Source organism: Diorhabda sublineata, chromosome 5 (genome assembly GCF_026230105.1).
Source record: "Diorhabda sublineata isolate icDioSubl1.1 chromosome 5, icDioSubl1.1, whole genome shotgun sequence".
Classification (NCBI taxonomy): domain Eukaryota; kingdom Metazoa; phylum Arthropoda; class Insecta; order Coleoptera; family Chrysomelidae; genus Diorhabda; species Diorhabda sublineata.
In genome coordinates, this window is record NC_079478.1 from 32,321,377 (window position 1) to 32,459,603 (window position 138,227).

The window sequence follows — 138,227 nt, forward strand, 5'->3', positions numbered from 1 at the left end:
AAGAATAAGACTTCCCAGAATCTCCCATAGAACTCAGAGGAGTGGAAAGAGTCTATGCGCAAAACTGCGGATTTTCATCTTAAATTAATTATTAATATTTATTGAAAGAATAATTTTTCATCCATTAGTTCAATGCACATTATTATTATTTCTATTCTTTCATTAAATGGAACCAGAGATTATGAATTTTCTATTTCGTTTTTCGGTTAAAAACATTGAAAATGACACGAAAACCAACTTTATTAGTATTTCCTCCCAGTGACTCGTTTGTTGAAGGTACTTTAACATCCTTTACGTTATACACTCATTTTCTCCCTCGAATTTGAAATTTAAATGCTGATACAACTTTATTACCATGCATAGCAATAGCGAAAGACTGGTTCAAACGGGCTTGGTGAATGTATCTCAAATATTCCCCATGAGTACACCGAATTAACTTCACAAACATTACCAATTACAGTAGTTTCAAATCTAATATCGTGATCCTGACGTTTATACAGGATGAACCCACGAGCATTTCCAGCCAAAAATAAACCGAGTACCGGGTGTCTATTCTAATAATTGGAAAACCATAGATTCGGATATCCTTGGCATTTTTTCTTAAGTTACCTTATATTTTATCGAAACTAATTGGAGTAGCCGGTTCTCATCAGTTAAACTTTGCGAGATAAAAGTGCCAAAAAATCTTCAATTTGGATCAAATCTTAAGATAATTAAGAAAATCTCACAGTTACACTGTAAAACGGGCCTCTACAAGGAACAAACTTGTAATTGTAAGTGTTGATGTAGGAATAATAGTGTTCAGTAAATATATCTCATCTTAAAGGATTCTCATAAATTACTATCAGTTTAATCCGACGATTTGAGTGTTCAGAAAATATTCCAAATCACATTCATTGTCCTTCGCGAAAGTAACGATGTAATCGGATCATTAGTCTAATTATCTAGGAACTTCCCTCGTAATCTAAATAAGCACGAATTTTTTAATGGGCCTTTATGTAGTATGACATCTTCATTATCCAAGAACAAAAATCTTAGAAATCAGTTTTTTGAAAATCGAAAATATCGTTTTCTTTACATTCTACCGGCTTTCAACCTTCAAAATCCTCTCAATTTTAACCAGGTCTCAAGTGACCTATCCTCCAAAACATCTCAAAATTATTACCAATCTACTACGTGTTTTACAGGCGGAATTACAAATGTATCTAACATTCGTTCTTCCTTGGTGTGCATTCTTCTCTTAGACTCAAAATCCTCAAACTTCTCTCCATAAAACTCTCCCCCACTTTTATGGAGAGAGTTATGAGAAGTAAGACATAAAGATCGAACAAGAGACTAGAACTTTTGAGGGCTCCAAAACAGAGAATGAGAAAGATCGAAGACCCGTTATTAGAAGTTTTTAGAGACGTATGAGGATTTGAAATGAGAAAGTGATTCTCAAACTTAGTGGTGAAGATGATCATACGTCAAAATTTCATGTTCTTTCTTCACTGCCATTCTTCCAAAACGGCCAGCTTCTCTCAATCTTCTTTTTACTGTAGAAAGCAGATCCCTAGATTCATCGATCTGAGCTGCTACCTTTGTACCCCTGAGACGAAATCTACGTTTACTGATCAATACAATACGTTAATCTTCAGCTGGTTTTTCGAGGCTGACCTGGTTTTTCATGTTGTAGTCCACAATCCGTTGATGTATTTTTGCTTCGGCAGCAATGGTACGGTTACTTTTGTCTAGACTATGATGACTTCCAAATAATAGTTTCTTGGCTTACCCATTTTGAAACTTACAAGTCTGTATTTGCGAAAACAAAAGAAAAAAGATGTTTTTATCCAAAAAGTATAACTCACAGTACCTTCTTGCCCTCACAGAGCTAACTGGGACTTAACTACAATCTTAAACGTCGCTGGTTACTGCCCAGTACTAATTATTCAAACACCTTGAACCTGTTATACAATTGATTCTATATCTATAAACAAAAAAAACTAATAAAGTAGTTAATGCCCGAATTTTAATTACCAATAAGAATAGAAGGTTTTCGTAGGTTCAGTTTTAAATTTTAAATCTCCACCTAAAACGAAAGCGACGTTTGGAAACTATGATAAAAATCTAGTTCTAGGTCGGTTTTCCCTTTTTTAGCTGATACGATATCTGATGCAGGATCTTAGTTTAGGACCAATTCTTCAGCTACCGGTAAAAAGTTATAGATGACGTTTGTATTTAGTTATTCTGTTTCAACGTTTCGAACAACAAAAAATAAAAAAAGAGAACCCTCTACAAATTCATGACCGTTAAGTCAGCTCCTCGGGGGCACCGCAGTCCTTTATTATGATTAATTAGTGAACTAGAAAGAATTGGGTTAAATTGCCTTTGTGTTTTCCATACGAATATATTCTCTTTGTAAGTATCCAGTGAAATCGGAGGGAAGAGAGATATGTGAATGGGTCGTTTGAGAGCGGTATTTGGAAATTGAATTTCTTAGGCACGCTATTCTTCCATTGGACCATTTTTTCACTTTATTTGTATAACTGATGAATTACAGTTGACATATTCTATGTAAAATATCCCAAGAGGACTGAATATATGAATTTTTCACGGTTGGATTCTTAAAACAGCCATCCAGATGAATACCCCAAAACGTATTTTATCTACAGTAGCGAACAATATTGAAAATATAATTTTTCTCATGAGTTAAATATAAAAATTGGAATGTCGAACTTTTCCATTTTTCCAAACAAAACTTTTATTCGAAATATTACCGATAAAAAGGAAACAGTTAATCAGTAAAATGTCCTTCAAGAACCCGTTTGGGATCAGTTTTATTAATTATCAATAAGTTTAGGAAGATAAAGATCAATGGAGGATTATTTTGTCTGTTGATAATACTTTCATTAGCTGGAGTAATATTAGCTATAAAATACTGATCCGTCAATGTCGATTTTCCTCTAATAACCTCAGTTTCAACGTTGATAAAACAGTAGCAATTTCGTATATTCATTCTTGGTATCTCTCCCTATCCCGATTGTTAAGTCAATAAATTCTTTTGTCAGTTAAACGCATGGGCGTACATGTTGATGAGTCTCTCATTTAATTTGCCGACACTGATTGGTTTATAAAAAAACATTCTTTTATGTATTTTTCGATTGACTTTAGCATTATAGCTTCTCGTTTTGGGACTACTCCAATCAATAGCTGTATAAATTGATTACGAAACGATTAAATTTTGAATCCAACAGCGTCCAAAATTATTTTTTATCTTCTTAATAGTTTGTTGATTATCAAATAATAATTATTGCTCATGAGGATGATTTTTTTGTAATGTAATTAAATGTAAAACACAATATATTATTATTTTTTGTCATGATTATTATAATACGTAATGTTACTACACGTATTAAAAGTTAACGCTTTGTAAGGTACTTAATTTTGTTAATTCCACATTTTTTTGTTTTAGAAACAGACAAATTTATATATAATCGGATCCTTATAAACCACATAATGGTCTAAATTTTCACATTTATGTACTGTATACAAATTCTGTCCATTCTTTTTTATCAAATGCTTCTTTTCTCGAGTATAGTACTTTGTTCATATCGCTTTAGGTCTTCCTCTTTTTTATTATTATCTAATTCTTCTTCCTTCCGTTCTTCACATGTCTTTAATATTCCATTCTTTGCAAATGTCCCCACCAATTTGTTTCTTATTCCATTCTACTAAAAATATGGTTGTCTTTCCATTAATATAGACTCATTATTCTATTTCCAGAGTTAACATCTAATTTTTCCCAAATTTTTCCATATTTTTGGTCTCGGTACTTTGTCCAAAGGTTTCTCCATATCGATTAATCCAAATAATGCATCTGTATCTGTATCTAGTGAATTTTCTTCACTTCTAATATTGTTATACCTTTATAAGGTACACTTATTCATGTTAATTACTTACTCTATCTTGTCATTTATATTGTTACCAATTTAACCTACAGCTTTTGCGGATCTTCAGGTTTTAGTAGCCAACATTTTTTATGATGCGTTTACCATTCTGTTAATTTAAAAATATAGAGAGAGCATGAAGTAGTAGCATAGAAAGATTTTTTTCTCAAAATTTCCACACATTCTCAGAGAAAAAAGTGGTACGTATCACATTTGTTGTTGTGCTTGCGGCTAACTCCAATATATTAGGAGTACTTATCTTGTACGCTAAAAAAACATTTCTCAACATAGAAAATCTTTAAACTTCAGGATCTACAGCATCCATGCCAGTAAGCCCTCTTCTCATCGGTCTCCTTGGTACAGCGGCTTTTTTAGCTACAGGAGTTTGTTTGGTACTAGTAGCGCTTTGCCGAAGACATTTCACACATCATATCCACAGAGGAAGATCGTGTCATCGTCCTACGGATAATGGTTCAAAACATATGCCCATGGAGGCGGTCATCGCAGCCGATGATTTGATTGTAGATGGTTCGGTAACGGGGGTGCGGACCCCACTTACTCCCAATACTGAACAGCCTCTCGTCGTTGAAGCGGTTCAACAAAGAGGGGCAGTTGAGGGGGCCGATCCGGATATTATTAGAAACCAGTATGGTGAGTAGAATATGATAAAATATTTATTTAGAGGTAATCAGCTTTCCATAACATCTATATTTTTGTATTTGTTGAACTGCTATCAAAAGAAAAATGTTTACTACAGTCTAACCTATAAATTGATAGTTGAGACAAGCAAAAAATTGAGTCATTGGATAGTCTTTGAACGACTTGCTTACTATAGTTTCTCTTCGATTTCTATAATGGATTTCTCACTATAGGAAAACCTCGGTGATTGTTGATGATTTCCTTCCTTCCTGTAGTTTAACATCTTGCGTACAATTGTCGAAATATTTTTGGAGGATTTCATAATTCAAAAATAGTACAAACACATTATATGTCCTTTCAAATTAGAAAAAAATTATTGTCTCCTACAACAACAACATTTAGGTTGATTTTGATGGATGACAACACTCTCAGTTTTAAAGCTATGTTTGGAGGTCGTGTGAGGTTGAATATAACTGTTGAAGAAGTCAATAAAAATTAATTATACCGTATAGATGGTAATTTATAAAGAATTATAGGCGATACGTCCATAGGTAGTGAAATAAAGAGTTCAAATAAATTTAAGTGTTGACTGATTATAGTCTTAGGCAATGCTACTTTAATCAAACTAATATTTAGCAGTGGTATTAGGAATTGGTGACTTGTTTCGTTCCGTAAAATAACAAAGTTCATTAACCATTCCCAAATCTTCAATAAGATTGTTTCTAGATTTTGTTGAAGCCTCTTTTTCGATGGGATGCGATTTTAAAGTTTACTCCCAGGTAAATCTTCACCTTGCCTTTCAAGCAACTTTCAAATTTCATTTGATTTTATCTTTTTGATCCAATTTCGTTCTATACAATATGCAGTGAATCATCATGGTTTCAATGTCTATGGCGTCAGTTCTTTTATAGCCTGATATTATCCAATTTTCTAGGAATCATAATATCCACACCACAATCTTACTAACACGTAAAGTATAGTAGAATTCGTGAATAATTCCTTTCAAAAAAGTGAGAAGTACTTAGTCCAGTGTGAATCATTCTACTCAAGAAATGGTGGACGTGTTTGGGTATTGCCTTAATGTAACAACAATTATTTAACGCATCTAAAGTTTATCATCAGAAATTTTAAACTCGTGAAATATTCAAAAGAAAAGCGTAACATAAAAGACGTAGCAAAAAGAGCCTTAACTGATGAAAATGATATGAAAGTACTGCTAAGTATAATAAGACACTATTTGTGCTATTAAATACGGAATCTGACTAATGAAAAGCTTCAAAAATGTTTGTAAAGGAGTTAAACAATTCTAGTTCGGGATAATTTTGTTCAAAAACATTGATTAATTTTTTATAAAATGCTTAACGTCGTAAAATAGACCACCATATAAAGGCAAACTACTCAAATTGAGCTAAATTAAATAACTAGAGGTGTAGCTCTACAAAAACCATGTTTAAGATTATTTAATATCGTCTATTGTTAAATTTGAGATCTTTAGTATCATTTCATAGTCACTGATTAACAATCACTGAAAATTTGTGGGCTCCTGTCATAACTTAATGTACTGGAAACTATTGTGTGACGGGTACACAGCCGCATGCTATTCGATGGCACCGGTCATAAGTTAATGTAGGTGGTGGTTCCGTCCATCAATGAGTAAATATAGTTCTAGATGTTTCTGGAAAGAGTCAACTGTAACTACACAAAAGTTTCTATAATGTTCTAGAAGTATTTGGCAGGAGAAATCGCAGTAGTGAGTCGATAATAATTGATACGCGGCGAACAAGCAAAAGCAAAAGCAAAAGACGTATAAATACAGCACACACAAAATTCAACTTGTAGGTTTCTAAGAAAACTAGAAATAAAATTTTGTTTATATAAAACCAAAAAATAAACTTCTACGAAGTAAGATAATTATTTCAAATGATCAATGATTCGGGCATATATTTAAATCTAAAAGCAATTTTTAGATGCTACGTTATAGAAATTTAAAGTCTGATTATCACATCGATTATTTTATTATAGAAAGGCGTCCCACATACAGTTTTATAAAAGTATATGAACCACCTGGAGCGAGAGACGAAGATCTCGATGAAGAAGGAGAGGAATATGACTTCCGACAAGTTGCCAAAGAATCCCCCCATATTCCATCTAGCCAGACTGTAAGTACATCTCTAAGGGGACTAAAAGTTTATTTAACTCATTTAATCGCTTTGCTCTTTGCTTCTTGTCTTTTTTTACTTAACCATGTGAAATGAATAGAGTATAAATAATTCATTAAAATAAAGTTTACATGTTGCCGTTTTCAAAATAAATTTGACTAAATTTATCCATCTTCAAAATAATTCATTTAAATACGTGAAAATACATAATTTACTACTGTCATTGAAAACTATTTAACTGTGAAAAAAGATATCTTATCGACGTTTGATTCAATGGAACGACTTAACAAATAATTGTAGACATTCATTTGCAAATCTATATACATCAAAATCGTCGGTTTGTCTCAGATTAACCTAATTTACCGCATATTTTCTTGGATCTCAAGCTGATATATAACAGACTTTCCATTCATCTCCGATTGCTCCTTTCATCTGGCATTTCTATCTACATCTTTAACTACAATTTTCGAGATAATACGTATTGCGAATGAAAACAATATCTCGTAAATTTCTGAAAATAGTATCAAAAACAGCTATGAATCTAGAAATCTAATGACGCCATTACTTAGTTCTATGGGTTAACTTTTTCTACTTGAAATATATTAAAAAATTATATTCTACTATTATCATTGCTATAATATTCTTCACTTCATTCTTTAACAGATTATCATTTACAAAAAACTTTCTAAGTATATTTCGAATATCTCAGTATATGGATTAATTTCCTTGACTTCTATTTTTAGTGTAGGCTTTTTTCTGCTGTTGTTTGCTGTATAAAATTGTGAATCGTTTCTGGATACTCAAACTCTTTAATATTTCATATTTTCCAGTTCATCAATAACTCTTATTTGTTCTCTCAATTTAACTCTTTTTCTCTCATTTCACTCATTCACTTGGCTTCGTTTCATTCTCATTCGTTAAAATTGAATAATTCTAGTAATGTTTATCCATTCTCTCATTCAAAAATTATTATGAAATAGACATTCCAGAAGGGGCCACTTTTTTCACATTTTGTTCTTTTAGTTTCGAAAAGGAATAACTGCAGCGCACGCCCATAGAACATAGTAGTATGGTGATGAATGAGCCAGTGAACGTAAATTTCGGAATTTGCTTACTGATGTTTAGTGTAGTGACGGAAATGGAAAGATACAGAGGTCAGCATGAGTCAGGCAACAAATTTGCATTAAGAGAAAAATATGCAGCGACAAAATGTATCAATATTAAAAGAAGATACAAAAGGGATCCGAAAAAGAGTTATTGTAAATGATCAAACTGATGCCTATCTTGATCAATTCATTTACAACATTTCTCAATGGAAAGGCAGGTCAAGCTGTCAGCGAAGAGTTTTCAATTCTTCTTGGATTGGGAATGGTGCGTTGCGTTGAATCTCTTGCATAAATGCGGTCCTTGAAAAGGTCTCACTGCAAGAAATCATAGGGTATCAGGTCACATGACCGAGCAATCCACTCAACGAATCCTCGTCTGCCTATTCATTCTCCAAAATGAACAGTGCTACGAAGCTCCATCCTGCATGGAATAACGGCTGTTCGCGAGTGTTGGGTCGTTATCCATTTAACCACGTAAATCTTGAGCATTTCCATATAACTTTGATCCTTCACGTTAACCTCCAAAAAGTACGAACCTACGAAACCTACCGCATGGATACCTACCTAAACACACATCAAGTAGGTTGAGTTCTTCTTCAAGGAAGACCATACCGTTTAGCTTGAAGGTTGCTTCATCCGACCACAAAATGGAATGCTGTAACTGCGGTTCATCCTCGTTGCATCCGAGGTACTCTCAAAAATCCAATCTGCGATTGAAATCTTTCTCGTGAAGTGCATAGAGGACGGTAAACTCGATAGTACATTTGTTTCAGTATTCTTCATTTTACATTTTACCGGTCGTCCAGAACGCAGTGCCTCGGCAACAGAGCCCGTTTTTAAAAATTTCTGGTACGTCGTCCACAATGTTAAACGATTCATAAATTATTGAAATTCGGCATAGTTTCGTAATCCCCATTCGTACGTAGATAGGACGTAACAAAAAAAAATCTTTCTTGAAACGTGAACTTGTATCGGTTATTCATTTTTAAAACGCGTCTACTTGACGAATACGTGTTATCATGACACAGACACAACTGTCTGAAGCACGAAACGATTTAATCTTTTTCAACAGCGATGCCAAACTTATGAGAGTTGCCTGACTTATGCCGAGCTCTGTATTAGTCAATTGTTGATACTTTCAAAAATCGTTAAAATGATTCGTTCTCAATTCTGTAGATAGACCACGACCCAACTAGCATACTGTTAAAAGAATCCTCAACAATTTGAATCTATACGGTTGATTTGAAGCAAAAGTTGATCGAATTAAACCAGTCATTGACAATAATAATGCCGAAATTATTATTATTGCTTATTTTACTGTTTATCCAGAAACATCAATACGTGTTGCCGTAAGAGATCTTGGAGTAAGCAAATCGTCGTTTCACCGTATTTTATGAAAACATAAAATGCATCTTTATACTTACAACTTGTGACAAAATTTAAAATCAACTTTTATTAAACGCGTAGAGTTTGCTGAATTTTTAATAATAAAATGGCAGGAAGACGAAGGTTTTTTAAAAAACATAATTTGGTGCGCCGAATCGATTATTTTATAGATACACTTCCCATTATTGGAGTCAAGATAATCTTCATTTAACCAAAGAACATGTTTTTCAAGATCGGTGGCAGTTTAATATCTCTTGTGTTATTAGAAATAATCAAATAATAACAATTCATTTTTACGATGGGAATTTAAATGTCTAGAAAACACAATCAATTAATTTATTCTTGATTAATAATGTAAAAACAATTTTTTTGCATTTTTCAATATTTTTTGTTTTATTTTTAGCAGAAACATATTTAGATATTTTAAGCAATTTAAAACAAAATTATTTAGACCTCTTGTCACCAGTCAAATTAAACAAACTTTTTTTTATTCATAATGGTGCTCCTGCTCACAATTCAATCGGCATAAATATAATTTTAGAAAAGCAATTTGAAGACAGGTGGCTAGCAAATAATGGTCCTTTTTGGTGGCTCCCTCGTTCTCCCGATGTGACGCCTTTAGATTTTTTTATATGGGGTCACATAAAATAAGAGGTTTACTCACAAGCCTTAACAACTAGAGAAGATTGTAAGCTAAGAATGATAAGCCGTGCGACGAATGAAGGCGTACAGAGAAGGGTTGAAAAATGCATTGAAGTTCAAGGGAGCAATTTTGAATTTCCATAAAATTTTGTGGCATACCTTATTGTCACAAATGGTTTAATTCGATTAACTTTTGCTTAAAATGAACCGAATAGCTTCAAATTGTTAAGTATTCTTCTAACAATATTCGATTTCGATCGTGGCAAGCGCGGATCCGAGGGAGGGTCATGGGGGTCATGACTCCCCTCGTAAACCCTGATTAATTAACTTGGTTTTTTGTTTCTTATAAAGGGAGCGTTAGTAGGAATATGTAAAAGAACGAATTATTTCACATCGTGAATAAAGGGAACCAATACCCCCAAATATTTGGAGTATAAAAACAATACCTAATAAAACAAAAATAAAATGCTCAGGAAATTCAAGACTCAGAAGTAGAAGAATCTGACATATTTATTAGTTATTAATATGAATTAAATCAAACTAATCGAAAAATGGTAAAATTGTCATTGTCTGTAGTCTTTAACCCTTAGTTTACCTTCAAATACCTAGTAAGATGTAGTTTTAAGTTAGAATTGATAAACGTTATTATAATTATCAAACAAATCAAAATAGACTCAACAAAAACCTTTCGCATCATTTCTCAGTTATTTAACTATAATAGAGAACTACGAAAATATACAGTATACCGACTGACGTTGTGATATATGATTCAAAGTCGATGAGAAATTGAGGTTTGAAGTAAAAATTGCGTAAAGTTCGTCATTATGCTGTCAAAATCAACGTAACTAACTTATACTTAAAATGCCATATCTTTGAGGGAGGACTCGTCCTAATACCCGTTTGTCAAGACCCTGGATCCGCCCTTCGATCGTCGTCTATCTCTTATTCTTTTTTATTTCTTAGTGCTTGTATCAACGGGTCAAAATAAAATAAAAAAATAATTTATAAGGGTCACATTTTTTACAAAAAAATTAATAACTCACAAAGTATGCATTTTTCGAGAAAAGTTTTTAGACAAATGATACTGAAATTTTACGTACATTTGTATCAATATACAGGGTGTTTTATTTAAAATAGCAAAATTACAACACATCTTTGAAAATACTTTGGTTAAAAATATGGTATCCGAAAACCCAAACGTAGAAATTTTTTTGTAAGATTCTCTAATACCCAAAATGGTAAAAGTTCATCGAGCAGGAAGACACATTGTTTCCATTTTACTTTGTCTACTATTACTATTTAAATTTTTTCGTCATTATTAATAAATCTGTTCATAAAGAGACGATATTGTAATTAATTTTTATAGTACATACTTTCTAATTTTCATCATTACTTCAAATTTATTTACTTTTATCTTCTATTTTCTTATAGTTCGATTTTTTAGCAAAATAAAGCTTTGGAAGTGTATTTACATTATTTTTTGCCCTATTTTTTGTACTACAATACAGATCATATTATTTAATACGTTATTATTTTATTACAGATCTATAGAAGTCTGCAAAGGCCTAATAGAAACGCCACTCTTCCCCCTTTAACGGGCACCCATACCATAACACACAAATACCGGGGTCCCGAAGTTGTTACGACCTCAAATCGAATACAAGAAAGTTGCATATAAGTGTCATTGTTTTATTATGTAATATATAAATGTAATATTTAAAATAAACACAAATAAAGATTTCATTGTCGATTGTCTGATTTAATTCCTGAACGATATAATACTTTTACTGATCATTCTTATATTGTCTTCAAATATTAATCGCAAAATAATTGAGGTTTGTAGAAAAAATCAGTTGCCTCGATTCTCTCAATTATTTCAATATCAGTACAATCAAACTCTTTATATCATCCCTGGGCTTATATTTAATTGCCTCCTTCGTTGTGTGTGTGTATGAAAGAACTTCATCAGCCACAGAATTTTTCAATGATATTACTCAAATTATTTTTCATATCCTTACGCTTTTCTATTGCAATGAACAAAATTGATGAATCCAAGCTTCATAATGCAACCTATTAGCCAGATTTAGAGATTTAGCTCTCTTGGATTATTTTCTGTTGCTATATGGCTCTGTGGTCAAAGATTTTCCGACAATCTAGAGGTGTTCAGGAACTTGACGATATTATTATAAAAAAGGGTATCGAACTTACTGAACATCGCAGGGAAAAATATATGGAGCTAAAGGGAGATTTGTTGGGCCAGGTACTTCTGGGACCATACTCGTATTTGCGATGCTACACGTTGTTGATGTATTTATGGGTCTTCGGAAAATACATCAACGATATTTTATCTAATTAAATAAAAGGTTTTGTGATATATTTGAATGGAATTAGTATCTACATAAGTCAAGCAATGTATTTAGGTTTTCTCACAGTAAACTTCGATTTCATGTATTAACTAATAAGTATTTAATTTGTTTACCATAAATATTGTTATTGATACGAGGGTGATTCAAATATAAACGGGGATTTTGCTATAAATAATAGTATTGTTAGGTTATGGAGCTGAAAATTTTTTAGTCCCCGTCATACTTTACACACTTTTGCAACCTCTTTCGGATGCCGGTTTGGTTAGATTTCCTCTTCATATCGTTGCAGGAGACTCGTGCAAACTTCCCAGCGTGTGAATTTCTGCTCTAGATTCAAAAGTCTTGCCACCCATCATGCAGAAATTTTTCGGTAACCGAGGCGTTCATGATTTGCTCAATTCTACGCTGATGTCCAATTCTTTAGCCATATCGAGTACAGTACTGCGTCGGTCTCTAAAAATGTGTTTTTCTACAGCGCTAACAATCTCATCGGTAAAACCGCGCATGTGGCAAGTTTGCCACCACTTTTCGGCCTTTTTGGAAATCGGAACTCAACCCATACACTCGAGTCTTAGATAAACAGTCATCTCCGAACTGCTCGAATAATTTTTAAGAAGTTCCTGCAGATTTCACATAATCTTTTACCAAAAAAAGAATAATAATGCGTTCCGCAACAGACACTGATGATGTATTATTACAGTCTACAAAACATATACAAGAAGTTGAAGTAATTTAAAAAATATTACATTCTATTACCAAACAATATTTTCAGTGACTTTCTATGTCTACTTATTATTCAAAACAATAACAATTTGATAAATAATTTATTCAAGAAAAATAACTTCCGACTTTGAAGCTGAAATTTAATAGAAAAAGTTGATAGTTAATAGAAAAAGTTAAAAAAACTGTACCCGCTTTTAGAAAATGCCTTAATGGATCTATCGATAAGTATTAACATCTTTTCTTATGAAAAGAGACTTTGAAGGAAGTTTATCAACCAAATTCTGGTATCCTAAACTAAATATTATTCATCGCGAAACTTATTCAATAACTCGTTAAGAAGAAAATCTTTTGTTGCATTCAAAAGTTGAAGAGAATAGAAACTATGCTTTAATTGCAAAGTTATGAAGCAGATAAATTTATTTTAAAATTAGACAAAATGAAACCGTCAAATATAAAACAATCCGCACTTGTCTAATAAATATAATCTCGATTGTTCAAATTTTAGCGAATGCGCCATATTTTTTCAGTAAAGAACCTTCTCCATTCATCTTAACCAAGCCTAAATTTCCAGCACTATTGGAAACAACACACAACAAATAAAACAAAACGATTTTGATACTTATAGTTTGAAGGCCATGTATAGATAAATATATAATAATGATAAAAAGGCATTCTGCAAATGTTACATATTGAAAAAAATTTATTCAAAGATGTAACGCCCTTTTGCTTTCATCCTTTCGGTGTACAAATTTGGTTAGTTGTGACATTCTCTGTGACAATTTCGACAAATAATTGGCGTCTATTTAATTCTATTTGTTTTGCAGGATATTCCTAAAATGTAAAGTGGAAGAACTCACTGCTTTCTAACCCCTGTTCAATTTGTCTCACAACTCGAACGAGTTGATGTCGGGCGACTATGACGATCAAAAATTATTAATTTCAGTACATTCTTCCCATCAAATTCTTTGAAATACTCTTTGCACAGCTTCAAGAAATGCTTGCGATCATTGCTATGCAGGAAAATAAATTTTTTGCCGACCAGGCGCCGACCAAAACACCCCGAACGTTTTCTATTGCCAGAGCTACTGGTGGTTGCATATTTCTTCACATTATAGTCCAAGAAATATGAAAGTAAAAATGTTAAAGTGTATTATTACGAAATTTGGTGAATGGATTATGAGGTGGGCAAAAACTTTTGACCACTAGTGTGGTCAAACGAAGTGTCTATTGGCACCCTCCACGGAATAATCCGTAACTCTAATTTTAACCATAGAAACACAGATATTTTTAAAGAAATGAGCCAATTGAAGCTTTATCCGTGACTCTAATTTCAATTAATGTTACAATAAGCTTGTTACTCACGGATAAATACTATCCACGGATCAATACTGTCCACGGATGAATAATGTCCACGGATGAATACTGTCCACGGATAAATACCACCTACAGATGATATCTCACATATTATATGCCTTTTCTAATCCCAATATATATAAAATTAGAGCACGGCTTTTTTCCGTGGAGAAACTTCCGTGGTGGGTGCCAATAGCGTACATCAAAAACTATATATACTCAATATATTCTAAAACCATCTTTTTTCTTGAAAACATACTATGAACTGAGACCGCCTGTGTATTTATACTACACTACGATTTTGTGCTTAAAATCTCGAATTTATCTGCATATCTGCACTCGTATACATGCCAAGAGCGCAAAGCAACAATTTATCAAATCCAAAGTATTATTGAAAGGTACAAAAATGGTATGCGAAAAGCGTGTTATAAAGTTTTATGCCCTTCGGGGTAAAGCGGGATTACAATCTCAATAAAAATTCAAATAAAATGCTCCATTTCGATTTGAAGCTCTCATATTTTGAGCTACAAATAAACGTACATTCCATATTTTTACTCATCTCTTAGATTACTACATATATAATAGGACTAGGTTATTATCAATACAAATTTTATTTTCTCTCCGAAAATACAAACGATGTAAATATTTTTTTATACATAGTATTAACAAGTGAAAGTTATTCCAGAGATGTGACCGTTGCGGTGATTCTAAAGAATCATAATTATATCAGCTAAGAATTTTGAGGAGCTCTTTGTTATGAGCAGAAACGACATTAAACTGGTGGTCCGTCTTCTGACAAGTCACTGCCACCTTAAGGCATAACAGAGGACAACAACTGCAGATTCTGCGAGCAAGCCAACGAAACAGCAGATCAATCCCTCCGCCATTGTCCTGACCAGTTCATCAAAATAATTGAATGAGTAGAACTAACACCTTGGCAATTGGAATCCCCAAAAAAATAGCTTTCTTTAGGAGAAGTCTACGCATGTCTATGTCAATACATACACATTTTATTTAATCTCCAGTGAGTTACCCGGCACACACATGGTATAAATATTCTGGGCGTCCAATTTTAGGCTATTTTCTCAAGCTTCTATCCTCCGAGATGTCATGTATTAGTATAAATGAGACCTTCTATCGGAACTTCTAGTCTATTTTCTAGAAGGTAGGTAGGCTGCTAGCCTGATCCCTCAAACCTCCTCTTTTATCCGAGCCTGAAACTGGAAGCACTGCCACTAGGCTACTCAGTCCAACCAGAAGCACTGCAGGCAATTGGAACACGGAGTAGAGGTCGACCATGAAAGAGATGGAGTGGCAATATAGAGGCAGGATGAAGGTGTTGGAGCTAACTACCTCGGTCTTGGTCAAACACGAAACAACAACAATTGACTTACCGTTTACGTATTGATTTCTGTAGCTATTTATTTTTTTGATATTGACATATTATTGGTTATTAATCAGTAGTCGTTTGTCAATTACATTGTCATAAGTTCTTAATTTGAATTTAACCCAAGAAGTTGTGGGCCCAGATTTACGCCAACTGTAGGAGTTTAACACATGGACTTGCCTTAATTTAGTTTGTTTTTGAGCTGATATGTGACTGTGTGGTAGCTGATCATGAGCACATTAGAATCATTTGATTTCAAGGCTTCTATTGAGAAACTAGAGGATCAAAGCAACTGGTTGCGTTGGAAAAGGCAAATCACCTTGCTGCTGAAGCATCAAAAGGTTTTGGATTTCGTAAATGGTAAGTTGACATTGGCTGCTGATCCAAATGTTACAAGTTCCACCAGGAAGACCATTAGGCTCGTGATTGTCCGAACGGCCGAAAGAATAAAACCGAGAGTGAACAACCGGATGAAAACAAGGGACATACTCTGACCTGTGAATATTTTCAGCATACGGCTCAGACTGTACTTTATGGGTGGCCGACACTGGAGCAACCCAGCATATGACGAATTTGAAGGAATACTTCGATTCCTCCAAATACTTCCAGGCAATTAGATACATCCAGGTACTTCCTAGATCCAATGGAGTTTAGACAGGAGTTTAAACAAACTTCCATTTTCAAATTATCACATTTGTTGACGAGTTCAATGTAACAGAAGATGGATCAGACATAAATGAGATGGTTTCGATAAGTAATCAGTCAATAATGCATCGTAGACATGCAAATTACAATTACCATCTACCTCTTTTAGGCAATCGACCAAATCATGCACAGTACGATGACTTCGTTAGAATGTATTGAAAGGAGTCGATGTGACAAAGAAACTTTTAGTTCGCATAGAAAAATATTGAAATAACTTGGAATGTAACCAAAAAATGGATACGAAAGTAGGTCATCGAACCTCAAGAAACCTGTCTTCAGAGTGTTGAATATATAAAATAGTTTGTTATGAATCGAAAGTACAGAATAGTATTCCAGGTGGAATACGTGTGATTCGTTTCAAACTTTCCTAACCAAGTTTAGGAAAATCATGAAAATATGAAACTCATAACTAAATTCAATAATTTACAACTCCTTTAACCCTTTTACTGACGCGACTGAATATGCAAAATAACTTTTTAAAGGATTTTCTAGATTGAAGCAGGAAAGCGCTGCGGTTGAGGAGATACTTTGTGTTTTTATTTTATCATCACACTTTGTATTTTACGTAACATATTCAAGACGTTATGACTATTAGCACCATCGACGTAACTATAGCAAAATATATGGTACCGAGGGTATCTCTTTGAATTAACCATTCATAGTTTTACATGAAAGTTTGCATGAAATGGTCGTAGTTTATTTTCAAGTTGTTTTTGAACCAAAATAATCAGTCCCAAAAAGTATAAAAGCTAATTTTAATTAAAAAGGTTCTTTATTCTGTTTATGATTCCCAAATTAACAATACATTTAAAAATAACAATATAAAATGTGTATGCCGATGGTCTGGCGATCTTTACATGTATTGAGTGCGTCTGAAGTATTAAGCTGGCTCCTTGTTTCTTCAACATTATCCATACATTTTCGCTCTAAAAATAACTTTGTCCCTAATATATATTTATGATTCCTAGCATCTTTCGACTGGGTTATCTCTGAAAAGCAGCTGAAAAACAGAGTTTCAAAATCGACTGGGGGAATATTTTTCGAGAAAGCAACATGACTGTCTAAGAGTATTGGGATATGCTCAATTGATGTATTATTTTGTTGCAAGAGTTGGAAATTTATGCCTTTTTTGATTAACAATGCGATACCACCACCGTTGGCATCGGCGGGGCGGTCTTGTCTAATGAGACGATATTCTGGGTTTCCAAAGTTGATTGATTTATTTGGTTTAAGAAGTGTCTCGATAAGAAAGAAAATATCTGGTTTGTGAATGTCGAGAAAATGTCTGATGAGATGGAGTTTGCTATAAACTCCACGTACATTACAGAATATAATTTTAAGATTAAATCGTTTTTGAAATACTGTTCTACCACCTACCTGCCTAGATGTCATAGTTGTCTATATTAGTAACAAAGTTATTGTAGATCGTGAATTTCTCCATTTTATTGTTTGCCTTCTTCATTTCCTCTAGTAGATCAGCAACGGCTCTGCTAAGTTCGTCCAAGTTTACCAAGGAGTGAAGTTCTTTGAACATGTTGTTCAGCTCGGTGAATTTGGTTATATCGTTGTTGGGTGGTCTGGGTTGAACGTTTGTTGTTTTTGATTGTATTTGAGGCTGTTCATTTTGGGGGGTTGTTTGGGGAATGTTTTTGGATGGGAGGCTGGGAAAATCTTCATTGTTGTTTCTTTTTGTCCATGGGTTGTTTGTTGGAATAGGAGCTGGGATATATTTTGTGGTGGTGGTGGTGGTTTTGGATTTTAGATTGATTGATTTCTTTTCTTCAAGCCATATTTTCCTTTTTATGAATTCTGGACAAATTTCTGCGTTTGCAGGGTGGTCTCCTCTGCAGTTGGCGCATCGGGCAGGAAGCGATCTTTCTTTAACACATTCTGGTGTAAGATGTTGCCCCGCGCATTTTAGGCATCTCGGCGTTCTACCGCAATTTGAGGTAGCGTGGCCCCAGAGCTGACAGATGTGGCATTGTATGATTGGTTTGTTTTGTCTTCTATGTTCCCATACAACCCTTGTGTGTTCGATTACTCTTACCGTTTTATTCAGGTAGTCCAGAGTAATTTTGGAGTCTGTAATAACTAAATAAAGGGGGCGACCCTTCGTTGTCATACGATAAATGTCCTTAATTTGAATTTTATGAATTTTTTCAAGCTCTTCTCGGATGTCAATGATGTGTAGCCCTTCTGCTAGGCCTCTTAGTACGAATGCGTGTGTTTTGTCTTCTCGTCTGGAGTAGGTGTGAAATTGAATTTTTTCCCGTTTCAGTGTTTTTTTCAAATTCTCAAAGTCGCTAGCATCTTTGGTGAATACGATTGTTGAATTGTTTGTGTACTTAAGTTCGAATGGGTTTTTGACTTCTTCTGTTATTCTGTTTACCATATGCCTGTGGTGTGAAACGTTTCCGTCAATTACTATTGGTGGGCATGCGGTGAGTTTCTTAGAGATTTTGGAGGCTGCTTTTGTACGTTTATTCTCTTGGATGCCTGTGTCGTCATCATCGCTGGTAACACCGGAGTTATTGAACTTTCTGAAGTGAGTTTTCTTCCTTTTCTTTTGTGTTTTGAATGTAGTTTGTTTCTCGTCTTCAGAGAGTTCAGATAGCGTATCGTAATTGTTGTGTGTTTCGATTGTGGCTTGTTTGTTTGTCTGACTCAGTATTTTATTGAAAGATACACATTTTTTGGGTTTTTTGAATCCCGGTGGTGTGACGTCTCTAGTGTCCATGGGTTCATTTGTGGTGATTGTCTGGATTGCGTTTATGTCTATTTTTTGTTGTTCCGCACTAGACATATTTAGTTTTCTAGCAGTTATTTTAGAATTTTTCTTAACAATTTTCTCGTATTGCGACGTGAAATTGTCGGTTGTTATTCCAACGCCAGTATTCTCAGCGTCTTCAACTTCCTGCCCCCATGAGAGATTAGCAGGTTTATGTATTTGTGCTTGAATTGTTGTTGTTTCAGGGACGTTTGTCGATCTCTTTGAGCTTATGTCTTCCTCTGATGAGTCACTGCGCTGTGATCCTATAGTATCTTCTTCCATTTGTACTTTTGTTTGTGTTACTTTGTTTAATGATCTATCCGGTGTGGAGGTATTATTGGCCGAACTGCCTCTACACACAGGAATTGACAACTCAGAGTTGAAAGACTTCAGCCCTATTATATCACTATCGCAAGTGATATTTTTGTTTTCTGAACACTTGTTAATGTTTTTGTTTATTTGTTCTGGACACTTTTCGATGTTAACTCCTGAACACTTTGCTTTAGATGGTTGGTTGTTGGTCAACTCAATACATTTAGATAGCGACGATACGTCGATTGTTTCTAAACACTGTTTTGGAATAATTATCGTTTCCAAACTATCAGTTTTATTTGTTTTATCTTCAATCAAAAAATCTTCATCAATATAAACTAGTTTTAGAAAATTTTTGTTTTTTAATTTTAATTCTGAAGTTTTCTTTTTTATTCTATTGATTTCTGAAGAGTATTTTGACAGTGAATTTTCATCTGTAGTATCGGCACTGCGACGTGGAACGTCGGGATCAAAACTACGACTAGATTCCCGTACACTTATCTTAGGAACCGTTTTATGTGTGTTGGTTTTTGTAAGTCTTTTTATTTTATTAGTTTTTGTTATTGTCTTATGTTTTAACGTACCTTTATATCTTCTTTTCGGTGACGTTTTCACTGACACTATTGTTCTATTAACACGCACATTTTTATCAATAATGAGATTTTCGCTAGAGAATATTTCTGGTTTTTGCACATTAAGTTTTTGTATTTTTTCCCTCAACCTTCGTGTATACTCGGTGGGGTACGGTGTAGTCCCCGTGATGGAGGGCGAAGGTAGACTTAGTAAATCTATGCGTAGGTTTTCAATTAGACCAATAGATTAACTATAATATTGAATAGTAATAATTATGAGGGGGTACACTTTGCTTGAGGTTTATACTGGTCGTAAGATATACCACTATACAGATTACAAAACAATCGTTAAACGCCTGTTCTCTCCTCAGTAGCTGATTCGAGAATGAGAGAGAGAGAATATAAAAGCTATTTACTATAATATAGGTTATGTATCGTGAATTATGTCTCAACATTCGAGCTGTTATTTTTTAAGTTTAGAAAACTTTTTCTGATATGATATTCAAATAATCGTAATAAAGCACCCATATTAACTTTTTTAAAGCTACTTAAAGAGACTTTTTTATGTTGTAAAAACTTGAAAGGGGTTTCAAAATCAAGATATCTAGGACTTGTTGAAAGGAAAATATTGTTTTTTATTGCTATATGTGATTACTTCGAAAAAATCCAAAATTATTTTACAATTTAAAATATCCTATTAATGAATACGTATTAGTGAGTTTGGTAAGATAGTCACTACCAATTCAGAATGGTTTTAAAGCTACTGATAATAATATGCAGCGACAGCACATCTCTGAAATGTCAGGAAATGACTGAGGTAAAAATCGAATGTGGTAAAAACTATTATCTGCAACTGATGGAAAGCAGCGGGAGAAAAGACACTTTTGGAAAGTTTTTTTTTTAAATCGTTATTCACTTATAGCTCAATCTTGAGAAGAGTTTATGCAAAGAGTACTTTTACGACAGTTGAATGGTGTAACTTTGAGCAGGAAGGCTAATTCTAAAGATTTGTATTAAAATATTAAAGTTCTTTCATAAAAGACCAATAAATAATGAGAGCCGAAGATATGATAAAAGATGATAGAGTGAAATTCAGAAGTTAACAGATTTTTCTTGGAAACAAACAGAATTAGTACGGGAGTTTGAGATAAAACTATAAACATTCGATATCATCAGTTCAAATAGTTATAAACTGTTTAACAATATGATGACACATTTTACTTATGTTTCAAAATACCAACTCTATTTTCTTATTTTCTTTTAAAAGTGGATCTTGTGATGCACTCTTGTGTAACTGTGTTTTTTTAATTATTTTGTCCCACAATACAACAATTTTTTAAAAATTTTATTACTTGCGATGAATTTTAACTCTGATCAATAGCAGATTCTTGAGCTAATTATTGGCATCTACTAATTCCTATATGATTAACTTATCTACAGTTTGGCAAATACAGGAGTGACTGACAAGAAACGTACGAGAGGCACGAAGTTAAAATGAGAAAGTATTCGGTTGAAAAAGAGGGTAATATGCGATTGGTGAATTAGTACGGTGAATAATCAAAGTATTAAATTCTGTACCCCAGAATAAAATATATATTCTATCTCAGTATCCAGTAAAAGCAATGAAAGTAGGTACCCACACAGTACTCTTCACTCTCTAAAAGACACAATAGAACTGACAATAGTGGTCAAGTATACCTACTTGAGGAACCGTACTAATCCCTACTACCATCATCTAGTAACGCGTATTTTTCAATTTTTTCATGTTCAGCGTCTATGATTCAAATCAGTATTGTATCAAGATTTATGCCAAAAACTATATTCTTTATTTTTTAGTGCCCCTTTAATAGTGTTAAAAAATTCACTATTCGTGAAATTTAAAATAGGTTTCTAGTAGAAATGTGTTTTCAAAAGAAATTAAAAAATGAAATTTGATCTACCAACTATAGTATTATAAGCAGCGTTCACAAATCATTTTGCTATCAATGCTATTTTACTGTTGAAACTTCATATATATGATTTATCTTAAATAAAAACGCTATAAAATTTGGAAAATCAAACTAATTTAATAGAAAATACTTATTGTAAAATGACAAACATACAAAATAGACCATTCTGTTTCACATAATTATCAAGTTAATTCATTCATACGATATTATCAAATATCCTATCAATTTTTTATTGGATTGTGAAAAAAGAGAAAGTATACAAAATTTGAAATCAACAGATTGATTAAAAACTATTTTACTAACAATTTGGTTAGAAAACTCTAAGCAGTCAAACAAACTATTATAAGTTGTACATATAGTGTTACAAACCCCTCCACTGACATGGACCGTGAAGCCGGTCCTGTTCGATTATATAAAATTTGTTGAACGCGCCAAGTACTAATTCCAAGAACAGTTATAGAGCAGCGAGTCTTTGTATAGTTTTTATAAGCTGTTTAAATCTTTTGTGGCCTATTTTTACAAAGACGATTCTAAGAAGGCTTTTTTATTTGTTTACGGCAAATTAGAGATGACGAACATTCCCTATATGATTGAAGTGTTCAAGAACGAATCTCTAACAACCGTAGTAATAGCCAACACAACGGGATAGACAATCAAACCAAATAAATTATATAAGTATTTTATATTAAATGAATGCATAGTTTAGTGTATTTACTATTATTGTACAGGTAAATTAAGTAAGTAAGAAAAACCGTGTGTATCGACCCCAAAGTTTAAATACATAAAAAAAACTTTGAAGTGTCATTTATACTGCTTACTTTCTTTGCTGTGGCACTGAGGATGCCTAGTGATCTATTGATTCCACTCCTTTTAGAAAGTTCAAGATATGAGATGGCTCTAACTTCTAAATATCTTTATTCTCTATTTCATACGCCCCCAGGTACCAAACTAGGTTAAAACGCAGTATATAAAATGACACGTTAAAAATGAATATAAAACAGAGCATTTTGTTCTACATAAGTGCGAACTCCAAATTCAAGTCCTCAAACGATCCAATAGTTCAAATGTTTCCGGAACATCGGACAACTGACCTTACACAATCATAGAATAAAGTTAGGTTATGTTCTGTGTTACTAATCACGGATTGAATTCATCATTTATTCATCTAAATTAAATGATAAGCTCATTCCGAATGACCATCATTAGGACGAAAAATATAAAACCAGAGGATAAATACAATAAAAATAGGTTAAGCTTCAATGTTAGATTTGCAACTTAGAAATAGATCAAATAAATGTAAGAAGGAGTATTACGAAATGATACTCTCAAACGTACCTCAATTGACTTTTCAAAATTCATTGACAATTGACGTTCCATATTAAACATTTAAATTTAATAACTCTGCGTATTCGCGAAATAGTCGAAAAAGCGTAATTATTCTCTGTTCAAACAAGAAAATATTCGAGTATTCTCATTATATATAATTCAAATATTATAGAAACGTGGAATAATGTCTTTCAACTTTGGTTCTACATCAACTCCCAAAACTGCAGCTACCGGCTTTACGCTACCATCAAATCCTACAGGTAGAACTTTTATTCTCTTGTAAAAAGATTAGTATTGTGTTCTTTTTTTAGTTACTACAGCTGGAGGGTTTCAACCAAATTTTGGTTCTGGAGATAGTAAAGCACAAACTAAACCAACCTCTTCACTCTTTGGTTCTCCTGCTGGTCAAACTCAACCACTTTCTTTCGGATCATTGCCAAAAACCAATATTACAGGTACAAGTACACCTTCTTTTGGCTTCACAACACCAGCAAGTACAACTACAGTATCAAGTCATTCGTTTGGGGCTACAGTTACAAGCAAGTAAAATTTAACGAAATATTTAAACTTGTACTTAATTTTTCTCTTGTTCAGATTCTTCCGCTCCAGCTACAACTGCGCAATTTGGTCAAACTACTTCTAAACCGGGCTCCACCCTTATTTCTCTTTTGAGCTCACCATCAGCTACTACAGCTTCCACAACGGGTATTTTTACTTCCATTAAAATTGTTGTTTAATTCAATTGATATTTTTTATATTTCAGGGTTATCATTTGGAGATGCCCCAAGTACTACATCATCAGCAAGTAAAAAAATTATATCTCTTTTGTAATTGATTTGAAATTTAAATATTATTTGTTATTACAGGTCCATCTTTTGGTTTAACTACTTCAAGTGCTGCCAGTAGTATCTCAGCACCATTGAAATTACCAACAACTACCACAACTTCAGTTTCACTTCCCAGTACCATAAGCAACACAACATCGTAAGTATTGTGTATTGTTGTAATATGAAATTTTCTTTCACAAAAAATCTTATTTTGTAAAATCTTTAGGGTTCCAACATTTGCTACTACAACATCATCATCAACAGGATCTCTAACATTTGGTCAACTGGAAGATTCTATAAATAAATGGACCATGGATTTAGAAGAACAAGGGAAATTTTTTATCAACCAGGCTAAGCAACTAAATGCCTGGGATTCATTACTCATTTCTAATGGTGAAAAGATACTAAATTTAAACAGTAGTATAGAACAAGTAAAGCAACAGCAGCAAAAATTGGATCAAGAATTAGATTTTGTATTAGCACAACAAAAGGAATTAGAGGAATTAATCGTACCATTAGAAAAGGAACTACTGGAGATCCCTGTTACAGATATTGATAGAAACCAAATGTAAGCAGTATTTAAAATCTTTACTGTTTGAGTGTTATTATTGTTATATCTCCTCTGTCTCAAACAGGTACCAATTTTCTGAAGTTATTGATTCGCAGCTAAAGCAAATGTCCGATGATTTAAAAGAAATTATTGAACATATTAATGAATCTAATAAGGAAGAAGAAATATCAAATCCCGTAAGTACTGAGAAAAATTAATACACCACTTTTTCATATGTTCCAGCATCTGCCAATTAACTGATACATTACCTTTTTATAGGTCTTACCTACAATTTTTTAAAGAGGTAAAACCTCTGTTGAGCACAGTTTTTGAAGATAATTTTTTTTCAAAAAAACTTTCAAAAATAACTATATATATATATATATATATATATATATATATATAGAGAGAGAGAGAGAGAGAGAGAGAGAGAGAGAGAGAGAGAGATTTGAAGTAAGAGATCTGAAACATAAAAATTAAGTTTTCTTCATTAATTTTTGAACTAAAAGCAAGAGAAGTACGTAGGGGTTTGAAAATATCAAATTTTAACAAATTGGTGGAAGTTTTAGAAAAAAATTTTCATATAAAAAAATCTTGAAAAATCGGTTATGCAACAAAAAATTTTCAATTTATTAATAAAATTCTACGTAGTTCCCTAGAAAATGATGTTATAAAGGTTCTGTCAAAGTCTTAAATCCATCTGATCAAAATTGGCTCAATAATGATTTCTGTACTGTTAAAAATGATGATTTCGAGAAAAACGTGTTTGAAGTTGGAAAATAGGACGACAATTGTGATTCAACTGTTTTGAAACAAAGGTTGCAAACCAGTTTATCTTTCAACGGTTTGACAATCTCGGCAACGTATAACAGCGGGGAGCCGCATACGAGGTAATTCGAATGAAACTAGTTCACAATTGGTTGTACATTACCATGATTCAGCGGTCACAGATGTTTTTTTTTGATTATCAAATTTTTATTTTTTTTTTTTCAATATGAGTGATCAAGAACTAAATCTCAAATTTTGGCTAAAAACAATTTAATGACTTTTTGAAATTTTTACAGTGGTGTTACCCCTTAAAATTGTTTGATATATTTTTTTGTGATGAATTGATTTGATTTTAGAAAGCTTTTAATAGAAAATTAGTTTCAAATCACCAAAATATTTTAATCTAAACCAAAATAGGTCAAAATGTCAATTTTTACATATTATTTTAAACTAATTTCCTATCAAAAGAGACTTGTAATGAAAACAGGTATCACAAAAAAAAATTTGCAAGATTTTAGAGATTTTCAACAAATTCACCATTTTTTGGATAAAAAAGTTTTACAATCACATTTTTTTTAGATTACTCAAGTGAGCAAAATACTAAATGCGCATATGAACTCTCTCCAGTGGATAGATAGAAACACAGCACAGATAAGTTCACATTTGGAAGAAATTAGTAAAATGCAAGATTCAAATAGAAGAAATACAAACTTCAACCAATCTTATAACAACTCTTTTAATATGTAATTCATTTTTGTTTGCACCTTCTAGTTATTACATTTTTATGAATTTATAGCTGTCGTATTTATCCTAATGAAACTTCTACATTCTTATAACCTCTCTGCATATTCCAACACCTCCTAAAATTGTATCTACGCCCTTGCCCAGAGCCACCAATGTGGCTAATTGAATTAAAATTTATTGTTGCTTTTTCTTTAACCGGCGCTATGGTCGTTTGAGAACCAGGACCTTCTCAACAAATTACTGCCAAACATGGTGCGTCTAACGTCGAACCATTAGATAGATCAGATTCGCTGTCTTCAGACGGGCCTCTAGGATGAACGCCTCCAAATCTGGTTCGCCATACATCTGTCTCAGCTCAGCATTCCTCCAGGTCCTCCACGCACAGTTATCATGAGGTTGAAAAATAAGGTGGATAAAGGATCCCCCTGCTTCAGCCCTCTTCATCCTTGAAAACTTAAGTCAGACAATACTCAGTTTTATCCAGAGTAAATGTTATCATTTGAAATTGATTACTGCTCTGGAAGGTAAACATCTGGTCTGTCATGCTTAACTCTTCTTTAAAGAAACAATATTAATTCTCTGAATAATTTATTATGTTTTACAGTGTATAATGCAAGATTAATAACAAAAAATAAGAATTAAAAGATGGTATGCTACACTTTTCTCTTACTTAAAAACTGTACAAAATAAGTTTATCCATATTTAAGCCTTACTTAACAAAGCTAAATCACTGATACATTTATTAATATTCTGTTTTTCTTGATCGGGAGTGATTGACGACATGACTTTTGCTACTACATAATCCACAAGATTCTTTTGAGTAATTCTGCGTTCAATGTTTTGTTTCTCAACTTGGTAGTCCAAACGTTTCTTGACTTCGTAATATACATTCATGATACGATCACGGTAATTGGCCTCTAATTGAAGAGCTACATTCTCACGTTTAGCTTCAACTAGTATATTTTGACCTTCCATACTCCACTGAGCTTTTTCTTCATCTGCAATTTGTTCACTGAGTGCTTCTTTCTGGTCCACCCGGCTCTGGTTCCAAGCTTTTTCATATTCCTAAAATTGAAAATTATTCATATGAATGTTACCCTCAAGTTGAATATTAAAGAATTCATTAATAATTCTTACATCAACTTCTTTATCTAAATATGCTGCCAATTTTGGTCCAAACATTTTAATACCAACAACCCACATGATTAAGAAAGAAAGTCCATTGTAGAATTCATGTTCCAAAACGTAGATCTCCTTACTGACCAAATAAGTGGATAGAGTAAAAGCAAATGTGTAGGGTCCTGTAACACCAGTTTTTTTGTAAAAGAATTGAAACCATTCTTCTGGTACAAATCCCATTCGTACTTTTCCTGGTTCCTGTCTCACCTATTAAGCAAAAAAATGCAATCAATGTTTATAATTTGTAACATAAATATAAAATTCTAAAAGCATATAAACTCTACACTTAAAAAAATAAAATAACTTCAAGGTTGACACATACAGGTCTAGAAAATGTAACTTCACTTGATTTTTCATCGGTTTTAGCAACTTGAGTGTTAACCGCAGACGTACTTGTAGCCCTTAAACAGGTTGCAAGAAGGGATTTTGAGGTTTGCCCTAAAATATAAGTATCTACTTTAAAGACGGACCTATTACATAAACCTACGTTAATTGATTTCAAGTTTTTGAAGAAATACGAACATATAGATTTCTTACCCGACAATATTGCAACTCTAGAAAGCATTTTATTATTTTTTATTGATCAGTAGGTTTATGGAATTAATATATACTTAAAATTTTGATGTAAAATGTTGGAATTAGGTGACAACCCAACCAAGCACTAACTAAACGACGTTAATTCACGGAAATGTACGATCCGATTGACAGGATCACATAAACCGTGAAAATCATAAAACGGTAACACTTGATCATTGAACTATTCTTATGAGCAAATTGATACTAGATGTATCTATGTTTAACAATACCCACACAAACATTTAGGTTTATTTCAACAAGAAAGCAAATGAAAGTTTAATAAAGGATTTTGAAATAAGCATTCCGGGTATGCTCTGTTGAGCGCTCGCTGTCAACATTTTTTGTTTTATGTATCTTGTTAGTTGATGACAGTTTCTTTTCAAAACGAAGGCTGTTTTGGTTGCTTTTGTTGAACTTAAAAAGTATTGCATGAAGTTCTACTTTGTATAGCTCCTTCTCAAAAAATTACGAGATGTATTCATGACTCAATCATTTTTAATGGCATATAGAGATAGTCTTTATAAATCAAAACAAAATTATAGAGAATAATTCAAAAAGTTCAAATACATTTTTTTCAATTTCATAAACGAATTCAATAATTTTTCTTCTAAGAAAGGTTAAAATTTGACGTTTGATCACTTCCGCTACGGTTATAAATTAAATGCACTCTGAAACATGGCATCCGCTACAGAACGTGTTGAGTTTGTAGCGTATGTGCCACTCAACGATTCCATTAGAGCTCTACAATAGTTGCACAGCGGTTTCGTCCGCTGTAAGTGACTATTTTGCTTATTTTTGGAATGAAATAATTTCTATTGTGAACTTTCCAGCTAATTCGGAAACTCACAAAACAAAATGTTTAATGTTTGGGGTATGTTTTGTGGGAAACTTTAATTTATGGTTTAGTATTCCATGGTTGTCCATCTTCATATTTGGAATTCTATGTCAAAATAGGTTAATTTATTAGTAATATCTCAATTTATCAAGCAATTTGTAGTCATGGGATGGACACTTATGAGCTTGACATCAGAGTATATAATCTTTTCTTGACACATATACAGGGTGCGGCAGCATAACTTCCTTTTTTAAAAAGTTCGCCATTTAGTCGGTAGATGTCGTAACGGAGTGCTAGTGGTCTCGTTCGAGAGGGGGGACTATAAAGTTTTGTCCCAGCACAGTTCAGTCGCCATCATGCGTTGGAACAGTGAGGAGCGTGCGTTTGCCGTTGAGGTTTACTTTTCGAGCGGATGTTCTGTGATCGCAACCCAGCGCGCCTTTCGGAATCGCTTTAATTTAGCCCCCTTGGCCCCTGTCCCGGACCGGAAATCAATTGTTACGTGGGTCACTACGTTCAGACAAACTGCAAGTGTGACAAGACGAAGAACTGGAGTCCCTCGGCCCATTAGATCACCGGAGAACATTGAGTTAGTTAGAACTTCAGTGTTGCGATCACCACGGCGTTCTGCGCGCAAACATGCGTCTGCCCTTGGACTTTCCGATCGTTCTGTGAGGAGAATACTTCATGATGATCTTCATTTTCATCCATACAAGATGGCAATTGTGCAGGAACTTTCTGAACGTGACTTCAATTCTCGGAGGAACGCGTGTGAGGTTTTTCTGGAAGTCGTTCCTGAGGACGCTATTGTTTTTTTTAGTGATGAAGCCCATTTTCATTTGTGTGGATCCGTAAACAAACAAAACATGCGCTACTGGGCTGATACCAATCCTCGACAATTGCATCAACGGCCTTTGCATTCACCTAAAGTCACAGTGTGGTGTGCAATTTACTCACGTGGAATTATTGGTCCCTGCCGCACCCTGTAGATTATATACACTGGTGCTGAAATTGTGCAATTGGAAAGCAACTATTGTATGTATGGAAATGGTTATTAAAAAAAATAAATATTTATTCATTACGAAAGTATATTTCAGAAAGTATAAAAATGGGTACCCGAACTTTTTTAATTCTTTATTTTACATTTAAGAAAATTTGTATTTTTTCAGTTGTAATGATTTTTATGCCTTTTTCGGAATTTACTAAATCAGTTAAGTACATATGTGTTTTAATCAATTTGATCCTATAGAAAGAGTTACCTCAAACCATTGACAAGAGCTCTAGAACATAATGAAAAATTGAAATACACTTCAAAGATCGTTTAATTGGACCAGAATCATTATTTGCTTGTTATAATAAACTGTATAATGGAGTACATGGCTGTGAAATCATTAAATTAACCAAAAAATAGGTTACCTACTATGATGAACCAATATGTGGAAGACCTTTAGGAATAAAATTTCATGATGAGTTGTTATATGTTGCTGATGAATACTATGGAATTTTGACAGTAAATGTTCATAAACGCAAGTTTGAAGTGAAGAAAGGTTTCAAATAACATTAAATGGTGATATATACTAGACCAATACCTCAACTAATGTATGAAATGGTTTCTTTGAATTCTTATCTTATTCATTTGACAGGTAAGAGAACAAATCTGTTTTTACATTTATTATTGTTTGGTACCAAACTTGATCATAATTTCAGTCCCAGAGGATAAATACATAAGTATTTGAAAGCTTGGAATATATATTAGAGTTAGCACAGTTTAGTGTTTAATTTTGCCACATTCCTAATACAAAAACGTTTATATATATAATATATATATATATATATATATATATATATATATATATATATATATATATATATATATATAACTTTTATATATATTCTGAGCTTTCGAATACTTATGTATTCATTGTCTGGAAAATAATTAATTAAGATTTGCAGTTGCAAAATGATGTCTATAATTTTTAATTGAATAAATGTAACATTTTAATTTATAAGTAAATATTTGTAAAATGTTTTTGAGTTTTTAAAACAAAATATCTAATTATTATAATTGAATATTTAGATACTAATTATCTCACCACTCCTTATGGGAACCAACCTCATTTCTTAAGATTTGTTAATCGTATAGTTAAGTGATCAAAGTGTCCCTTATTTATGACTATGAACTTCAACCTCATTAATTTAATCATCACCAATGAATTGTTTATATTTCGTATTTATGTCAGTTTTTTAGATTGTCACCTCCAACCCCATTAATATATAATAATAAATTAATTATTTTCATCTTATATTAATATGAATCTGAACATAAATATCCGTATTTATTGATTTTATAATTATTTATATACATTATAAGACTTAATATTTAAGGCATTTTTTACACTAATACTAGGTTCTTCATAGTTCGATATTCGTCGGGTACATTAGTCACATTATTGAAACCATATAAATTATCTCTTTGTAATTTTGCTTACATTCTATTCAGATGTATATGAAAAGCACCCAGAGATTGCAAATGAGCTGAACGTATGTGATAAACCTGGGCGGAGTAGAATAGAGACAGCCAGAATTACTCAAGGCAATTGTGAAATTAGTGAGTCATGGTGCTTCCACTGATGCAAGAAGGTGAACTGAAATTTTGAGCAGGTGTCATTTTTCTATCTCAGGATGATAAGACAAGAGTGCCATTGGGGATCACAGCAGCAAATGAACAAGCGCCTATTTTAAAGCACTTGGATTATCAGGTAATACGATTCTTCATTAAAATTTCAAACTGGTATCAATTTTCCAATTAAATAAATATTAACGTTCTTGGGACCGACTTAGTTGTGATTAGAAGTGGCAAGCACTCAAAATCAACTGCTTCTACTTACGCTGTTGATTTTGAATTATTAGAAATTGAGTCTTTCAAACAAAATATGCTAGATGAAAATGGTTTTGTGAAACCAGTTGTTTTTTTGTCTCTTGATGGCGGGCCAGATGAAAACCCGTGCTACACCAAAGTTATTCAGCATGAGATAGATCATTTCTATAAGTACGATTTGGATGCAATATTTATTTTCACCAATGCACCGGGAGAAGTGTTTTCAATCCAGTAGAAAGAAAAATGGCACCCCTCAGCAGAGAACTGGTAGGCGTTGTACTCCAACACGACCACTTTGGAAGTCATTTAGATGATAGTGGAAAAACCATCGACAATGACTTGGAGCTAAAAAATTTTGCTTTTGCTGCAAAAGTTTGTGGGGGCATTTTAAGTAAATTGGTAGTTGATGGTTATGAAGTGATGGTAGAATATGTAGAACTACAGGAAGATATACCGATCCCTAATTTACCATCACAGCAAGTGTGGTATTCAAAGCATGTGAGAGAAAGTCAATATTTTCTTCAGGCAAATAAAAAATTTTTTTTTTAATTTTATAGAGATTAAAAATTTAAATTATAGTTCCAAAAATTTTTATTTTATTTTTATTTCATTCTTTTTTCATAAATATCAATGAATGCATGATAAATGATTTTGAAAATTCGTAGACGTTGAAATACCACATTTACAAAATATTAATATGAATTCAAGTGCAAATAATCACTTTATAATTATTTTAGATCTCAAAATGCTCTGAGGAAAATTGCTGTAAACTCGCTAGAAGTGGACTGAAACAAGTTTTGGCAGATGGGTTTTTGCCGCCGCCGTACCCACTTATACAAACTTCGACGAAAGTCGAAGTTCTTCAGCCTGGTGTAGATACACAGATTTGCTTTGGAGACTTACTATTGCCATGCCATATTGACATTAAACCAGAACATCCAGGATTCACTAGAATGCCGTATGACTATTTTTGCCCAAGTGTGCAAAAAGGCTTGTTGGCAAGAACTTGCAACTCTTGTGGCTTGTATTTCGCTACAAAAAAAATCTCAAAATTCATAAGCAAAGCATACATGGTTCATCTGTGTCATTATCAGAAAAAGTCAATCTATTTTAAATTATTGCAAGACGAGGCAAAGAAATATTAATAAAGTAAAAAAGCAGAATCTGAACACGTCGGGTGGGTGGACGAAGAGACTGTCGATATAGAAAATATTAATATAATCAATTATTATGAACTTGAGAAAAATTCTGTTCCAGAAATTCATAATCTTGAAGAGGGGTTGGAAAATCCTTTTACCGACGATACGAAATGATTTTTATAATTGTACTGATTAATCTAAAATGAGTGTATAACTTAAGATATGCCAAAGACATGTTTAATAATCCAATTTCTAAAATTTAATTATTTTTAATAAGACAAAAAATGTATCAGAGCAAATAGACAGTCATATAATATGACATTAGATAATGTAGCTTGCAATATTTAAGTTAAATAAACATGTATAAGCAAAGCATCGTTTTTAAATAGCTTTTTTATGGGCTATGTAACTCGTTTTCTTTTTCGAGACGTTGTTACGTTATCCTAAACAGACTGTTGACTGTAGCCTATATTCACTCACTAGAGTCTCAATTATTATAAAGAGATTAAAAACTTGAAGGACTTTAGAAAGTCTAGGTAGCAATTAAGATTCTTCAATTTGTCCGAAGAAAATTCCATCTAATCAAAGATTTATTCACATTTTTTTCAATGCCAGTATTTTTTCTCTGCCACCATTTTTTGCTAGCTTTACATTTCGCGAAGATGTTACTTCTAATCTCAAAGTACCCTATGAAGACAAATAGTGTCGCATTTCCCACAAATTCTACTAGAAATATACTTATCTTAATTGGAGAATAATGAAACGTACATAAGCCTTGAAATAGCAAGCCGATAAGGTAATTATACAAAGTTCGCCTGTTTATTATCATAACAAAATATTCTTTACGTTACCTTTGTATCCACAATTAATTTCTTGTCGTTAAAAATACTTTATCAGCAAGTTCTCTCCTTGAAAATTAATTTTTCTACCTTGGATGGTTGTAAACAAAGTTTTCCTCTGGTTATTGTCAGCTTATTTTTATGAGGAGGTTTTGTCAAAACTATTTTTTTGTATGATTTAAGTCTACTATTAGAATGATTAAAAAAAATTATTTGCTTGATGTTGAATTCTAACGAGGCGTCTATTATTGAGAGACAATAATTTCATTCATTGAAATATTTGAAGTATTAACAGGTTTGATGTTTATTTGTTTATTGTAGCAGGCGTTTTATTACAGTATTTCTTCTAAATAATTTCTAGGAAATTCTATTTATTTCTTTTGTTTCTTTATATTCGAGGGCTTATATATATATATATATATATATATATATATATATATATATATATATATATATATATATATATATATATATATATATATATATAAAGCCCTCGAATATAAAGAGTGTAAATAAATACGAAAAACGTTACATTGGTATCAGAAATGGGATATTGTGAATAAATAGTGACATAAACATGGTCAAGAGACTAAGTGATCTGAAAATGACGGAACTGAAAGCCGAACTGGACAATCGTGAGTTGAAAACGTCCGGTAAGAAGAGTAAATTAATAGAATAACTCAAAGTGGCACCTCCCCCTTGATTTCGTCCACTTCGACGATATTTCTGTCGATATTGAAACTATAACAAATGATATTTCGGCCAATATTTATGACAAGATTTCCACCATGAAGGAAGATACTTCGACAATGAAGAGCGACATCTCTACCGAAATTTTATAACTGAAAACCGGTACTGCCATTGACGTCTAAAACAAAACCTCATATCTACAATTGGATATCTTAAGCCAATAGAACATATGAATATCTAACACACAGAATCATGCAATATACAAGCACCACTCAAAATATAACAGACCGGCAGGTCTACACGAGTCAAAGCCTCAACGTTCGACGGCAAGACGTCTTGGGACAATCACAAACAAACAGTTTGAGGCAACCGCTAGAGTAACTAATTTGCCCGATAAAGAAAAAGCAGTGAACTTGGCCATCATACTGCGAGAAACGCCTTAGATGTACTCTAGGCGATACCTCTTAAAGAAATTGACGACTTCGATCAGCTGAAGAATAGAAGAATAGGACATGCTTTATAGTCACGAACATCTACGACCGGTATAGGTGTCATACCGGTCGTAGCTGAAGAACCGAAGCCATCCACGAAAGCTTCAAAATATAAAGGTATATAACTAAATTAGTCGCACGCCATCTGATTGTGCCATAACTATTGGGTAACTTAGTTCTAGATATATTAGGCAGAAATTCTTGTGGATCACGAGTTGTGCGGGTTGCTTTTTTGCCTCTGTGATGCCAGCGCCATCTAGAGGTGAGATACAACTAGGCGTGGACCATATTGTTGATGTATTTTTCGTAAGCAAACCAAGGTGTTCATAGCACCATACTTTTGTCTTTCAATTCTTCTAGAGAATTACTGAAAGATGGTGAACTGTATTCATTGGAAAAATAATTACCTTGTCAGGCTAAAAAATGAGTCTTGGGGAGAGTGAAATTTCTATCAACATATATATTAATTGCTATTTAACAGCCCGCCAATTTTTTTAGTTTCACATCAATCCATGCATAGAGAAAATTTTGGGTTTTTTGCACAGGAAATTATGAGAGTGAATAAGACTCCGTAGAAGACTGGAAATATCGAAATATCAAAGATGATCTAAGATCAGTTTAATATCTAAATATCTGAAAATATCTCAATTACTTCTAGGAACGCAAAACATTAATTTCAGCAGGGAAATTGAAACCATGTGGAGAGAAAGAAACACTATTCAATTGGTATATCGTTTCATCGAATGGAAAGGTATAGGGTCACACATAAAATGATTTAGGAGGCTTGAAAGCAATGAAAAAGAGTAGAAAATTTATTTGGACATGAAGATGAAATGTGATAAGAGTTGAATCCTGATTGTTGACGAACAAGAGAAAATAAGCACACTATGGTGCCGTATGCACAACAAGTAGAATACAAACAGGGCCGGATTAAGAATTATAAGGCCCGGGGCTGAAGTAATGACGGGGCCTCCTTAAGGAATTCGGAAACCCGGAAAAATTCACAAAATAATATCAATACGTTAGATTTGTGGTATAAACACATCAAAAAATACAGAATGATTTCCAAATGATGGGGCTCGGGGCTATAGCCCCCCAAGCCCCTGGCTTAATCCGGCATTGAATACAAACCTTGCTACTGACACTTCTAATAAGTTATTGTTCGTTGCTATGGTAACGCAATATTTTGTTTATGCATGGAACTGGTCTAGGCTAACTAGATATCAATACATCCTCGTAATCCTTTGACGTCAATGATAGTTCATCAATGTTTCGAATTCCTTTCTCATTATAATAATCAACAATATTTCATAAGATACGTAGTGCAATCCATCAGTTATTAGCATAAATAAAATATTATTTTTAAATATATTCTCTCTATATTTCTATGCATTTTCGAGGATGTACGGCTATAGCTTCTATGCCACCACAAAAATTTGATGTCTTACAAAATGTTCTTACATCAACCGTTTAATTTTATCGTCGCTGTTGAATCTTTCACCAATTAATTCAGTCTTCAGCTTTGCGAACAAAAAATAGTCTAATGGGGCCAGATCAGGGTTATACGGTGACTATACAATATCTGCGAAGCCACAATTACCTTGAAAAGCGAAGCAGTCGGGAAGGGAGCATGATCATGAATCAAGCACACACCTCGACTGATTTTGCCTAGCCTTTTTTCGATAATTTTCTAACGCAACTGCCTTAGTAAGCCAGAGTAATTTACTGCAATCACAGTTGAATTTGATTCCTTAAAGTCAATCGAAAAGATACCCTCGCAGTCCCACAATATTGTACTCAGAAGTTTTCTGACGTCCCTTATTTCACCGAAGTTCTTTGGCTCAGTCGAGGAGTAGTTTTAGAAAGATTTTTTTCATTACGTGAACCTATTCAAGCTTTCATGTTAGAAAAAGGCAAACCAATTGATTATGACAATGGCTGGTGGATTGATTGTCCCTTTTTGGTGGATACGAATAAACACTTGACTGATCTAAATATAAAGTTACAGGGTGAAAATCTGATTGTCACTCAAATGTATTTATACATTCGATCCTTTGAAACAAAGTTGATGCTGTGAGAAAATCAGGTAAAAAATCAACCTTTCGACAATTTCCCTCATTTAAATCATTTGGCACAGTGAACCGAAAAAATTGGATTAATATTTTCAACTTCTGCAAAATTTTATTACCGAATTCAACAATTATTTTGAAGACTTTCTCAAAATGAATGAAATGGAATTCCCAATTTTCAACAATCCATTCAATTTTGAAGCTTCATAGGCACCAGTTCATTTACAAATGGAGTTGATGGATCTTCAATCGGACAATATTTTGAAGGAAAAATTTAATGAGATTAACGCTCTTACATTTTATACACAATATTTCAAGAGTTTGGATAATTACCAGGAATTAAAAAACATGTTTTCCGTTATGAAAATAAATAAAAACAAACATCGCTCGAGACAACAAGAGAAGAAAAAGGTATCCGGATCCTCGAGCTCAACATAATTACCTACCATCTTTTAAAACTTTGATATGATTTTTATCAACCGTATATTATATACTTATATAATTTAATAAATTAAATGTTATATTAATTAATTTCCCTCTGTTAATGTCGAACGATTTTATTAGACACAAATAAAAATTATGTTTTTATTCTGTTTTATTTCTATTTGATTCTACGCCATTGCCTTAACATTTCAAGTAGATAACATTATATTATTTTGTATAAATACAGCACTGTATTTCAAAGCCATGAAATAATATAAACTCGTTACCATGAACTTTACAGTGTCAATGTGTATTTTATTTGCTGTTATTAATTTTCCTTCGATACATTCAGGTAAAAAAGTGCTAAAGAAGAAGAATATATCTTATTTTCACTGTTCAGATGTTTCTAAATGCTAATACAATAACACTTGCTTACATAATAATTATTCCTATCAGAAATAATCATTGATACAACAATCAACGTTATCAATTATGCCTTTGATTCTTGATTACTTGCACGGTTGACTTCCGGTCCGGTTTTATTGAATTGTATGGAATTGTTCTTCAGGTTTTCACTAATTTTTACTTCCAATAATAATTGATTAGCGAACTATTTCTTAACATTGTTAACAGACCAAGAAACAACCTTCTAGTTAGGTTGGGTTTTGTTAGGTTTACTACATCTTAGTTTAAGTAATCTTTAGTGGCATAACTCGGAACGACGGAATTTCTCTATTAAATATTCCTATAATCAAAAGAAAGTCAAGCAATTCAATTATTGGTGAACCGGAAGTAATAATTTCTGTCAAGTGGAACCTCTAAAAGGCTAAACTAACATCCTTTACTGGGTATATCAAGGGTGTCTTACAAGTCTCATCTAGATAGATTATCATTCAGTTTTTCAATCTAGCTGTATGCATTTTACTCTTTTATGATTCGCCTTCTATTCTTTTGAATAAAAAACATAAAACGACAGCACAAAAACAATCTCACCATCAGTTTCCTGGAACAGTCTGTGTGAAAGTTAAAATAATGTTGGCGTTTTTTATTCTGCACACATTCCAAAGAGATTGCCGCGAATTAAGTCTTCTTGAAAGAAATTAATGTACTTTGGTACAACATTGTTTTTTAGGAGCTGTAGAATTATTCACAACTGTTCTTTCAGGGACGCTCTTTCAGTGAAAAGTATTTGTCCTACTCTACTCACTCTGAGTAAATACTTCTATCATTTGCGATGTTTGGTAAATTTTAATAAAGGGTTTTCCAATAAAAGGTGTTATTTTGAACAGACCGCTATTTCGGTAAATGTCACTTTTGAAGCTGTCATTTTTTGACATTTGACAAGTAGAAACTATGCCATTAATGAAAATGGAACGATACACGCTTAAAATTCACTATAAAAATGGTGAAAGTTTGGCAAAGACGGTTCGTGAAGCTAAAACATTTTTGGGTCGACGTGAAGCACCTTTTCGGACCGCAATACAGAAATTGGTGGAAATTGAGCTGTTGGGACAAGTTAGTGATGTGAAGAATAAAACTAGTGTACGTCGCTCAAGAACCTCTGAGAATATTGTTGCTGTAGCCCAAAATATTGAAGAAAACCTAGGTTTGTCCATTCCTCGTCGTTCTTTGGAATTAGCCATTCCACAAACGTCGTTACCCGTATTTTGCATAAAGACTTGGGTCTTAATGCCTATAAAGTTCAGATAACACAAAAACTCAAGCCGGCCTATCATCTACAACGTCGTGTCTTTGCTGATTGGGTCCTTGAAATGCATGAAAATGATCCGGAATTTCATCGAAAAATCATCTTAACTGATGAGGCCCATTTCCACCTTGGTGGTTACGTCAATAAACAAAATTGTCGAATCCGGGGCTCGGAAAACCCAAGAGTTATTGTTGAAAATCCTCTCCATCCTCAACGTGTGACTGTTTGGTGCGGTTTATGGTCTGGCGGTGCCATTGGACCGAACTTTTTCGAAAATGAGGCTGGAGCAGTTACGGTGAATGGATTGCGCTATCGAGAGATGATTAATGATTTTTTATGGCCGGAATTGGATAGTATTGATTTGGACAACGTTTACTTTCAACAAGACGACGCTACGTGCCACACAAGCAACGAAACCATCGATCTTTTACGGGAAAAATTTCCAGACCGTGTTATCTCTCGAAGAGGTGATCAAAATTGGCCACCGAGATCTTGTGATTTAACACCATGCGACTTTTTCCTTTGGGGTCACGTGAAAGATAAGGTCTACGCCAACAGTCCCGCATCGATTCATGATCTCAAAGATGGAATTCGTGAGGCTATCGAGGACATAGGGCAGCCGCTTTGCAATTTGGTTACGGAAAATTTCATGAAAAGGATATGGCCCTGTAAGCGCAGTCGTGGCGGCCATTTGGCTGATGTTGTGTTCCATTATTAACGACATACCTTCCTCTTTATAATGAAATAAACATCCGATCATTTATCTCAAAAAATGGCATTTTTCTTTGAATATCAAAATAACACCTCTTATTGGAAAACCCGCTAGATACTATCAAACTTCATAATACACACAAAGGCGTTGGGATCATTCATAATCTGACCCTGTTAGGATCAGGTATAAATATAAGGGTAGATTTTATTCTATTGTATCTCATATTTTAATTGGAGGGGACTAATTGACCGTGAAAAATTGTATTAAAAGCATTTGAAAATCCGAGGGATATAAATGATAGCAGAAAAAAGTATTTTGATATCGTTTGGTCACGTCACTTTGATCACTTTAGAATACTATTAAAATTTGGTCTCTATTTCTAAGTAATAATAGATTCAATTTACCAGATAGAAGCTGTAAAGGGCCCAATGAACATTACGCTTGCGGTAGTGCTTGTCAAACAACATGTGAAAATTTAGGCGAAACGTGCCCTATAGTGAATATCAGATGCAATGATGATTGCTTCTGCAATGATGGATATGCTAGAGACGACGATGGTATTTGTATACCACAAAAGAAATGTCCTCCAAAAGATTAGTGATAAGTGATAATAATAAACGATAATACAACTACTATTTGTTTTGAATTTAATATTAACTAATTATGTATTCTTCCAATTTGTTAGTTTTCAACTTACTTTTGTAAAAATCAGGCTTTTTCATATAAATCTTCAACTACTTCAAGAACTATATTTATTTTCCACTTCTTAGTTCGATTTGTTGTTACAAATAAAACTGTAAGGAGGAAATTTACAGTAATAATTTCTAAAAAAAAGATTGTCAATAAAAACCAAGTTCTAACAGTGTGAATGGGATTTGAACCCACGACAGGCGAATCCACAGGTTGACGCCTTAGCCCGCTAGGCTAACGAACGGGTGTTAATAAGTCGAAATAACCTAGTTGAAGCACAGGTGACATTGTATAAAGAACTCGTCAATTTTAGGTTTATACTTTATGTAAAAATTTTTATTTTTACCCTACTTAGGTTCATACCTTGATAGCAACGCGGTGCCAGGGCTATTTAAAACACTCGAAACCCGGAAAACCTTAAAATCATGACACGCTGTATTAATTGGTCTCGGTTTCAAGATCTGTATGTAAGACCGTGTCCTGTCTTAATAAAACAAGAGCCTCTGGGTGCTAAAAGCTTCTCTTCGTATTATTGGTTGATATAAAAGTAATTTCGGTTTTGTAGTATAAATAAAACACTCAATTATATATATTTCAGTTTCATGATTCCGCACTCATAAAATATCTGGTCCTTATCAGCAAAAAACAGAAGCAGGTGCGATTGAAGTTCATCTTCATTTGTGAAAGTTTTACTGTTCAAAGAATTCTGCAAACTTGGAAATAAATGGTAATCAGATGGTGCCAGATCAGGACTGCATTGGGGATGTGGTATCAGTTCCCAGCCAAGCTCCAATAGTTTCCCACGAGTTTCCAAAGATGTGTGAGGTCATGGTGGAGCATTTAACCTTTTCGATTTGACAATTCTGGTTTTTTTTATTTGATTGCTTCATCCAGTTACATTAATTCTATTCATTGCTTTTTTGTTGTTTTTCAACTTTCGATGTGATTTGTGCTGGTTCATCGTGTTTGCTCCATGACTGTTTTCGAACTATGTTACTGTGAAGGACCCATTTTTCATTCGTGAGGTACCCAAATATCAAGCTTCTTAAATAGCGCTAGACATTTTAAGTGTTCTCCAATAATTGTGTGCGATACATGTAGCCTCTGCGCAACATCTCGATCATCATATGACGATACTGTTTAATTAAGACTTTGATTTGGTCTTCATCAACTCCACTAGGCCGACCAGAAAATTACCCATCGTTGAGGAAAAACTCTCCAGAACGGAATTTTTTATAGCAATTCTGACACGTTTGCTGTATTATGGAAGTAAAAGAGTAAAATATGCCGAAAATGTTTGTTTCTGCACTCCATTTAAAATTAACCCACAACTAATAACTTTTATAAAGTATGGTTACAACTCATTGACAACCACTAAACTATTGAAATTTGTGATTATACTTGACGGTAGTTAACACCAGGGGCTATGATGTCCAGCCAATCCCACAGCAGCATTGATATTTGACATAATATAGTGGATGCGTAGTTGATCCGAAGCGGAACAACTTGTTAATCTCATTATAGCACGTGTTCAGTCGGAACGAAGCGTTTTCGTTTTATTCACGTATAGAGTTATTTTGATACCTGAAATGGGTGTATAAAAGTATTCAGTTTCAAATTGTGGCCAGACAACTAAAACGTGAGGATATGAATATTTACTAATCTCTATTATCTATATTTCTATATTATAAACGGTTTCTTATTGAGAACGTGGCAAGGAAACACCAAAGTGGACTAACTTTAATATATTTTCCGAGCTTTCGAATACTCATGTATTCAACGTCTGGGACTGAATTTATGGTCAAATACAATATAAGAAATACAATATTTAATTAAGATTTTCAGTGATTTTTGATAGTATTAATGCTTGTATAAATTTTTAAACTCATAGAATTCAAAGCTCAATATTCAAATTGACGTTGATAGAAATCTTATATATTAAAAAAATTGATGATTTTCATTCCGAGTTCGTTCAGGCGTTCTACCCAACCGATTTGCTTAATTTTTTTTTTTCAACGAAAGGTATTGATGCACAGATCAGCCGTCAACCATCGGATTTCATCTAATTTTCACCATTCTCAACTTATACTCAAATGCGATTTCCCCCTTACTTATGGGAGTTTTTCACATACACACGTTCTATCCTCAATATATCATTCCAATTCGTTTTGGTTTAAGAACACTCGCTGGAACATCCTCTTTCTTTTGAGTTTTTCAACACTTAAATCGGTTGAGTGGGAGAGGAGCTAGGCGCGGACATTCAATGTGGAGTTATGGATTTTTGTAGGTTTTTGGAAATTTTTCTACATTCAAAGATCTATATCTTAGGTTCTAATATAGCTACAGAGTTCGTTATATTCTATTATAATTATTTCTGATATTTATTTAATGGATTCGATGCGAGCGAAGCCGCGGGTAAAAGCTAGTATTGATTAATTGAAATATTAATTCTGGTTATTATAGGAATTTTCATTACTTTTTAATTGGCTAGATTATGAATGAGATTGAATTTTGATAGGTTAGATAAAGATAAGTTGTAGTGAATGATGTTCAATATTGATTGGTATATATATTTATGGATAACATTAAATTTCTATAGGTTAGGTCGTTATGAATGTAGTTGAATATTCATTGGCTAGAATATAAATGACAATAAATTTTATAGGTTAGGTGAGGTTAGTTGGTTGTAAATGGCGTTGAATTTTTATAGAATTTGTTTTTTACACTAAGGTTATTTAAATCAATTTTCTATATTATATATAGAAAAAGGAAAATGTTGGTTAATTATGCTAAAGTTATATTTATTTGAGGTCTGCTCTTCCCTCTAATACTCAGTTAACGACTGTTTGGCTAGTCCGGACCGGTTTTATAGGAAACAAAAAAGTATTAAGTGTTGAAAAAAAATGGCAAAGGTTTAGGGTTAGTGAAAGGTACGGTGTCATATAAAAATTTTTTCCTATACTTTGTTCATGTTCAAAGATACAGACACTATTTATAGACTAGGCAGTTATTGGAGACTCCACCAAGCACCACGTTCAATCACCAGAAAAAATTGAGAGTAGGTTTATTAGGAGTATTACTCATGAGACGTTCGTGATAAGGATGTATATACCTATCTTTAATAATATTTGTAGATATACTTGGAAGTACTCCATTAGGCCCTAATAGAGTAAACGGGTAAAGAAGACAGTTCTTCAAAGACTAAGGTAAACCTTAATCATAATATAATACGTTTGAAAAGCAAACTGATAATATAGTTTTATTCAATTGTGTTAAAAAAATGATTCAGTATTGGAAGGTATGGATGAAAGATTATAAGATGATGATCTCTTGTCTAAAATAGCACGGAAGCAAACACAAGAAAACAAAAACCAAAAATACAAAAAAATCGGTTTAGTAGTTTTATGATAACTATGTATTTATCTAGTGCACTGTCGCCTCAATGGACTCTGAAAGCGTTAGACTTAACAAATAATACAGTCTGCAGATTATATCGCGTAGAGGATGATACCTCCATCTACATTCTCGTAAAGTTTGCGAGACACTACGGAACTCCAAAGTATTACGCCTGGGAGCTTATGAAATAGAAGATGAAGATATCTGGCAGCTACAGCCATCCCATATTCCAAGAGAAGTGGATTTATGGAGTGTAGAGAAGGAGGAACGTCTCTGGGTTAAAAAATGTGAGCTGATTTTTGATGGGTAAATAGGTGGCGCTGATTATAGAAGGTATTCGCTTGAATTTTAAGCGCTGATTTGAAAATAACTGTATAGTAATGCTTTAAATAATGCACCGTGATAATGAAATTAGTAGTATTAAAATAATGAAACGATTAACAAAACAGAATCTCGTTAAATTAACTAGCTATTTATTTGGTTTAGATAATACATATATTCTAATATGAAAAAAAGTAGAATCATGTAACAATAATGAAATAGTATAAAAAAATATTTAATTTTATCCGTAACTAATATAATAATTATAGCGATATAATTAGATCAATAAAAATAATAGAATAATAAAAAAATATATTTCGGTTCATAAATATAAAATATTGAACTTCATTAGCAACTAATATAATAGTTATATTCATATAAAAATATCAATAAGAATAATAAAATAATTGAAAATATAACATTTTGGTTCATAGAAATAAAATATTGAACTCTATCCGCAACAAATATAATAATTATAGTTTTGTTAAAATATCATTGGTAATTAGCTTATGCAAGCAGGTACAGAAATATATCAAGTTCTTAATAAAAAATAAAAATCTAATAAGATATTAAGGATTGCACAGCTTTTCACATGAATATAATCAAACGTCAGTCACAACTTTGATAATTTCTTATACAGTAAGTGTTTAACTTCAGATCTCAATCCCATAGTACAATCAGCGCCACGTATTATCCCTACAGAATTCAGACCATATTTTAAACGTACCGTCCATAAGAGATGTTCCTCCTTCTCTACACTCCATAAGTGGATTAATAGATCCCCAGCTTCGCAGCAATAAAGGGGAACATAATAGATCCTTTAGGTCGCGGTATAGGGTAAGTCCGGAAGAGTTGGCTCCGATTTTTTTAATATGAGATAAAATCAAAATCAAAACGAATATTTAAACGCAAAATATGTATTACATATAAGAACCAATAAAACATTAGATTATAAACTAGTTTTAAAGAAAAGGCAAACAGGTAATGAAAAAAAAATTTTTTTCTCTTTAATACTGTCTGGGCCAACTCTCCCACATACTATGGGCTAGTTGGCCCAAGGATATAGGGTAAGTTGACCCAACAGAAATGTATATTTCTACTTCCTTTTCTTTGATAAGTTTTTACCACAAAGGTCACATAGGTTCAAATATTTCGAACAACTTTCGTGAAACCATCTCTGGCAGTGTAGACATTGAATTCAATCATCGGCTTTCGTGGTCACATTATATTTTTCACCACATCCAAGGAATTCTGTTGCATCATCTTCGTCCGGACTATCATCAGACTGAGTCACTAACCCATCTAATGCATCAGTATCATCGTCTGTTGACTCATCTTCAATTTTTTGATTTTTTCTTTTATTCTTTTTTTCATGCAGAGCCTTCCTCTTTGATGTTTTTCTCTGATCTTCTTCTTTCTTCTGTTTAAGAGCAGATCTTTTTTTTTCAATGTGACTTGGGGATGTTAAAACAGCTGCCACTTGCTCTGCCTTCTTCCGTACTTTATGAATGCTAGCTGATGAGGAGCTGGGCACCGGAAAGAATTTGTTAAAAAGTGTTTCGGGAGTGGTTTTATCGGTATTTATCAGCTCCGGTTCAGGTTCTGACTCTAAGGCTGAAGTAGAGGGCATTTTATCGTCTTTTGTTTGAGTGGTATTATTAGATTCATTAGCGTAAACTAAAAGGTAAAAAATTAGTTTAAAGAGAGGTCTCTAAATTTACACTAACCTGCAGAAGTATTGGGATCAAATTTTTCATCTTCAGAATCCAAGTAGGCATACTCTGGTATAGCACCAGGATTAAATGTGCAGATTCCTGTAGATTTAAAAGCCGACATAGCGTTATCAACAGTTGCTGCTTTTGACCACGCCTCCGACAACAATTGACCAAATTGCATACGAGAAATTTTCCTACCAGGATTTGCTTTTACAAATGTATTGCAAGCTTTATTCCAAAAGGCTTTCAGGCTTTTAAAGAAACACCTGTCCAAGGGTTGAAGTAACTGAGTAGTATGACCAGGTAGACAAAACAGAATAACATTATGTTCATCGGCATATTCCAGCATTTCTACCGAATTACAATGACTGGCATGACCATCCAGTAAAAGTAGAATTTTTCCGTCTGATTTACGTGGAACAAAATGTTCTTTTAACCAGGTAAACATCAAATCCGTATTAATATAAGCGGATTTTTCGTTCATGTAAACCACAGAACCCGGAGGCATATCATCCTCAAACTCGGTTTTTTTATTTTTGCCCTTAAAAATGCAAGCTGGTGGTATGTAAAAACCTTCTGCATTACAACATGAGATTACTGTAATTGTTTCTCCCTTTTCTGATGATGTTATTGCGGCAACGTTTTTTGAACCTTTCTGAGCAATAACATAACCTGGCTTATTATTAAGTTGGAGACCCGTCTCATCCATATTAAATATATGACCAGGCTTGTTTACTAAACCGGCCTCCATTAATGTTGTTTCTAACAGATTAAAGTACGCCGAGACCTTTTCTTTATTCATACCGTTGCATCGAGCTAGTGATATACCCTCAGCTTTTCTAACAATCAAGTCTGGATGTCGTTGTAAAAACATATGTAACCAGTCATAACCAGCAAGTTTACTGTCTCTATTAAAAGTGTGTTTAATTTTAAGCTGATCTGCCAGGTGAAACGCCATTGCTCTGACATTTTCACGAGTTGGCGCAAATCCGTGTTTTTGTAACTTTTGTATATGAAACCCAATTTTTAATTCATTCTGGATGCCAAGGATACAAGGCGGTCCAAGAGTTCTTTTGATAAAGTCATTATTTTTAAGTCGCCTTCTAAGTGTTGGAGGAGGAATGTTGTTGAAAGTGCGGCATGCTTCTCTCAAGCCCATCACACCGTTTTTAACTGCTTCTGCAGCCCGGAGTAGGTCGGCTTCAGTCCATTTTCCCCTTTGCACTGTCCCTTTTCTAATATATTTTGTTGGCATGATTCTAAAATCTGCAATAAATTATAAGCACTGTAATAAGTACCTACACACTTCGGGATAGATGGCCCGTGAGCCAACTAACCCGAATGTCCATTGGGTCATCTGTCCCAAATGCATGGGAGTGATGGCCAACTTTATATCTCGCATGTGCTAGGATATAAAGAAACTTTCGTCATCTTAACATAACCTTAAACAATCCCAAACTTAAGATTTGCCATAAATAAGTCCGAAGAAAACTATGTTGGAGTTAACAATTATTCTTAAAACGGACCTTAATTATTTTTAAGGCATGCAAAATGAAATTTTTGTAATAACTTACCCAAAAACTCACTAAATTTATTCAAAAATGGAGCACGGTATGCACGACATGAATATTAGAAGGTGGCTAAAGTAACGCTACACGTAAAGTTAAAATTTGCGGAAATATTGGAATGGGTCATCCTACACGTTGGGCCATCCGTCCCGGATTTACCTTATATGATATTCTAATATTTACGTAATGCTAACGAAGCAAGAGATGGCGTTGAAACGGGAAATCGGGTTGGCTATCTAAACGATGTGGTTGATCTATGGGATTAACTATGCAAAATAAAGGACTTCGACAGGATTTAATAAAGATAAAAATAAAAATTTATTTATATCAATGGAATGTTTTCCCTCACTACAATTTTGTTTACCTACCTAATTAAACCATTACTACAAGTAACATGTGGAGCCCACGGTTTATCTAAATTACGAACAGGGCATTTTAAATAGGTTTCAAAAAGTAATTCACATGCATTTAGATAGAATTTTATATCTCGTACTTCAATAAATGTAGGTACCACATATCTCGTATATTAAAATGCATCAGCATCATATTCACACTTTCTAAATGACATTTTAACCTTTTTGAGACATCTAAAAAACAATTTATTGTTGTTTATCATCTAAGTGACATCAGTAGATACTATGTGTGTCGAAGTTTTTCCGCCGTATTTTGACAAAAATTATGATTATTGAATACTTTTTTTTTCAAAAAAAAAAAAAGATTTATTATCATAACTATCACAAGTCAAACTTTATAAGAAATATGTGCAAACACTATTTTTTGAAGATTTTTTACGCACAATAATTTGGACACACAGTTTTAGTAACAGCATGTCGATTTGAATTATACACTGTACTAGAAAGTTTGACAAATTCGTAACTCTAAACTGTGGTCACTGAGAATTTTTAAATCTCTCTCTTACTTTGAATCAATGTTTCACTATTTATAAAACGATTTTGGAGTTAGCTTATAGTATGTACTAATAATTCCAAAGAGGATTTTGTGTGTTTGCATACAGTGTTATGTAAGGTGAAAGTGCGGGGATACCATAAAAATTATGATCTCTTGATGTAGGCGAATTTATTAAATGTGAAATAATGAGTGATTTTCATACAAAGCAGTTCTGCTCACTAAATGTTGACAATAAGAAATATTATAACACAAAACTCTCATTATTCAAAATAGCGTGAATGGCAATTAAAATTTTTCATTTTATTCAACAGGTTACATATGTCGAGTTCTAGGTACAGTGAAGAGTTGACTAGAACTTATTTTCACTGTTTCGTACATTTTTTCTTGTAATTACACAAACACATGCTAGACAAATACAAGATCAGTTCTATTTTATGACAAGGAAGTATAATAAAAAGATGTTCTAGAAAATTGAAACGTTCATCAACAAATGCCTACGAGTTATGTGCAAAACTTTTTTGTCAAACAGTGAAAAATAAATAAATAGATGTAACGATTACGGAAACTAGCAACAAACATAACCAGACTAGCATTAACCTTTTGCGGTTGGCTCCGCTCTGACTCCAAAGCGATCTCAAATACTCAGCTTTTTTTAACCGACCACTTGTTTATTTGGCCTCCTTCCATAACTTCTTACACTAGTAATAGTTGGAATAAAATATTAGTAGTATTGTGACAATAATTGGAAACTAATTTTTCGAAAGTTATAAGTGCTGGCGGAGCAAGATTCCTTATGCCAGCCCTTGGTTCAATAATTCAGAATGTGGTTTCATGAATAAGAGCAATGTTGGATTGAAGAAATTCTGCAAGATAATGAAATTGGATATATTGTATTTAATGACGAAGAGGAGGAAGAAAAAGAAGATAACGTAGAAAACTCGATTGTAGTGATACTGAGCAGGAGGTTGTTGGTGAAAACCTAATTGATGGATCTAATTTTCTTGGCAGAAGCATATACGTCTAAAAAATGGGAGAACGCGCTTGGAGAACATATTTAATCATCTATTATCTGCTAAACAAATCACTGAAAACTTAAAAAGTATTCTAGAATTCACTCTGGTAAATATGTCACAAGAATATAAGAGATTCTTCAAATGGAGACCATAGAACCAGCACAACCACATCTGGGAGGCCGATGTGCAATTTTGTTATAGGAAAAAGAGCAGGCCTACATGATTCACATACAGAAAATGTAAATAATTTATATTTGAAGAACAGTTTGTATATACCTGCTATAACTTTCTATAAAATATAAGAAAATAGTCTATTCTGATTAAATTTTTGAATAATACTTTGTTTTAGATTAAGGTGACCAGATTTTTAGATGGGCAAAGCGGGGAAACTCTGAAGGAGAGGGTATCAACAAAAATTTTCATACAGAATAAAAATAATATTGTAATATTTTCATATTTTCAAACTAAATATAATTTATAAATATAAACAATGTATATTATTTTATTCCTTGAAATATTTTTTATTTAAGTGAATTTGTTTCATTACATTAGATTATTGTCATCTTTCAAAATATTATAAAAATCTTCACAAGAATTTGTCAAATTATATTTGATACATAAAATCGCTTTCAAATACTTAATTTTGATTTTTGTGATGTCTACACTTGATTTACTGTAGAAAAAAACGCGTTCAGTCGCAGCGTTAGTTCCAGGTAAAGATAATTTTTAGTGCATTATTATGTGGAACATGTATGAAACAAATGATGAAATATTTCTAATTATTTGTTTTATACTCTGATTTTTTCTGATGCTCAGTATTTAAGCTTTTCCTTATCAATAATTTTTTTACTAATGACATTTCATTAAAAAGATCATTTTCGGAAATATTACTCTTTGGGAATTTTAGCTAAACATAATCAAATTATTTTTGCACATCATTCCAATTAAGTTCTGGTTTTAATGTAACGATAGAAAATTTTTCCTACGACCACTTATGAAAATGATAGATGTAACACTTATTTTTACCCAAGAAAGTAGCTTATTTTACACATGTACTAAAAATAACACAACATACATGTATTGAAATGCTGTGATAAAATTCGTCATAGGAGGTGCAGGGGGTCGTTTTTTGTGGTTCTACTCCGCCGTGAAAAAGTGGGGTGAGCAATTTTGACGTTCTTGTGGTAGATTTTACATATTTTGACCCTTGAATATGTCATTACTTTCAAGATCCTACCTCGAGAAGTGCCCCAAATTTCAAAATGAAAAATTCCCCATTTTCCGAAATATACGTCAAAATTGCGGCTTTTCTTCAATAGACCGAATACATTTTTCAAGATCGAATTTTACCATATTTTTGTTTCTTTCAGAGCATATTCGACGAATCTTCAGTATTGGGATCGATTTAAAAATTTTCATCGTAATATCCTGTTTTTAAAACAATAATTCATTGTGCAGGTGTAAATTACTATACTGAAGCGAAATTCTTTTGATCACTTTGCAGGGGCGCGGGGAAAACAAATTTGGGAATAAAATTTGAAATTTTTCTGGTAGAAAAGGACTTCTTTCTCTCGAATTTTGATCTATTTTTTTATACTTTTTTTGAGCGGTTGAGAGATACGAACGTCTATTCAAATTTATTCCCCTCCCTGCGTCCATCCTCAAGTTTAAAAGCTTCACACTTACAAGCTTGAGACTTTGCATTACAATAAAATAAATTCCCTGAATATAAATAAGAAGTATGTAGGTAATATTTTCCGTCAAAATACCGAAGAAACAAGGCTTATTATGAGGTTTAGGAGTTGCCCCTCCCTTCCCCAAACATTCCTTCTTCAAATGAAAATCCTTTTAATTATACGAATATAATTTTGACGAATACTTTATTTTTTTATATACAACCGGAATTGCTGCAATTTGCATGGCAGATTGCACTAAGAGTGTCTAGAAGAAATAAAGTATTAGAAAAAATAGATCAAAATTCGAGAGAAAAGTTCTCTTTTCTACTAGAAAAAATTCAAATTTTATTCCCAAATTTGTTTTCCGAGCGCCCCTGTAAAGTGATCAAAAGGATTTCGCTTCAGTATAGTAATTTACACCTCCACAATGAATTATTGTTTTAAGAACAGGATATTACGATGAAAATTTTTAAATCGATCCCAATACTGAAGATTCGTAGAATATGCTCTGAAAAAACAAAAATTGTGGTTCCTTAAATGCTAATCAAAATGTAGTAAAAGGCTCAATAACGAATAGGCTCATTGTTCGAGGTCTCTTTTTATCATATCTACTATTTGTAAGGCTTCAAAATTCCTCACATTTTGTACAGAGAAGAAAATATTCAAAAAACGTACAAAAAACATGAAAAATCTTCGAAACTGGGCAACTTGCAGTACCTCGTGTTTCCCCCCACCTTGACATACCGAGCTCATTTATACGTTAAAATGTCATATTTGACCTCTACTACTCGAATATGGTATTGAAAATTCGATTTTGAAAAATGTGTTCGGTCTATTGAAGAAAAACCGCAATTTTGACGTATATTTCGGAAAATGGGGAAATTTTCATTTTGAAATTTGGGGCACTTCTCGAGGTCCGATCTTGAAAGTAATGACATATTCAAGGGTCAAAATATATAAAATCTACCCCAAGAACGTCAAAATTGTTCACCCCACTTTTTCACGACGGGGTGGAACCTCAAAAATCGACTCCCTGCCCCTCCTATGGCGAATTTCGAGGGACTCCCAATCTCTAAAATTTTCTTTTAACATACCAATGTTCATGCTTCTGTCATTAATTTCCACTTTTTTGTAGTTTACCACTGCACTAAGTTACAAAAAATGTATTGTCCTATTGGTTCTTTTCCTGTTCTTCAGTTATTAAATACTTCTCTTCGTTTTTGTCATCTCTACTATTACAAATAAAAAATATTTTGTGGATTTTTTAACTTTTCACCACACTTGTTTATATACTTTTCAACACGTGTTGAAATACTTTTCAACATATGTGTTATATTGTTTAATTGACTTTCTCATTTCAAAAGTATGTTTTTTGATTAAGATTTCGTTAGGTGCGATGACAAATTTCAACGTCTCCATTTTAGTTTATCATTTGTTTCTCGTAAATCGATCATAACATGTGCAATGGAGCTTATAGTATGAACATTTGGATTTTTAATTATCATTGTGAATATATACTGAGTGAACATTTTTGTAGTTGATAAAGGATTTATCAAGTGAATTTATCGCCACACTCACAAAGAGATATTTGTGATTATTTGGGGTCATATGTACATGACAAAGATACTGATTGTAAAATATACAATAAATACTACTTCTTTTCTTTAAAAAATCATCTAGAATCGATGCATCCAGATGAGTTCAGTTTATTTGGAAACTTGAGATGCGAAACACAATCAAGGAAACAAAATAATGACCCAGGTAAGTTTCATCATAAAAAAATGCTAATCAGTTTTCTCTGGTTTTCACTTGACGACAAAACAAAAAACGGAGGAGGTTCTTAACTTAAGACAACGCAGATATTAGTTTTCATTAAGTATTATGCTCTTATTTTTCATTTTGCTCAATATTTTATGAAAATATAAAAAAAAAATTTTCAAGGTCATTTTAAGGCATTCCATTCCGCGGATGTTAACCTTCAGAAATCTGTATCCGCAGTCGCCTCGGGAGATATGAAAAAATCTGCATTTGCAACATCCTTGTTTGTGACATCTTTAGGTTGAGATCGGAAACAACACTCGTATATAGCAGACACAAACGCGCGTCAATACAATCCGACAAGAAATCTTATCACAAGCCTTGAAAAACAAAAAAAAAAGTTTTAACGTAAACGTTTTAAGTAACGTAAAGTTTTTACGAGCTTGTCTCTTTCCAGAGCTAAAAAATAAACTTATAATTTTTTTATTGGATGCGTACATTATTATAGTATACTATATATAGTTGGTCTATAAATTTTTGAAGTATTATCTTTCGATATCACATAATTGGCCCACATTTCTTTGACAGAGTTTGTCTTTAATTCATAGAAAATAATTTGCAGCTTTTACTTCAAAATATTTTATTCAATGTACAGTATTTATTTTTTTTTCACAATGGCGATTTAGTCCATTAAATCACTTAAATGATCATTTAAAAAATTTACCAAAAAAATAATCTTGAAAATATTTCAGAAAGTAATCAATAAGGCTGTGAAGGAAATTTCATATTAAAAGTATATAATTTTATATTTCAAATTCTTTATACAGATTTTTCTTGTAAATTTCTGTTATAATCAATTTAACATATAGACAATATTTGTCAACTCACTACATAAAATGTAAAATATCATATCCTCCCAAAGTTCTTCGGTCAAATGTGAATATTTTGAGAACAAGGATTATAGGAAGAACCTAAATTAGGGAATATACTTAGTGTCGCATTTAAAAAAAAAAACGCTTTGTCGCGTAGCTCTGAGTATTTTCCACATAACAGTTATCATTCGTAGTCATACTTAGAAGTCAACCTGTATACGATAAGTTTTTGGTAGCATTTCTCTATGAAATTCCCAAGATTCTCACGTGGGGACAACCACTTATCATTTGAAAGTATAAAAACATCTTCACACAGGTCTACCGTCATTTGGTTTTTGGTGTACTGAAGATGATATTGAAAGCGGTATGTATTTAGCTATCTAGGCCATATTAAATAAATTTTAAGACGAGGTTGAGATTACGCAATTAAATTCATAAAAAAGGAAACTCTCGCAATACATATAATAATATTATGAGACTATTTTCGAGATATGTAGTAAAGAGTATGGGTACCAATTATTTTATATTTCTCCTTCAATTTATTTTTTATATAACCTTTTATAGTGCGTGAATCAAATTTTCAATTACTGGATTTTCAACCAGACACGATATCCCAAAAATGCTTAAACAAATCAAGCAGATGGGATTTTAAATGGAATGCTCTATATTTGATATAATTTTTTCATTTTTAAAGGAAAGTATCTTTTCAATAGCGTGAATAATTCTTATTTTTGAATTCAGTTGTCATTGTTATTTATCTAAACTTTCTATTACTGCCACATTATTCAAGTCAATTATTCAAGATTAGTTGATTACATATTTTAAACACATTACTGAGGAGCAGCATGTTTTTATAAAAAACGTTGAGTTGAAACAAACCTCTCTAATGATTTTCTAATTCATATATATGCATGTATACTGACTTCTATAGGGAATTATTGAATTTTGTTGGGTAAACTCTAAGATAAATAATAGATCCTAGGCAAACACGTAGGATCTTTCAGTTGTATTTGTGGAATTTAATGAAATTGAACCAAAAATAACAAGGTTGATATCGGAAATTTGTCTAGAACTAACCTGAATACATTTCAGGGTAATCTTGAAGATCAAATTGGGCCTACATTTATGAAATCGAGTCAGTACATTACAAAATTAATGTTTTGAGTTAAAACATTTAAAAAAAATTCTTCTCGTCTTGGCTAACACAGAATATTAGGCTCATGCAAATATAAAGGGATAAAGCTCCAAGGAAACACCCAGAAACAAAATTAATAATACATTATAATTCTTAAAAGGATCTAAGGGATTCACATATTGCACAAATTGTACCGTTGATATTCTTATGAAAAATAGAAAAATTCGAAAAACATGAATGTCACGAAAACCACTTGTATTATACAGTGCTTTTCAGATAAAAGTATCCACCTTTAATAACTTTTGTAATACTGGTATTTAGAAAAAATCCAAAAACACGTCAATTTATGTTGGAAGGGGCAAGCATTATGGCTTATTTAAACTTACTGGAAAAGCCACCCCCTCACCCCTAGCAGCATCCCCTTTATTTTTTTAAATTACTTTACATATTTTTTATGTAAAATTTGGATACACCTCTTTGAGCTGATTTCAAAAATGTATAATACTTGTAGGTTAAAGTGGTTAGTTTATGAGATAAACAATTTTTCTTTTAAGAGCACAAATTTTACTTATTATTTACTTTCACCTTATTTGCCTGTACTAAAATGGGTTGTACAACAGTTCAAACTCTTTAATCTTTTTAACTGTGCTATTTATTATGAAGTTACAATAAGTGTTCAAAATGAGTACCATTCACTTCCATACAATGGTATAATCTATTTTGAAATGCCTCTCTGACATTGCTTAATACGGCTGGATTTAATTGTCGACATTCATTTTCTATCCTCTCTCGTAAATCATCCAGAGATTCTGGTTGGGTAGCATAAACTTTTCTTTTTAAATACCCCCATAAAATAAGTCTAGGGGTGTTAAATCCGGTGACCTAGGTGGCCACTCCATCATCTGCCCCCTTCTACCTATCCAACGAGCGGGGAATGTTTCGTTTAAAAATTGTCGGACAGGCATAGCATAGTGTGGGGGAGCTCCGTCTTGTTGAAATACCAGTAAATCTTCGGAAAGGTTATCATCATTTTTTATTATTGTTGTAATACGTGGGTCAACCCCTTCCCTGAGTAACTCAAGATATGATTCACCATTTAAATTTCCCTTGATGAAGAAAGGTCCGACAATGTGGTCACCTAGGATACCACACCAAACGTTTAACTTTTGGGGATGTTGTGTATGGAATTCACGCATAATATGTGGATCACTTTCAGCCCAATATCTACAATTATGCCTACTTACTAACCCATTTAATGACCATGAGCATTCATCAGAAAAGCAAATATTGTTTAACAATTGTGGATTGTTATTGATAATTTGCGTCATTGATTCGCAAAACTCTAGACGACGATAAAAATCATCTTCATTCAACTCGTACACCAACTTAACTTTGTATGGGTGGTACTTGAATTTATGTAGGACTCGGAAAACTGTAGAAGATGAAACACCGATCGCTCTACTTATTGTTGACAACGATTGGGGTTGTTGAGCCTCTAAGCTGACTTGCCCTAAAATTGCCACTTGGATTGCTTCGTTATTTACGAGTCCCTCTCGCTTATGCACTTTATTGCAAACAGACCCTGTTGTGGTAAATTTCTCCATCAGTTGAATTACATACTTATGAGTTGCATGTCTTCCGTCATGTAATTCGTTAAATATTCTAACAGCAGCTCTTGCACAATTATTATTTTGGTAGTATAAACCTACAATTTCAATTCTTTCTTGCAAAGAGTAAACCATTTCAGAGAAACAAAATAAATAATGTATCAAATTACACTATCAATAGTGACTACAAATTCTAGTTGACAATGTCAAACTTTAATAAAAAGTAGAGTTTTTTGTTGTTTGGATTTTTTAAGTAGAATAAATAGCACAGTTAAAAAGATTAAAGAGTTTGAACTGTTGTACAACCCATTTTAGTACAGGCAAATAAGGTGAAAGTAAATAATAAGTAAAATTTGTGCTATTAAAAGAAAAATTGTTTATCTCATAAACTAACCACTTTAACCTACAAGTATTATACATTTTTGAAATCAGCTCAAAGAGGAGTATCCAAATTTTACATAAAAAATATGACAAGTAATTTAAAAAAATAAAGGGGATGCCGCTGGGGGTGAGGGGGTGGCTTTTCAAGTAAGTTTAAATATGCCATAATGCTTGCTCCTTCCAACATAAATTGACGTGTTTTTGGATTTTTTCTAAATACCAGTATTACAAAAGTTATTAAAGGTGGATACTTTTATCTGAAAAGCACTGTATAGCCCTCATTACTTGCTAAAGCTAATGAAATTAATAACTTCTTTGTTAATGATTTCAAAAGTAATTGTCAACAAGATAGTGATATTTTGAACTTTTATAATAACAACGTGAATCTATCTTTATCGTCTTTTAATTCAACAAATGATGAGGAAGTTTAAGATATAATTAAAAACATTAAAACAAAACCATATGGTATTGACGGTCTGAACATACAACTGATTATTCTGTGTTGTCCATACATTATAAAGTACTTGACACAAATATTTAATAAATGTTTTCCTCGACATCACTTCCTAAATATCTGGAAACATGCCTTAGCAGTTACATTACTTAAAATTTATAGACCTACCGATTATTTTCACTTAAGAAGTATCAGTCTTCTCCCATCAATGTATAAAATTTTAGAGATAATTCTAGAAAAGCAAATAAGTCAGTGCAAGTCAGTCTGGATTTAGATCTGGGTATACGAGCCCCATCCCATTTCAGTTGGCCCTTTCAGAAAAATTCGAAATTATTAAACTTTATTTTAAAATGCCAAAAAGTAGCTGTTAGTAAAATGTTTTAAACTTTCAGTTTTACGTCTAAAATAGGTTTTGGATGAATATTGTCAAATATTTTGATTGATATTTAATATGATAATAATTTTTTATGCATATACAAGGGTTCATTGTTTCCAAAATTCTGTTCAAAGTTTCATTAGGTCTAAAATACGCAAATAATAAATTAGACTGTGTAAGTCATATTTTCACAAAATGTTTTTTTTTCAATTGACAGATAGCTTTTTGTGGTGAGTTTAATTTTTAAAATGAGTAGAGGAAAAGTTATTGATGAGAAAATTTGATTAATCATAATAAACTTATTAAAAAATGGGAAAAAGAACTCAGAAATCGCGAAAGTTGTGAACATATCAAAATACAGTGTTCTAAATATAGTTCGCTTGTATAAAGCAAACGGTTCGATTGTCCCTAAACGCCGGTACGCAAGAAAATCGAAATTGTCAAACAAAGATAAACGAGCGTTAAAAAGAATAATTCAACAAAACAGACGTGCTAACTATGGTCAACTAAGTGTACTTTGGAGTAATGCAGTGGGTAGGCGGTTTCAAGATCCACATATCACAGAGAGACTCAAAAATTAGGATTTCGAACATACAAGGTGAATTTTGTAACACCTTAGTTTAATGCATATTTTTCTAAATTTAAATTTTCTTTACATAGGCCAAGGAAAAGCCATTATTGAATCAAATCCATAAGAAAAATAGACTTAAATGGGTCACAGAGCATAAGAATTGGAATTTTGAACAGTGGAGCTGTATACATTGGAGTGATGAGTCTCGTTTTGAAGTTTGCGTTGGTGAAATCGAAGTAGTGTTTCCGGCATCTGTGATGGTGTGGGGCTCGATATCTGCAAGAGGAGTAGGAAAACTGCATTTCATAAACGGAATTGTCAATACTGAAAAGTACCTGGATATTTTAGAAAAATCATTGTTGCCAACAAGAGAAGTAACTTTGACCGCTGGGAAAGCCTTTATTTTTCAGCAAGATGGAGCAGCATGCCATAAGTCAAAAAAGGCCTTAAACTGTTTCTCAGTTTTAGAGTGGGTTTCAAGTAGTCCAGATTTATCACCAATAGAAACACTTTGGCATGAAATGAAAAGCAGTTGCGTGCAAATCCAGCTAGAACTGTCATGGAATTAAAAGAAAGACTACAAGAAATTTAGGATGATTTTACTCCCGAATACTGCCATCATGCCTCAAAGAATTACGGGCAATGGTAACTTTTAAAAGTTTGTTTAATATTTAAGTTTTTCTGATTACATTTGGTTTTTGTTTTTTTTTTTGATTTGTAATTACAACATATGTTAAGACTTGTAACTCCTTAATAGCTAAAAAAGCAATAATTAGTAATTTTTTTCAATTGGGCCAACTGAAATGGGACGGGGCTCGTAGCTCGTTTCCTTAATTTCTTTCTAAGAGTTACTATTCCTGAGATATTGCAATTCTAAGAGTCACATTATACATGATATGCACACATTTCCACGCCACTTGTGAGGTAGTGTACTCGGCGCGTTTTTTACCGTGGTTTCCCCTGTAGGCCTACTCCACTAACTGTCATGACAATTTTAAGATAATTTAAGGGAACAATACCCGTCAAGTTCTAGATATTACTTTTTGATTTATATCGATTATTGAGTTAACTACAGTTTTCTTTCGATATTCTAATCAGATTCATACTCTTGAAAATATACTTCAACAGTAATATTTTCTTCGATTTCTTCTTCTTCCTCTGCCTCTTGAAGGATGATGATGAATCGTTCAAATGGGGCTGAGTCATTAGTCTCTTCATTAAAATCACAGGAATCTTTCTCTATTGCACTCAACAGGACATTTGAGCAAGACTGACCTTGGCAATTGGTACAGGCTGGAAAACAACCCGAATTTTTTACAGCAACATTTGGTACTATAACCTTTTTTGCAATTGCAAAAAATAGTGTTGACGAGTTTTTCTGGAACAGGTGGAAGTAAAATTTTAATCGGTTCCAGAGTATTATCTATCAATTTGCAGCCCCAGTCTTTTGGGTTCAGTTGATTGCCTAGCCATGTTTGAATAGCAGATGCTGATGCTGGAGGAAGACATGATAGTTGTACTTGTTTCTTGTTTCACGTATTTTTTACAAAAGTAAAGTATCGGTATTTATCGGTACAAGTTTTGGAGCTTCATAAACCTCAAGAAGAAAGCGAATTCCTTCCGTAACTATTCTTTGAGGTGTGGAATCAATTTCTATAAATACTTTATTCTATTAAATAGCACAAATACGAGGATGTATTGATATCTAGTTAGCCTAGACCAGTTCCATGCATAAACAAAATTTTGCGCTACTACAGAAACGAACAATAATTTATTGGAAGTGTCAGTGTAAAGTTTGACGTCAAAAAAGTAAACCAAAGTTACGCAATAAATTAAAAGAAAAAAGATGTCCATCGAAATTGTGAAAATTGAAAAATTGGAGTATCGAGCCATCGTCAAGTACCTATATTTAAAAGGGTTGAAAGGTAAGCAGATTTACGAAGATATGCTCAATACCCTTGGTGATCAATGTCCTTCGTTTGCGACCGTGAAAAATTGGACTGCAAGCTTCAAAAGAGGTAAATTTTCCATTTAAGATGATGACCGATCGGGAAGGCCAGTTTCTGTGTCAATCCCCGAAAATATCGATGCAGCTCATGACATGATTTTATCAGACCGCCGAATTGAGCTAAAACAGATATCTGAAGCACTGAATATTCCATACGAACGCGTTCATCATATACTTCACGTCAATTTGGACATGAGAAATGGAATGGCGACACTCTGATTCTCCAAGACCTAAGAAATTTCGTGTCCAAAAATCTACTGAAAATGTTCTTGCTTCACTTTCTTGGGAATGCCATGGAGTAATCATGATTGATTTTTTAGATAAGGGTAGAACGATAACTGGAGATTACTATTCGTCATTACTGACCAATCTGCGGGAAAAAATTAAATAGAAAAGACGCGGAAAGCTATCCAAAGGTGTTTTGTTCATGCAGGCCAACGCCACGCAAATCCCAAGTTGCCATGCAAAAAACTCGTGATTTAGGGTTTGAATTACTAGAACACCCCCCTCATTCACCAGATTTGGCTCCGTCCGACTATTATTTTTTTCCTCAACTGACAAAAAGCTTAAAACATTTTTTTTAAACGTCTAGAGACGTTGCAGGTTCGTTGTAATAAATGTATCCAATTAAGAGAAGAATATGTTGAGTAATAGAATATTTTGACATTGAAATTTTGTTTGATTCTATAGTAGGTTAAGGACTTTGCAATATATTCTCGTAAATATTAATATAAAAAAAATGCTGTGTGTGATTCTTTGACGCTCTCACATTTTAAGAACTGTGATGTGGTATATGGACCAAAGTGATACTTATAGAATCCAAAAAACTCATGATTTTTGCTTATGACTAATCTATGGTATCAGGGGAAGCGAAAGAATCTCATATAAACTAAAAGAAGCGGTTTGACTAAGTATGTACAATAGAAGAAAGCTGCACACAATAACTTGAAGTGTTAGTATTGAAGAACTGTCACAAATCTTTTATTTACCTTCGTATATAAAATATTAATATTTTGTTATCAATGGTGAATGATAAATGATTTATTATTATATAACCTCAAGGATCCCACTTGGACTATTATTTTTCAATATCTACATCTAAAAATCTCTGAATGTTTAAAATCTTATAAATACCAAAAATATTAAAAGAATTCAAAAATACGTCATAATTAGCAATGCCACAAATTCATACAAAGACGTGTTGCTCATTGTCAAAAAATCATTCAAATAAAAACTCTCGATTATTATTATCGACTGATGTATCAGTCCCGTTCATTGCTTTTTTATTTATTTTTACGGATCAATGATATGGAATATCATTAATATCTTAATATTAATACAAGACAGAAGCAATTGTTTCTCATTAAAGTTGTTTCAATTTTGCAAAACTTGCGTTCACTTTCCCTGAAAAATAAATGATGTGATATTCGTATATAGAATTTGTCATTTCAATGAGATTATCAGCCTCATGAAATTTAATATTCTGGCTTATGAAAGTTCTCTTAGAAGTTATCAATATAAGTATTTAGGAAATTTGCATTATGCCTTATGAGATTCTCAGTAAAATTTTAGCCATTTTGTACGTTTAGTTTCAGTTTGACAATCGTATATAAAGGAGGACCTTGTAATTATTTCTTTGAGAATAGGAAACCTTGAGTATGGAAATGTCTTTGAATAATTCTTCGATCGTTCAATCGTAAAATTTTCAGCAGCTGAATTTAATCCTTTCAATTTGACTGATGAAGAGCGTTCGGAACGACCAAAAACTGCGACGACCAGCGATATTATCAAGAAAGCTCACCAAATATTACTTCTAACTACTGTCAGTTGGAGATTAGAAATATAAAAGAAGCTATTGACATATCATAACATGGCATGGTTTAAGCAAAGTGAGTCAGATTTTTCGTCGATTCATTACTATAGATGAAACCTAGATATACCACTACACTCCTGAAACGAAACAATATTGAAGACAGTGAATTGCAAAGGGCAATACTGCTGCATAAAAAGTGAAAACGATTTTATCCAGTAGAAAAGAGAACAATAACAGGAAAGTATCACACATCATTACCTCATAAGGTAAAGGAAGAAATTGCAAAAAAGCTTCCACATTTGAAGAACAAAAAAAGTGTTGTCTTATCAGGACATCGCACTTTCAAACGCCTCAGTGATTGCCATACCTAAAATTGCACGAATAAACATTTGTCAAGCCTTATTAACGTGGTTTAAGCAAAGTGAGTCAAATTTTTCGTAGATTCATAACTATGGATGAAACCTAGATACTGACTACGACACTCTTGAAATGAAACAATATTGAAGACAATGAATTGCAACTAAATTTCATTTAGTAGAAAAGAGACTATGCTCAATGACTATATCGTCAAAAAGATAAAAAGTAACTGGGAAGTATCACACATCATTGCTTCATGAGATAAAGGGAGAAACTGCAAAGAAGCTTCTACATTTGAATAACAAAGAAGTGTTTTCTTATCAGGACATCGCACCTTCGAACGCCTAGGTGATTGCAATACCTAAAATTGCACTTCTAGTTGCTTGACCACCCACCGTATCTGGCCCCCACTGACTTTTGACCTATTTTCCATTCCCTTACTTTGTTGACGAGAAAGATCAAACTACTATTTGGAAAGAAATACCCAGAATAATTTTTCAGACAAACTTCATATTTTACTGAGTTGCAAAAGGGAGTTATGTTGTTTGTTTATAGATATTATGAAATGCTTCAAATCAGTCGAGAATTAATATATTATTAAATAGGAATAGATATAAAAATTTTCATTCATACGATTCACGATGTTCGTCAATAAAGTCTAGTCTCATGGGTTATGTTATAAATTAATAATATTAAGTAAATTCCCAAGCTGAAATTCTGTGAATAGGATATTACAATTATATAGGTACTCATTTATCATAACATTTTATCTTGAACAAGATTGAGAAAAAATAATTTCGTAACACCTAATATGACAAACATAAAAAAACGGATACGTTTTAACCTTTCAACTATGATATTATGGATTCTAAGGATTATTTTGTCCAAGGAGAACAACTAAAAAATAACGTGTCATTTAGATCAGCTATTATATTTATAGTTGAGTCTGCTAACTCATTCTGATTATTTTAAATTGATCATAATTAATTATTAAAAAATTTATGAAATAATATGACATATTTTTTAATAATTATAAAAGATCTCATCAATATTTTGTAGAGGATTTTACTCATCTCCGGAAAAAAATGCATTTTAATTAGATGGTTGGAAAACTATAAACTAGTTTCTGAATTTCAGTGCGTTTGATGTATAGGGTGTCTCATAAATAATGTCGGTTTCTGATGAATATTCGAGCTATACCCTATCGTATTGTATGGTTTCGTTCGACAAGATCTTTGGTAAAACCATACTTTGGGTTTATATGCATAAAATTGTCACACTAGTTCCAAATTTTTTCCATTAAGTATTTCACCATGAATCTTAATAAATAGTAATCTGTCGGTTTGCACCAGATCGCTGCTTACTGTCAAGCTCTTCGATCTTATTCCTCATACCTTTCGCGGTATGTGGTTTAACATTGTCTAGTTGTGAGAGAACCCGATTTCTGTTAGCTAAGCCTAAATATTTCTTTGATAAAGCCTCATATATTCACATCAACTCTCCACTATATATGTCGACATTGTTAGTTCGACTATCTGGAATGATATTGGAGAATACTCAACCTTCATATTTCCACCAGATACCCAACCAGAGCTTCCGCTCTGGTTGGTATAACATACTTCTACATGCCGAGGTTTATTACGTCGCTTTATAAGTTTAGCAAGTGATATTGAATTTTCTCACAGTCACTGAATTCAATTTTCCACATCTCAATTCATCCCTCAATGCCATCCCCAGTCCTTATCCAATGAGAGGAACAACATTTTTGCATGCGTATGAACCAATTGCAAAAGCATTTCTTCTCGGATTGAAGTACGTCCAATGTGATTTTAACGCTTCTTCGGGTGAAGAAAAGCGTTGTTTTTAATGTTCAAAAACGTTAGAGCGAGCATGGTGGAGAATGATACGTCTTCTGCAATTGGTTTCCCAGATTTTTCCGGACATTTATGGCAAACAAATGCTGGTGTATCGTACAGGCGACTATTTTCTTCGAAGTGCTTAGTGCGCGAACAACTTTTGTTGGATTTGGCTCCATCATACAATTGTTTGTTGTTTAGCTCTGGGTTGATATGCATGGGTCCATGATTAGTCCACCGCGATTGAATTTTTTATCATTTCTTTACAACAATAGACACGAGATTTTTTTGAGCGATTATCATATGTATATCGGTATGTCACACGACGATTATGCAATATCAGTTTATGCGCAGCATGGATGTTTCCACAACAGCCGATTTTGGACGACCTTTAGGAAACTCATCCTGTAGCGAAGTGCGATCACGATTGAATCAAGGAAACCTGCTCGAGATGGTGTTTCATAAACAAAAGTCTAAGCGAGTTGATCGACAGATTACTGTTGGTTTAATCCACGTCGAAAGTCATAGAAAATCATCACACGAAAATGTTCACGATTTAGTTCCATTTTTTGACCAACATAAATGTTTCTATTGTCTGTAAACAACCCAAATAATACTCGTATGACAATAAGTTCACTATTAGAATTTCCATTGATAGCAATGTCAGATTTGACATATTTACATCAACATTGCCTTATCTCAAAACTTTAGCAATAACCCTCGTATACAATAATACAAGTGCTACAAATCATTTTGTAGTCTGCTTCTTCGTCAATAGTACTAGATTAAATTTTTCCAATAGAAATACAATATTTCCTTCGATAGCCATTTGAATAACAGAAATTATATTTTGGGACCACAATCTTTGGATCAGGTACATTGTTTCAAGTGTTTTCTCATTATTGGGATATCACTGTGCATTCTAGTAATATCTACTATAATGTAACGACGAAAATTAACTCGGATAATGTTTGAAGATAGCTAAACATTTGTTAGAATTTTCAATGCGAGAGAGTTTTTAATCAGCATAAAATAATGCCGATGCAAACCTAGTAGGAAGCTCATCCCTATGTAACTTTTCATCTTATTTACTTTTAATCTGCAGTAGTTATAGCAGATAACAGTCTCGGACGTTCAACATAATTCTTGTTCCTATGGACAGATTTACACGCTGAGAAACACTTTCTCATCATTCCGTGATACGGAGCACTTTCAGTATAATATTCACGTAATTTTTCATCGGTTTCCTCGATTGTTCCTCAACATAAAATATAATTTATTTGATTATCTCTCTAATTTCCTTTTACTTTATATTAACATAACAATGAACATTTTCCTTCAGGTAACTTTAGAAAACTAATCTATAATCTATTAACTTCAGAAAGTTACTTTTACGTTAAACCATCGTCGTAAATAGTGATCAAATTTATTAAAATAAATTCATGATTCTTGAATTTTTTTCACTTGGTGGTTAATTTCAAATCGTTGGTCTTCTTTGGCACATGTGAAAATCACATATTAATAAGTCTAGATGATTAATTGGAAAATCTAGTGCTGTCCAATTTAATTTTATCAATTCCTGCTAGGTTGCGTCTGCTGTGAGCGAGCTGGTGTTGTGTAGAAGAGAAACCTAAGCTTCATCTTCATCTTCAAAACAAATTCGATTACTTGGGCCGTTTTAATTATCATTTAGCAGCTTTGGAACCCAACGCGCTAAGACTTTTCTGAAGCCCTACTATTTTCTAATAGTTGATAGTACACTTCATGTGCTACATTTTCATTAGTCACATTGAGTCTCAACGAGCTTAGGGCTTTACTTGAATTTGTTGCACCAGTTTCGACTTCCACTGATTTTCTATTTTTCTTTATCCACTTCATAATTGCACGCTTCGAATGAGGCATGTAATGATGTGAAAAAGCTTTCTCTTTTTTAATTATCATTCAGTAGCCTTGGAACCCAACGTCCTTAGATTTTTCTGAAGCCGTATTGTTATTTAATGATTTATGGCACTGTGCAGCGTCGATCTCATTCCATAAGTTCACGAACATGTGCTACATTTTTATTAGTCTCACTGTTCACTCCTGACTATGAAAGAGTAGCTACTTTGAATAAGGTTTATTCCACGTTTTCATGAAGACAAAAGCAAATACAGGTACATTCTCTCACTCATTGCATGGGCTATCAAACTTAGAACTAAAAAAGTCTGGTAATGTCTGCAAATGCTCAATCAAACTCAAACCTTAATGTTATCACCAAAAACTCGATCGGATTAATATCAGGTACTCATATATATAATAGTAAACTGATTTTGGTAAGAGTTAGTACTATTTTTATCATTTTATAGTTAACAGTAGTATTCCTGGTGTTGGAGTTAGTTAACGCAAGACCATCAAACGTGAAAGATAGTATACAACATGTATCAAGGCAATCCAGGCAATCCGACTACAGAGATACTAACAACGTTAATTATTACGGCAATCAGAAGTATGAAGATGCAAGAAATGCTCGTATAACTAGATATGATTATGATAATAATGGATATGGGAGCTACAATTACAAGTAAGATTTAGTCATGTAAATATTATTTCAGGCCATATTCTAATGGATAATCAATTTTTTCATAGAAAATGGCATTGGAAACATGAATTAATAGATCATACATCACATGAATATATGCAAATAATTTGTTTCAATCATTTTGAAATCTTTTGTAGTTGACATGGTAATGATTTCGTGAAATAAATTATTGGAGAGATTCATAGATCCAATCATATTTTTGCAAACAGGGCGCGTATCTTGACATATTTGGTGGAGAATATACTTCATCTAAGTGAAAAGGAAATGAAACTAATGGTGATTATTTAGTTATTATTACAAGACAAACGGAAATCGTTTATCTACCGAGGGATAGAGAAGCAAACTACGATACACGTCTGCAAACGTCAAGCAGAAGCTCCCACGGAGGACAATTCTTTGATCTATTTGAATAGCCTTGATTCAAAGCCAAGGACGCAAACTATATCGAAGTGTCACAAACTATCGGTTGTAGTATGTCTAATTAGTCAAAATCTGTTTTCACGTAGGATTTGACGTAGTAATTTTGATTATAAGTGAAGACCTATTAGGCAGACAGGAATCAACTACCACGTTTTCCCAAGACAGGCATCTCCACACGGTAGGCACCAATCGAACTACTCGAGTTTAATTGGATATATCCCTAAAAAAGGGAAATTTTTCAAATTTGGAATGCCACCATGAACTATGGCGAGGAGGGTTACGAAGTTCGCTTCATTTCCTTCTTACCCGCACTCCACAATTACGCATGTTTAATTATAAACGGAATTTATAACTGAAGATGATACTTTATAATTTCTTATTCCTAGTCGTTTTTTGAGTTGATGAAATAGATAGATCCGATGCTTAAGAGTTCAATATAACACCAACTAATGTCGTTATGACAAGTCCTAATCTACTTATGAACACTAAGTATTCCAAGAAATGTTCCAGGTTTTCCTGTTCCTCTGACTCTTCATTTTCGGCGCTTCCATGGTTCTTTTATTCATATCCTCTATTCATATCTATTATCTATTGATTCTAGTAGAAATTTCTGAGAACGATGGCTCAGGTTTCCATATATCAAAGAATTGAGCACATTAAGCTGCTTATATTTATATTTCTTAGTACTTTAGGCATGATCAACACTAGTATTTACACAAACAAAATTATTGAATAAATTAAGTTCTGATTCTTCTGGTAATTTTAATATTGCAAAGTAGTATTTATGATGTTAAATAATTGTTTCACTGATTTTTAGTGTAACTCAATCTGATGGTATCTACAACGAACAATCAGGAACCATAGAAAATCAGGGTACAGATGAAGAAAGTTCCAGAGTAGTGGGTTATTACGCATATCCAGGTTCCGATGGTATAATGTATTACGTTGAGTATATAGCTGATAAAGATGGATTCAGAGTAGCTGGAGATCATATACCTCGATCCGCCAATGTAGGAAGAGTCGGACAACTTGGAATTCCATCAGCGGCGATAGCTTCTCTTGCTGGAGGTGGATTAGGTTAATTTTAATGTTGATATGTGATTGTTACTTTTTACCAACATTATGTCAGATTAGATATTTGATAAATATTTAATAATGGGTAACATTCAAAAATAATAAAATACTTCACTCGCAATATTTCTTTTATTTCCTGCCTACTTAAATATAATAATAAAAGGTCAAAAATATTAACACAGACGAATTGATTCATTTCTTATCTAGTAAACTTTAAGATGCGCGTCCATTTGAAACCCTTGCGCTAGTGAACAAACTATCCATTTGAGGGAAAATTATCTAGCGTAATTATCTCGCGAGTATCTCGAGAGAAACTTATATGTGCGTTTTCTAAGATTTCTCTCAGAACTGTGTCCACTATACTTTGGTTAAGTCCTGATGGTGTGCAGAAACTTCTTAGAGAGGAATTGGGGCTGTCATCCAAAGATTCTACGGTTGATGTACAAGGCAATTGTGAGACCAATAATCACATATGGGGCAGTAATTTGGGGTACTAGAACTAGTCTGAATACCACGAGAAACAATCTCTCAAAGGTACAAAGACTGGCTCGCTTATGTGCAACTGGGGCCATGATATCTTGCCCAGCTGCACTAGAAGTGATTCTAAATATCCCACCTCTCCACATAGTACTGGAAAGCTTGGCAGAAAAAAAATCATTTAGAATGGAATCATCAAAGAACATGCGCTTAAATAATGATCAACCTTGAGACATGCCTCAGGACGTTGCATCGGAAAGGTTTAGCTTTGAGAAAAATTTCACCTCAATAATAAACCGTAAAAGCTCATAGGATCAAAACACCATACAAGAAATGAACTTAAATGGTATACGGTTGGATCAAAAACAGCAGACGAAACTGGGATAGGAATGAACCGAAATAGGAGTGTACCGGCGACAATATGTAACTCCCATTTCACGGAATTGTCCACAACGAGACGTAAGAATTTTACAGATTCAACGACGTCAATTGCCGTGTTATTTAATAAAAAAGCTGAAATGTATTTTAATGTGAGGAAACTTTGGTTTTATAAATGTTGAGACTTAGAAGATAAGAATCGTACCCTGATTGAAGAGTGATTTGATTTCATTAATAGTACTGCGAAGCTCTGCTAAAACTACAAGCATCACGAAGTTTTCTGTATAGTTTCACGTAATTTTTGAAGAAGATACTATCCGAGAATTTCCTTAGGCTTTCCTTTGCTTATTTTTAATACGCCTGAGGGAAAAAGAATTGGATGTGTTTTATAAATCTAGAAAGTCCACATCACCAAGGAGCATGTTCCACTCAGTTGTTTGACAACGGTGCTTGAAGTTTTGAAAACTTTTTTCCGAAAACATACGGCATAATTTAGGAGAAGCATTTTAAGTATTGGATTTTACTAAAAATTTTGCTGCTTCATGATCGGAAAAACGTGAATTGAAGAAAATACAGTCGGTAGATTCTGGATATCATCATTCCAGCACACACTGGAATAGTGAGATCGGCACAAAGAATTAGTTTGCTTTTCAGACGTAAGAACTCCAGTAAGGTCCTTAGTTTGAGACAGAAAGTATGCACGTCAGGTGTTCTGTACATACAAACAATATAGAGGTCATGATTTTTGTAGTAGACGATATAAAATTTGAATACTTTCTCAGATATTATATCATTGAACTATGTTATTTCGGAAAAGTCGTTGTTTATGGACATGATCATAGTACCTCCATGAAATAAATTAGTTCTATTAAATCTGGCTACTGTGGTATGGTTTTTGACGAGAACAAGCTCATTAATATTTAACCAATGTTCAGTGATGGCAACAATTTCTGAAAAATTAAGCTCCTCTAGTAAAAGATACAATTCATCTGTTTTCTGTCTAAGGGATTGATTATTAATAAGAAACGGGCCGAGCATGCTATCGTTCAGTTTTTCAAAGGGTGCTTGCCTCTCTGATCGCGGCATTTTAACTAAAAATTTTCACTTTTACCTGGAAAGCTACTGGAATAATATTTGCTATGGCTTTCCTCAATTTTTTGAGCTGTATACGTTTCTTCGGTTAAAAAAAATTGTGTGTGTCAGCTCCGACGCACGACTGGAGTTTACTACCTTAAGTTCGATAGTCTAACCAGACGCAAAACGAGTTTATTTAACTTAAAAAAGATTGATACTGTATAAAAGGGTAAATTTGTTAATTAATGAAAATATTATACATATATAAATATATATTTATTCATTTCATATACATTTATTATAACTAATCGACGAAATATTTTACATTGAACTTTTTACAATAGTCAATTTCAGATGTGCAACCACGTGTTTGTTAGATGTTCCGGCAATATCATCTACACCTCTTTCTACCATAGTTATTTGAAAATACTTTCAGGTTCACTTTAGCGGAACACAATGATAAAAATTAAAACTTCACAGTAACAATATTAATTATTGATATTTATAATAAAAACAGCAATATGAGTATGTCGACACTGACAAATTAGAAAGTTGCGCATCATAGGGTGCGCACCAAAAACGTAACGAGGTCATTCATCGATAGATTTTACTCCTCACATGTTTCTCATACCGGGCCCCTTTATATATGCAAATCGATTCTTAAGGAGTAAACTCCAAAGAGGTTTTTATAAATATTTTTTTTTTAATTTAAAATATAATATTATCTTAATAATTGACAAAAATGGTTATAAAAAGATAATTATGTCACTAAATCTTTTACATACAATAATAAATAGTACATGAAAAATATTTAAATAAGCTAAAAAATAACTATTCGAAAGAAAATTATATAAAAACATTATTATAATGAAAAAATATTGTCGATTTTTCTGATAATATTATCGAATTATTGACTACAGTTGTTAATATTTAAAAATTATTTATAAAATAAATCATAATAACGTGGAAGAATTTATAGACATCGACAAAAAAATTAATTTTTGGTTAGGTTAGAAATTTTCTATTTTATGTGGATGCGCTCGATAAGTTATATTGGGTTGATTATCTAATTTTATGTGTTGTTTTCAAATATATATTTATATGAACTACATCGATAATTATTAAAATATTTAATAAATACAAATTGCACATGCTCATACATATAATACATGAATTATAACGTACCTTTCAACCACGTGTTTGTTAGATGTTCCGGCAATATCATCTACACCTCTTTCTGCCCTAGTTATTTGAAAATACTTTCAGTTCAATTTAGCGGAACACAATGATAAAAATTAAAACTTCACAATAACAATATTAATTATTGATATTTATAATAAAAACAGCAATATAAGTATGTCGACACTGACAAATTAGAAAGTTGCGCATCATAGGGTGCGCACCAAAAACGTATCGAGGTCATTCATCGATAGATTTTACTCCTCACATTTTTCTCATACCGGGCCCCTTATATATGCAAATCGATTCTTAAGGAGTACACTCCAAAAAAAGCCCTGAAGGCGGAGAGATCTGCTAGGATGTCCCTCTGATACTAGCTTAGTTAGTTTGATGCTGGTATCCATGTGCCCTTCGAAACACAAGCTGGATAGTTGATCGTGCATATAGACGAGGAATAGCCCAAGTGTTGTAAAGATTGTGGCATGTGCCAAAACCGTCCATCTGTCGCATCCGAATCTTGCGGTAGCCGCACTATAGGTGTGTAGAGCAGGCCCTTCCCTTTAGTTTAAGTTATCAACTTGTTTCAGTTATTACATAGTATCAACTTAGTATTTGTACCTACTTTTACATTATGGTTTTAAAAAATCTCATTCCTCAAAAAACATGACGTTTTAAGCTGTTTCTCGTCCAGTTGCGGTTTTTGGTTCAGATGTTAAGTTGTAGTGAACCAGGTTGTCACATGTTTTTTCTCGAAGATCGTTATTCTTTAGAGCTTTGGAACTATTGATTGGGAAATCATAAAAAACTGATAATTATTCAACATACATACAAGTATATTGGTCTTTATAAAGTGTTAAATAAATACCAATTGATATCTAAAATATTTGTAACTACCCACCTTATAAATATTGTGTGATTGAACAGAAATTTGAAAAATATTTTCTAACAAAACTCCGATGGATTTATTTTTGAAGGACTTCGAAGTACGAAAACATCATTTCTCAATTCTCTCCTCTTTATTTTGATAAGACGATTCAATTGTAAATAACCAGCTTCTTAGTTAGCTCTTTCTAGTAGACTACCTAATGGTCTCCAAATGTTCATTTTCTAAGTTTCCGTTTATCTATTTATCACCATTCTATTCACATTATATGTCCAATTTCACGTTCTCTAGCCCATGTCACCACATCTTGAGTTCTTCTATAATAATTTGACTTTTTATTCTATCTCTGATGCCAACTAGCTTACAATCACACTCAATATTGTTTTTATTGTTGTTGTTTCGGCTCAGTCTCCGTTGTATACATGAGAATCGGTCTTAAGCTTGTTTTGTAGATTCTCATCTTGTTTTGTACACTAATCATTTTGTTTAAGTTCGTGTTTCCTTTATTAAATCCCTATCACTTGATATTGCCACTCCAAACATCATTTAAAATTAGCGTCACGATAATTAATTCTTGGTAGAAAAAAATATTTTTGTTTGGTAAAATCTTCGAATTCGCCTATCTTCGATCAACCATCTTATCAATTTCCTTGGGGGATACTTCATTTTTAATGAGAAACCTATTGAAATTTGATCAGATATGTTTATTATCTATAATATTGCATTATATAAACCGTAAATTTCACGAAATGTATACTATAGAAGTAACAGGTCGCGAAAATAAAAATGTACAAATATATTTTTACAGGCTTTGTGTTGGCCATATTGGTTACTGAATTGTATGCAAAAAGTTTCATGGACTGTCCAGATCCTGGAAAAGCGTAAGTAAAATAAAATAAAATGAAGTAAAAGTAAAAAATTTTTTATATTTATACTGAAAAAACTATTTTTCTGATACGACATTAGTTGTTCCATTGTGACTAGTCTACAGGGCGTATCAATTTTATACCACAGTTCGGTATATGTATCAGATATCAAAAATTCTATTGAGAATAACGGTATATCCAAATCCTGAAATTATGTTGAGCTACACATAGTATATATATATAGCTCAATCATAAACAATTTATTATCATAAACAACAACTAATAAATTCACTATTATGTGAGCGACCTCAAAATTGTACGATAACATTCGTATTTTTTTATTGCAATCTATTTTCCTAATTTCAGAAGTGTTTAAATTTAGTTTATTGACGTATGAAGCTCATGAATAGCTATCTATTACTACCCACTTTCACAAGTTATCTTAGTACCTCCCAATGTTAAGAACTGGTGACAAGGGGAGGATTTGTTGTAGTTAAGTGTCAATATAAATGATTGCAACGATCGTGTGTCCACAATTTAAGCTCCAGTTTTCTCTAAGTTCAAGATATTTCGAAAGGAGATTTCCTCTACTACTATTTAGATTATTCCATCACAATAAACGAGTAGAGGAATTTCTCACTTCTACTTAGTTTTTTTTTAATACACCAAGTCAAGTTTCTGGATACCCTTTATAGTATATTTGATTCCATTCGTTACGTATTTTACACTCCAGATTTCACATTTCGATTTCAGTTATTGTTGTGGATGATTCTTCTTTTTCTTCTGCTTCTATCTTTTCTACAGGCAATTCTGACCGTTTCTTTCTTTTGTTGTGCGTTTAAATTATATTATCGCTCCATCTTTTCCGGGGTCGACCGATATTTTTCCTCCCGACCGGCGATTTGTCTCTTACGATCTTCATTACCCTATCATCTGTCATTCTACTTATATGGTTGCTCCATTCTTTTTTTCTGTTCAATAACCACTCGTTAATCTTCTCTACATTACATGTTGTTCTAATGTAGTTGCTACTTACTCGATCTCTCAGTGGGTTCCCCGTGATTCTCCTCAGTATTCTTATCTCAGCTGTTTCCAGCATTCTTTGTGGTTTGGACGTGCCCGGCCGCGATTCTGCTGTGTATGTCATTATTGGTCTTATAACAACTTTATAAATTCTAGTCTTAGATTTCCTTCTTATATGTTTGTTTCTCCATATTGTATTATTCAGGCATCCTGCTCTGTATTGGCTTTCTGTATTTGTTTTTTTACTTCTGATTCTGCATCTCCATAGCTTGATAGTGTGATGCATAAGTAGTTAGTTTCCATAATCTGTTCAATGCTGGTGCCGTCAATTTCTATCTTACATCTAATCGGTTTTTTGCTAATAACCAGTGTTTTCGTTTTTTGGGATGAAATTACCATAGTCAGCTTCTTTGCTATTATGCTAAACTTGTGGACCAATCTTTGTAGGTCGTCTTCACTTTCTGCTACGAGGATAGCATTATCTATATAGCAGAAAATTTTTATTTATCTATTTCACATCTTATAACCTTTCCTCCTTTTCACTGCCTTTATTATTTCATCCATTATGAGATTAAAAAGTAGGTGGCTTGAAAAATCTCCCTGTCTTATACCCGTGCCTATGTTTATTTCCTCTGTGAGTTGTCCGTCTATCCTGGCAAGTATTTTGTTGTCCTTATATATGTCTTTAATTGTTTTGATGGTGTCTAACGGTATTTGTTTATTGTATATAAGGTGAACCACGTCTTTTAATCTAACTCTGTCAAAAGCTTTTGTCAAGTCAATTAAGCAAATGAGCGCCGGTCGATTATATTCTAGAGGTTTCTCTGTGATTTGTTTAGTTACAAATACTGCGTCTGTACATGATCTCCCACTTCTAAAACCTTGTTCTTGGTCCTCAAAAGATATTCTTTGATTTATTAGTTGGGTTAAAATTTTGGTTGTCATTTTTAGAGTAGTGTTTAAAAGATTAATTCCTCTATAGTTTTCCGGTTCTTTTCTGTCACCTTTTTTAAACAGTGGAATTAGTATATTTGTTTTCCATTCTTCAGGTACTTTTTTGTATTTTAATATTTTGTTAATGAACAGTGCCAACTGCTCGGTCAATGCTTTCCCACAATTTCTTAAAAGTTCATTTGCTATTCCATCATTGCTCGTAGCCTTTCGGTTTTTTAGTGTTCTCTGGGCTTCCTCCACTTCCTTTGTACTTATTCCGGTCTTTTCATCAATTGTTATTTCTGGTGTTTCTGGTTCTTCTATTGTAAGTACAATCTTTTTAGGTAGTCTATCCAGGTTTTTATTCCTATATGTTTTACGTGTATTTCTTGCCTTTATCCTCTTATAAATCACCACATTTCCTTTTGTAATTCGTAGAAGTCAGGTTCTAGATCTTTTGAGAAGTGTTCCCAGTGGTTATTTTTAGTCATTCTGGCGCGTCTCCTTGCGAATCCTCTTATAGTTTTTAAATGAGGGTGGTGTTTTGTTTGCCATATACTCCAGGTACGCTTTTCTCTTTTCTTTACATTTTTCTTTTATTTTCCTACAGAACCATGGCGTTTTCTTTTTGAGTTGTTTATTTTTGTCCTCTGTTTTCTCGTCGAGAGATTCCTTTGCGGCTTTTAGAATGTTAGTTTTTATTTTTAGCCAGCTTTTCTCTATTCCATCGTCATCAGTGATTCGATTGCTCTCGATTGCTTCCTTAAGTTTGCTTTCATATAGGTACTCTGTTCAATCATCTTGTAGGCTTTCAATTCGTATTTTTGTGATGGTGTGCTCTTATTGTATATTGATTTTACCATTCTTATTTTTCCCATGATTAATTTGTGATCGCACCCTACTTCTGCCGAAGTTACTGCTCTTACATCTAAGATTTTAGACAGTGTATTTCTCTAATAGTTAGTATATAATCGATCATGGATCTATGTCCTCTTGTGTTTTCAAAGGTATATTTGTACTGGTCTTTATGTGGGAAAATGTATTATTTATGCGTAATTCATTTGTATTGCATAGATCTATTAAAAGATCTCCATTTTCGTTTCTGATATCTTCGTTGAATCGTTGTTTTATTCCTGGGATGATATCATTTCCAATTCGAGCATTGAAGTCACCCAAAATAATCATGGATCCATTTGATGGCATTTCATTTATTGTTGTCTGTAAGTCTTCGAAACATCTCTCTGATTTTCTTCTTTATTATTTTCCGGCGCAACTATTGCTATGATATTGACTAGCTCTTCTCCTAATCTCATTCTAATTGCAACAATCAATTCCTCTCTGATACGTATTTGCACTCTTCAATCTGGGTAGTTAATCTTTTCTGAAGTAATATGGCGACCCCTTTCTGGCTCTTGTTTTCTTTGTTACGCCACTATCTATCATTATGTAGTTGTCTAACATAGTTTGACCCTTGCCTTTTTCTTCGTTTCTTGAAGAGTGCATATGTCTAGCATTGCATCCGTGAGTTCCTTAGTAAGTTCCTGTTCTCTGGTATTTAAGGATTTAATATTCCAAGTGGCTATTCTTAATATATTTTTTGTTTTCTATTCGTGCGTTGTCCATTTCCTTGTATTCGTCGTCGTTGTTAAATCCGTGCTGTTTATCCGAGGCACAACCTTGGTTATATGAGCGGTAATGTATTTAGTCCTCAGATAGGGTGCTAACCTGCTCTGAAGACTTCCGGGCTTGGGACCGCCAACAGAGTCATTGAGCTACTCAATCCACCCAACAACCCTGCAGGAGGAGTTGTGGAAGATTCTCTTCAATGAAATTATTTTGCCATAGCTCTTTGCAATTGAATATGTTTCCAAGAACTGGAGCATTGGCTCAGTGCCTGAATCTCCAAGTCTGGACGATCAAGAGATTCTCATAATTGCTCTATGGATTGTTCCATCACATTAAACGAGTAGAGGAATTTTCTTATTTGCTCTCTTCTTCTTAGATTTTCCTTAAATATAACCAAGTAGAGTTCTGTACTTTACACTCCTGAGATCAAAGGTTACTTTCAGTTCGTGATGTTGTCGTAGATTTCCAACTTTTCTCTTCAATGAAATTATTTTACTATTTTATTATTATTTTTTTTATTATTTTACTATAACAGATAAACTCGTATATAAATATGATCCTAATTCTATGTGCTATTGTGTTGATGTTTCCAGTGCCGTACTCCATAAAAATTTTGAACTTATCGCTTCGAAGATGATCCATATTTCCAAGCATAATTATTAAAACGGATTTGTCTGGAGTTTTAGTAACATTTTTTCTTGCACATACATAGCCATTTCAACATAATTTTTCACTATATGTGAATACCACGAATGTGTTATAGTCCATTCTAGCTAAGGACTGTTTTTAGAAACCCATTTTCGTATGAAGCCCGCCCACTCAGCTCGCGATCGGTTTACCGTATTAGTCATAGGTGTAGACGCTCTAATTTGTTTATTGCACTTTATGTTCTGCCCGATGACTTAAAAGGGCCATGGGATTGAAAGAAAAAAACGAAAAATTCTCATGCAAAATGTCACTTATCTGTCAAAGTTGATCGCACCGTCTGTCCTCAATTGAAAAATTCTTAGCCTACTATAGAACCAAACAAAATTACAATGTCAAAATATTTTATTACTCAAAATATTCTCCTCTTAATTGGATACATATATTACAGCGAACCTGCAACGTCCTCCTCGTTGGAAGAAAATTTACGACCTTTTAAACTTTTTTTCAGTTGAGGAAAGAGATGACAGTAGGACGGAGTCAAATCTGGTGAATAAGGGGGGTGTTCTAGTAATCTAAACCCTAAATCACGAATTTTTTCCATGACCACATGAGATTTGTGTGCAGGGAAGTTGTCCTGCAAAAACAAAACACCGTTGGATAGCTTTCCGCGTCTTTTCTCTTTAATTTTTTCCCGCAGAGTGCTCAGTAATGTCGAATAGTAATCTCCAGTTATTGTTTTACCCTTATTCAAAAAATCAATCATGATTACTCCATGGCAATTCCAAAAAACTGAAGAAAGAACTTTTCCATTCGATTTTTGGACATTTCTTAGATCTTGGAAAACCAGAGTATCACTATTCCATCGATTGTTGCTTTGTTTCTGGATCGTAGAAATGTTCCCAAGTCTCATCCATAGTAATAATTCGTTTTAAGACGTCTACATCGTTTTCAAATCGAATTTTGCATTTTACATGGTAAAACCTAATTTTCTTTCGAAAATATGGAACTTTTTTGTCGAGATACTAATTATTTTTTTTAAATACCTTCAAAATTTGCTGGTAAATCAAACATTGTATGCAGCCAAAAACCGTCAACAACAATAATATTATCGATTTTTGGTGCATTTATGTTATTTTATGAACATTTTACCGCTGGAGATTTATCGGTTTGATATAAACTTTCAACTAAACTATACATTGACATCGGAAGACGAATTACTCACAACAATACATTGTTTATTAGATCATCTGGCAAGTATACAGTCCCACCATAATCATCTGTCATTTTAGAAATTTATTTTTAAATAATAGCACCTTAAAATTTGTTGCCTCAAATACATTCTTCTGCAAATCACTACTCCACGTGATTGGAAATGTTATAACCCCGATTAAATCGTCCGGATTATTTTCTTTATTCTTTTAACATATCGAAACTGCCTCAATATATTTTTGTGAGCATGGGTTCGATTGAGCCTCGGAGCTCACCAGCCAGTACTGCAGTTCCTTGTTGGGATATAATACATGACAAATTTTCAGCTTGCCTCAAATACCTACCCAAAAATTCGTACAACTATTAGTTTTTCCTTGAATGCCACCAAGTAGAGTTTCTTGAGGCCCTTTCTAATATATTTGATTTCGTTCATTACGTACTTCACACTTCATGCTCTAAATTTTACTTTCAGCTCTTGTTGTGGTCGATTTCCATTTTCTCCCTCCAATGTAATTATAACACTATGACTCGTTGGAGTTATATCTTTTTATAAGGAATAGAACATTTGCTCGACATCCTGAAATCCAAGCTGGGGGATCAGGCAATTCGTAGAAGCAAGGAAAAATCTTAATAAATTAAATTAAAGATATTATATGAAATTTAGTAGAAAGCGGAAGACTAAAAAGTAATTTAGCAAATCAGACATTATTCATTTACATATCTCCTAATTTCCTTTATTGGTAATATAAGAAAATTTGTACTAAATAAGGTATGTAACATCTTATATTATTAATTCCAGAAAAGTAACAGTATATGACAACGAAGTATCTACAACAGTTGTGGGTAGTGCAATTAAAGTACGTGTTCCAGATACATTCTTTCTAACGAAGCCTATAACGTGTATAACAGTAAGTACATTTCTTTATTCCATTATTCATATGATATTGGATTTCCACGTTAGTCTACAAGATGTTGGTAAAGCAATGAAAATTCGTCATTTTCACTCTCGTTGAGTGCTTCCTAAAGCAGCAACGTTCTGTTGAAAAGTGTAACAAATTGTTACCAATAATTCCTTAGATCTTTCGATATTAAATTTATGGAAGATTTTTTTGTAGTGGGACAGTCCAAGTAGAATCCTCCAGAGAAATTTTCAAAAATCTTGATTGTGCATTTTTCTTTGCCATAAAAAGATTCTGGTCCAGTAAAAAAGCTTTTTTTCATACTATACTGTAAAGTCGACTTAACAGTACTAATTTGGGTCCGCCAATAGCATTTTACAGTATCCTTTTACTTTACAGTACTCTTAAATTCTCAACATCCCGTTTGAAATAATATTAATTGCTTACAATATTTCCTTAGTGACTTCTGTTAATTTTTATTTTTTTAAATAATAGGAGAATAATAGAATGAGCCATTTTTCAGTTAAATTGTCAAATATAAAATTTTAAATTTTGATATAATTTTGCTTTTCAACCGAAAACAGTATGAAAAAAAGCATATTTATGAAACTGGCTAGAAATTAGTACTTTCCGGTTTATTTTTCGGTCAGAAAATCTTTTTTTGTGGAAGTAAAAGCTTTTACCGGACTCATTTTTATTTACTTCCCGGCATATCTTCAATGAAAAAAATAATTTTTCTCCAACCATCAAAAAATATTGACATTTTTGTACTATTTTCAGGTGTAAAAGCCATCAACTCCCTTGCCGTACAAAACTTTGCTAGTTGCTTAGCAACACTTTTAATCTTAGAATTAAAAACGCTACTTTTAATCGTAGGACTAAAAGTAATTGCATTTGAGCTCTGTAATTGAAATTTGAAGAAAAAAACATTGTCTCTTACAAACTTAGTAAAACAAACTAATTGGGCAACTATATAAATAGATATTTATTTGTTATTTATAGTGATATTGAATGTACAATTAGAACAATTATTGCCAAAATTCAAAGCACTACTGAAATTATCACTAACAATTCAAAAGATTTTCATTAATGTTAGAACAACTCAAAATATTCTCCGTAACTGTTGATGAAACATTCGAGGAAATATCTGAACAGGTACTTGTACCTTCTTTGTCAGGTTGCAATATTTTTCTGGCAGTATTCTCTTTGTTGATACGTGATTCTTCAATATATCCTTCTGCTACCGTACTCGATTTCCATCCTCCATGTCTTTTAAGACAAGTGAGGTCACCGCCACCATCAATAAGAAGTTTAGTAGATGTTCTTCTTAGCAAATGTCCAGTATACTCCTTCCAATTTTCTAATTTCAAAAATTTTGAAATTTCTTGCGGCACGGCACTAATTTTGTGAATACCATCAACCATTCTTTAACACTTCCCATTAACATACTTCAAAAATAAACTACGTTCCTGTATATTTGATGGCCGTAGTGCAACATATTTTCGAAATAAACGCAAATAATCACCGCCTATAATGGTAAACAAACAAGGTTTCTTGTTTTTTGTTTGCAAAATTTTTACGACCAGGACCGAGTCCATATCCTCAATGTCATCAATTTTCAAATGCCATATCCAGGAACCGGTCCACTTTCTCCTTTGTAAAAACCCTAGACTTTTTAGGTATATATCCATCACTTTGCCTTTTTAACAATGCTCGTAATTTTGATTATTTACTAATATCCACACCATTTTTGATATCCAGTGTGGATCGCAACATTGAATATTGTGCCCAAAGAGTGGATGGCTTGACGGTCTTCGTTAAATTTGAGAAATACACCATTCAAAAAAAATATTGTACGTAATACGTCCTGAAAGTGGTGTTTTACTGGACTCGCAGGCTTGCAGTCCAGTAAAAGACCATTTTCCGGACTTATTACGTAAACTACTATTACGATAGACGTCCGTGAAGTTATTATTACAGTACTCGATTAGATACTCTTGACTCGGCTCCTTCGTCGCCTCGTCTACATATCTAGTACTGTTCTAAATCACTTCCTCGACTTATAACTATTGCGGCGCTTCTTTTCATCGAACCAAATCAAAAACACTTCATTTTTCTTACGTAACTCATTAAGTGTCTTAGGATATATTTTAACTCAATAATCAGGGAGGTTTGAAAGCATCCCTATTATCAGGGCCGATTGCTACCTTATATGTCCACCCAAATTCCTTCCTACATATGTTTAAATGACAAGTATTTCTGCCCTAAAGATTCAGTGGTTGGGTTTAGTGCCAAAGATTCCAGCACCACCCTCTATGATTTCAAAGATTTGTATACTATTTAATAACATTTTTGTCATGAATTTTGAATGATTAATTTCCTCTCCAAATCTTTTGTCTACCAATCATCTGGTAAAAGCCTAATAGATACTTATTTTTCTCATAATCATGTTACTGTGAAGATTCACTGTTGAAAAATATTCAACCGAAGAAACCAAGCACTTCGTACTTGGTACTTCGTACTATACACGTATAGATAACATAGAAATGCCCTAATGGACTGCCTGATTTATCTATCTATCACCAGAGGACAACGTGTTATATCGGTGATGGTTTCTAGATGGTTATTTTCTCATAACTCTAGTGATAAGTCTTTGTATTTTATTAATGATTCTCTCGTGTTAAGATCTTTTATGCTTCACTAGCATAAATCACAATCACAATCGCAACTTGTTATACAAGCTAATCCTAATATATCCCTCTTATTAAAAAATCAGCAATATTTGTGGTCATGTGAACATATATTGTAAGCTATAATAAATTGAATGAATTTGAGTTATGCTACTTTTAAAAATTGTCTTAGTTGTCCTATCCCAATGTGTAAATAGTTTCGGATTAAAAGAGGAAATTACACCATCCTGATGAGATCGAGAAAGATCGAAACCAGTCAACGGATTACTTCCCCTCGCCTTACGAACCATCAGATATCAGAAAATGATACATGTACAATATGTAATGGTTCTCCCTTCATGGGAGGGTTATACAATGTTTTTGAATTCTTAAAAAATCAAAATTAGAGATGGTAATGGAAATATTTTGATTGTTTCAGGTTTTTGATAATGAAGAAAGTGATAGCGTTCCGGTGATAGAAGAAGGAGGTGTTAATCAAGAATATGTAATTATTTCTATACAACCATCAATTACAGAGCTTCTTAGTTTCAGAATAGTTGTATATACCGATGTTTGATAATTTGATTCTATATTTAGTGTTAATTGTATTAAAAAAATCTGAATAAAGAAGTTTTGTTAAGAATTGTTTTTATAGAAACTATTCTTATGGTTTTCCAATATTATCACAGTACAAATACGGGAAAATGATGTGAGAGGTCAAAAAATGTCACCATATCGTTTGATTTGATCATTATAAGTGTTGTTAAAAACATTTTTGTAGAAGAAAAAACTGAAAAATATCAAAATAAGTACCTTGAGCGGGATTGAGTCTACCGAATTTCAATTACTATCACACTATTGAGGTGTTTTAGAAATACACTATATCGGGGGTCCACTAAATCCAGTGATATTTTGGAAGTGTTCTACCAGGAAATTAATTTGGAGTAGAATTGGTCACTTCTACACCCACCAGTCAAATTATAGCCCGCATACAAATTTTAAATAGCCGGTTTAAACAGTTTTAAACATTTCCGCCAAATTTCTAGTGTTATGTGTTGAGAGAACGAATCTACTTTACCGATAAATTTCCACTTTCCTGACCAAGAATATTTCAGCAAAAAATTGTGTTGATTTAAAACTGTAGCTCTGAACATAAGAGAAACGTGCCCAACGTACAGGACATTACATTATTCTATGTCATTACTACAGGACCTCATCGACATTTCTCATCTATTTAATCTCTTTTATTTCTTGTTTTGAAAAGGTTGATTTCGTTGGCTATTCACCCAAGTTGTCGCAGTTGTATGTATTCTTACTACCTTGGATAGAGTTTGTCTAACCCTCCTTCAGTAAGAAAAGGTCTAACCCGAGTGATTCGTCGACTTCTCCTAAGCAGTCCTCAAAGTATAGCTCCTAACTTACCTATGTGTAAGTACTGCTAGGAGAGGTATCCTCTTGATGGTTAACTCGAATCTTGGATCTATTTTTTAGGACTGTTTGGCTTTCTATGAGAATTCTGCCTGTTCTCACATTTTTCTGCATTTCCTTATGTACTTTGTAGTTTCAAATTTTTCAACTAAGCTAATTCAACCGATCTATCCAATTGATTTTTTGATCTCCAATATTCCTTATAATCATCGGCGGTATTGTTTGTGCCTTCAGTTCGACATTAAGTTTTATTTTATCTTTTAGGATAATTTTTTCTACTCTAGCATCCATTATACGAGAGTTAATACTCTAGTTTCAAGATAGACAAGTGAAAACAAATATTTTTAATTGGATATGACTTTATTTTTTTTTTCAAAATATTCTCCATTAATACCAATACACTTTTGACTGTGTTGGAACCAATAGGCTAGTTGACAAAGTTTGGAAATTATTTTGAAGCTATAGCTTAGCATCTATTTCACACCAAAAATATATTATTTAAAAAAATTTTTTTACGTTAGAATTTTGAATGACGTGACACCTCGCGAAATAGCCGTGTTTGTTTATGACAGTCAATTGTATTTTTCAATAAATAATGACTTCCTCATAATATAAATACTGTATAGTGCCCCAATGTTAAAGTACAACGATAAAAACGCCAAACAAATTATTCATATACATTCCAAATAATGAAGAAATACGAAGAAAATAGTTAAAAATGGCTAAGAGACACAAATTCCACAAATTATTTCTGTAAAGATAATTTTTATGTAAGTATTAAACAAAACTTGATGTATCTATTCATAAATGTATAGTAAAAAGAATAAATTTTGTAAAATCTATCATAATATACCACACATAACAAAAAAAATGTTATGACTTAATTAATTTGAAGTTATTGAAACTTTGGGTTCGCTAACCTCAAAATCGGTTAAGTATTTTCATTCCACAGTGGGTAAATGCGATTCTCTGACTGGTAACTGCTAATTAAAGAAGACTGTTCTGTACATATAAGTTTTAACATATTGCAAAAAAATTTGTCAAGCATAACGGCGTCAATTTTGGGCAAATTATTGCAGTTTGTTTTGTTAAATCCTGATTCCATGGCAAATTATACCTGTCTTTCACGATTAAACTAAAAACGAACTTTATCAATTTAACAGTAATCACGTTTTTTTGATTGGTGTTTAATGTCACGTGATTGAACGCCTCATTTTGTCGATTTTATTTTCCAAAAAATATTATTTATCTTATCTTCTTCAGGAGTAGAAAAACGTTGAGCCCACAATTAATTATTGATTGGTTTTCCTGATTTTTTCAAATACTTCTGGCAAACAAATACTTGTATACCATTTAGAATTGACCGTTCTACGTTTGCTCTAATGGAACGGAGGCGACATGTTCACTTTACGCACATCATCGATGTTTTCTGGCACAACACTATTTTGGACAGCCATCACTAAATTCATCCTGTACCGAAGTGTGACCGCGATTGAATTCGGAAAACCAGCGAAACACGGTGGCCCGAGAAGGTGATTAATCACAAAAAGTCGAAGCGAATTCATCGCCAAACTGCTGCTGGTTTAATCTACGTCGGTAGTCACAGAAAATCATTGCACACAAATAGCACTCGTATGACAACACGTTATGAGTACGTTCACTATTTACCATATTATGTCGAACTCCATGTTGGCGATGTCGGATTTGACATCAGCTTTGCCATATATAAAAGCTTAAGTAGCAATTTTCGTATTCAATTCTTTTGTGGTCCCATTATTTCTCACTTTGGGATCCAGAGGATATTCCTCGCTTGTTTTATTCTGATGAATTATTGAGACTGTACTTTTTTCCAGTTCGTATCGCATATTTGTAGCTATAATATCGAGTCATACGTGATTACAGCTATTTCAATTTACTGTCGTATAAAGTAAATAAAAGTTGGGTAAATTGAGGCGTCACAATACAGATATAATAAAGGTGGAATATTATTAACAAACTTCGATAAATACGTTAATGCATTTATTCACAACGAATTTTTTTAAAGTTATACTAATAGTTGTGTGAGGACAGTCCCAGAAGTACTTGGCCAGACATACAGATGGCTATAGTTGCTTGCAAAATACCACTGTATTAGAAAGTACACTATCCATAGAGTATATGTTCCAAGTTTGGAGACGCCACGTTGTCTGGTATTTGATTGGCAGCTATCAATAGTGAACATTTTCATTTTTGAACATGAAAAAAATTGGTATCGTTGTGCGATACAATAGTTTTATTTGGAAGACATTTGCCCAACTACCAAACCAGAGCTTAAACGAGGCCTTACGACCTGCGAAGAGCAGGATCGCAGTGGTCGATCAAATGAGGTGACGACTTGAGAAATGCTGAAGAAAATCTACAAAGCGGTACTGGATGATCGTCGACTGTGCGTGAGAATTTAAAAAAATGGTGAACATCGAATATTATCTGAAAATTTGGATATGAAAAACCTGTGCGCAGATTTGGTTTACTAACAATGGAACAAAAACAGCTTTGTGAAGATGTTTTCATCAAGTGTTTGGCAATGTTTCACAGAAATAAAGCCGAATTGTTGCGCCGTTTCATGACCACGGATGAAACGTGGGTCCATCACTTCACACTCGAAACAAAAGAACAATCAAACAAAGGTTTGAGAAGGTGAACCGGTTCCAAAGTAGGCAAAGACCGTTTCATCTGCAGGCAAGGTAATGGCGTCGATTTTTTAGGATGCGTATGGGATAATTTTAAATGACTATATTGAAGAAGGGAAAACTATCAACGGCGAACTTATTGCAATATTTGAAAGCAAAAAATCAAGCAAAAACATCCGCATTTGGTTAAGAAGAAAGTATTGTTTCATCAAAATAATACACCAGATCACATATCCGTTATTACAATGGCCAAAATTGAAGAATTAAAGTTTGAATTGCAGCTTCATGAACACTATTCGCCAGATTTAGCCCACTCCGAATATTTTCTGTACCCAGACTTGAAAAAATGGCTCAGTGGTCAAAAATTTTCCAACATTGAAGAGTTGAGGGGAGTTTTTGTGGTTCCTTTGTTAGGCCAGTCACTTCTGGGAACATCCTAGTTTAGGCGATAGAAAACTTATTAAAAATCTCTTAAACAGTAACCAGATTTTGTGTATAAACGATGCGAACAACGGTACTTGTGGACGTATTAAGTTACTTTAACGTTGTTTTTTTTTTGAAAGCTTGGGAATCCGGTAGAAAAGAGTTTATAAAACATACATCGTTCACCGAAATGTATATTAATCTAATACGTACTTCAAATTACCTTTAAAAACCTATAATATTTCTCACTCAGAAGTTATATGATATTTATAAAACCATTCGATAAGAGTGTTTCATGTTACTTGGGAGGTATAAGATATATATCTGAGGACCTCGTTTTCACGAAATTTTTTATTGTTCCATGTACTAAATACGACCCCATTTAGTAAATAAACGTTGTAATGCCAATTTAAAATTCCATAAACTCTTAACCCATTAGCTACCGACACAATGAATTTCAATATTCCCTGCGGCTATATTAACGAACGTCGTATGAACTTTTGCATTACAAAGTCTAAAAGAAATGAAGATGTGCATCAGAAAGAGGGAGTGAAATGTCAGCGATGTAACGTGCATTATGCATTTAACAAAAAGGTATATATAAAAGAGATTCTCATCCACCACCCGCTCATTAGGTATTATCGGTTAGTATTTTCAGTGTTTCGGAAATTTGAAAAATTGTGAAAATGAAACTGGTAAGTGATAATGCTGGTCAACATTCTACCAAATAATAAACGATGGATTTTATTCATTCATTCATTTTTTCACATGAAATGATTATAAATCTTCAAAAGCAAATGCAGTACTCACTTTATTGAACTATTTTATATTATTTCTATAACAATAGATTTGTTATTAAATGATTTCTTTCCAATAACTTCTCATAATCATATTTGAATGAATATTTTTCTTTTAAATCAGTATAATAGTACAATGGTGCTTCTATCTTAAACCACTTTTGCGATTTTATTGTTATTTATTTTTATTATTGTTTAAGATGATAAAAATAACTCTCATCAAATTTATAATTAATATAATAAACGCAATATTTTCTGATGAATTTCATCTTAAAAATGAAATGAGTTATTAATGAAATTACATATAAATAACTGAACATGATATTATCTTTTTTTTTTTTCGCGTGATATTGAAATTTTAGTACGTTCACAATATTCCAAATAAATATTCGGATAAAATTTTTTTATTTTTCATTTTTTATGATTAATATAATGAAAAATACTTATTTATGTAACAAGTGACGAATGTGAATGCCAATGCGATTATCACATGATTCTAAAAAACCTTTATACACGAATTGCATACAATATTTCTTCTGCTACCGAAAATGTTATCAAATTTAGAAGTTTATCAGTGCGTAAGGTAAAATGACTAAACTATAACGCTTTTCTTGATTCCTAATAAAATATATTATATATTAATTCATATTTTGAATATTTTAATTAAGATTAGATAAGAAAAAATGAACAAAACAACAGTTGAATTCAATAATTATTAACAATACTAATATTAGAGGTGCAATTTTTGTAGTTATTAAATTTCAATCCTTTTGCTTGCTCCAAAGAATTGTGGATAGATACATAAACCACAATAGTATTGCTATTACGTTTATTTTTACATATACGAGGGATATTATCATCATCCATCAATATTAAATTAGAAATATTATTTTTATTGATTAACGTATGATCTGCGTAGCTCTCTACAACTATACACGACTTCCATCCTCCGTGTTTCTTTACAGTTACGAGGTATCCTCTAGAGTTCGCTATCATGGTTGCCGATGAGTCTCGTACTCTAACCTCCACGCTGCGAAGACCTTAACGAGGTTCCCTCCTCTACCAAACTAGTCATATTTAAATAAAAATTTATTGATTTTAATTCTACAAGTATTTATGCTGAAAAATCTTAAATTGATTCAAAATGAACTGAAACAATGCATCAAAGCTAATACACGCACATACACTTGCTTGCGAGAAGTCTCGTCCCTCTAAACATCCACCCCCTGTCATTTCGACAGGTCCTCATACTCTTCCGCGTTGCTATTTCGCGCGTAGCCTCCTTTCTCTCCCCTGAGTTCTATGGGAGATTCTGGGAAGTATTATCTTTTTGTTAAGACTTAGCCTGTCGGCTATTCGCTCTTGTCTTCTTGTCTTCTAAATATTCAATCATTTGATTTTTTCAAAACAGCCTCGAATATTGCTTTACATACACTTACATAGTATATGCATAGATATATTGTTTATATATATGAATAACGGCCAATCTATAACGCCATCGGTTATTTTGTTTGTGAAATGTATTTAGCTTGTTTTAAATTTGAAGAAGAAACAATATGATCTTTTCCTAATTTCCGCTCAGTTACCGGATATGAAATTGTATTATAACAATTTTTAGCTAGTAACTATTATTTTCGCCCCATAACCGCTATAACGACTGACACCATTGAAAAAATAATTTCTTACCAATCCAATCTATATACTCCTATGTCCCGACAATTCTGATTTAATTTGTAATTAAAGAATTTAGCTATGGCTCCCATAAAAGCTAATGTTAAAGAAGCGAAATTTGAACTTAAATTTTTTCAGATTTTGATCGATAATACATATAAAGAAGGGTATTGTGGTAACAAGTATTTGAAATAGCAAGATGCTTTTACGCTTGAATTGCATATAATATTTTTTCTACTAGTGAAAACAATAGACGAATTTGTGTTATCATATTTGTCAACTTTTCTCTTCGACTTAAAAATTATTACTATATAAGTAGTAAAATAAGGAATGGCATAAGCGCGACTTGAACCTGGTTCCTCCCGCATGCGAACCTCGTACTCCAGTCACTACACTACGGAGACCTTAATAATACGTTTTTTATACATCATCGTTTATTTATGCACTAGAGTAAAGTTTTACGCAATCGAAAGTGTGTGTATGATACGTACTTAATGTACCTTAATAGAAAAAGTTGTTTTCAATGAAATTTTTTACACAGTGTGAACCTTCAATGCTACTATAAGATATTATAAAGTATGTACGAGTCTAAGAACTAGAATTCAAACAGAAACGAAAGAAAAAGAAATTTTTAAAGCCGGGAGTTTGATAACTGGCCAGATTGTAAGAAAAAAATACCAATATAAAAAAATAAATAATAAATGGGTATTCTATTATTATAACTACAAAACAATAATATTTATAAATATAAGTCTACTTGAGTATAATAATAAAATATTAACCTTATTTTACTGGCTTTATATGAAGCAAATTTGGCAATAATATGCATGAAAGCAATTATTTAGATTCGATAGAGATGATGATGCTGAATATTTAAGACTTGTGACATATTATTTCTAATGTTAATTTAAATAATCTTCAATCTTCTTTATCCTTTATTCTTTAACCTTAAATCACAGATGAAGGTAAGGTTAAAAAATTCTTAAGGCTTGAGCAAAGTTTTGAAAACAGCTCATTATTGTCTATAATAACCAATATTTTAGCTGAAAGAACTCACCGAAAAAAAGTTATTTTCATGAAGTTATGTTATATACCGGCCAAATTTTTATAGTACTTTCTTTCTCCTGCACTTTAACTTGACATCTAAGTCCAAACAGGCTTTCATAAGATTCTCCTTAAAAATATTATGAAACTCGTACATAAAGCAGAATATTGATTAGCACTGAGATCATAAGATGATTCTTTCATTTACCTATCGATACCGCATCCTTTTAACTTTGTCGAAATACGAGGTCTTGCTATTAAATAACGAGACTGGTTACGGAAAAGAATTTTATTATAGAAATTATTCTACATTCGATTGCTTCCCTTCAATATACTCCCCTCCCCTCGCCATATACCTTTCCATACGTTTTTTCAACTAATCGAAGCATTACTGGAAGTCTTCTTTGGTGAGTGCCTTTAGGACCTCTGCCGTTTTTTGCTCTACCGCTTCCATCGACTCAAATCGAGTAGATCTTTTTCTAACCTTTCAAGAAAATTTGAGCAGATCTGTTGACTCAAGAGCTTTTGGTTAGGAGCTAGAGTTTTTGGTACCAACTTCGCAAGGATTTTTGTCATGTATAATCCTCGTTTTAAATTTCTCTAACCATTTCTTTATCGGCGTTTACAGCCTCGGCAATCATCCAGATGCTTATTCGATGATCTGTACGTACAATTTGGTTGATTTTGGTCACTGTTTCCGGAGTTGAAACAGTTACAGTGCGATCTGGGTGCTGGTCATCTTTAGTGCTCTCTCGGCCATCACTAAAGCGCTTACACCACTCAAAAACACGCGCACAAGTTAGAGAATTGTCCCCAGAGTCCTATTGGAACAATTAATAGCACTTAGAGTTTTTCAATATAACGAGAAATTTGATTTTGATACGTTTAATCCTGTTTTTCGTCACACATGATTTTCGGCGAAAGAAAAGACAGATTGGTTTCAAACCGCAACTGTACAAATACTATAATAGTGACGGAAACGTGTTTCGGAACGTGTATAGATAAGTTATCTAGATAACCAACGCACTACTCGTTTTTTACCCCGCCCTCTAGGTGCGCAGTCTCGTTATTTAATAGTCAGACCCCGTATTATTAAACTCCAAATCTATAAAAGGAACCGCGTGTCATCATGAAATGCAAATATTCCCGATGAACAATCATCACTAATTTTGCTATTGAATGAGGAATGTCTGTAAAGGGTCGACGAAAATTTACCACCAGATTTTACACCATCCTATATATTTCTAAATATGCTGTCGGAAAAATGTTCGATTCTTCAAATAAATATTCAAAATTCGGCATACTTCTTTGACCAAGTAAATTTATTTTGAGGATTACATAGAAAATTTGCTTGATGAAATTACACCTACTAGATCTTTCACGTGACATTTTGAAAAATATAAATTATATCCAGTAGTAAAATTACTATTTTCTATATTGTTGAAAATTTTTATCAAAACAATTTAATTTAAATTGTATACTTGTATCTATTGTTTTGAATGCAATCAAAAAATTGATAAGATTCAAGTTGAGTTGCATTTTATCAATATATAAAATAATAAATACAGATAGTTATTTCGCCATTTGAAATAAATAAATTACTAATGATTAAACAATAAGTTGGTAAGAATAATTTATCGCAATAAATTAGTACATACTAGTTTTTATTTTGAAGTACTAATGTCTCCACCCATCTTTTCTTCCAGCACAATACTTTGAGAGATCCTTAAGTTCCTCATACGGATTTGTTTTTAGCTCTTTAGATCGTTTTTTCTGCTCTAGCATCAATTATACGAGGGCTACTACACAAGTTGTGAGATAGACAAACAGAAAAAAATATTTATAATTCGATATGGCGTTATTGTTTTGCAAATTATTCTCCATTAAGATTAATTCCTCCAAAATATGTGATTTGAATGTATCAACCTCTTCTCCAGGTCTAGAAAAACGTTGACTTCGCAATTTATTTTGATTTGTGAAAATAAGAAGAAATCATTGGATGCCAAACAAGGATTCTGTACAGCGAATGACCCATTAAGTCGATGTTTTGACTGTTCAAAAACTTTTTTGTTTGAATTGATGTGTGAGAGCTCGCATTGTCGTGGTGCAGAACAATTCGTCTTCTGGGACTGTGGCGACATCTCCAGTTATTCTGAAAAAACAAGCGAAGTACTTGGTGCACGAACAATATTTGTTGAATTTGACTCATACAGTCGATTATTGTTTACTTTCGGGTTCAAATTATGCGTTATGCAACACGAAAAAAATCTGTTGACCAACCAAATGTTCATGCTAGATCGAATGTACACGAGTGGAACTAATGCCCAAGTCTACCTCAATCTCACCGTATGTCATATGATGCAATATCAGTTTACGCACAGCATCAATGTTTTCTGGTACAACAGCCGATTTCTGACAACCTTCACGGTCGTCCCGTAGCGAAGTGTGATCACAAGAAGTCGAAGCGAGTTCATCGATAAACTGCGGCTGGTTTAATCCACGTCGAACATCATAGAAAATGATAAACTGTCATCAATGGCATCAAAATTACATCAGTGTTGCTATATCTCAAAACTTAAGTAGGCAAATCATACGAGCTAGAAATTAGCATTCTATGCATGAACTATACTTTTTCTACGGCTTTAATTCATAATAACGTAATGATGTAACAAATATTATGAGCTTCAAATTCATTGTCATATCAATTTTGATTTGTCTCATAGTATCTCTTGAATAAAGTGGTTTGGTCAGTGAGTTAAGCAGCTACTGAAAAAGCAAAAATTGCTCAAGACTATATCCTGAAAAGCTGGAAAATGATATTTCTTAAGAAAAAAATTAGATACAAAAGCAATCCAATCCAATCGATGAAAACAAAATAGTATCTTCACAATACAAAAAGGAAATTTTTCCTTATTGTCCCACTAATCATAGATAAGAAAAAACGATGCTTTCCCAAATTTTGAGTCATTATAAATTATTATTGTAGCTACAAAATTTTATCAAATTCTATGCAATCCTGCTCAAGATTTCGATTCTTTCATATTTGTATTTTCATTGTCAGAAAACGGTTCTCTTTAATACGATTCAGGAGGATTGTTATAAAAAAAAGAAGGGCAGAAAGAGATACAAACAAGGAAATCTAAATACTTCTAATAATTAAATCGGTTGAACTCAACACAATAGTGAAATTTTCATCAGAGAAATACAAATGAAACAAACAAACAAACGAAAAATAACTGTATAAAAAGGTTTGGGGTTCTAAAAGTAAATAAATTGAAATATTGCAATAAATGTTACAAGTTGATTGGTATATTCATTTTAAAATTGTCAATGGTTATTAAAAATCTAATCCACTTAAAACAACTGCCACTTTTTGCGTTTCTTCTCTCAAAATTTTCATATTATCCAAATTACCTACAACAAATAGATATCTCAATACTTAAAAATTGATTTAGAGTCCATCAGTAAGTGTAAGCCGGTGTAGCTTTCTGGACGCATCTTCCAGAACACTACAACCTATAAAAGTTCGAGATCGATATCCACAGGTATCTCCATACTGCAAACACCAACAAAATAAAGCATCTTCTCAAAGGCCTTAAAGCTGCTACATAGTTCATTATCTTCAGTAACTAGTAGAACCATGGTTCAAGATCGGGACTTTTAAGTAGTTGATGGAAAAATTTTCAGTCTGCATGAATGAAAAATTCATTCTTCGGTGCTCATTTTGAATTGCTCTTCTAAGTTTGACAGTGTCGCGTTTTTGGCACCATGTTCGATAAAATCAATTACACATTTGCAATGACCATCCTAGATGATAATCTTTGCAAAAATATGTTGATTTTTGAGGAAATATTTGTGGCATCAATTCCAACAGTATAATTTTGTCCTATACCAGTTATGATTCAATCTACTAATAAGATGAGTACTAAATTGTACTAAATTTGTGGCTTTTTATTTGAGAATTTTGTACAATAAAGTTTTTGAAGCATGATTACACTGATCTAAAGCTCCGTTATTCTGAAATCTTCACGAAGCTTCGTCAGTTTTATGAACCATTTTATTAGTCACAATGGTGTGGAATGAACTTCTCTCTTCGTTTGTTACTAACTGAATGGTTTATAAATTCACAATTTGCTTATATCATTTGAGGTAACTTTAACTGTAACATCCATGTCATAGGATAAATATTCTGTAAAAAACAAGAGGAAAATACATTTTAGATCATTTATTTTCAGGCTTTGCTGTTTTCTCTGATTTCTGTGATAGTAGCCGCTCCCCAGGGCGCCGACAAAGATGCAACTGTATTGAAGTATAATTCAGATAATTCTGGAATTGATGGATATAATTTTGAGTAAGTTTTGTTAAAATGAATGAATTTCAAATCATAACATGTGATTCAAAATCATGTGAAGCCACTGGTGTCGATTACACATTAACTTTTTATAGGAAACCCAAAAAATTGTCTATAATTTAAAAAAACCGGCAAAAGCCGATCTGGATAATCATATTTTCGAAGATTGTGAGTACGAATACGTCATTACTTTTTCCTAAAATTTAGGGAACATGCTCCTGGACTGAAACTTCATGATCCTACGAGCTTCGATGGTCAACTCGATGTTTTTAGGTGAATAAACACTTTTGTTCACGATAATTTATGAACGTATTTCCCAATCAATTCTATAAGCGATAAAACTCCAAAGTGGTTGATAAATCCCTTAAATAATAGAAGTACGAGAATTAGCTGATGAAATAAATATCTCTTCCGAAACGGGTATGTAAGCTGTCAAACATAATCCCTTTTAGATCATTATTTACAAGATATACTCGACAGCCAGACCTAGCTCATAAATACCAAGTTCGAATTTGAGCACCTAGAACGTCAAATTATTGGGACTAGGGACTTGGAGAAGTGCAAGCCGGTGGAATCAGCTACCTAGAGACGTCTTCTAGAGCACTTTAACTCACAAAAGATGGAGATCAATATCCACAGGCATCTCCATACTGCAAACACCATTCGAGGTGCTCGAGTGTAATAGATTCAATCTCTTGGGTTTGTTTTTCTACGGAAAACAAAAATTTTGCATGGAAAGATTTCTGCTAAAAGCTGATCAAATGTTCACATTAGAAACGATATTTTGGATATCTTCAAAAATAGTATAAGTGAATTTTCCGTCGATATATCAAAGTACAGAGTAGATGAAGCCATAGAAGGACCAGAAATACAGTCGAAATAAAGGACTTGATCTGAGGAAAGAGCTCCCAAAAAAGCGAAAACTGCTTTTTTTCGGCAAATAAGTATTTGCTTAAAGAAAAAAATTACTTTCTATTTTCAAGCTTGAAATAATGGCGTAATGGAAAGCGGAGAGTTATAAGAAGATTATTTTGAAAAATAAACTTTTCACAGGAAACAAACTTTTCCATTGAATTCACTTCATAGTTTATGAACTGACTATTTCAGTACTTATGCCATTACTACCACTAGAAACAGTTGGGATGTTATTGTTTAGATCATGTCGGTGATCCAGAACGACGTAACTGCAAAAATGTAACTTAGAAATAAGTCTATAGACATTATGTGGAATACATCTCATACAAAAGAGAACATAGAAGTAACAGTGGCTCCATTCAGAACCGCTATAAAAAATTTATGCTATAAACATCTCCATATGGCTCAACTGTACTCAAAAATGACATGAAAGTTCTGTTTCATGCTACATTCACGCAGATGTAAAAACTGATAGAAACCTTAACTCAATTTCACTTAAACTCAAATAGCTTGCCATATTTGAAAGTATGATTTTGATGTAATAGCTTTTAAAGTTCTTTTCTCCTTTTTTATTTATTCCGCACCAAAATTTCATTGAATCGTTCAAGTCCGAGAGTTGTTTGAAACTTTCGTACCTTAACTTGGACCTGAACGTATCAGCATTGATCAATAAATAAAAGTTGGGTGGAGGTGCTAGACACTAAGTACGGAGACTGCACTATAATTTTTAAGAGAAATAATGACGTATTTGCACTTATAGAATGTAATTAGGGTGGTTAGAGTTTTTGGTATTTACGTCATTGTTGTTTTGGGACCGCGATGTGAAAATTTCGACATTATTGGAAGGAAAAAAAGTGTATCCATCTCAGCGCATTTTCTCGCATTTCTGTGATCGCTGTAGCTAAAATTTACGTATTGCACTTCGAAATAGTTGACCACCCACTGTATTCACCAGATTTCGCCCCCGGTGGAGTCTTCCTTTTTGTTGATCTATAACTTTTCTTCAGACAAACCTCGTCGTCTAGAACATGAAAAAAATTTGAGAAAAATAGTATTTGCACTAATGGATTAAAAATGGGGTGATTGAAATTCTTCGGAACCAAGATATGAAAATTTTGTTTTTAGTTAGAAAATCGAAGTAGTTAATTAAACCATGAAACATATAAGTGCAATAATCTTTGTTTGTAGGGTTATTAGGTTCCATTCTTAAATGAAACTAGATCATATCTAAACTCTGGAAAGCTATTGCCTAGTCCAGAAATATTGACAGAATTATTTCAATATGTGGTAGTACGAAATGACTATTTTTTTGTTATAGCTTCGAGACTAGTAACGGCATCGCTCAGCAAGAAGAAGGCAAATTGACTAACCAAGGAACCGAAAATGAGTTAATGAAAGTGTCTGGATCATATACGTTCACTTGGGAAGGAATAACATACAAAGTAACATACACTGCAGATGAAAACGGTTTCCAGCCAGTCGGTGATCATATTCCAAAATGAAATTTTTAGCTCAATCTATTATTTCTTGAATAATCGTCATGTAAATATATTCTTTTGGAAATTTAATAAACGATAAGAAATGAGATTATTATTATTTTTTTCATATTTATATCCCTTTTTGACCATTTAGTAAAGAGCTGATTAGAATTTGGTCTTTCTCCTTCTTAAGATTTATAACATTTATTTGAAAGATGAAATGAAGACGAGAAAGCAAAAGAAATACACAAGGTACAAAATTCTTCAGCCTAACCCCTTCTGAGATATTATCTGTAAAATATGATGAGTAGAATTGATTTCTAATCATTTTTTCTTCCATATATATAAAAATAGAATGAGCGTTTTCGTAGTGGGATTGTGGAAAAATTGAACACTAAAGTGTACTATTTCTAATATATTTCTCAGCTTACGAATACCTATGTATTCATCTTATGAAATATATGAATTCTAAGTATTAGCATGCATGAACCACAGGTATTTTTGTCACCATTATATCCAGGTGTATTTAGTATCTTTCTCATCCTAATCTGATAATTCCTCATTAGAAGCAATGGATACGCCTAAAAATCAAATAACAACATGAAAATAAATTTTCTGACCATCTTCTAGTCAAGACACAGGAAAAAAATTCCAACAAGTCTTATATCTTAATAAAGAATAATTTCTATGTTATTGCCACATAATAAATTCATATTATAAACATAAAACTTGAAAGCAGTGACTATATGAAAACTAAAATACTGAGAATGACAATTCTGCAATTATAAGGACAAGAAGGATGATATCACAATTTTCTCAGGATACCAACAAATAAAAAGAAATTTTTTAAAAATATGTCAGTGCAATAAATTAAATTTATCTTCTACATTGTAATATGAATCATTGAACTGAATAATTCTGGTCATGGAACAAATAGAATTAATCTCCTATTTAAAATAAAATATCAGTTGTTCAGTATGCAATTTCTTACACCTTTAATGCGCATTTTATTTAAAAATTATCAAACTGCTTCGTTATTAACGCCTGCTAAACTTCTAGCCAAAGTACCTCAACGGAACCGTTCTTGCACATTTAATATTAGATAAATGTTTTTATTGTTGTTCACCATGAACTTGATTCGAATTTAACCCAAGAATTTTTGAACTGATAGTAAAACTGGCAGCACTTTTCAGTGACATGAGGAAGCTTAAATGTATGCAATTAATGTTTATTGCGAAGTATTTTTCTCGTTTGGAAATGATTGAATTTACTGAAAAGAAAGTAAAATTGATCCTATGTATCGTATCATCCATAAAATTGCTTACAAAATAAAAAAACGTTCATAAAATATCATTATTTTACACTATTAACAAAAATTCAAAGTAGGACTCCAAAGAAATGTTAACTTGCTTCATTTTTCCATAGAAAAATTGAAAGAAATATCAATTGGATTCTGTTTCTTATCAGTTTTTATTCTACACAGATCGAGAGTACAGTTTGAATTTTATCTTGGAAGAGCTCATGAACAGAAAATCAAATTAAACAAGACGGTGGCCAATAAACTAAAAATTGATCAGTCAACTTTGTTGCGGTTAGTTTCGAGATATCAAGAGACCGGGGGATGTGATAGAAGGTCAATCGGTAACCACAACTGCAGGCGATAGCTTATTAAAACTACGAGCCTCAGGAAGAAGACATGTAACAGCAAGACAGCTTCAACAAGAGTTAGATTAAACTCGAAACGTAAGAGTACCTTCACAAACCATGAGAAATTTTTCATGCTGGAATTAGAACCAAAGTACATGATACTACTCCTTCACTGACCAGATTCACACGAGAGCATGCGAACTGAATTGTTCAAGATTGGAGCGATGTACTTACAACAAACATGTGTAGATTAGATTTATGTATTTCAGATCAAATAATACCTTTTTATCGAAGAGATGTAACATATAACATCACTCAATAATTCGTGTGACTATCACATAGATGGAGCTGCCATTGTCAAATCCATATGACGTTTATGAAGTACCAACTATCAAAAGACAATGTGTAAAATTTCATGACATTTCGATCAGTCAGAAAAAAGTGACAGTCATTTAAGTGAAGCTGCTTTGGTTATTTTCAAAACAATATCGTGTGTTAATTTATCATTGTTTCTTGATGAAAAAAGTACTGTACAATCTTAGCAATGACTTTAAAAGTGTTATCCAGACTCTCTATCTAAAAAAAAGCCATTTGTTATTGACTTGTTGAATTTAAACGTGTTCGTACAGATACCGATAATGCTGAATGTTCTGGTCGTCCAACGGAGGTGGTTACTCCAGAAGACATCGAAAAAGTCCACAAATTGGTTATATCTAATCGTAAATTGAAATTTCGTGAGATAGCTGAGGCAGCAAAAATATCAGAGGCACAATTATTTATAAAGATTTTACCATGAAAAAACTTTTTTCACAGTGGGTGCTGCGTTTACTCACAGTAGATCAACAACAAGAACGTGTTGATGATTCAGAGCAGTGTTTACAAGTAATAAAACAGATCAATATGTGACAATAGATGAAATATAGATCCATTACTTCACTCCGGAATCAAAACAATCACCATCTAAGTGAACTGCTGCTGAACCACGGCAACCAGTTCTGAAGCGTCTAAAGGTACAACAGTCAGCTGGGAAGTTTATGTCTTCAGTATTTTGGGATGCGCATGGAATATTGTTGAACGAATTTCTTCAAAAGGAAGAGAAAATCAAGAGCGAATACTACATACAGTTGTTGGATCTGGCCCCCAGTGATTATTAACTATTCGCTGATCTCAAGAAAATGGTCGCTGATTAGAAATTCAGCTCAAATTAAGAAGCAATCGCTGAAACTGAAGCGTATTCTGAGGCAAAAGACAAATCCTTCTAAAAGCACGTCATCGAGAAGTTAGAGAAGCATTGCAATCATTCTATTGCTCTTGAAGGAAATTACATGTATGAATAAAAAGGATTTTTGGTAGAAAATGTGTTTTTTCTTAGCTAGTCACATAACTTAAGTGAAAAAGGTTTGGATGTTTGGTTATCATGTTGTAGGGGAGAATATCTTTAAGCGCTCATGCTGAAATCGTACTTTTAGATAAATTATCAATAACTGCTCGTAGGTGTATTGGAGGGATTATTTTAGAGTCACAATTGTTCCTTGTTCCCCTTATATAGGCAATATCCTTGTATTAAAGCATGAAAACCCTATTGAGCATGTGATGGAACAATATTGACAGAGGTGTGAGACCCATAAATTTAATACCAGCTAGCCTTCAAGAACTGCAATAGCTTCTCATGATTGAGTCTGAAAATTTCGACCAAAATAACTTGGAGAACTTGATCAGAAGTATGACACGGCGATGTCGTGATATGATTAGAGCTCGAGGTGGCAACAAACGCTACTAATTTTGATTCATTTATTTTAAAATTTCAATTTGTACTGTATTTTTCGATTTCTAAGTTCTTTTTTAAATAGGATAGGTTGCAATGATCAGAAATGATTCATTTTAACATGCAAGTTTTAATGATTTTTATCAATAGTTGTGGCTTTATAGAGCTTTTTCATATAAAATAAAATATAAGAAAAAATAGAATATTGGGGTAATTAGGGAAAAATTACAAGTTTTTTCAGGAAAATAGCTTGAAGCTTTTAAGTTGTGCGGTTACGAAAATGCTTTGTTTGTGGTGGTGGTTACTTTGAACATTTTCCAGAGAAGACTTGTCTTCTTTTGGAGTGTTTCCATAAAGTTGATAGATTGCTTCATCTATTTTATCCTTCGTCATAAAACTTTGATCACATGAATGTTTCTTTAGGATACATATAGTATAACTAGAACTCATATATGGTCAAATCAGGTGAATGGGGTAGATATTAGTTCAATTATTGACGTAAAAACGCGTGACGATGCATTCTCGTGACGCACTTCTGCACACGGAGCTATTAATTGGAAACTAATTACTGACGCTAAACACTAACTGACTCAACGGGAAGTCACTACCAATATTATTCAATGGAACATAGCAGACGGTTAGTATAGTTAGTAACTGCTTGCCTTTGGTCTCACCATATTTGGCATCAATCTTGATAATTCACCAATAAGGTTTGGAGTCTTCCCGATGGTTTTCATAACATTATGGAAGAATTTGATTTTTAAGTAGTAGACTAAAAAATTTCGATTTCTCAAATTAAAAATTTACAAAAATGAATGTTGAATCAAAACGACATCCATCACAAGTCGAAAACTCTACAATTCGAATTTTTTGGTACCTTCCTCAAGGTTCTACTGTAAATAATCGAATCTACAGGGTTTGTCCGGAAAGTAATAGGACTGATTTTCTTCCGCCGCGATTGTACTTCAGAGCGTGCGCGCGCCGACTGGATTCGGTAGAGGGCGTTCCTAGGTAACAAACGAGCGGCTGGTCAGTTGTCTCCGAGCACCTGGAGAGTCAGAACAGGCATTTTCGCGCGACGTGTTTCTGTGAGTTGTGCAAGCCGAAAATGCAGCGTTCGTTAGAGCAGAGGTACGCGATTAAATTCTGTGTGAAACTCGATAAATCTGCGACAGAGACGTTTGATATGATCAAGCAGGCTTACCCAGATGTTGCTTTAGCAAGAAGTGGTGTGCTTCGGTGGCACCAGGCCTTTTTGGAGGGCCGGGAAGAGGTGTGACTCGTGTGCGCAAAGTTTTGAACACAGACCGTCGACTAAGTATTCGTTTGATTGCCCAGATGTTAAATTTATCAAAATCTGTGGTTCATGACATTGTGACGGAGCATTTGAACATGCGCAAGATGTGTGCGAAGATGGTCCCAAAAGTGCTCACTGACGACCTGACTAAGGCCGGCATTCCAACGCTTCCGCAGCCGCCCTACAGCCCAGATGTGGCCCCCAGGACTTTCTTTTGTTTCCTCGCCTGAAAAGGCCAATGACAGGCAAGCATTTCGAGACGACAGAGGGGATCCAAGCAGCATGCACCGCCGCTCTCAAGGCTATTCCGGAGAATGCCTTCCGTGACGCCTTCAATGCTTGGAAATCGCGCTGGCAGCGCTGCATCGACGCAGAAGGAGCCTATTTTGAAAGTTTTTAAAGAATTGTAACGATTGGCTCAATAAATTTTTTTAAATCGACTCAGTCCTATTACTTTCCGGGCAAACCCTGTATATTAGTTTTAACTCGACTTGAAATACAAACTGATGATGTGCGACATCATGAATTGATTATCATCACAAAGAATTTATTCGATGCAATAAATCACATCTTCCAAGCAAAAAAATTATTTCATGACATAATGTTAATTCAACAAACGATTGTGCAATAGAGAATGGTGTAATGCTATGGAATAACATTAACTAGCGAAAGTTTTATATCATTATTTATTATCAGTGCTAGATGAATCCATGAAGAATCACTAATAAGGCAAGGACAGATAAATTAAGAGTGATTTTTATAATTAAATAGCTCTTTGTTTTTTCTTTGTTTGCATTAATCTTGTTAATAATATCAATGACATATTGTTAACGTATACAGGATAATTTGTTTAACTGTTTTATAATGATTTTTTTGTGTATTATGCAGGATTTATTTTCTTATTGACACAATATTTAGTAGTACTACTATACGAACACTCCTAACCCAACATTTAACCCGGAGCATCTACAGAAAAAATACCACTTCATTCACCCTTTACTTCCCCAAACTCTACGGCCTATTTAGCGCCACTTAGCATTTTTGTACTTTCCTCGATGTTGGAAATATTTCACCACAGTTCTCATTCCCAATCCCGGCAAAGACCTCACTTAATCTTAGTCTTCGAACGTCTAATCAAAGACATAATCTGGAACTTCTGGCCTGGACAAAATATAATTCTAAAACTTCAATTCGGATTGACACTCTAGACACAACCACATCAACTTTCGAACTACCATAACTCAAGCAATCAACCGAAAACACAACGCCACCGTCATCTTCACGAATGTCCAGAAGGATTTCGGTCAGGTTTAGCTTGTCGAACTTATTGAGAAGGCTTTGACTATTCGATTGCCGTATCTGATAATGAATTCGATTTATTCATATCTTACTGACCACTCCATTAGTGTCGGAGTCAGGTATTGCTCATTACAACAACCCCCCTTATCTGCATTCCACAAGGGTGAATACTAGCCCTCCTATATATCATTTATGCGTATGATATCCCAGCTATACGTTACTCTTCGAAAAATATCGAATTGTCTGCGGACAATACCTCTCTAATTGCTTCCCCCCAAGACACACGCTCTCAATTCTCCAAATAAACGAAGCTATTGTCTTGCAGCATCCCAATACCCGGAGCATACAACTTCCACCTACAAAATTTCCACTTGATCCTTTGGGGAGAAGTCTTGATATCCGCAAAGAAGCTGAGTAAGATTCACTCACACTCTGGACAATATACGGATGTGAGTCTGCCTTATAAAGGCAGTCGGAGGAAAATTTAGACGAATCTACTCTCTTACCTTACTACCTTTAAACCTAGATCCGTCTCATAATCGTATATAAAGTAAATGCCTACTGCACCTTACCTGAATATCTCCTCAAAAAGCTCTTGTCTTGCGAGCAGTCTATTTTTTGTACTGCTAATACAAGTGCTGTTTCAAGTAAGACGTTTAGCTTCATCCTCAGAGGATGGTAACTTGATGATCGAAACGCGCTTCAGACAATGTAATTGTAGGCGTTAGTATAGGAATCAACATCACCAACCCTGCGGAAATTCCAACTTAGGTCTCAAATAAAATATGTATACCCACAATAACTCGAGTCTCAATAAGAATGATCAGACACTGTTTATAGTACAACTGCTGAAAATATTTCTACCCAATATGGCTTAGAATGAAATCTGGAAATTAGTTTTTATATCAGTGTGTGTCTCGCTAGAAAGCGTAATAAATTAAAAATAAATTTGAGTAGCCAAATCAATTAATTAAGAAACATTTTGCTAATATTTGATATTACAAATTTCAGTCAATTAAGGAGTAGGGGAGAGTGGGAACTTGTGCGATGAAGCCGCTTATAACTTTGCTTCTACCTAATCGATTTTTTCGACACTTTATATTTCTGGAACCAGTTCTTCTCACAAATACGATAGAGGTATTTTTGACTTAACCCAATGAGTCACATACTCGTTAAAGGGGGTTATTTGCTTTTTTGCTCTAAACACGCTGTTTTCCTTCAAAAAAAAAACTCAAATTACGAAAATTTTCTTGCTCTTAGAATGTGATAAGCAATTTACTCATAACCTAACATGACTAACGTGAAAATTGTTAAATGCTGAAGCTTCATTCATTAGTATATCTTAGTGTATAATAATAATTCTAGCAACCGCTAGAATTTAAACTAGCTCACTAACTCAAACGACTTGTTCCTATTGAGCCTTACCACTAAATTGGGTATGTAGAAGATCGATTAACCTTAATGTTCCTTTGTTCATGGCTACTGGCAAAGTTGGCTATGGTCTGGTCAACAGTTTCTACATCAGGGTCCCTATGGAGATCGCTGTTATGGCAATAGCAAGGTGAATCAATGATCTTAATTTTAGAAATGTACATACCCTATAACCAAACGGGTCTCAATATCTGTTCATAGAAAAGGAGTTTGTTGTTTATGGACAATTTTTTTCCTTTTTTTTGTATATCTTCTAAAATTTTATTCGAAGATCATTCTTATTAACGTGGACTTTTCAAGTAAAGTTTAGTGTCAAGTGTTATTTCTAAATACTTTTCATTGTTACTACAAAAAATTTGAGCATTTTTTATTGTCACCAGAATATTTTGTTTTCATTCAAATTAATAATAAGCCATTTATTGGTCTAGATACTAATCAGGTCTATGGATGTTTGTAATTTAGTATTATCTTTTCCGGGGTTTTTTCCAATCAACCAAATAGCAGTATCATGACCTCATACTCGTTCAAGGGCGCTATCTGATTTTTTAAATTTAGTTATCTTTGAAAATGTTAAATAATAGCATGCAGTTTTAATGACGGATTCAAAAAGTAGAACTATTTAACAATAGGCTAATAAAAACTGCATGACAATATTCTTCTCTTGTCATTAATATGAAAAAAGAAGTAAACATTTCAAAAATCTCTCTGGATTATATTATATTATATTATGGATGAAGGAACTAGTGAAATAGATGGCATCTTCAGTAACTTAGGACTAAATTCAAAAGGTTACTACATATCTATCACTAGTTATTAGGTATTACTTCTAGTTATCAACTATTTAGATAAAGTCTAATCAATTATATTTCAATAGAACATACTGAATATGAAAATTGTACCCGATTTTGGTTTTAACGTATTCACTTATTTCCTTTTATGTTTGTTTAACTATTGAAATGTTCAAAGTGAAGAAAATCTAAAGTGAGAGCGCCACTTTGAGATTATTATTACTGTAAATACTTCTATTTCTTGGTCATTTAGAATCACGTACCCTCATATTATACTGTAAAATATCATGTATTATACAGTTGACCTTTTGTATATGTATACAGATAAAGGTTGCGTACCTATTGCGAATGTTTTAAAGATGCATCTTGTAATTGGATTTAAACACGATAAGCTTAATAATAGGTTGATTTGGTTCGGTGATAAACGTGGGATGGTATTTTGTTTACAGTTAGATATAGACAATCTTTTAATAGATAGAAAAATTTCTAATACTTCAATATTCCTAATATAATTTCCAAAAGTATAAGATACGAAGGAACGTTTTTTAAAATAGAGAGAGAGAAATGCTTTATTGTCAAAAATTTTCAAAAGCTTCATTGACAAAAGCTTGTAAAAACTGGAAAACAAACATTAAAATAAGTAAATAAAATGAAATTTCAATATACAGAAAGAAACCATAATGAGTAACTAAATTATTGGCACTAGTAATAGGTTATAATTAGTATATAAGTCCGTGGCAAAAATTAAACCAGTATGCAGTATGCCCGAAATTAAATATTATTATGTATTAAAATAAAAGTCGTTTACAGATTAGAAGGCACTTTCCAGTGAACATGTCCTCAAATAATAGCGGAATGCGGGAAAAGGTGATATCGATTCGACTTTAATTGGCAAGTGATTGTGCTTTTTTTTTAATTGTATAATATTGAGCCCTTAACTAAGATAACCCGGATAGCCGTTCAACGACCTTCCTCAAATTGGAGAGGAGTGCTTACCAATTAGGCAAGCGGATTCAAAGATGAATAAGGAAGGAAGAGTTAGAATCTTTCAAAGAAGTCTCTGTAGTGAGCCCTGCTGTTTAGTAAATATCTAACAGCTTTCTTTTGTAATTTGAATATTCGCTCAAATTGAGCCGCATCACACGTACCCCAGAAGTGCATATCGGAGAAGCGACTCAATAAGGGCATAATAAATTATTATGGAGATGAATAAGTAAAGAAGATTAGAATCGCACCATGATTTAACGGCGATTAGGTCACTAGATGTAGTCCTATGAAATGCCGGGAGATCAGGTTTGCTCCAAGAGAAACTAGTGTCGTCTGCAAATAAACATATTTTATTAATGATGTCGTTTATAAACAGAAGAGACAAAATAGGGCCTAGTACTGAGCCTTGGGGCACTCCTCATTCTATTGGCTTGCAAGAAGACATCGTTGTATGAACCCTTACAAGCTGACTTCTGTTGGTAAGGTATGACTTGAACCATACGAGAGAAAATAGCTTCATTAGTGCATGTGCTATGTGAAAACCCAAATTGATGGGAAGCGAGAATTTTATATTCAAACAGAAATGATAAAAGCCTCTTTTTGACTAATCTTGGATGACGTGGGAAGTAGCAATAATTCGATGCTTGGTTTTCATCTCTTCCTTTATGAAGGAATATAATTATAGCCGTGTCAAGGCAATTGGGAAAAGTGCCATTTTGAAATGAAATGTTAACTAAAGTGGAAAGGTGATTTATTGAAAATATTTTCAATGAAAGTCCATCTCTTACATTTATTTTGGATGTCATTAATTGTACTGCGAAGCTCTGCTAGAACTAATGAAGAAACTGGCAAGTTGGCATTAGCATAAGAGAGATAAGAAAGCGAATCATGAGAAGGAGGTAGAGAATTTGAAAAATTTTGGCTACATTCACAAAGTAATTATGAAGATGAAGTAGGAGATTATGCTCGATGAAGAAGGCTTATTTCTTAGATCATTCACAATGGACCATGTTTCTTTAGAAACATTACGAGAATTGGCCAGTCTCCTATTATAATAAATATCTTTGTCAGCTTTTGTCTTATGATAAATTTTTCTGTATAGTCTCACGTAATTTTTGAAGAAGACACTATCGGAGAATTTCCTTAGGTGAGATTAAAATCGCACATTCTTTGCAGATTTACGTAAACCTTGAAGAGGACCACAGTTTATTCTGCTTAGTACAATAATTAAAATAATACGCCCGAGGAGAAAAGAATTTGATTCCAAACTAGTTAGTGTTTTCATGAATCTAGAAAATTTGAAGTCCAAATCACCAGAGAGCATGTTTTAGTCAGTCGTTTGACAACTGTGCTTGAAGTTTTGAAAACTTTTTTCTGAAAAGATAGGGCATAATTTGTGAGAAGTATTTTAAGTATTGGATGTTAGACAGTACAGTCGGTGGATTCTGAATCATACGATGACCCGACAAAGTCTATAAAACTAGAACTGGTCTTACTTTTTCTGACTGGTACCAGAGGAATCAAAAATTGACTGAAGATATTCTTGACCACCACACTCACTGGAATAATCAATATTGAGATCGCCACATATAATTAGTTTGCTTTTTAGAGGTAAGGACTTCAGTAAGGTCAGTAGTTTGTGACAGAAAGTATGCACGTCAGCGTCACGTGTTCTGTAAATACAAACAATATAAAGGTCATAAGTCTTGTGGTAGACGATAGAAAATTTGATTACTTTCTCAGATATCAAATCATTGAACTGTGTTATTTCGGAAAAGTCGTTGTATGTGGACATGAACTATATTTCAATATGAAAAGATTTGAAACGAAACATAATCTTGGATTATGAAAAATTTAAAATTTATTCAAAAAGTTTAGAGCTCCTAGGTTAGGTTAGTGCGGACAACTTCGACCTAGATTGGACGTGGTTCACTCTAGAACATGAGCTCCAATATGTTACCCTCTAATTCCACAATTTGGAAACTTAGTAAACTACATAAAGCAAACCACTCAGTAACTATCACACTTTTTGCAAGTCTATCTGCTTCAGAGTTCTCTTTCACTTCAAACTTTCCAGATACTTAGTAGAGTCTCAGAGTTTTACGAGTCCAGAAGAGTGTCTTATTACCACTTTTGATTTTTCATGCTCTTTTTTCAAGATTTGTCATGAGATTGTTGTGTTTGTGATTGATTCAACATTTTCACTTATTACTCTAGCAGCCTTCTCGACTACGTACATTTCCGCTTAAAGAATATTACATCTAGTTTTCAGTCTATACGACTCTAGATTCTACTACGTAGTGATCGCTGCCAATTTCTGGTCCTCGTTATACTTTTGTGTCTTTCTATGATGTCCTTCTATCACTACGCAATAAATTATTGATTTTCCGTTTCTGCTTATCACTTTTCCAGTGTATTTGAGGATATATTCATGCTAAAATGATGTATTCATCAACGACGTCTGATTTCTAAATACTGAAATTCCTGTTTTCAGAATAAAGACTATTTATAATAATATAATGATAATATATATTATTCAGCTATCACGTGAACAGTCATCAAGTCCATAATCACATATGCAGCGCTTGTTTGATAGTCGAAATCTGAATAAATAACAGCCCAGAAAAAGCTAAACAAGATTCATAGGATAATCTGTCTCGGTATTACAGGGATAATGTCAATTTGCTTTACTTCATCCTTAGAGTTTAGGAAAGCAGGTCTCCTGTGTACCTTATAAACTGAAGCTAGGAAATCTGTCAGATCATATAAAGAACTATTTAACTCACAACTCCAGCTAGCAGCCCAAACTGCTACACCAAAAACAGAAAAAAGGAAGCACTCGAAATAAAGAGAGTGATAGCAGAAAAGGGATAGGCTCTGGCAAGATGGCAAAGGAGCCACTTTTCTGCAGACAAAAACAACTTCAATCAAATTATTCATAAATTGAGGGAAAATCTTGAAGAAATGAGAAATTTGAGAAATACGTAGCTAAATTAACACGAACAGATAATTCCATTTGGAAGCTAATAAAAAATTCAAAAAAGCTCAAGATAACAAACCCATCTGTATGATAAAGCGAACACGAACAGTAGGCTAAAAGCGACAAAGAAAAAGCAGATTAATTTGTAAATCATCTCACTCAGTCTTCCAGCCACTAAGTCACGAGGTATGCCAAGAAGTAGAGCAAATGTAATAAAAACAAGATGCTTGATAAAAGCATTGACTTCAAAAGAAGTACACAATGAAATAAACTCAAAAAAGCACCAACCGCTAAAATTCTGAAAGAATTCTACAATTCTGAGACTCGGATACTGGCCAAAATCATATGAAGCTGAACAAATCATATTGATTGGTGAACCAGGGAAAGACCCAACCAACGTGTCATTTTACCATCCAATAAGCCTTCTACCTACAATGTCCTTAAATAATTTCTCCTACATAGAATAATTGACAACTTACGACCACAGAAATGGATCCCCTGCCATCAATTTGGATTCCGACAAAAGCATTCGGGAGTGCAACAGTTCTAAATACTTAGGAATCTATCTAGATAAAAAACTGGAAACAACGCATCACAAAAAAAAAAGAAAACAACTTGATATAAAATCAAGAGAACTATATTGGTTGATAGGAAGAAAATCCAAAATCTCACTTGAAAACAAAGTCCTTATCTACAAGCCTATATGGACATATGGAATAAAGCTATGAGGTAATGCTTCCAAATCTAATATAAATATTATTCAGAGATTCCAATATAAAATACTTCGTCAACTAGTAGATGCTCCAAGGTATGTAACAAATCACACCATTCACGTGGAGCTGGGAGTGCTCACTGTACAAAAAGTTATCCAACAGAGGATCATCAAACACCACAAAACTATAGGAATCCACCAAAATCGACTACTAAAGGACTTTTTAACGCCACAAAACGTAAAAAGACTGAAAAAAGTTGGCCAATAAACCTAATATGAGGTATAAGAGGTGGCATCACTGGATGTAAGCTTCACCAAGACACTATAGATGTTAGATTATCTAGAACTCGCGAGCTAATTAACCCATATAATGTATAAAATTTTCTGATTATTAATAAAAACTTGTTATAAAAAAAGGTGATCTAAGAGTTCTAGAGCTAATACACCTATAAAGCCAAACCAATGGACCAAATGCATAGCATGTTGGACAAAGATACTCCATTTGAAGTGATAATTGAAGACCGCTAATAATGGGCCAACAAAAATCTGCCGCTAGTTCTAAATGTATCTCTCTGGCACACAGACAGTTCGATGGTTACGCAAGGAGCTGGATTCGGCATTGCTGCACTACATTGCAAGCTCTCAATGCAATAAACAAATGTGCTCAGGAGTATTTGGATAGAAACCCCTCTAAAAAGGCACATCTAGATTATCTCAGATAGCCAAGCGACTAGAAGGACCTGAAAGCTATTGAGTGTACGTCCAAACTAGTGTGGGAGTGTAAACAAACTCTAAAAGCGCTAGCTAACAAAAACAAAGTTACCCTAATGTTACTTCGAGACCACCAGGGTATACCAGAAAATGAAGAAGCAGATAGCCTTGCCAAAAAAGGGGCAACGACTCCAAACCTTCGACCAGAGCCCTACTGTGACTTCACAAGACGTTACTTCAATAACAAACTAAACGAATGGCTGAAGAATCAGATGAAGCCTTATTGGAGAAACACTCCAGACCTAAGATTCATAACCATATCAGTTAAGAAGTCTGAAGAGCTTCTCGTAATAACTCGAAACGACATCAAACTGGTGGTCGGTCTTCTGGCACACCTAGGGGGGACACTAAAACCACAAAAAATAACCTGCTTTTGGAGGAGTCTATGTAATTTGGAAGCAGAACAATAAGATGTCTTGTACAAGTATAGAAGTAGAGTGGCTGTAAAACCAAAACGACTCTCCAAAACCATATACAATAAGCAAAATGTATCACATACAGATGTTTTGGAAGATTTATTTCTATTTCTAAATCAAATAAGTTCTCAGAGCTCATAATTTCAATAGTCGAGGTCATCGTGTTCGGAGTTGTTGGTTCCAGTGGTGATGCCATCTGATAACAATATTCACACTGGTGTTAATTCTACCGACATTTTGTCGGGCTCTCGTACTCAACTGCTTTTTCATGCTCTGTATGATAAAATGATTTCTCCTCTTATACTACTTCGAATATATTAGAATAGTTCGATTTGTGAAGCATTTTCAAAAAAAAAAATCAACAAATAAATCAAGTCTTTTATTTACGATAAATAAGCACATGAAATAATTTTGAAATACGAAGAAACTTCCAGAAATAACGGATATAGCTTTCTAGCAAACATTGTCCACTGCAAAATAGTCTATATGACAACTAAAGCATTTATCCCACTTATGATTCCACATAGCAGATGTTTTCAGATTCCAGATTGTTTTGTTAGACTTCTTCAATGTTGTCTAGTCCCTTGTGAAATGTGATTGGGAAGGGGGGCAATTCTACAAAGGACTCACTTCGAGTTTAACCCTTTTGCTCTGGGCCATTTAAATGCAATGCTAGATTCCGGTGCCAAAGTTGAAATAAGAAAGTATATTCTCAAATAATTGTGGTTATTGAATATTATGAATTCATTTGACGAGATCAAAAAGGCTTTTGACGTGGTAAATTATCCTCTCTGCGGCAGATTGTAGGCTCTGAGGAGACCCCCAGACGCTTTGAAATGTTGTTAAAGAACGCAGTTGTATTAAAGAGCTCCAATTTAATGGAATAAGTAAGCTGAGACAACTAGTGGTCTAATAATGCCTAGTAAAAAAAGGAGCTCGCAGGGATGTTGCAGATATATCAAATATCAAAAAGAACTGACAGAAATGTAAAATGATGAGTTAGTTAAAACTTTATTTAATATAAAAGAAGCGATGGCATGGATTTGTGAGGAAACGGATATCAAATTCAATTGAATGTGCAAGAAAACTGTTGATACAATTTCCATCCTAATATTTTGCTGAATGTGGATTTAATTTACTGATAAAAAAAATCATCTAGATATTAACAGAACGGTGAGACTTGAGACTGAAGCCAACTAAATTGGAACCTAACATATCTCTGTGCGGCAAACATCAAGCGCAATGATTTCACTAAAATTAAAATATTAAATTGATATAGAAGAAATATTTATAGAAATTATATCGAATTTGAATGCTTGTTTTTCATTATATGAAAATTTATCTACTGCGTTTCGTTAACAATTTCCCAAAATCTATCATTTAAGTTTCTTAACTGAACAATCAATTTTTTAATATTAAAAATTATGTATTTGCTACATAAGGGGGCATAAGAATTTTAAAATGCATTGCCCAGAAAAAGTTGGAAAACACTGGTCTAATTGGAGTCTTATCAATGTCTCTTTTCAAATGAGGAGGTTTAAAAAAGGTCAGGGGAGTAAGTTGCGCAGGGCAGTGTAACAATGTTATTTTTAACTAAAAAGGGATAATTTTTTCAACACTCCAAATAGAAGGTTTTATCAACTTTCTCAGCATGGACATCATCGTTTCATCGTTGCTTTTAATCTGACTCATGACCACAACTCAACACTGACCTTTTACAAAAAATCTGGAATAGTTTCAGTCGGTTCCTTGGACGAAATGTTTCATTTCGATCTTCTCCCTTATTGTCCATCGGAGACTGAAGAAAAGATTTCCAACTACCTCTTAGTTATAAAGCTCCAAGATAACCCAATACTCACTAACAGTTTCTCAATTCTCACTAAACGGTCTGTGAGCTCCAGAACTTGAGTTTGTTATCAATCTACTCTTTAGACACGTGCAAATGACTAGTCGAGTTTTTATCATAATGTCGTCTTGGAACTTGTACTGAACATTAAAACTATTTCTGTAGCATTTTAACCAAGTAGAGCTATCTAACGTTTCTTAGAAGAAATTATTCTTAAGAAAGTTCCACCCACGGCAATGCTACACCAGTTATTATTGTGTCCCACTAGTACAAAATTTACTAGGTGTTTGTCGTATATCTCTTTTAGTATATTTTCCAACTTTACCATCTGGGAAGACCTAATGATTATTATTTTTCATGGATACTTTCCTACTACCTAGATTTGTGAATTAATATTTGCTTCTTAATAAAAAAAATCCCCTACAAGAATTTACATATCATATATTCTCTTCTCTCCAAGCTGGAAAACCTTAAAATCTCTTCGAGAAGATAGATCAAATAATCTTATATCGCCAATAACATTAGAAAAATGGGATGATGATGGGATAAATTGTTTACAGAAACAAGACCAGAGTTCAAAAATCAAAAACAGGACAATATAAACATCATCACATCTCCGCTTAGAATTACAATTAAAGAAGTAAAAGACATTTGTCAGTCACTAAAGAATCGGAAATCTCCAGGCCCGGGTCAAATAGCACCAGAGTTAATTAAAAATGGCACTGAAAAACTTTTTTTCTCATCTGCAAATGCTTTTCCAGAAGTGTATAAATGGTGAAGCGCTACCCCAAGAGTGGAAAACATCTTATATGACTACCGTATATAAAAAAGGGGACTGAGAAAATTGCGACAACTACCGGGGACTTACAGTGCTGTGTACAATATCCAGAAATGGAAAAATCATAAAAAATAAAATCGAACAGGAATATTGCAACATGGAGGCAGAAGAACAGGCAGGCTTTAGAGCGGGGAGGTCGACTATTGATCATTTATTTACGATTTCGTAAATAATTGATAAGAAAACCGCCAAAAATCAAGAACTCCACCTTTTGTATGTTGACCTTGAAAAAGCATATGACAGCGTACCGCAAACAAAACTATGGGATGCCTTGGAAATAACAAATATAAATGCGGCACTAATAAAAGCAGTACAAAAGCTTTATGAAAACAGTAAATCACAAGTAAAAATAGGAAACAAGATCTCAAAAGGATTATCCATAAATAAAGGATTAAAACAAGGATGCTGTCTGTCGCCCACACTCTTCAAGATATACCTGGAACACGCACTAGCACACTGGAAAAGGAAATGTAAGAACATGGGCATTCCACTAATTCCACACTATATACCCTGTGTTTTGCAGATGACCAAATAATCTTGGCACAGGACTACGAAGACTTAGAATATATGACAAGAAAGCTAGTAGAGGAATACAGGAAATGGGGTCTAGAAGTAAATTTTAGTAAAACGGAATATATGTGTATTGGAGGAGAACAACAAAATTTAATACTTGAAGAAACACAACAAAAAATAAGTCATTGTACAAAATACAAATACCTAGGCATGATCATCACTAATGAGGAAGATGAGATGAAGCAATAGCACAAAGAAATAACCAAGGAAGACAAGCAATAAGACAAGTAAATAGTGTATTGTGGGACAAACAAATATCCAAGGAAAACAAACATCGAATATACAATAGCATAATAAAAAGTATAACAACATATAGTAGCGAAGTCTGGCCTCCAAAAGAAAAAACAGTCAAAATGCTTGAAGCCACAGAAATGGATTATTGGAGACGCGTGGCAGGAATATCAAGACTGGAAAAAATAAGAAACGACAGAATCAGGGAGATCATGAAAGTGCAACACACGATTACGGAAGACATTAGGGTGAATCAGTTCAGATGGTACGGACATGTCCAAAGAATGCCTGAAGACCGCATACCCAAACAAATTTTAAATTGGGCACCACAAGGAAGAAGAAAGAGAGGAAGACCAAGATTACATTGGAGAGAAGGTATCGAGAAGGATATTCGAGAGAGAGGATTGGAAGAAAATCTTTGGGAAGATCGAGAAAAATGGAAACTGGGAATCGAAAGACGGCGAAGAACGTTTTAACTCGATTAATATATATATATATATATATATATATATATATATATATATATATATATATATATATATATATATATTCTCTTCTCTAGGATGATAATTTTTTTGCACGTTGTGTACCTACATTTAATAATTACCTAAGCATTTGAAAGTGAAAACAACTGATGTGGGAACTTCATGATCACCCATTTTTTTCAAACATACGTTTTTAGTTTATTAATATCAAAATAATTACAGTATTAAGACTCACGAAAGTAAACTAGTTCCGCCTCTGTTAGATCGGTGCATGAATTCTTAATAACCTCAACTGAATACGGATGTAAACATTATAGTATGAACTTTTAGTAACAATATTTCTTATCAACAAGGAAATGGTATTAATGTAAGTTCATAGTCAGATATAATAATAATTCGCAATGAAAAACATTAAGAAAATGATGATAATCATTATTATACCTTAGAAATTGAGTTCAGCGACAGTCTAATTTCAGTTCAGTTTATATAAACTGCAAAGGCGTACCCAGGATTCCAGCTAGGAGGGGGGGGGGCAGCTCGTACCTGTTTCGAAAATATGGTCGGTCGGTTAAATTATGATACAAAATAAAATTTATATATTATATATATAAATTTTTCTATGACGGTCTTTTCAATAAAATCACTATTTTCCTTCAAATAATTGCGATGTACGCTCATCAGATATAAGCCCGTTAGCTTTTCTTCTCCCATGGTGCTTCTAAGCCACGTTTTAACTCTTCGCAGCATACTGAAGGACCGTTCTACGGTCACCGTGGTGCATGGGATAGTACTTAAAATAATCAATGCCTTTCTGACAGCATGGTAAAAAATGTTGGCTCCGTTGAACAGATCAACTACTTCTATGTCCCTCAATTGATCATCTGATAAAGCCTTCTCCACCCATAAATTATGCCAAAGATTCAGTTCTCCGGTGATATCCAGGTTATAAAATTCTTGGAATAATTCTGTGTTCTTGTGTAAGTCTGTAATGCTGGTTTTGGTGATATACAAGGGATGTAGCTTACTTAAAGCAAACGCCGGAGTATTTTCTTGGGAGAATCGAATAATCAACGATTGAATGAGTGAATCAGTGTATAGTATTATCAGGGAACGCCGCAAATATCGTTATCATTTTCTGATGGCGGATTACTGCTATGTGTTTGCTTGTGAGCAAGACGTGGAACCGAAATTTCTATGTGCCCCCAACGAGATCATGTCGATCGATTTAGCTTGCAGTGCGTTAACTACTGGTTCTAAAACTGCTAAATATTTAGCTATTGTTTGTAGAGCAACAATAAACACTGGTTTTGTAACGGCTGAATGCAACTGATATGCAGATTTTCTGGTGGCATAATTTCCCTCTACGGATAACTTTTCTAGAGATTTCACAAGCTCTGGAAAAGTTTCTGATTGATTTATATTTTCGGACCATCTCGTCTTACACAATCGTGATAGGTTTGGAGCGTAGTTTCGATGTGTACTCGATACTCTGAAAAACGTTATAACATCCTTTACAATGGCGACAGTATTGCTAATTTCTGGCACTGCGTTCGCATCACTCACAACAAGGTTGAGTTTGTGACTTGAGCAATTAAAATATAAAGCACGAGGATATTTTTTTCTCAAAATGGCTTGTATGCCACCCTCTTTCCCTGCAATTGTAGAACAGCCATCGAATCCAAACCCTACGCAATCTTCGGTTGGGAAGTTAGAACTAATCAAGAAATTGTCAATTGCTTCGGCAATTGCTGAAGCATTTTGTACTTTTACTTCAACGAACCCTGCAAATTGTTCTCTGATTTTTCTTTTGCTTTCGTCGTAGAACCGCACGCCTATTAACAGCTGTTCTTTCCCAGCTACATCTGCTGTTTCATGAACTAAGACTGCGTAAGCCACAGTCTTCTGAACCTCACTTATTATATTCTCCTCAATAACTTCGCCACATAAATTTATCAATTCGTTTCGTATTTTTGGCGATGTATAAACTACATTGCGCTGGCACTTTTCCAAGCGACTCTTTAACTTGTCGCTTGGAATATACTAACCATGGGGCATATTTATCCAACCAAGCATGATTAAATTTTCTTTTCAAATGGCTTGCATCACTTTCAAAATCGTAATTTTTGGCGGGATCCAAGGATTTTGTAACAACTCCCTCTTATTTTCCGTCGATAGCTGGGTAGCCAACCCAACATAACGATCCAGATCATTTTCATGATCTATAATATCAGGATGGACTTTGACGTCATAAGTTTGTTGGGATGTCGATGGAGAAGAATAGTCCGCAACAGATATATTTACAGGTTCTGCTGGAGGATGTGACGCTTGTCCAATATTAGCCTGCGATGTTCTTGGCTCTCCATATCTATCCTTGTCATTGTCTTTCCTTTCCAGAATAGTCCATGCTAGAATGTTCTTCGTGGTATTGCTTTTCAATACAAGATGTCGTTATTGACCGTATAAATTTGTTTTTTTCTGTAGAATATTTAATTATAGATTAAAAAATATTAAATCAAAATATCTGACTGAAAAGATATATTGTTTCCAACACTTCATTTTGCGCAGATTTAAAAAATTCTACAATTTTATTATGATACTGCAAATAATGTATACTTAATTCTTTAGGAATAATAATTCTTTAGATTTCCCGTCTTTCTTTGTTGAAGGTAATATGTTTTATCCAAGTATTTGGTTTATTCCTACTGTACAAGATGAGATAGAATTTATAACATCAATTATTCATGCTTCATATGTTATATCTAGTATGTCTTATTATTTCATTTGTTAAGTTTTAACCCGTTTGAACCCGTTCCGGTTGCTATAGTAGACTTTAGCAACATACGGATTCCTATATAGAGACAGTGTTCTGAATACTTTTCTAAATGCTGCCATATTGATTTTTGTAACAGTTTCCTTGTTTGCAAGATTTAGAATGGTCAACAATGGCTCAAAATCGTAGCAGTTTTATATTTTCTCATAAATATCTATGTTTCGATTGATTAAGAATTGAATGTAAAATTGGTCAAGATGTGACAACCGGATACCTTTTTAGTAACCAGAAGTGTCTTAAAACAATATGGCAGCGGTAAAAATTTCAAAATAATACCTTTTAGCAAATTTCGTTTTCATATTCTCAAGTGAATATCGAAAAATAATAGTGTCCGTTGTTTGTTTCCACTATATACGAGCGCATATTTATATTTTGTCTATGGATGCATGAAAGTCAAAACTTGCATGTACCGGTTGATTTGTCTATTATTCTTCAACTGTTAATTATTTCTTCTGATTATGATTGTAGTTTAGTATCAGTTAACCCCGTGAGTCGCAGGAACATGCTGTGATTTTTTGTACCAAGATAACTTTTGTGGAACTACAGGTTGAAATACAGCGCAATAATCGCAAGTCTTCATAGTCTAAGAATATGCATCCGCCAGGAGCTTTTGCAGTAGAAAAAGTTCAGAGTGGCCTCGCAAAATCACAACCATTGAAGATAAATGTATTGTATCAAATCAGTCAATCAGAAGGACATAAAAATTGGATACATGAAGAGTGGAAGAGACTTTTATGAAGTGATGAGTTGAAGTTTAAGGTCCTTGGGTGTAGAAGAAGAATATTTGGAAGCAGTTCAAAGGAAAAACGCATTTTAGATCTGTGTGTAATCCTGACTGTAACACACGGCGGACTGTACAGCATGACATCGATCCCAAGCATTCCAAGTTGTGAAAAGAGTATTTAAAATAATAGGAGATGAAGAATATACTGAAAGTAATGATTTGACCGTCACAGTCACCCAACCTCAACCCGATTGAGTTGTTTTGGGACAAATTGTGACCTACTTCTTCTTCACACTTCTTTAATATCCTGAAAAACTGATGGAACCAAAAAGACGACGATTATTTGTCGAAATTTTAACAGAAATTGCCAAAATTGTGCACGGAAACAACAATAGTGCATATTTCCATCTGAGTAGAGTGGAAATGTAAGTAACTAGCCTCACTTCTAACAGTATATACCCGTAGAAAAAAATATCAAAAGTACGTCTTCAACTCCACGAACCTTTACAATTATACAATATTTACAATTACATGAAAAAATTTGGGAATGAATCAGCATCGACGCAATCTTTCAATACACCTCGTAAATTTCAATTAATTTGCATAATTCTGTAATAATTATTTGAACAAAGCATTCACCTTTTGTACATAACACCTGTTCTCATATTCTGAAATAAGATTCAAAAGTTTGTTTTTGTCCTACTTGAACATACTTTTCAATAACCATTCTTCGGTAATAAGGCTAATATGATTTTTATATATTAAAATTAGTATTGATGCAACAAAAAAAAAATAAATGATAATTTTGTTGAGTTTGAACAAATTCTTGTGAATATTATTATTATTTATAGAAAATGAAAGTGGAGATGGGTCAAGGTAAGTAGGAGATAACCTTGTAAAATCTCTAGTGTCAATTCTACAACATTCTTAGATACAATGTAAGCACGATGTCTTCTTTGAAGCATTGGCGGACTATAAGTATTTCAAAATATCTGCAGTATTGTACAAGGTTGCAAAATGACCAGCTCAGAAACGAATTAAGACCTTTTTATAGAAGTTATTGTCATAAAAGGGATCAAGAGAAATTGTGAGAATTAATTTTGTGTTTATAAAATATTCTCTAGTTGGTGATTAGTATTATAGGAATCACAAAAATAAGTTTTTCTCATAGTTTGTCCAATTAAGGTAAACTGATAATGAATACGAATATTTCTTACGTCATATAAAATAATTTTGGTTCAAACTTTTCTCTTTAGCTCTTCAGGTTAAATTCTATTGATAATCATTATCGTCGTATAGCTCCCATTGAAACAAAGACACCGTAGGTGTTCCAGTCGCTGAAGTACAAATATTTCTTATGTCCTATGAAGTGATTTTGGTTCACACTTTTCTCTTTAGTTCGTCATGTTAAATTCTATTAATCATCATTATCGTCGTATAACTCCCATTGGAACAAAGAGTACCTGTAGGTGTTTCAGTCGCTGTGGTAAAACAATGAGGTCTTTGTCCAAATGCATCGTTTTGTAGGTTCTTTCCAATTTTGTTGGCTGAAGCTCTCCATTAATATCTGTTTTCAGCTATATCTGTAGTTTCATTTCGGTTTAATTCCATCTGTTGCAGCTGTTTCTCGATATTTAAGGTAAACTGATAATGATTACAAATATTTCTTATGTCCTATGAAGTGATTTTGGTTCACACTTTTCTCTTTAGTTCGTCATGTTAAATTCTATTAATCATCATTATCGTCGTATAACTCCCATTGGAACAAAGAGTACCTGTAGGTGTTTCAGTCGCTGTGGTAAAACAATGAGGTCTTTGTCCAAATGCATCGTTTTGTAGGTTCTTTCCAATTTTGTTGGCTGAAGCTCTCCATTAATATCTGTTTTCAGCTATATCTGTAGTTTCATTTCGGTTTAATTCCATCTGTTGCAGCTGTTTCTCGATATTTAAGGTAAACTGATAATGATTACAAATATTTCTTATGTCCTATGAAGTGATTTTGGTTCACACTTTTCTCTTTAGTTCGTCATGTTAAATTCTATTAATCATCATTATCGTCGTATAACTCCCATTGGAACAAAGAGTACCTGTAGGTGTTTCAGTCGCTGTGGTAAAACAATGAGGTCTTTGTCCAAATGCATCGTTTTGTAGGTTCTTTCCAATTTTGTTGGCTGAAGCTCTCCATTAATATCTGTTTTCAGCTATATCTGTAGTTTCATTTCGGTTTAATTCCATCTGTTGCAGCTGTTTCTCGATATTTAAGGTAAACTGATAATGATTACAAATATTTCTTATGTCCTATGAAGTGATTTTGGTTCACACTTTTCTCTTTAGTTCGTCATGTTAAATTCTATTAATCATCATTATCGTCGTATAACTCCCATTGGAACAAAGAGTACCTGTAGGTGTTTCAGTCGCTGTGGTAAAACAATGAGGTCTTTGTCCAAATGCATCGTTTTGTAGGTTCTTTCCAATTTTGTTGGCTGAAGCTCTCCATTAATATCTGTTTTCAGCTATATCTGTAGTTTCATTTCGGTTTAATTCCATCTGTTGCAGCTGTTTCTCGATATTTAAGGTAAACTGATAATGATTACAAATATTTCTTATGTCCTATGAAGTGATTTTGGTTCACACTTTTCTCTTTAGTTCGTCATGTTAAATTCTATTAATCATCATTATCGTCGTATAACTCCCATTGGAACAAAGAGTACCTGTAGGTGTTTCAGTCGCTGTGGTAAAACAATGAGGTCTTTGTCCAAATGCATCGTTTTGTAGGTTCTTTCCAATTTTGTTGGCTGAAGCTCTCCATTAATATCTGTTTTCAGCTATATCTGTAGTTTCATTTCGGTTTAATTCCATCTGTTGCTGTTCTTTCTCTGATTTTCGTGACCTTTTGACCTTTATACCTTTTTTCACCGGTACCAATTCGATGTCATTTTTCACTTCTTCACTACAATACCGTAATAAAGGTGTGCACAAAAATTCGGCTCATTAGGAATTTTTCCCCAGATAAAATGACTGGACTATCATATTTCTGTTAAAAATGACAACCACTGTCGTATATAAATACACGCAAATAGTGTGGCCGCCCTCATTGTCTTCCAAAGCTTCACTATCGGATCAAAACTGATTCTGGAAATAGTATAAGGCAACTAATAAACTAGGAAGCGAAAATGCCACTGCTTTGGATTACTAGCAAAATCGCGAACGAGCTTGCCGTATTTAGAGCCACTGAGGGCACAAGACTGCGAAGAGACAAACTCTTCAGACTGGGTGGTGAAAATACTTTAGTGTTTCAAAGAAAAAAGCTCTGGTAACCTGATCCCAGCGTACGTAGAGGTCGGATATCACAAATGCAATGTCGATAGGACCGCTGATCGTTACAGCACCATTATTAAATGTAAAAATACAGCTCACTAGGAAATTTTTCGCAGATTGAGTTTTAAAATGCATGAAATTACTGGACTATGTAACACTTAAAGTTTCCATTTCTAAAAATTTGACAAAATGTCATTCTCCGAAGGAGAAAACAAAAACTTCCATGGTTAAAACAGCGAGATTTTATTATTCAAAGAACATCAATCCGCTGTACTTTTTTTATAATAGTTTTTTTATAATATTTTGTTTTTGTTAGATTTCTTGACAGCGATCTAAAATCTTTTCATATGAAGACATCAATAAGTGATGTTATTCAATTCTTGTTATAGAAAATCCTCCGGAAAATAGTTGAAAGACTTCATTATCTACAATTCCAAATGATAACCATCAATTAGACGCTACTAATGTAAGATGAAATTTCGGCCGATAGACGAGGTGTCTTTAATATATTAAAACATAATCACTACTTTCACCTCTATTGTTTGGAATTTAATTGTCGATGTCTAGCTGTATTTTATCATCTTGTTCAATGTCAAGTAGCATGAAATCTTACATCAATATTAAAATAACGTCGGAATCGCATTAATAGAATTCATAATCGACAAGTTTTTATCAACAATTCAAATAACAGTAAAGATAAAAATAGATAGTGAGATAATCATTAGGCTTTGTTGCTTAACGCATCCTTTAAAAAGAAAGTGAAGAAAAAACCTCTATACATGGTTTATCACGATAAACTGAGGCAATATGTGTATAAGGAAAACCTTCTTCTGGTTTCTCTTATAACCAGATGTATATTTTAGACAGCAGCTGCGTTGAGATAAAAATGGAAAAACCATTTTCTCTTATAACCAGGTGGATATTTTAAAAAGCAGTTTCGGTAAGATAAAAATGTAATTGCCATTTGGTTGAAGCGAGTGAAAAAATTTTGGATCTAGTGCAGATTTCTAAGCAGCCCGTATAATTTTTCTGAAAAATTTTGACAAATAATTGAGGAAAATCAAATTTTATTCGCGCTAATTATCATGATAATTTAACCTTGTTTCCAAGAAATAAATTTTTGATTACACAGAAGTCAAACTTTTCAAAGAAACCAAAAATTTCTAAACAACTATTGGTAAGATATACTTAAAAATGAAGCTCTCATATATATTTCAAGATCGTTAGAGAATATTTTCATGTGAAACTAAACATTATGTTTAAACCTCACTTTGATCAGAATATACAGGGTCCTTCACGAGTTGAATCGATATGTATATGGGAAAGTACTGCGACTGGTGTTCTGAAAATTTGCTTGCATGGGTTTTCCGAAATGCTCGTTTCAGCTAAAATAATTTCAGTTTTCTGAAACTTCAGATTATACCGGAAGTGGACTCAATCTTCGTTATTTTGAACGGAATGCTATAATTTTTATAAAACTTTTGGAATCTTCGAGAAATTCCAATATAATATTATATGAGGCATCGTATGCCTAAAGTCCACCATTTTTTAATTATTCCCCAATTTCGAAATTTTTTGACACATGCAGACATCCACTAAAAAAATGATATTTCTAAGTTTAAGTGAGTCAGGTCTAATATTCTTTCCTATATACATATTCAGCTCTTCGGGAAGGCCATTGTACATAAAAATTCTGTAAGGAACCTCGCCGTTGAAGACAAAGTGATTACGATTGTATGTCTCTCAAAGGAAATTACATCGACGAATAAAATCGATTTTTGGCAAAATTGTGTTTTTCTTAGTCACATGACTAACTAACAGTCACTCTAATAGGGACAATCTAAATCGACTTTGAAGGATTGTATAGCTGTCTTCTTTTTAGTTTAGTTAATTGTGATAAAATATTTTTCTCCTTTTGTAGCCAGAAAAATGGTTGTTTTCTTTTTCTGATACGTCAAAATACGGTTCAAAAAAATTGTAACAATGTAAAAAAAGAGAACTCGTACACCAAATAGTTGTTAAACTAAATATTGATTCAAAAAATTTATTTTCCCAAAAGGAATATTTTATTACACATAGAAAAAGAAAATGAAATATATATTTTATTTCATCGTTTATATTTAATATTTTTGTATCAATTTAAATACTCAACAGACTCTTATGTAAGATATATGCGTGGAAAACGATTAAGAAATGTAATCCATAATTTAGAACATGACCAAAATTACAAAATAGAAACTTAAAAAGTATGTTAAAGAATTAAATGTGTTTGTTCCAAACTATAAAATCCTCATTTTTTATACGAACCAAGTAGATTTAAATAATATTTGTAAGGATTAAAAAATTCAAGATGTTATTTTTCCATTCACAATTCTACTAACATAGATTGATTGTTCTTCATTACAATAACTATATTTTAAATGAAAAAAATATTCTTGTCTATAAACTTTTACAGGGTATGATAGGAACGACATCTATTATTTATCGAGTAAGGCAGCTTTCCTATTCGTATTCTGTAGTATATTTAGAGAGCTATCTACTCAGTCATTCGTTCAGATTGTGTAAACATATTATAGATTTCTTTAAAACATATGAAAACTTCCTCAACGGTACAGGATAGATAACTAGATGGCTCTAGCATATACAACTTAGTCCACAATTATTTATATTATTTTTTAGGAATGACTCTACGTCATTTTAACTTCAGTATATTGAGAACTTTATTATCGCAAATATTTATCAAATGTTTTTGATTAATAAATTCCTACATAAGGAGCTATTATATCACATTACAATACATTGATTTCTTGTCACAATTAACCTCATAGCGCAGCGCTGTCCAACTTATCCTAGGCCCGAGGAGCGTATTTTCTCCACCAAACACTTTGAAGGCCAAAAAATTGATAAATGATAAGTCAGTTTATGTAAATTAAATAAAAATTTATTTATACTAAAAAGAAAACTTGGGAACTTATATATCTTAAATCGGAGTAAGGACGCTCGCAAAAAGAATATTTCTCTTTATCTAAGAATTTCAATATTTCTATTCCAGCTGTTCCACAAGATGTAAAAAATGGGCCAGCCTGCAGGTCGCATAATTTTATTTGATATTTGATATCAACGGAATTTATATCAATATTAATTAGATCACAAAACAAATCAATAGACGGTTCAAGATAATCAAATTGAGAAAATATTTCATTCAAATCTGTAATTAGAATATCCAATTTTAGTGGAAATATTTTAAAATTTGTTTCTATTTTACATTCTTTCATTTCTTCATAGATTTGCAAGATTCAAAATGAAATAAATTATTCTGCTCCAAATTATACCATAACAATTTTGATTTTATTCTAAACCCAGTAACAGATTTATAAAGGTAACACACATTTTGATCTTATCCTTGCAGGATTTATTGAAAATATTTAAATAATTAGTAACATCCGTTAGGAGAGCAAGTGAATAAATAAATTTTTTTCAATTATGTTATTTATTTTTCTTCTATTAGTAGCACTCATATTAAATATTTATTTAAAATTAAATAAGTATCAGAAATCATTATAATAGAAAAGAACAAAATCCATAACTCCACATTGAATGTCCGCGCCTAGCTCCTCTCCGACTCAACCGATTTAAGTGTTCAAAAACTCAAAAGAAAGAAGGTGTTTCAGCAAGTGTTCTTAAACCAAAACGAAGTCTCTATCTTGAATAGAACCTGAGATATTAAGGATAGAACGTGTGTACGTGAAAAACTCCCATAAGTAATGTACAGGGGGAAATCGCATTTGAGTATAACTTGAGAATGGTGAAAATTAGATGAAATCCGATGGTTGATGGCTGATCTGTGCATCAATACCTTTCATTGAAAAAAAAATTAAGCAAATCGGTTGGGTAGAACGCCTGAACGGACTCGGAATGGAAATCATCAATTTTTTTAATATATAAGATGATAAATAAATATGAAATTAAGTTAAAAATATTAGTCGCAGTCACCTCTCAATAAAGGCTCGAGTCGCAAGTGTGCATCTCCTTGCACTTGTGCTTAGTTAGACAAGCATACGTAGCGCGGCGTCATAATATGACGTTTTGTTTTGATCGTAAGCTAGAATTTACGCTCTACTACTGTCCTAATGCGGCACCGTAATTTGGCCCTTAGTAACAATAATTTATTTATAGTAAAATGTACCCACGGGCCATAAAAATAATTTGGCGAGCCGTATACGGCCCGCAGGCCGTTAATTGTACAGCCCAGTCATAGCGTAATATGCATGTATTGTGCAGACTCGATAATCCGAACTAATAAAAATCAAGGCGATTCGGATTAACAAATAATTCGGATTACCGAAGCAGTTGTTTTTTTATGAAAATCTTTATTATGAAACGCAAAAAAAGTAATTATTAATAAATAATTCTGAAAAATATATGTATAAAAAAGTAAGAATATAATATGTATTAATTTCTAAAGTAATTTGTGATTTTCGCTTGCTTTATACACCTTTGAGCAGTGTATTTTAGGGCCTCTAATATTAATGTTTCAACCATGATGTTCTTCGTCTTCCAGGACTCCGTTTTCCCTCTATTTTTCCCTGGATGCTAAGATTCAATATACTATACGTATCAGAATTGCGTATTACATGTGCGGAGTAAGATAATTTTCTGATCTAAACAGATCTTACAATCTCTCTCTCCTTTCTCATTTGCACACCCACTCTATCCTGCCAGCTGATTCGGAGCATACGCCTCTATGTCCACATTTCAACAGCTTCGACCTTTTTAAGAGTTACTTCCGTCAATGTCCATCCTTCCACACCATACAAAAGAATAGAAAACATCTTAATACCCTGACGCGAAGCTGTAAACTTAGATCGTGACTACACAGCATGTTTTTCAGTCTAATAAATGCTGCTCTAGCTTTCTCAATGCTCCATTTTATTTCTGTTGAGTGATCCCATTTGTCATTAACAGTTATTCCCAAATAGTTAATCTTTTCCATTCGTTTTAATGGTTCATTGTTAACAAAAAGGTCACCATCATTTACCGTATTTTTGCTGATGATCATATACTTAGTCTTTTTGGTATTTATTCCATACTCCTGACATTTCTCATCCATTTGATCTAATAACGTTTGTAAACCTTCCATTGGGTAAGCTACGGAAGTTGTTTACGATCACCCCATTGATTTTTATACCTAGTATTATATTTTATAAGAAAATATTTATCAGATGTTGATTAAGTGGCCATAGAGTGTTTATATCAATGATTATTCCTGGCAATCTAATATAACATTGATTTAAATTTGCAAAATGTGTCAAAAGTCTTCACGCAAAATTGATGATGTGTTTAGACTGCTCAAAAGAATAAAATTTATTTTTGTACAAAGAAAAGCACTAAAATTATTTTAAAATTAATCCTACCTGTCGATTTTAGACTTTTTCTGTTTTATGCCACAGATTATTACTTTCTCCCTTGTTTTTCAATAATTCTAATTTTTTGTTTTATGGACAATGTCTTGTGTTTTCTTTTAAGGGGCATTTTTATTTAAGCAAATATTAGAATAAAAACCCACTTATATCACCTAAAATGGCATTACAAACATCCCAGCAAGGTATGTAAATATCACTGCTCAAAAGCGTACAAAAGCAGTGAAAATGCTGCACACCTATTTTATTGCGAGTCCCAGATATAAACAAAAGGGTAATTGGGGGCATCCCTGAACATGGAATCATAAATTCTATAGAAAATGTATTTAAAATGCTTGTTCGGACTACTGAAGAATTCGGATTATCGAATGTTCGGATTATTGGTTTGAGTTTAACCAATTTAATCTTAATTATGGAACTGACAAAATTGTGTCACTTCATCTACATCTGCGTATCAAAGAGATTCCCTTTTATCAATCTCTGTGGGGAAGTTGAGTGTTCCTTTAAGGTTATGTTCGAGATAAAATTGCTTGTAAGAGGAGTATTAATTACCATCGGAGATAATATGCTTGACAGACATAATTTTAGCAGACGGGATTGTCTGAAAACATAAAATAATTCTAAGTTTTGTGTTGTTAATACGAAACTAAGAGAAAATAAGAAACGCAACAAAGAAAAGAAAATAAACTCTCCTAAGGTATCAAAATAGATGGAGTAGCGATACCAGACGACTATGGACCCACAGGATGAACAGGAGCATAAAGAAGAAAAGAAACATGACGTAAACTATTACCTGATGATAGAGAGAATCTAACTCAGTTGCAAAACTCGCAGAAGGTTTTAAAGTCATTCTTTCAAACCCGTTATTAGTAGGTATTACCGCACAATACTCAATAAGCATGGAGTACGAATATAATGTTTAATGAGGCAAAAAACAAATGAGAAAATTCAAATGGAATAGTATAATATTAATGAATGGAACTTCTCAACATAAGAAATGATAGCGGCGATTTGTAGCAAAAAACCGTTATGATCTTAAATAATATTATACTCCATTCGGAAAGAGTATAGAATAATAAACTTTTGTGAATTGTCAAAATAAATAATCCCCACAAGAAATATAATATTGGTGACGTGGCAAGAAATGGCCAAATTACTCTTATTCGTCTTTAGTATATTTGTATTTTTATCTTTCATACTTCATTAAAAAGCAATAATAATATTTTATTAATTACGAAAAACCCATTGCAACGGCTATGATGGTAGGGGTCTTCTTACTTTTGGGGAGATTCAGAGGTTGGTGTAAAAGTATTAAAATAGAGAGAGAAATAAAGATATCCTTCAATTTTGGAAAGAAAAGGATGGCCATTCGAATTATCTGTAACCGCTTACATTTTAGTACGGAAAATATATTTCTGTCCACTTTCTTATTTATCACTGGCATAATTAAATATTCCAAATTTTATACGTAAATTACCGTACTAAAAATTTCAGGGTTTTGCATTTATGATAAGCATTTATTACTCTACGCTCTTTCCAAATAAGTAAGAGTATAATAAGATTTTGATTATGAAAATATGAAACAAATGAAAGAGTCAATTATAGTTTAGTCAATTATAGAAACTTGAAGAGCGAATCCCAGCCCCTGGCCAGACGCTGAAAATTAAACACGATTCGCGGTATATCTTTTACCTGGTAATCAAAAATAAATTTGGAAGTCAACGTGGAGAAACTGACAATGACTAATATAGTGAGTAACCAGTTGGATTGCCGAGTCATTAGGAATATAGTGGAGATGATATTCCAGGATACCGGAGTGCACATATTAATTTCCGGCTATCCACCCCATTATCAGTACTTGAAGAAAACGGTGCCCTGTTATTTCTATATGACCGAAATATGCAGCAACAGGTCCAGTTGCAGATTTAAATATCCTCTCGGCTATCTATGAGTTCCAGGAGGAACTTCCATCTAAGAAAGAGGTAATGTTACGAAAAGTTCGCAGAATGGTTCCCTAGGCCGGCCCTGTCCAGCTACAATGGAATTTTGAAAATTCTGTGAATTCACGTAGTGCTTTTCGCGTGGCGTCTTTCACTTTTTTTATAAATGGCGAAACTTGATGTTTATTTGTATTTTTTAATAGCAGGCGGTTTATTTACAGTATTTCTTCCAAATAATTTCTAGGTCTAAGTCTATTTATTTAGTTTTTTTGTTTCATTTTGTTCTAGAACTTTGTAGAATTTTATTTAGGTATATAAATTATTCAGAATATTCAGAACGAATTAGCAAAGTAGTCAAAGAGTTTAAATAAATTACTTAAGTAATAGTGACAAGTGATTTATTATAGGTTTAGTGTAGTTATAGTGTGTAAATAAGTTGAGAACATAAGAGACTGTGTTTATTAATTCACCTCACGAACAGAAAGATGTAAATAAATACGAAAAACGTTACTTCAATTATTTTCATACAATTATTTTAAGAGGATCAATTTCTTCCCAACTTCTCAATATTGTCAAGGATTCTCACTTGGAATTACAATGTAATTTTTAATGCTTTCACATTTGTTGTTTATTTATTGTTTTCGTTATTGATGATTGATTGATAAGACCTTCTGATGAAGTGTGAATGCAATAATGTATAATGTATTAGTATGTTTAAAAATAATGAAAAAAATGGATATCTAAACAAAAACTAACTATTAACGAATGCGAGTATTAATTTGATTAAAAAGTTGAGCCTTCTAAATAATTCCCAAATACGTCTAATGGAGCCACTCGGTATCATGTTCTTAAAAAAATAATAGTGGTTATAAAGGTCATAAATTATTTCTACTTAAGGTCAATATTTATTTTTCAATATTCTTAGAGTTCCTTTCTCGCTTTTAGATAAATCAATGAAATAACTGTTAAATTAATAAACAATATTATAATGTTGTGTAAATTTTTTTTTAGAAATTAGTCCCGATATTTATTAATCGCAATACAATATTCTGAACACGAACACACCAAATGACAAGCACTTATTTATAAATTTGATTATACAAGGACGTTAATTTGTTAATAGTTGTGGGCGGCCGGGAGCCGTTGAACACATATGCCTTCATATAGGCCCGTCGTACCTTACTTGACGTTACCAAAGGCCGATGACTCTTTAGAAGCCGACTAGGTGCTTGGCTTGAACCCTTTGATATCATTAGACACATTGTGAGGTTTGTCCAGGTATTTAAACCGCGCTCTTACGAGTACAGGGTACTCACATATAACGTGGTCTGCGGTTTCGTCCTTCTCCATACACCAACGGCACTCCGGATCGTCCGCGATTCCCATGGTGTGGAGTTATTACAGTGGAACCTCTCTAACTCGAGCCTCCTTAACTCGAAAACATCTCCGACTCTGCTATAACTCTAAAAAAATCAATGTAAAATCACAACCTCTGTAACTCGAAGTCTGATCGATCGACAAAGTCCTTTATTTTTCGATATTTAGCCCTAATAGCCTCTATAACTCGAAGCGACGATCACAATCCTCTGCAACTTGATATGCGAAAATGTAAAGGCATATAAATATACGTACGTATGAGTTGGCGTCGACTTTGGTATTCCTAGTAGCACATTGTCAACAATTTTGAAAAATAAAGGCGAAATTTTATCTCGATTATGAGAAGGTGACTGTAGTCGTAAAAGAAAGAGAGACGCTGAATAGCCAAGTGTTGAAGAAGCTACGTTGAAATGGTTTCAGCAGTGTGTCGACGAAAATGCCAGAATTTCAGGACCAATCTTGCGCGACAAAGCTGAACAATATGCAAAAGATTTAGGCTGTGACAGTTTTAAAGCTAGTAACGGATGGCTGCAGAAGTTTAAGCAGAGGCACGACATTCTTTTTCGTAAAGTCTGTGGTGAGAGTGCCAATATGAACAATGAAACATGTCACGATTGGAAGCTAAAACTGCAAACGATAATAAGAGAATATGACTTTGATGACATTTTCAATGCCGATGAGCTAGGTTCGATAACTTTTTTAAAATTATGTTACAATAAAAGGGGAGAGTACGATTTCCGTGACGATTAAACAGCCGATTTGGCTTGATTAGGCCAACATAAATCGAAAATAAGAAATGAAGTTTTTTGATATCTCGCTTCGTTTTCAAGATACCCCGATACTCCAAAATTATATTGAAAACAACAGATTTTTACAACAACAAAATGAGCCATTTTTGATAACTTTCATCACTCTGTAATGAATATAACTTTAACATACGATAAATACATGAATAATTTGATGTTTTTCATAAAAAATTGTCGGTTGTTTATTATTATTTATAAAATAAAAAAAAATATTTAATGATAGTTTGAAGATTTAATTAGTAATTTAATATAAACATATCCTCTTTCTAGCAAAAAGTACGTTCTGAATGCTTTCAAAAGTTATTTTTTTTATAATTGAAAAGCCAGACTACTGTAGTATTTCACAATTATACTGAAAAAGTTCTCTAGCAATTATTTTTGCATCATTTATCCTATTTTTAACGACAAAATCAACCGAATAAGAAAAATCATTGTAAAAAATTGTCCGCTCTGAATTTATCTACCCCCTCTCCAAACTCACGCGTTCCTCGTGGCCTGTGGCGCAGACCAGGGCCCTGGGCCAGGGGCGGAGCCTTTGGTGGGGTCGATGGGCGAAGTCACGGTGGGGGCGAGGGGGCAAAGGTCCTCATAAGAAAAAAAGATAATAATAAAATAAAACTAAAATAATCTTCACGCGAAGAAAAATTTTTTTAGACAATTTTGGCTGTGAAAAATTCACCATTTTTGAACTTTTCACACTCAAAGTTCACTACGAGAATGTTAGGTTAGGTTAAGTTAGGTTAGGATGGGTTGATATATACGAATATTAAATAAAAATAAATTTTTCCTACTTTAAGTATTGATATCTCGGAAAAGAAGCGAGATATCGAAAAATTTTATTCTATTCTATAATTTCGGTGGAAAGAACGGTAAGAAAAAAGAGTTACAGTGCTATTAGCCGCCAATGCAAGTGGTACTGAAAAATTGAAACCTTTTCTGATTGGCAAATCAGCAAAACCACATTACTTCCAAGAAGTGAAATCTTTGCCAGTTGAATATAGATCCAATAAAAAATCATGGGTGGTGATCGAATTGTTTACTGAATGGTTATTGTACCTCGAAAAACAAATGAAGCAACAAAAGCGATAAATTTTACTGTTTATTGATAACTGCAGTGCTCATACTACATTGCCGCCTTTGAAAAATATTACTGTGCAGCTTTTGTCACCAAATACAACTTCAAGACTGCAACTCCTTGATCAAGGAATCATTAGATATTTCAAGTGCTTTTACCGAAAGTAGGTTGAAAAAAATTATTTATGACATCGAAGAAAAACTAAAGTCAAGTATTACACTTCTAAATGCAGCTAGGTTCATAGATAAAGCATGGAAGAATGTTAGTCAAAATACTATCGCCAATTGCTTCAAAAAAGCAGGTTTTGCAGATGTCACCTCTTTAGAATCAGAGTCTGAAACTGATTGTAATTCGAACATCCAGCAGCAATGGTCTCTAGTTACTGCGCACTTCAATATTCAACAACCTGTGACTTTCGATGAGTTTGTTAATTTAGATGATGGAATTTCTGCGTACTGACGAATTACACACTACACTCTGTGACAAGGCATGATGCGAAACGTGCCCTTGATACATTAAGAACGTATTTAGAGATATCAGAAGAAATTGGTGAAACTATTTTTTCATCTCTACATAGCATCGATAATATCATAGATCTTCAATGTCTTAAATCAAAATCTGAAAGAAAAATAACTGATTTTTCCAATTAAATTGTGTAAAATTTTTTCATCGACAAGAATAAAATTCATTAAACAATGTTAACCTATGTAACTCGAAGTCTCCCTTACTCGAAAGTCTAACTCGAAATATATTACTCGTCCCTTGAGTTTCGAGTTTTCACTGTATTTATACACTGCGCATGAAAGAAAACGGGCTCCCTCAAGAAATTGCGAAATTATTAAAATTTTCAGTTTATTTTTGTTGTGATAAATATATGATGTATTTATTCATTAATGATTTTAGCATGCTAGCATTAGAAAGTAAGCAGCAATTCAGGAATTTATAAATTTATTAAGAAACAATACTTTACACAGTTTACACTACAATAATTGAACGAAGCACAAACACACAAAGTAACGATGTTTATTTTTCGAAAAGGCGTATTGCCAGCTCAATACTGTATGGTAATTCTCATGCGAGTAGTCATAGAAAGCAAGATATTCTGAATGTTTGTTTGAGAAAAATTGGTTCATTCCTCAATCGGAGCTCTTCACGTGTTGATGGAGCAGGTATGCAACGTCTTACACGTCTTTTGAGCTAGTCTCAAATATGCTCAATAAGATTGAAATTGGGGCTCTACAACAAATCGTCGTGCTGCTAGTGCAGCTTTGTGAAACACGACGAGATCCGTGTATGCCTAAAAAGAAATACCTTCCCAAAACATTACTGAGCCATCCCCTGGTAACCTGAAACAGGCAGCATACCGTTCTCCAGCTCTTCTGTACAACTTATTTCTGCCATCGTTGCCATACAAACACTCATCTGTGAACAATACCAATTCATATGTTCATGAGCAAAATCAAGTCTGCGTCTTCTGTGAGCTGCAGTAAGCAAGCTGGACTGCAAGCTATCAAACCACTTTCTTTCAACCTTCGCCGAACAGTAGATGTGCTGACTGCTATTTAGTTTTCCACCCGTCGCTGGTGAGAGCCGGTCGTCTGAAACCGCTGGTGTGTTATTTGTACTGTTGAACGACTAACATTCAAACTTCTCGCATCTCCCGTTGACTTGTTCCAATATCCAGCAATGCTTCAATTTCAACAGCTCTCCGATATTTTTCATCCATTGTTAAGAACTAAACTCAACTCTATGGAAGCTACTTTAATACAACATTTAGTCTAAAACTTAAAATCACTTGAAATGTTACAACGTAAACGTTGTAAATCACAATAAACGTACATGAAGTAGTCGAAATTCGAAATTTTCCTTCATAGTACAGTGAACCAAGCAAATCAACTCACAATTTTGAAGACCTTCATGGATTAGTTTGAAATTTTGACAGAAGCACAAAAATGATGCAAATAATAAACCTGATTTGGTGCCAATGTATGCTGCTACCCCAGCGGTGAATGCCACCCTTACTCAAGATAGGGGGATTTAAAATTTCAAAATAACAACGTAAATACATAGAGAACTGAATTTTATGAAGAAAATGTGGAATGAGGTTTTTTATTTAACTCAATAATTCCTGAGTTGTTCGCGATTGAAAATTGAAAGAAAAACCACGTTTTTCAACATTTTTTTACGAAAAATTCAAAAATTACGCATTCTCTGAAAAAAATTATTCGTATCAAAAATGAAGCTTTTAAAAAAATGAAGGAATTAGTTTGAATTAAATTTTTCAAATAATATTCAGCAAGTCACTGAAAGCCATTTTTTCTATTTCGTAAATTTATGCTAAATATTTTTAAAGTACTTTTTCAGACCTTTGAAATGAGCTTTTATAAAATCGTTTAGCATGAAAATTAAGCGAGTTATGACGAAAATAAGTTAAGTAACTCGAAATAAAAAAAAATGTCGGTAAATTTAACACCATGTGTGGCAAAATTGAAATTAATCGTAGCCCATCTTTGTTTAAGCCATACCAACACGTTCCAAAAATTTGATTGGTTTGGAACACGTATATTTTGGAAAAAATGGCTTAATGTGAAATTTTTTTTCTTTCGATTTAAAAAAAAAACGTCATTTTTTCAAAATATCTCAAAAACTATTGGATCAACGAAAAGATTTTTTGTAGCTCAAATTTAGATTTTATTTTAATGAACATTTTGGTTTCTTATAAACTCACGTAGTTTGAAAATTAAACGAGATATAAGCGTTTAAATTATTGATTTCAATGCTAAGGGAGAGTCTTTTTTACCCTCTAACATCAAAATTCTCTGAAGAAAAGGACCTAGAAGGGCTGCAACTCACATGGTTTTGTAGCTTATGAAATTTCCTACAAAATTATGTATGGATGATTGCAAATAGCTTAAAGGGAAGCTGAATAAGCAATTAGTAACAATTGATGATTTCGCAAATATTTGGGGTGGCTCGTTTTCGCTGACGCGCAGTTTATAAAGACTCTTGACTTGACATTAATAGTGACTGTAGTAAAAAGGCTAGTAGTAGTGTGATACCTTCCAAGAAAGCTAAAAGGCTAACAAAGTATAATCAAAAGCTGGGAAAATAGCTATTCCTGGTTGAAACAAGTCAAAGAACATCCGTACCAGGCATCTTGTCACTTATGCAATAAATACTTTTCTTGTACTCATTGTGGCCTCAGTGGTGTAAAACAACATGCATCTACTAAATTTCACATGACTGTTGTTAGCCATAGAGCATCGAGTAAATTAACACAATATTTTCCAAAGCCTGAAAAGTCTGCTTCGGACACGAAAAAAAAATAGCTACTGGAGAACTCGCATCGGTTTATCATAAGGCAAGGCTTCGATAGTATGGATTGTTACCTTAGATCTGTAGTGATTCAAAAATTGCTCTGAAGTATAGCTGTAGTGGGATAAAAACAGATTCTATTATAAGCGAAATACTGCCCAAGATCGCACGTGAGAAAAATCTATATTTTTCGATCGCGATAGATGCAAGTAATAAAAAAACAGAAAAATGTTTCCAATTTGCATACGATACTTTGACTACGATACAGGGATTCAAAATCATCTTCTCGATTTCGTAGAATGCAGCCTCGAATCAGCAGATGAAGTAACTAAATTATTATTAGACACACTGGAGAAAAAAATGGATTATCTTTGAAGAAAATATCAGCATTTTCTGCTGATAATACGAATGTAAACTTCGGCAAAACCATTCAATTTATACACTTTAGCAATCTAAATATAAAAACATTATTATATCTTGTTGCTTCGATCATATTCTCCATAATCCCGAAAACATAGTACTGATAAATTGGAAGTGGACATGAAAAGTTTGAAGTTTGAAAATTTTCGGTAATAAAAAGAGATGCAGTCGGAAGAAATAATGAAACATGCCCTAAAATCTCATTTCCTGGAATTCCGCAATGAAGAGGAAGAGAAAGAGATTTTGGTATATTTATTGTTTGTCCATAACTTTATGTTTTCAGTAGAAGTAACAATGAAGAAGATTCAATTGATACTCTGTCAGTTAATGAGATGCATACTGAAATGCATGGGTTCCGCCAGAAGATCGAGCGAAGAAAAAACTACAAGTTTTTTTGCGATTTACTAAAAAACAATTTCTACAGTTCTACATTAATTTCACAACCTATCTGTTGTCACAATATGATTTTTCAGAAAATAATATCCTCTCCAAGGTGCTTTCTCTAAACTTTTAACCTAAAATAAATTACAACAATTTTCAAGAATCTGCGGAACAATTTAAGATACAAGAAATAAATATGGATCGCTCGAATGAAGAAATCAAAATAATCACAAAAAGTCTAAATGTTGTTCATACAACTTTGGATTGCAAGAGAATGAGACCGATTGAAAGTTATTAAAGGGTTTTCCAGTACCGAAATCCCGAACATTTTCCGAACTTTATCCCGCGTTTTTAATATACCTAGCCCAAACTGGCACTTAAATGAACTGGTGTAAGAAATAAATGTATAATGCATTATTGCATATTATACAGGGTGCAATATTAAATAAGAATCCCTAAATTGATTTTTCCGAAGCCGGTCATGGAATTCCTAAGTTTAACCAATACCACTTTACTAACTTGATAGTACTTGGTAGAATTTTGAATACAAAAGGAAGTTTTATTCACTGATGCATCAAAAAATGAATTTAATCACTCATTAAGACAAAATACCGAAGAAGAAGTGTTCGGAGACAGTTTTAACGATATTAAGATACAAAGGGCTGAAGAAGTGGCTAATCTTAGACGAATATGAATTGCATGTATTATGCTTTCCCCCCTATATATATTTCATCATATGAAAATATTCTCAATAAGATGATTCTGAGCAACTTATGTGTATTTTCATATACGTACGATGTTGAGGAGCCGAATGGAATGAATTCGTTTAAAGATAAATGAGGACGTGTTGGGAAAAGCGCTCGAACAGGATTTGTATTTACAAATGCGATTTTTTTTCAAAAAAAAAATTGTACATGTTGTGTCATGTGACAATGGACGATATCAACTTCCTTATTTTAAATACAAAACATTGTATATTATAAATTCCATAGACAATTCTAGACATAATTCATTCAAAAAAGAAAAATTAAAAAGTTATTTTACTTCACAAACTTCCTATTTAGCTCTTTAGAGACCATGGAAGAAGAAGATGATTTCGATAGGAGAACAATGTAATTGGATCAGAAAATTGCCGCTTTTGATCTAAAAAGAATCCCCACTGGATGAGACAAGAACATATGCAATATCCTGAAAAGTTAATGTTTCTGCAGAAATTACTGGAAATCATATCGTAGTTCTCTTTCCCATTGATGGCAACTTGAATAGAGATAAATTTTAGAACTGCTCTAAAATAATGTCCTGATCCAGCAAACTTACAAGTTTATGTGAATATAACATGCTTTCAGCCAGATGTAGCACCGCCCCATTACCAAATTATGACCAGCAGTACCTAATATTTTTCCAAATTAGTTGATAGGGAGACGCGCATTGATATAATGGACAGCACGATCTCCTAATCTGACGCTATTAGACTTATGTCTGTAGTGATATATCACAAGTATTGTATACAAAACTCCCTCGACGTACATGACTGAATAATAAAAATTTGGCAATTAGATCGGTCAAGCTTGAGACGTTGAGTAACGTTAAAAGACATTTCTACAACGGACTTGTTGTG

The 138,227-nt window shown here is 33.2% G+C and overlaps 9 protein-coding genes and 1 long non-coding RNA gene across 11 annotated transcripts in view; 7 read left to right on the forward strand and 3 right to left on the reverse strand.

Moving 5' to 3' along the window:
* The window catches only part of LOC130444303 (nephrin), a 539,064-nt gene extending 527,458 nt beyond the window's left edge, over window positions 1-11,606 (forward strand). For both annotated transcript variants that reach the window (XM_056779378.1, XM_056779379.1), the window contains 3 exons: window positions 4,236-4,577; window positions 6,588-6,724; window positions 11,402-11,606. In XM_056779378.1, coding sequence (XP_056635356.1) covers window positions 4,236-4,577; window positions 6,588-6,724; window positions 11,402-11,536 — 614 coding nt within the window. In that variant the 3' untranslated portion in view covers window positions 11,537-11,606. The remainder of the gene's footprint in view (window positions 1-4,235; window positions 4,578-6,587; window positions 6,725-11,401) is intronic.
* Window positions 11,607-23,360: 11,754 nt separating this feature from the next.
* Window positions 23,361-26,259, forward strand: LOC130444563 (nuclear pore glycoprotein p62). Its single transcript, XM_056779766.1, has 8 exons — window positions 23,361-23,581; window positions 23,633-23,860; window positions 23,916-24,026; window positions 24,085-24,126; window positions 24,188-24,305; window positions 24,375-24,716; window positions 24,784-24,895; window positions 26,046-26,259. Exons 1-8 carry the CDS (start codon window positions 23,506-23,508, stop codon window positions 26,211-26,213), a joined length of 1,197 nt encoding a protein of 398 aa, XP_056635744.1. The 5' UTR covers window positions 23,361-23,505; the 3' UTR covers window positions 26,214-26,259.
* A 522-nt stretch (window positions 26,260-26,781) lies between these two features.
* On the reverse strand, window positions 26,782-28,105 carry LOC130444564 (ATP synthase subunit b, mitochondrial). The gene is made up of 4 exons (XM_056779767.1): window positions 27,927-28,105; window positions 27,712-27,827; window positions 27,348-27,596; window positions 26,782-27,275 (listed from the first exon to the last, which is right to left on the reverse strand). The coding sequence occupies exons 1-4, from the start codon at window positions 27,952-27,954 to the stop codon at window positions 26,913-26,915; spliced, it is 756 nt and encodes a 251-aa protein (XP_056635745.1). The 5' UTR covers window positions 27,955-28,105; the 3' UTR covers window positions 26,782-26,912.
* An 803-nt stretch (window positions 28,106-28,908) lies between these two features.
* LOC130444341 (uncharacterized) lies at window positions 28,909-33,189 on the forward strand. Its single transcript, XR_008909950.1, has 3 exons — window positions 28,909-30,443; window positions 31,301-31,559; window positions 32,416-33,189. It is a non-coding gene; the product is annotated as an uncharacterized LOC130444341 (long non-coding RNA).
* A 4,406-nt stretch (window positions 33,190-37,595) lies between these two features.
* On the forward strand, window positions 37,596-40,491 carry LOC130444342 (inducible metalloproteinase inhibitor protein). The gene is made up of 2 exons (XM_056779429.1): window positions 37,596-37,681; window positions 40,157-40,491. Exons 1-2 carry the CDS (start codon window positions 37,618-37,620, stop codon window positions 40,345-40,347), a joined length of 255 nt encoding a protein of 84 aa, XP_056635407.1. The 5' UTR covers window positions 37,596-37,617; the 3' UTR covers window positions 40,348-40,491.
* Window positions 40,492-45,354: 4,863 nt separating this feature from the next.
* On the reverse strand, window positions 45,355-47,126 carry LOC130444714 (uncharacterized). Its single transcript, XM_056779990.1, has 2 exons — window positions 45,884-47,126; window positions 45,355-45,833 (listed from the first exon to the last, which is right to left on the reverse strand). Exons 1-2 carry the CDS (start codon window positions 47,124-47,126, stop codon window positions 45,355-45,357), a joined length of 1,722 nt encoding a protein of 573 aa, XP_056635968.1.
* Window positions 47,127-54,016: 6,890 nt separating this feature from the next.
* Window positions 54,017-68,411, forward strand: LOC130444135 (cuticle protein CP14.6-like). Its single transcript, XM_056779163.1, has 3 exons — window positions 54,017-54,031; window positions 66,571-66,785; window positions 68,041-68,411. The coding sequence occupies exons 1-3, from the start codon at window positions 54,017-54,019 to the stop codon at window positions 68,303-68,305; spliced, it is 495 nt and encodes a 164-aa protein (XP_056635141.1). The 3' UTR covers window positions 68,306-68,411.
* A 4,629-nt stretch (window positions 68,412-73,040) lies between these two features.
* Window positions 73,041-82,804, forward strand: LOC130444088 (uncharacterized). The gene is made up of 3 exons (XM_056779075.1): window positions 73,041-73,169; window positions 79,393-79,501; window positions 82,601-82,804. The coding sequence occupies exons 1-3, from the start codon at window positions 73,075-73,077 to the stop codon at window positions 82,736-82,738; spliced, it is 342 nt and encodes a 113-aa protein (XP_056635053.1). The 5' UTR covers window positions 73,041-73,074; the 3' UTR covers window positions 82,739-82,804.
* A 4,402-nt stretch (window positions 82,805-87,206) lies between these two features.
* LOC130444110 (flexible cuticle protein 12-like) lies at window positions 87,207-97,046 on the forward strand. The gene is made up of 3 exons (XM_056779120.1): window positions 87,207-87,376; window positions 94,429-94,544; window positions 96,778-97,046. Exons 1-3 carry the CDS (start codon window positions 87,368-87,370, stop codon window positions 96,959-96,961), a joined length of 309 nt encoding a protein of 102 aa, XP_056635098.1. The 5' UTR covers window positions 87,207-87,367; the 3' UTR covers window positions 96,962-97,046.
* A 19,109-nt stretch (window positions 97,047-116,155) lies between these two features.
* Window positions 116,156-130,621, reverse strand: LOC130444715 (52 kDa repressor of the inhibitor of the protein kinase-like). Its single transcript, XM_056779991.1, has 3 exons — window positions 130,552-130,621; window positions 117,110-117,408; window positions 116,156-117,043 (listed from the first exon to the last, which is right to left on the reverse strand). The coding sequence occupies exons 1-3, from the start codon at window positions 130,619-130,621 to the stop codon at window positions 116,156-116,158; spliced, it is 1,257 nt and encodes a 418-aa protein (XP_056635969.1).
* Window positions 130,622-138,227: the final 7,606 nt, after the last annotated feature.

Excerpts from the sequence above, each read along its gene's own strand:
- LOC130444564 (XM_056779767.1), bottom strand. The coding sequence starts at position 27,954 with ATGCTTTCTAGAGTTGCAATATTGTCGG. Across the intron at positions 27,828-27,926 it reads TAGAGTTGCAATATTGTCGG|GGCAAACCTCAAAATCCCTT; the intron begins GTAAGAAATCTA and ends CTTATATTTTAG. Across the intron at positions 27,597-27,711 it reads AAGTTACATTTTCTAGACCT|GTGAGACAGGAACCAGGAAA; the intron begins GTATGTGTCAAC and ends TTTGCTTAATAG.
- LOC130444714 (XM_056779990.1), bottom strand. The coding sequence starts at position 47,126 with ATGCCAACAAAATATATTAGAAAAGGGACAGTGCAAAGGGGAAAATGG. Across the intron at positions 45,834-45,883 it reads TGATCCCAATACTTCTGCAG|TTTACGCTAATGAATCTAAT; the intron begins GTTAGTGTAAAT and ends TTTACCTTTTAG.
- LOC130444563 (XM_056779766.1), top strand. The coding sequence starts at position 23,506 with ATGTCTTTCAACTTTGGTTCTACATCAACTCCCAAAACTGCAGCTACC. Across the intron at positions 23,861-23,915 it reads GTTTGGGGCTACAGTTACAA|ATTCTTCCGCTCCAGCTACA; the intron begins GCAAGTAAAATT and ends TCTCTTGTTCAG. Across the intron at positions 24,717-24,783 it reads GATATTGATAGAAACCAAAT|GTACCAATTTTCTGAAGTTA; the intron begins GTAAGCAGTATT and ends TGTCTCAAACAG.
- LOC130444342 (XM_056779429.1), top strand. The coding sequence starts at position 37,618 with ATGAACTTTACAGTGTCAATGTGTATTTTATTTGCTGTTATTAATTTT. Across the intron at positions 37,682-40,156 it reads TTTTCCTTCGATACATTCAG|ATAGAAGCTGTAAAGGGCCC; the intron begins GTAAAAAAGTGC and ends TCAATTTACCAG.
- LOC130444715 (XM_056779991.1), bottom strand. The coding sequence starts at position 130,621 with ATGGGAATCGCGGACGATCCGGAGTGCCGTTGGTGTATGGAGAAGGAC. Across the intron at positions 117,409-130,551 it reads AACCGCAGACCACGTTATAT|CATGGACTATTCTGGAAAGG; the intron begins GTGAGTACCCTG and ends AGAACATTCTAG. Across the intron at positions 117,044-117,109 it reads CAAAAATTACGATTTTGAAA|TATATTCCAAGCGACAAGTT; the intron begins GTGATGCAAGCC and ends CCCCATGGTTAG.
- LOC130444135 (XM_056779163.1), top strand. Across the intron at positions 66,786-68,040 it reads TATGGGAGCTACAATTACAA|TGTAACTCAATCTGATGGTA; the intron begins GTAAGATTTAGT and ends ACTGATTTTTAG.
- LOC130444110 (XM_056779120.1), top strand. Across the intron at positions 94,545-96,777 it reads ATTGATGGATATAATTTTGA|CTTCGAGACTAGTAACGGCA; the intron begins GTAAGTTTTGTT and ends TTTTTGTTATAG.
- LOC130444088 (XM_056779075.1), top strand. The coding sequence starts at position 73,075 with ATGTACAAATATATTTTTACAGGCTTTGTGTTGGCCATATTGGTTACT. Across the intron at positions 73,170-79,392 it reads TGTCCAGATCCTGGAAAAGC|AAAAGTAACAGTATATGACA; the intron begins GTAAGTAAAATA and ends TATTAATTCCAG. Across the intron at positions 79,502-82,600 it reads AGCCTATAACGTGTATAACA|GTTTTTGATAATGAAGAAAG; the intron begins GTAAGTACATTT and ends TGATTGTTTCAG.